The sequence below is a fragment of the Epinephelus lanceolatus genome, chromosome 7 (assembly GCF_041903045.1).
Source record: "Epinephelus lanceolatus isolate andai-2023 chromosome 7, ASM4190304v1, whole genome shotgun sequence".
NCBI lineage: Eukaryota > Metazoa > Chordata > Actinopteri > Perciformes > Serranidae > Epinephelus > Epinephelus lanceolatus.
The window spans coordinates 25786730-25912729 of record NC_135740.1 but is presented as its reverse complement, the minus strand read 5'-3'; the positions used below and the strand labels follow the sequence as shown (position 1 = coordinate 25912729).

At 41.1% G+C, this 126000-nt stretch overlaps 3 protein-coding genes across 3 annotated transcripts; 1 reads left to right on the top strand and 2 right to left on the bottom strand.

Moving 5' to 3' along the window:
* Positions 1 to 15817: 15817 nt before the first annotated feature.
* On the bottom strand, positions 15818 to 85264 carry LOC117261107 (neuronal acetylcholine receptor subunit alpha-7-like). Its single transcript, XM_033633346.2, has 9 exons — positions 85053 to 85264; positions 63197 to 63336; positions 52983 to 53027; positions 51018 to 51127; positions 30133 to 30380; positions 28521 to 28715; positions 25549 to 25635; positions 19915 to 20024; positions 15818 to 19778 (listed from the first exon to the last, which is right to left on the bottom strand). The coding sequence occupies exons 1-9, from the start codon at positions 85111 to 85113 to the stop codon at positions 19155 to 19157; spliced, it is 1620 nt and encodes a 539-aa protein (XP_033489237.2). The 5' UTR covers positions 85114 to 85264; the 3' UTR covers positions 15818 to 19154.
* A 12863-nt stretch (positions 85265 to 98127) lies between these two features.
* LOC117261110 (uncharacterized protein C3orf85-like) lies at positions 98128 to 101075 on the top strand. The gene is made up of 5 exons (XM_033633348.2): positions 98128 to 98322; positions 98535 to 98570; positions 98967 to 99091; positions 99213 to 99298; positions 100516 to 101075. Exons 2-5 carry the CDS (start codon positions 98537 to 98539, stop codon positions 100592 to 100594), a joined length of 324 nt encoding a protein of 107 aa, XP_033489239.1. The 5' UTR covers positions 98128 to 98322; positions 98535 to 98536; the 3' UTR covers positions 100595 to 101075.
* A 499-nt stretch (positions 101076 to 101574) lies between these two features.
* On the bottom strand, positions 101575 to 114133 carry LOC117261109 (neuronal acetylcholine receptor subunit non-alpha-2-like). Its single transcript, XM_033633347.2, has 6 exons — positions 113828 to 114133; positions 111593 to 111744; positions 107302 to 107346; positions 105782 to 105891; positions 103929 to 104841; positions 101575 to 103103 (listed from the first exon to the last, which is right to left on the bottom strand). Exons 1-6 carry the CDS (start codon positions 113883 to 113885, stop codon positions 102939 to 102941), a joined length of 1443 nt encoding a protein of 480 aa, XP_033489238.1. The 5' UTR covers positions 113886 to 114133; the 3' UTR covers positions 101575 to 102938.
* Positions 114134 to 126000: the final 11867 nt, after the last annotated feature.

Here is a 126000-nt window from a genome sequence, read left to right as displayed (position 1 = left end):
CTAGTAAAAACTGTCAAGTGAACTTCATGCTTTGAAACATGAAGCTGTTAAATTGTGAATTTGCCATCTCTTTGTGTCTGTGCACAGTCTCCAGACTTCCTGCAGTTAGAGTCAACCCACATAGCTCTGGGAGAGATAAGAAGGGGTGTTCTTTGGAAGAAGTGCTTCTCATCTTTTATGCCTCTGCTGGGAGTTCACAGTAAACTTAACACAACTCTGAGAGCTGTCAGACAACTCCTCCATTCTTCCACACTTGCGAAGGATAGGAGGCAGAGTGGGCAGTTGAAGTGGAAAAAATGAATTCAAGGAAACATACTGAGGGATGCTCTGCCCCAAACTGTGTGTTCAGCTCTTTGTCCTAAACTCTTCTAACTGTGCTTAAGATCAGTGTATAGTTTGCTTTATTAACCCACTAACTAATGTCAAAATCAAAGCCAATACAAAAACTAACACTATATCTTTTAGACTGAATTTGAGGGCACAAGGATGGAAACTACTAATGTGGTGTACGCAGTTTCAAACTAAGAAGCAACATATTTCAGTTTGAATTTCAGGTCTTTCAGTGCAGTAAGCATTCTAATGGCAAAAAGAGAGACTGGATCACAAATATCTCTTACTAGAATAAAAAAAGGGTGATGCATGGCAATAAAATAATGTTTTTCTTTATTTAAAATGCTAATATTCCCTTAGTGATGGAGAAAATTTTAGAACGCAAGATGAACATCAGACCTTGAGTTGTCTAAATGAGATGATTCTTGAATTTAGCACTCCTTTACTTCTTCCCTTCAGATATACCTTCCAGCATAGGTACAACTAATGGAAAAATTAACATTATATTAAAAAGGAAGGAAGAAGGGCCTCTTGCTTATGACCCACCTCAGAAGGGGAGAGCGGGGCAAACCTAACACATTTTAGTTTGGGCTAAATGTTATCAAAACTGTTTGAGATTAATTATTTTTGTTCTAGCAACATGCACATCTCTGCTACAAATGAACAGTTGTTTTTTTTCTAGAACTTACCTTTCGTCTACAAGTGCACTGAGAATTGGCAGACGTGAAATGTTACCCCGTAGATGGGGTTCATTGTAACAGGCAGAGGGTTAGTTGTAACGCTTGCTGGAAAAGTCTGTTTAACACACTTAATTCTATTCAATTCTATCGATATATCATAGGTTGACACTGTTTATGGATCTATCTATGATAGATAGCCAAGCATCTGTACATCCCTCATCTAACCACAATTGCTAGACAGATACATACTATGTGTGGATATCATATGATTTTTCTCTTTTCATCCATGACAGATTGATGGATGGATGGATGTAGATACCATCTCTCCATCAACATCAGGCAAAAGATAGGTATTCATATGGGTTTCCATCCATCCATTAGTCTGTCATTGATATTCAATGGTTGCAATACATGAACATAGATTGGGTGACTTAACTCATATGTCAAAATATGAGTTTTGAATGTATGTATATCGACAAGACTGTGAAATTGTGTGTCATTAAGATACCTGACAAATCAAAAATACAAAGTATATCTCCTTCAATTGAACCCTGCCAGGTGGAAATCGTATCAAGCCTAGTTAGCACTTGGTGGGAGTTAGTTACGTAGTTCAAAATGGTGCTTTGTTTTCGGCAACAAGACAGTCGTCAAGATGATATATGGTTGGATTCACTGACTTAAATCAGGCAAGTCTGGCCCGGGGGCCAATTCACAGACCAATTCTAATTGGCTCTCAGCTTGACTTTCAAAATATACCACATGTGGCCCTTTACACAATAATGGTTGATCGAGCAAGATGACTTCGCATTTTTACCCTTCACCTCACAATGACAGGACTATCATACAGTTTGTAGACAGGCATCAAGTAGTAATAAATCATTAAAAGAAAAAAATGGTTGCATTTGTTTCACTTTTTTTTATCCCATTTGATGCGAGAATCAGTTGGCCCCCAGGTATTTTGACATTATTTTATCTGGCCCCCATTCAAAAAAGTTTGGACACACCTGACTTACATAGACCGCTCAGAAATTGAAAAACAATTATGACACAGAAATTTACTTAAATTGGTCAAAAACTCTTTTTGTCGCTGAACTCAGCTGAAACACGTCACGTCACTGTTTGGCAGTATTGTGGTCAACTGTCCAGAGGCATGAAAGGATCGACCCTTTGTAACCACTTCAAAAAGTCTGTGGTACAATTTACCCCGTGTTAGGTTGTGCCTCTCTCTCCCCTACACCAGAAAGCACTAGTAGTTAGGAAGTGTTTTGAATAAAGGGCACTGCTGTCATTTTGGTCACCTATGTACAGTTACTTTACGCACAAATAACACTTACTGATTTAACTCATCATTTAGGCTGAAGTTCACGCCCACAAGATTTGTTGAAAATTGATTCCAGGAAATCAAATCTGACTTAAAGCATGAAAAAAAAGCACATTACACTTGATTAAAAAATAACTATTGAAATGTTTTCACTGCTACAAACTAATTATTATTATTATAATTATTATAATTAATAACTTATTCTATTTTAGGATGGCTTTTTTCCTTTCACTGAGATGCTCTATTTACACACAAGGGATGCACTCGCACTTTGTGGCTCACTGAAGAGAATGCAGACGGGCACAAGGGCTGAATTCTAACCAAGCAGGCACATATGGGACATTAGCAAATGGACAGACACAAGGCCATTATCCTCTGTGTGGCGAACGTGTCAGCTCCTGTTAAGTGAACATGCATGTGTGCAACTCTGCATAAGCACACAGTGTTGTGTTAATGTGTGTACCCGGTCATTTACGTTCTCCAGCAAAGTGTGTGTGTTGAATAAGCATGTTCTGTGAGCATTTGCAGCTGGGGTCATTTGCATTAATTTAATTTGATGGAATTTCACGTGTAACAGAGCAGCTACTGCAGCGGTCCCTACAGACTCTACATCAGAGTGAACATGCAGGCAGTCACACAGCTGCGACTCAGAGAGGACGAGTGGTAAAAAGGTAAAACATCTTTGAGGATAAGTGTCAGATTTTGGTAGGGCTTCTGTCTGAAGCTGACACAGGGATACTCAACTTGCTTTAATTTTGCGAAATGATAGGAAGCCAGGGGCCAGTAAATAAACTAAATCTTATATATTTGATATATAAATAATTAGCCCACACCTCTGTTGGGTTGTGTGGGAATCCTCCCCTGAAGCTTTTTTTTCTTTTTTTATTAATAACAAGCTCTATTTTGACGGGTTTGTTTTATGCACTCAGGCACCTTTTTACATCCAAAGTACAAAAACAAATTCCCAGTGTGAATCAGCACTTCAGTACTTAACTTTAGACATCATTGTCCTCGAGGGGCAGATTCCTTTTCCTACAATTGTCTGCTATCAGACATCATCATATATAACAGCCCACAGGAGCAACATGCAGTGACACACACAGGCCTGTTCAGCGATGGCCTATTGTTTACAGCAGCTATGGCTGCGTAGGATCAGGCTCTTCCCCAAATGGAGCCCTTGTGCACCTCAGTGCTGTGTACCCGAGCCCCAAGGGAAATGGGGTAAGGTGGTGATTGAGTGGGTGTGTGATGTCCTGTTCTATTGAGGCAACAATGCTAGAGTGGCCCTGATGTTTAACTCTGTGAGGTTGGGTGTGGGGAGAGTGTTACTACTACAGCAGCTCTGTGAGGCTGTACTTGGGCACAGTGGTGCTTTGAGCTAACTGTTAACATCAGCATGCTAAAGTGTTCACAACGACAATGCTAACACGCTGATATTTAGCATGTTCACCATTTTTAGCCTGTACAAAGAGTACAGCCGAGGTCGATGAGCCAGTTTTGCAGGTATTTGTTCATCGTCTTCATCCTGCCCCACACGATCTGCTCTGTACGGAATTGCTGCGTTGTGCTCCGGCGTCCGGCAAAAATAGAAGTCCTGCGTATCTGTTGCGGAGGGCTCCGGAGCGCCAGAGCTGAGACGGAGCCGGAACACAGCACAGCCGCAGCCAGTGGAAACACACACATTGACTAGAATTGAATCCTATCAGCTCCGCTGCCGTGCTGGAGCGGAGACGCAACCAACACGCATCTGGTGGAAATAGGCGGTGAAAGTCAGACTGGGCCAGGCGGGAGGGGTGGTGGATGGATCCAACAAACACGGCCTTCACCCCAGAGAGTGGTGTTCGCACCCTGTAAGATTCTAAAGCCAAACCCTGTTCTTTGGACCTTGGATGTCGTATGTTGGCGTGGAAAGTCCATGACCAAATACTGATATGTGACAGACGTGGAAGTGAGAATGTGTTGACCAATCAAGAGCAGCTCTCTCGGGCAAAGCATTTGATCTGGTCTGCTTGTAAATGCTGTGAGAACACGAACCAACTCTAGACAACGACTCGGACCAAAGCAAGCGAACTCTAGGTCTGAAAGCACCCTTAAACCGCTGCAGCAGATACTGTCTATCTGTTTCTCATCATCCTGACAACACTGAGGCAAACACTGACACACACTACATCTCCACACGGCTGAAGCTCTTTCATGACCTCTCCATCAACCAGTTTGAGAAGTGTTTCAGATTAGACTGTTCCAGACTGATAATCCAAATGCACATTTGCTCAGATTACTTCATGCCTGCGGATTATGGCTCATGCATCATCTCATATTAGCTGCTGAAAGAAAGAGATTCAAGCTTGTATTGTTTTTGTGTTTGTTTGTGTATCCTTGCTTGTTTTCTAGTCGTATTTGTTTTTGTTTGCTCTCTGGATTTATGGAGGACTGTGCGCTATAAAGGTTCTGTATGTTGCAGTTTATTTTTTACTTTTTTAGTAATATTGGATTTTGGATGAAAGAGATGTTCGGTTCCTGTCAATGCAGCCATCAAAAGTGTGACCTGCAGCCTGTGCCCTGAGCTTCATGAGCACACTGGAACTAATGGCTTCAATATTAGATGGAAGATTGTTTAATCGCTGTGATGTGTTTGGTTCTGGCATCATTCCCAGTTTACAGTTCAAAGGCTTTGTTTTCTTCTGTGTTTTCACAGTGTTTAGGTTTCAGATCAGACTTGAATCTAGGTTGTAGTACTCTTAACTATTTCATAAGTCTGTGTTCTCTGTGGTTGTCCTTGAAACTTGGCAGATCATCACTTGGCAGACTCTATTGTGCATATTTGCAAATGCTGTGCTCATTTGTTTGTGTGTGCCACAAATATGAATATCATTTGACTCATTTAATTGCCGCCATATCTCTTCTGGGGGGGATTTACACGTCTCACATATAAAACTGATGTTCTGGTTCCAGGCTGCAGACGGAGCCAAGTAAACAGTTATCCAGACCTCTGGTCCACAGAGAGGAGTGAGGGCTCCGCTCTGTCAGGACAACCATGAGGAGATTGAGAGGAGATGAGACTGATGGATAACAGGACTCCCTGTCCGGCCAACCCCGCTGCTGCGCTCTCATTAGGCGACATGTCACATTAGCATTCAGGCTGTCTCTTTTTCCCACCCACTGAAATGAATCACAGCTTATTACAGTAATGAAAGTGTCATGACAGAATTTATTAAATAATGCATTATGAACTACTGAAATGGAAAGGCACAGCAAAGACACCAAAATCTAGAATAGATTAGTGCTGTCAGAAATATCAGTTTATCAATATATTGATTCTGTATATTTAAAATGGTTTCATTAACCTATTAATGTTCTGTTGTGCTTCATTGCTGTCTTATTCTTAAAGTTTACTACAGCCATTCTGTTCTCTGCAGCTAACCAAGAAAAGAGCAGTCGTTGTTGTCATCTTATAGCCATGTTGTCTTTTAATGAAAATTTTAACTTCTATGCCCTCAGTGTCCATTTTTGCATGAAATGCTGTCATGTCATTCTACACAGCCAATCAAATCTGTGAATTCTTATAAGCATTGCGACATGAGTGAGAGGTACACACACACACACACACACACACACAGGGAAGAGACATGTCTGTCTCACCAAACCAGTCTCACTCCAGAGTTGTTGAAATCCAGCGCTTTGGCAGCGACTTGCAGAGTCAGACACTGATGAAAAAAGCCGTCCTTTAGCATTGGCATGATACACGCCTGGTCGCTGTTATAGTTTAACAGCACTCGGCGTCAGGGGAGGCGCAGCGGGGACAAGAATGAAAGTTAAGGCGGCAAAAGTCCGAGAAGGGTGGGTGGGAGCGGTGGTGGATGGGTCTTACAAACACAGGACTTTCCCCCAGGAGACAGGTGTTGGTGTCCTTTGTGAAACCAAGTGAACTTTGAGTTATTTTAAAGAATGTCGTCACCATGTTTCTTTTCCCAGTTTACCTAACCTACGTGACTTTACTTGACTAAACCACCTATGTGACTTCACATTAAGTATTTAACTTTATGTTAGGTACATAATGTCCCTCATGGGGTGCTAATTTGTTAGATATCATACAGACTGTTATATGAGAATATGTCGCTTGCACCTGTCAGACAAGTTAGAATTCCTATGGCCTCATGGCAGTCTCGGACATGAACGTCTGTATCAGATTTCATGGCAATCCCCCATTACCACAAATGTCAAGTTTCATGCCAATCAGTTTAATAGTTGTGGAAATGCAGTACTTCAGTCTGAACCATAGCAACGGCAGCTTGGGCAGTGATGTGCTGCATCAGACACTGACGAAAAAAGCTGTTCTTCACGTCGGCATGATACGCGGCCGGTCACTGTTATAGTTCAATGGTACTTGGCAGCATCAGGGGGAAACGTGGCGGGACAAGAACACATGTTAAGGCGGCGAAAGTCCAAGTACAGTGGGTGGGAGGGGTGGTGCATGGCTGCAACCAACACCGACTGTTCGCGTCCTGTAAGATTATAAAGTCAAACCCTGTTCTTTTCCTAAACTCAACTATGTGCGTTAGTTGTCAAAAGAAAACAAAGACCATTCAGATTGTTGTACTGACATTGTGTGTTTATTTTGAAAGAGACTGTATGTAAATGTTAAATTTCCTGTGAAAAGGAAGTGTATTTTGAAAGAAGACAATGCATTTAACAGGCAGAACTTAACATGACGTCCCAGAATGTCAACAACCAAGGCACCCAGGGTACCTTGCGCATCGTATCTGGGTATAGAAGTCCATAACCAAACATCAATATGTGCTGATGTCAGAATGAGAGTGTGTTGACCTATGGTGGACCAACAGCCCAACCAACTGACAATCTGACGATGCCATCCATAGGGCCACCTCACCAGCATGGCTATAGAGTAAATTAAGCAAATGCGTAGCAACAAAGCAGAATGGAATAACACCAGAGAGTGACATCACCATTCTAACCACAGAACTTTCTGGAGTGTGAAGGTTAGAGACTGTTTGGACCTGAGGACTGGATAGGTGGCCGTGCAACTTGCAGGGCAAGGAGGGGAAAGACGATCATCTGGTGTGGCAGCAGCGTCCAGCAGGGTTGTTTCTCAACTTCACCCCACCCCCCAGGGGATTGTGGGATTGATTGGGACTGGAATGAGAAAACGTGCAGAGGGAGCAAGAGAGGAGGTAAAGGCACCCGGAGGGGGACGTCCAGTAACTCAGCTGCCGAACATAAGCATCTGTGTGTGTGTTGAGAAAGGAATAACATTTGGCTGCTCAGGCCCAACCACCCACCATCCACCTGCCACACACATAAACACACAGCGAGAGCTCCATTTTTCTTTAACTAATAATGCTGGGCCAGCAGTTCAGCAGGCAGACGTTGTTGCCATATTGGATGGTAATAAGATTGAGCTTCAATCCATATTTTTTTCATGGATTTCATTACTTTACTGCCCTTTCTCCACCTTGCCCTGTGGCTCCTTTGACCTGTGGATCTCAAAATAATTTACCTACAGTATATCACCTGCTGTAGTTGCATTAATAACCATCGCAGATTAGTTTTTAATCTGTATTCCCGGGGGAAAAAAGGAAAGTGTCTCTGTTTTGGTTCATAACTTTTTGATTCCCTGTGAAGTATATATCAGCTGCACGCTGAGCTCAGCAGTCTGACCGTTTGACACTCTCTGAACATGCAATCTGGTCTCGCTCAGACCCCCGTCGTGCACAGTGTGTGTGAACGTGTTTATGTTGATGGTGTACAAGCGCGTGTGTGTTTATGTGTTAGTGTGCGGCTGCAGATTTGTACACATGTGTATGGGTGGCGTCCTGACATTCCGTATCATCAAATCCACACGTCAGAGCTTCCTGTCGGTGGCCTGACACAAAACAACAATAACAAACACAACAACAACAATACTTGTTTGCATGTTGTCATCTCAGAGGCCTGAGTGTGGCAGCTGAGCTGTTCTCCCTCGCAGGGGGTTTGCTGTGCATACCAGGCGGTGTTGATGAGATCGGGGCACATGCATCTGTTCCAATGGTTTGTTTTCCCCTAGACTGTTATCTAATTTTCATGATATAAGACATGCGGAACATATGGAAGAGTGAGGAAGGGAGAAAAGTTCCCAAACTTCAAAAAAATCCTTTCAGGAAAAAAAAACAATGCATCTGTTTACATCAGCAGCAGCATGAATAAAATGCCACCAAAAATTATTTTCCTTAAGGATTCCTCTGTATTTTGTTGCATCATTTTATATCAGGGCCTTAACATAGCTAAAAATAATTTATATTTACATGTAATGAACTGCAGATTGATAGATTGGAGCATGGATGGTAATCACAACAGAACATGAGGTGTATATTTGCATATGTATGTTGTGTTTCAGTCCTGTGTTCACTGAGCCTCCACCGTCTCTCACCACTGTTGCGCTTTGATCCCTAATGAAATTCTCGCGTGTCTCTCACAGGAACGGAGCAGGTTTCTAATTAAACTGTGCACAATGTGCTGAGTGACTGCTACAGTATGTGTTCCCCAACTTGCTGAATAATTACAAGGTTAAAATGAATTTACATTACCTGACTTTTCCCTCCTGACAAACAGCATTGTGATCAGGTTAGCTACAGTCGTACACAACCAGCGTAGCACATGTCTCTACGTCATAAACGCAATCCAGGATTCTACTTTTTGCCATGCTAGTTTTTGATTAATAAGACCAGCGTGCAAAAACGATCGGCAGGATCTGGTGCAAATGAGGGTGCAAAATGTCTTTTATTCTTAAATAAATTAAACAACTTTAATTTGTTTTTTTTTTTTGTGAGGATGTGTTTAATTATTAGTTAAGTGGTAAATGGACTGCACTTGTGTCCAGTCTTCCAACCACTCAAAGCGCTTTTACACTACATTTCACATTCACCCTTTCACACACATTTGCACACTCTGACACACTGATGGAACAGCCATAGGGAGCAATTTGGGGTTCAGTATCAAGCCCAAGGATACATTGACACATGGACTGGAGGAGCCAGGGATCGAACCGCCGATCTTCTGATTAGTGAACAACCCGCTCTAAGTAGTAGTATTAAGCGGGATTTATACTTGTGCGTCAGCTCTACGTGGAGCCTACGCTGAGGCCTACACACGTGACCTACGCCGTTAGCATTTATACTTGTGCAGTGGTGTGTCTGTGGCACTCTGCAGTTGCACCTCCAAAACACTAGTTGGTGGCTTCTGTTTCTGTAAAGTTTAGTTGATTCAAAACACACCCAAAACACATTAAATATGGCTTAATAGCGTCTATTTCAAACACAAGTACACAAATTGGCTTCACTATAACTCACAGCATTCACAGACACAGCTGGACACATTTCCAACATGCTAACATTATTAGCACGAGCCTATGGCATTTTACATTGTATAAATGAGCCTAGCCACTAGCGGAGATTTCCTCTACTCAGATGAAGCCAGGATAAATCACACACAAGACTTAAAAATGCTTTTTGTGGAGGTTTCATTGTCTTCTTATCTGTGAAATTAAAGTAAATAAAAGCTTTGTTGGCTCCTGGGGCGTCTGCCTGTATTGCCCATAGGGAGATCTGCCACTGCGTGCTAATACTCCTCTACTCTGCAGCCCAGCCTATTCCAGAGTAGACAATTTCTTTAATGTAGATTAAAGGATTATGAATATTTCTTAAATAATACTTTCTTTTTAAGTTTTGCTGTGTATGTTCCATGAAATGCATTGAATCATTTGAATTTATGAGCTGTAGCTATATTGACAGCTAAACGCCCTCACAGTGCACTCTTGGTGCAGATGCTCCTCTGTCATACTGTGGGAAACAGAAACACACACACACACATGTAATATATATTTTCTCACTCAGGATGCTGCCGCCCTCTCGCATCGCTCACTCCGTGTTTCTGTGGCTGTTAACATTGACAGCTCTTTCTCTGCTGGTTCAAAAATCCTCCCTGATGTCATTTTAAAGTGTGCCAGTGCTTGTACCGATATACAGTAGCTTAAATTATTTCATGAATTAACAACTGCTTACATTTAATGACCCTTTACCTTCACAGTTGTCCTTAAAATTTGGTCAGACTGAGCTTTAGTTACTCGCAGTGATTCAGTCCAGTCAGATTTAGGCTGGCGCAGCACTAGTTCGGGGCCTTGCCAGTGGGAACTGAGTTTGTCTGTGTTTGGGTGCGTTTCCTTCTCCCTTCTGTGTGGCTGCAGCTGGGGCGTCCCTGACTCTTCCTGCCTCCAGCGATGGTTGTTGTTTATGTGTACTAAGACAGCACTGACCTTGTTGGAGCATTAATCTACCATATCTATTTATACAATCTTTATCTTCATACTATATTCACACTATGATTTATACTAAACTATACTATGACTCATACAGAAGTAATCCCTCTCAATCATCACCTATGACCCACTAAAAGTGTGTGGTGGTGTATTTTTCTGCAGAGACTCTGCCCTCTGCCTGTGTTTTCTTATTTTGCTGTGATTGGGATGTTCCGGGCTACAACCTGCAGGTGAGGTCAGGACTTTGAAGACCTTTTTAGGGCCAGCGTCACAATGACGTCAGTTTGTTAGCTGGAGGCAAAACACACCTCGGCACCACAGGGCTGTAGGCTACATAGGAGTCTTAAAATGTCATCTTGTTATGTTATTGGGAGCCAGAATAGAAGGAGTCATGACTGCTACTCACACTTCATATCAGGTTAGGGAAAAAGTATTTCCTGTTGTAGGGATGAATAACGTTATGTGTATTAAGGGTTATCATGTTCACCTCATCAGAGATTGGGGAGGTATGAAGAGGAATATTGGATTTCTTTGCAATGCTAACTTTTTAGCACATTAGCTAACATTACCTTTGATAGCAAAACAAACTGGAGGAAACTGTACAGGTGTTGGCCTCCTCTGTAAGACTAGCACAGTGATCAACCACAAAGCCTCCTGTGACATCATCCATCCACTGTACAGTGTTTACTTATTCAAGTAAAACTCGCGGTCCCGCAGAGTGTGTGACCTGACATGGTGCATTCATAAATTCAGTCTGACACTCTACACTAAACTGAGAGGCCTCCTGGTCAAATGAACCGAGCATTATATAGCTATATAAATTAACAAGTGGTTAAGTTTGTCACGTAGCAGTTCAAGGAGGACCCAAATGCGGACTAACAGGCAGGTTGAAGTTTTAACAAAAAGGGAGCTTTACTATAGCCGATGAAAAACATCCAGATAGCCTACAGCAGGTAACTGAGAGTCCAAATGAAAGCAGAACAAAAAAAATAGCCTAAAAACCAACTGGGAAAAATACAGTGAACTCAGGAAAATTCAAACACAAGCTATCAGGCAGGATATGGAGCAAGGAGGACATCAAGAACACAGGGATGAAGACAGGAATAACGCAGGAATGACCACAGACGAACTGACAAAGAACAAAGGGAAACACACAGGTATACATAGAAAACTAATCACAAGAATGAGACACAGCTGGAGTAGGAGGACATTAGGGTGGAGCAAATGAGACTAATACAGAACAGGTGTGAATAGAATACTTTGGGAACAGGTAAGGACTAACGAGACAGGTGTGACAGAAAACAGGCGGGAAAACACACAAAGACAGGAAGTAAAACCAGACACAACACACGAGGAGAGAATCTACAAACAGGAAGCAGATTAAACATGAATGAATAACGTACGTAACACAACCAGAAAACTCCTAAATTAAGTCCATAGGATAACAGTATATAAACAAACACTCCGCTTGGCGCTCTGGCACTCCATCTCTATAGACAGAATGCCCAGAGTATGCTCTGCCACTCCGAGAGTGCGGTGCTCTGGATAACTTGAACGGTAGCCTACATTCCAACAGCATTACGATTTACGAACGGTCCAGTTTGAGCCAGAGAGCACTCCTGCACTCGGAATAAGTATTTCTGAACGCACCACTTGCATCATCTTCCTCCATTGTCTAAAACAAGCCAACAGAACTTGCTAGCTAGCGCTGGCTAATGTCTATGGAAAATTGTTTTGCCACCAGTTAAGCCCCACCCACCAAAAAACATCACACTGTTTAATAACAGTAAATAGGTCTATAAAAATGTAGCAACCAGGTCTCAGACTCTAAGCAGGCGGCATCCAAGAGGAAGCTATGAAAATTGAGGACATGGCGTCGAAAAACCAAAAACATAAATAAACAAACAAACAACCCCACTCCCCGCAATTATCGTAAAACAAAACACCAGTTCGGGGTTGGCTTTCAATTTCACTTGCAATACTAAAGGATTATGCAGCTTTGGTGAGGGGCATGTACTCTGCTTACTCCCTACTTGTTTGGTATATGTATTTTTTTTGCTCCAGTATTTTATCTTCAGTTCATAGAGACTTACGCAGTTTGTTGTTTTGCACACACACACACACACATACGCTCATAGACACTCTAAAACCTCAGGGGTGTAGCTAAGGTAAACAGAAGAAAACAGAGAGAGAGGGTTTAACCTTTAACACAGAGTACAGAGAGGCTGCTTGTCTTTCAGCCAAAATGTCTTGAGAGCCTTCAGGCATCCGGTACACACACACACACGAACATATGGACTGCCAGAGGTCACTTCAATTTGCCATTTCTACCCCTAACCTATAATCTAGCCTCATAGCTGGGATTCTCTGTTGATCCTCGGTTATGTAACGTTCTTTATGTGTGACCTACTGACCGGTTGCTACTCTTAAGTCAAATCTCCTTCACTCTCTCCATGTGAACAGAGCATTTAAACCACGCACAATTTATATTCCAAAATGTTTTTTTTTTATTACACCGTTCGTCTGAATGAATGTAAGAGAATCATCACATCGTGTCTGGTTTTGGTTCTTTGCTATTTGTCACTTGAAATGTTTTGCCTGTTTATTCCTTTCCTGTTTGACTTCTCATCCTCTCCCACACTGAAGTTATTCAGATGGATTACAGGCAAACTGAAGTGTTTTCTATACCAGAAACGTCACATTATCTCCTCTCGTAAACTGTAAAACCAGGCTAGACATGGCGGAGCATTCGAATTCAAAGTGGCGTCTCAGTTTAATGATGCAGTTGTGAGCTATTAGGATACTGCTGCAACACTAATGCAGCTGCAGCACAATCAGAACAAATCACAACGAATATAAGTTGATGTTTGATACTTTTAGTTTCTATATTTTCTACAGAATTTTTGTTTAAAAAGTTTGTTGGAAGTGCTGCCCATGAGCTGCAATACTTTCATCTGCTTCCGTCATGGACTGTTTCACTTATTTTTATTCCCATGCCCGTTTAATAAATGATTAGAAAACTGACAGTGCAGGAGGCATGACTCAGCACTTTAGTATCCCAGTGTATTACACACCCAAACACACACAGACAACACAGAGGAGCGCTGACTGTTCTGTGATGGTGTGGCAGGTATCTGTCAGTCTTAGCCAATTCACTAAAATGTTTAATATCTTTAAAGACTATTACATTCTGCTGTTGTAAAGTGAAGCTGTCATCCTTGATTCCTAATTGTATCTCATATATTTGCCTGCGGGCGACACAGTGGTGTGGTGGTTAGCACTGTCACCTCACAGCAAGAGGGTTGCCGGTTCGATCCCGGGTGTAGGAGCCCTTCTGTACGGAGTGTGCATGTTCTCCCCGTGTCAGCGTGGGTTAGCTCTGGGAACTCCGGCTTCCTCCCACAGTCCAAAGACATGCAGGTTAATTGATAACTCTAAATTGTCCGTAGGTGTGAATGTGAGTGTGAATGGTTGTTTGTCTCTATGTGTCAGCCCTGCGATAGTCTGGCGACCTGTCCAGGGTGTACCCTGCCTCTCGCCCAATGTCAGCTGGGATAGGCTCCAGCCCCCCCGCGACCCTCATGAGGATAAAGCGGTTAAAAGACAAATGAATGAATGAATATTTGCTTGCATTTTTGTCACAGAAACCCTGAGCAAGCAGACACTGAATAAAGTTTAATTTTGTTTTTCATTAATTAGTAGTTTTTAAGGGAAATTAAAGATGCCATTTATAAGATAAATTCCCATTGCCTTTAATAACTTTTGATAGTGACTGTGCAGAGTTTTTAAAATAAAACTTCATATCTCTTAAAGGAATAAATGCACCAACCACTGCGCCTGAAATGTGGGTTCACTGATTGGAGTTCATCCACAAAACATCAAACGATTGGATGTTGAGCGGCAGCCTTTGTTGGCCAAACAAAAAAAGAAATCAGAGCACATTTCCTAGACCACAGAAGGAAAACATGCCCCACATTCGTTGTCTTGCATCCCTTCTTGGCATACTTCAGCTCCGATTTCTATTTGATTCCCCTCTCTCCCATTCAATGTTTTATTTTCCGTCCTTATCTCAGGCCGAGGACAATTTTCTATCACTGTCTAAGAAAGCCAGAGCGTAACTGACATAAAGGGAATTTTCACATTATATTTATCTTGTCTTCAACAGATTCTTTGACTTTGACCTGTCCAAAAAGGTTGAGGTTATTTTATCACAATAAGCACAGCCTGTCACATAAACAAGATGACATAATAAATAACTATACCACAGTTATGAAAGCTGGAGATTTAGAGCCCACCGTGACACAAAGACCAGACGCTTTTATGTCTCATTAGTCTTCCGAATAATCAGTGATGACACTGATGAAGACGTCTTTAAATATGACATCCTTCTGCCATTATTGCAACTGTTTCACAATCACTTAAATGACCTATTCCCATTTCCTTTTACATTTTCCTGATTTATTTTACACTTCAAACATCTGGGCGATCTGTTTTCTTGCAATTTGGCAGCTTGCAGTAAAGCAGCATGCACTCTGATTGGATTGATTAGTGGATGGAGTTTGCAGACTTGAAAGAATAAGTTAAAGGGGCAGTTCACTCTAAAATCAAAAGTACATATTTCTTCTCTTACCTGTAGTGCTATTCATCAGTCTAGGTTGTTTTGGTGTGAGTAGCCAAGTGTTGGAGATATCGGCCATAGAGATGTCTGCCTTCTCTCCAATATAATGGAACTAGATTGCACTCAGTTTGTGGGGCTCAAAATGGGTGTAGTTTGGTAGAAAGAAAACAGTTCCTACATCAAACTGCTCAGATCAAGCACGTTCAAGAAAAAGCAGACATCTGTGTGACCGATATCTCCAACACTCTGCAACTCACACCAAGTGTTGGGAGAATAAAAAGCACTAACACTCTGGTCACACTGTCTGTGTGAGCAGTGCATGACGGCTTCACACAGACAGTGTTGCTGCTGCAGCGCTGTTGCAGAGCTGTCTGCCGCTGCTGCTGCTGTACTGTACTGTACTGTACTGTATTTCCACGATTAAAAGCGGACTGCAACTGCATTATCAACACGGTCCTGCAAATATTTCACAATAAAAAACTTTGTGTTAAAAAATTAAGGGATTATGTCCACAGATATGGTGTCAGAGGGCTTTTATTCTGAAACAAATACAAGAAGTGTTGAGTTAAAAACAAATTTTATTTTTTTCATGTCTGTGACAGATAGACATTGAAACTGTGAAATGTTGTATGATGTTGATATGGTTATCAAAACACTGTTTGCTGAAACCACACACATCACATGAAAAATAGGCGAGCCTCCTATTCTCTAGATCAGAGGCTCTCAACTGGTGGGTTGCAGTCCAAAAGTGGGTCCCAAGTCCATTCTGAATGGATCCCAACTGACTTGCAAACATGCCAAGTTTGAAAAAAGCACACTGTATTTTATAGTACAGTCAATTTCCGGCAGAGCTATTATTTTGAAGTGCCATTTCCTGCTGTAGAGTGAGTGACTAACAGATAGCTACGTGACAGAGACAGCAAATGTCGTAAAAGTACGACGCTTAATATATTAAACTGTGTGGGCCTTTAACTAATGATGAAGGAGAAATGTGAACTTCGTGGCTGGACCAGTTGGGAACCACTGCTCTAGATGTTCCGCAGCTGCTCACGCGGGCAGTGTGGCTGCTCTAACCTGTTCACACAGCTGTGCTGAATCTTCCAGATGATTAGCAACAAACCACTGGTTTCTTCTCAGACCAAACCAAGCTTTTCCCTCCCTCCACATTCCCCACAGATTTGTTCAGAGCCTGTTGTACAGAGAATAAATAGACTTTTATTAACATAGAGAGCCAAGAACTCACACTTGGAATGACAGAGAGAGAGAGATAAAGAGATCGATGACTTTAGCTACAACAAAGAGGTGGCTAAAGGTGAAGGCAAAGGTGGAGGTTGACAACTTTGTAGTGTGAATCAGTCACTCAGCTCCCTCTAACAAAACACAGATGAAACTCACGGACACATAGGGCCTTTTATAAATCTACAGTATATTCTCCAGTGAAATGGTGGCAGATGGGTTGGTGAAGTTTTCTTGCTGTCAAGCCTCTTGTCATTGTCTGTGGTGTCACAGTCACAAATTGTCTTCATCTTCAGTGAGCACTTATGTACAGTGAAGTCCAACAAAGTCCATGACAATGGGTATTTTTATGTGACAGCAGTTAAACCACTTTACCTGCTTCTTACAGTAAAATCAACGACTTGAACATGTGGTGTCAGAACACTTGGTTAAAAGATGTACTGTACAGTTCAACTCACAGTATTCGACTGCGCTTTAGAAACACACCTGTGCATTTTGTGTCACTGGGTCAACACCAGTACATACTGTGTCGACACAGTGCTTTTTGATACAATATATTGCATGTTTCATTATAACAGTGTCCCAAACTATTCGTACTACATTACAGATTCTATTGGCTAAAATAAAAACAGGCAAGACAAAGTTAAAAGAGTGATCCTAGATGAGCATTTCTACTCTGATGAATAAAGGAAATGCCTCTATGCTTGTGTCAAAGCAAACAAGTTGTGTTCAATGTCGATCGAAGTGAAAGCAAAAACAATAAAATTCACAGTGAAACATCTCATTTTAGTTACTAACCTAACATCACAGGGATGGTACATCATCAGAAGACATCGGACGTCCTTATTAAGAGTTCAGAAGGTGAACAGTTGGTGTATGAGCTCAGACTGAGCGACAGTGTGGATCTGTACATATGGGAGAACAAAAGTTCAGACGATCGAAATGAACTGGAGAGGAGGCAGTGAGGTGGACTGTGGTGCTGTGTGAGTCACTGTACAGTAACTTAAAGGCGCCGTATGTAACTCTGGAGGAAGACAGCTGATTTTTGAGTCTTTTTGATTTATCCTGGCTCCATATGAGCAGAGGAAATCTCCGCTCATCACTGGGCTAATATATACAATGTAAAATGCCATAGACTTGTGCTAAAAACATTAGCATGTTGTATTTGCAACCTGTCCTACTAATGTAATTTTCTGTTTAAACTTTGTTGTGTAGAAGTTTGTTTTGCCAGTCAGTCATGCAATGCCTTGTTGATTAATGTATAACGTTATGCATTATGACATTACGGCACAAAATAAGAGCTAGTAGCGACCCAGCTTGCTAACATTATAGCTAGCGTTTTTAGCCCTACTCTGTAAAGAAACTGTACAGCACTGAAGATCAGTTGCTGATTTATTTTTTCTCTTCGAGGACCGTCGATTTTACATTGAACTGACAGTTTATTACATGGCAAAGAAACTGGTAACATGTCATTATAAGTTAAACATGTACAGCAGGTTGTGTGCCACTTTTCATGGTGCATTGTGGGATACTTTGAGTCCACTATATAGGGTATAATAAATCCCACTCTACATTCATAGAGCACTACAAAATGGCTAACTCACTATATAGTGGACTGTATAGTGAGTAGTGAGTGATTTCGGACACAACCAAAGCGTCCATCGGCAGGTGCGCCTGACTCATGCAACGCCAACCAGTGCCCCTCTCCATCCCTGAAGGGTTGGAAGAGGAGGGAGAGACAGGAAGCGGCAGTGGTTAGGAAACCGTACACATTTATAGTTGTTGGGCTTATAAATGTTGTGCAGTGCCAGAAACAGCAAGTGATAATGAAAAGGAATAAAGTTGTGAAAATTTGTTATAAATGGGAGAAACAAAAGAAAATTGCTACCCAGAGGGAAACCAGTAGAGGGCAATAAAAAGCAGGAGTAGTGGTTCGGTCCCACTACCAAACCCAAAGTCCCACTACAAACCCAAAGCGTCAGAATTTGACGACCTGTGAATGAGACTCAACAATCAACTCCCTTTCTCCAGGGTTACATACAGCACCGTTTTTTTAAATGAATAGTGCAGATGAAGCAATGATATTTACACTGTTTTAAGGGGTATAGAAAATGAGCTGCTGCATTATCTTCCCCTTATTATATCTATATATCTTACTCAATATAAAAAAAGAAAATCTATAGTCCCCTCCTCTACTGCCCCAGTGATTCCCAACCTTTTGCCATTAGCCTCCCCGCTTGTCTTTAGTCTGCATGCCCAAACAATTTTTCTCTTCGAGATATGAACAATTTCTCTCTGACATCAAGACAGAGCGGGACAATGAATGTGTGTTTCTATTCTTAATTTTAAAATCTAATGCAACATAATAATCTCTGTAATTATTTATTCATCAATCATGAATATTTTTTTTCCTGACTGATTCAATTAACAACATGATTCAGCAGCTGGCTACAGCGGCCAGGCTCCCTTTACTTTTGTGAGTTACTTGAGATTATTTTTCAAATAAAACACTGCGTGGCCCAACTCTTATCCAATGGGGTGCCCAGACTGTAGGTTGGGGACCACATACTGCACTTTCATTGTTTACTTTCTTTCTTAATCTCTTCTTCAACCCTAGTTTGTGCCGTCTTCCTTCCCATTCTCTCCTGCTGCTGCAACCAGCTATGTGAAGTCCTTGGAAACAGCCTCTATGAAGTTGGGTGCTGACATGAGGATGGTGAAGGTGCAAATGATGGAGAAGAGAGAGAAGGCCACCAGGCACAGCCGGTCCACCACCGCTGCTGCAAATTTCCACTCGCTGCAGATGGCCTCAGCCTCATCCTGGTCCCGGAACCGCTGGGCTATGTACGACACCTCCTCCAAGATGCGCTGGATCTCTGGCGGGGGGATGCTGACTCCCATCCCAGGTCCAGCTCCCATCCCCAGGCCTCCGACGCCACTGCCAACTCCTCCAGGTGGCTCAGCCTCATCACTGGGGGAGCCATGGGCACGTCCCCCTAGTGCTACCCCGGAGTCGCTAGAGGGCGGGCAATGTGGGCTCTCTATCGGGTGGTAATTGCCAAAGTACAGGCTCATGGACCCGTTGGAGGTGCCTGTGGGGCAAGGCGGGCAGGATGTCTGTGAGAGGGGCATAGTGAGGCTTGGTACAGTGCCCATCTCTATGGAGCTGGTGCTGGAGTGGTGCTGGGATCTGTGACGGTACTTGTACCCAGGCCGCTTGCGCTCATCGCCAGGTTGTTTCATACGGAGAAACCAGGCACACCAGTTCAGCAGAACCACTCGAACCTGAAAGAGACAGAGAGCATTACACACACACACACACACACACACACATACACACATGCTGACACACTCATACACATTTGTGCTTAATGAGTTCGATGACAATAGAGATCTGATTAAATCAGTTTCAGTCACTCACCCACTTGGGCATCTTGCCTCCCTGAGGGTCATGATGGTGAAACTGCAGGACTATAACTGTCACCACCACGGACATTCCCACTATCATCATGGTGCTGGCAAAGTACTGGGCTGTCAAGTACACAAAAAGCATACCTTAAATTTTGTTCAAAGACTTAACTAAATTGAACTTCCCCATGGTCACGTTTAATGAACATGCACTAACAGGTAAAACATTAAGCTTGAATTAAGTCCAAAAAATAGGTTGATTTCACACTGTAACATGAAAGGAAAGCAAGTCTGATCAATTTGTGCAAGAAGTTATATTGCCGAGGGGGAATGATGCACACTTGCACTGAAATGGGGGGAAATAAAATCTGTGCAAATATTGTGAAAAAACCCCCCAAACAAACAGAGAATAGGGGTAAACAAACCAAAAAACAGTAGAGGAGAGAGAAAGAGAGATTAGTGCTGGGTCTGGAGGGTGCTTTCACCCATGGGGGGAACCGTAAGAGAGGAGGAACACGACTACAGCTGCTGCAGTACCAGCAAAGGCAAACTCTATGTGACCTTGTGAAGTCTGAGGTTGTGACCTAATTTGTTGGGATCATTAAAAGAAAGATGGAAGGAAAAAGGGAAGGGTGCCTAAAGGAATACCTCAATGCACAATCATTGATCATTTGTATATCAGTAACTCATCCCGTGTTATGTTGAATTTGGGAAGAAAACTTTGTTTTTCTTGCATGCCTCCATGGTGAATGAAGAATCCAAAAAAGGAGAACATTCTTGTTGAATTGACAAAATAGGTGACCACATTTAACAAAAGCAAAACTACATCACAGCATCCATTTACAAACTCTCACAACCAATCCAAGTCCCATTTATCCAGTCATATGCTTAGTACTTCCCAAACACATGGATTTTTGCTTAAAGCTTACTATTCAAAACACTTTGGCATAAACAGCACAGGCGCACTACTCATCTGTGCTTGAGCCATAAGGCCCAGACACACCACACTGACTTCAGAAAACTAGCGGCGATGAAGGCCCCCTGCTGTTCGTCGTGTCTCAGCCAAAAAGTTGCACATGACCACACCCCAAAGACTACAGCCGATGGCCAACCAGCACATACGTTCTGCCCGTGTGTGAGCGGAAATAATTCTCCACACTAGCAGACTGCGGTAGTCTGTAATATTCATTCAAAGAGTGACTGTCTTGACTAGTTTGACTAGCTTGACTTGAGCTAGTCAGTTAGCACAATAACAACACAATCCAGTGTTGATAAATAATCATATGTGCGCCAGCGAACAATAACACAAACAATCTCAAAGTGTTTCTGTAAAGAGCTAAATGGCTAAAGAGAAATAATCTTACATTATGTAACACATTTGTTTTGGTGACACTCGCTCTTGACTTTAACTGTTTACTTTCCTCACTTCTGTTTCTCTTGTGTGCTCAGTTGAACTGCCAATCAGAGTGATTTCATTAACCGACGAGAGGCAACGAGGTGGGACACTACGCACTGACTAAGGCGACAGATGCTCACCGACAGCCCAACGCTGACTGACAGCCAACCGTTGGCATGGTGTGTCAGGGCCTTTAAAACAGAGTGTTTTAAATACTGGTTTTAGTGAAGATGTGTGTGTTTTGGAAGCACTGAGGATACAACTGCATAAATGAGACTTGGATTATACTGCACGAGTTGTGTGAGAGTTTGGAAATGGTTGTTTTGATATAGATTTACTGTTGTCCCCTTTTACGTCAATTGATAAATAATGTTCTTTTTGGATTCTTCGTTCACTGTCAAGTCATGCAAGAGAAACAGTTTTCCTCACAAAATCAACACACCACAGGATGAATAAGTGATATACTAATGATCATTTGAGAGGTGAAGTATTCATTTAAGTGAGGGGAGAGGATCTGCAGAGGATGATAAAACCAGGACGTGGGCAGAGAGATGAGGGAAGAATAGAGCCAGGACACAGAACATAGCACTAAAGGATGTGTTTATGGGAGGTCGAAGGACATTTGCTGTGTCCTGACTGTTTTATGGTCAGTCACTAATCAATCTGCCTACAGATATAATGTACAATAATTCAAAACATAATTGTTAGGCCTTCGGTCACGAACCACGTTGTTGATTATGGCTGAACTAACTCAATTAAAAATGAATTAAAAACCGAACAGAATAAAAATGAACTGAACCAAATGGTCTTGAACTGATAAGACAGGTCTAACTAAATTAACTAAAATGAAATGAACACACTATGCTTATCAGGTGATTAAGGGCTGATGATAAAAGACATATGGCCTGATTCTGACAGCGGCGTCCAACACTTGCTTTATATATTTACAGTCAGGCTCAAGCAGCTACAATAACTCACATCCACATTCAGCCACAGCGTCGTAAAGGGTCATGAGTCATTTTAACAGGGCTGCTTAAAGTGTCCCAGATGGCCTTGTGTTGAGGTCGAGGAAAATAAAAAACACAGATTAATCACTCTATTGATGAAGCATTTATCAAGCTATTCTCAATGGGGGCAGTTATCACTGCGTTGATGTAGTGGTGACCGTGTTCAGCATCACCAAACACTACTCACATCAATAAACTTACACAATGTACAGTTGATGTGCACAATATATTTCACTTTGACCAAGTTTAACAGATTTGATACATCACACACAGGACTGCAGTGATAATTCAAAGCGTGTAAACACACTCTCTCACACATACAAGACAAAAACACACACTTCTTCTCGGTGAGCTCTCAGTGGTGACAACTGAATTAGGAGTATTAACCTTACTAACATGTCTACCTCTTCACTTGCTCCACAAAGCCTTTGAGGCTTTTCTCTCTGAGAACTTCAGCCCCAAACGTTACTTATCTCTTCCCCTCTCTCCATCCATTATTTCTTCTTCTATCCCCCTTTTCTTCATGCCTCTCCAGTGGAGGATCAGACATTTCATAGCCTATTAATGGCACTGACAGCTTTAGTTCTGTCCGCCCAATTTAGTCCACACACCATCCAGGGGTGCTGTGAATGATGTATAGACGCCCTCAGGCTACTCAAAGTCAAACCCAGCCAGACACTAAGATGGGTTTTTGTTTATGATTTTTTTCAGGAGACCATTTACAGTGTAAAAAGAGGTCAAGCAATACAGGCCTACATTTTAAAACACTCGATAATAATGCATGTTTTATATTACTGGTCAGGCTTGGGTGATATTTACTTTTTATACCTTCACACATTCCTGACATTTCACCAGTGTGGTTTACGATGGTATTTGTTTAAAAAAAAACAAACTTAAGAGCTGAGTGATAGAAGCCATTTAGTGTGTGTAACATTGTCTATGGTTGGGTGAAATGTTATCAACTGGCCATCATCAACCAAACACCCGCTCTGCCAAGGATATGAGTTCTTTCATTTATGGCCAAAAATGTGTTTTGTATGGTCACAGTGGCGTTAGACCAGCAAATTCTAATGAGTTCATCCCTGAATCCAACTGGACGTTTGTGCCAAATTTGTGAAAATTCCATCAAGGCGTTCTTCAGGTATTGTGTGGGACAGATGGACAAACTGATGTACAACCTGACAACATGATGCCTTCGGCCACAGCTGTCCCCGCCGTGAAGGCATAAAAGTTTTCTCTCTTTCACTAAACTACGACTAGCTTGTAAAACATACTTTATTCAAACTTGACAACCCGAATAAAACTCCCAAAACCCTCTTGGTTTGTCTTCCCATTGTTCAAACAATCACAAACTCTGGTTTGGTCGAAATACATCCTCAGTTCACAGAGTTATATGTGAAAATATGCTGGCTCTCCTGCTGTTTTTCCCTCTCGGCTGTAGCTGGCCAGCTTTTTACTAGTCCTGTAACATTATCCCTACCACTCATAGTCATCATGTTTGTCAGCTCAGATGCCTGTTCCACCAGTAGAGGTTGACCTCTGGTGACGTGTGATGTTCACTAAAATACATCAATACAGCATCTACATTATTGACAGTATTGAAGATCATACCATCAGGATTTAAATACCCTGGTTTAGTGGGATTTATACTCGTGCGTCTAATTGACCCCGTACCTACGGCATAGACTCTGTGTCAACATAGAGCCTATGCTGTGCCTTATGCCGTAGCCTGACGTGCCACCCCAGAAATGTAACTACAGGTTGTGGTGATGCAGACCTCTTGCTTGTCTATTTTTGTAAGCTGAAACCATTTCCCTCAGTGGAAACAAAGCTTTAATTTACTTTAATTTCACAGATACGAAACAATAAATTGTGAAAACAATAAAGCATCCACAAAAATAGCATTTGAGTGTGATTTATCCTGGCTTCTGAGCAGAGTAAATCTCTTCTCGTCACTAGGCTAATTTATATTTATACAATGTAAAATGCCATAGGCTTGTGCTAATAACGTTAGCATGTTATACTTGTTTGGAAAATGTGTTCAGTATAAGACAGTTGTTATGTCAGTGAACCTTGTGAGTTGTAATGGAGCCTAATTTTGTAACATTACCTGTGTTAAATGTTGCTGTTTTCCCTGGCTTCATATGGGAGAGGAAAATTCTGCTAGCCACTAGGCTAATTTATACAATGTAAAATGCCATAGGCTTGTGCTAAAAACATTAGCATGTTTTATTTGTGAGTAAAATGTGTCCAGCAAAAGACAAATCCTTTGTCTGTGACTGCTGCAAGTTATAGTGAAGCTGATTTGTGTACTTGTGTTTGAAATTGTCTCTATTAAATGTGTGTTTTGGGTGTGATTTGAATTAACTAAACTTTACAGCACTTCACAGAAACCCCGCCCCCAACTAGTCCTGTCACAATAATCAATAAATCAATTAATCATACAATAAATGAAAATGAACTCAATAATTTTGCTGACCTCAATATATCGCCAGTTCATTTTATTTATTGTTTTTGGTTGTTTTGTTTTATTTATTTAGGATATTTTAATTTTCTTCCTCACATTCCAATTCAAATGTTAAATATTCTTGAGAAATAAAAGTTTATTTCTCTTTGAAAGGGTGTAATTGCATTATTATGCTATATTTTCATTATATTTTGAAAAATGGTCTCAAAAAGACATTGACAATAATATAATTTATCGCAATAATTTCTGGGAAAATATATCATCCTGCAAAATTTGTTATCGTGACAGGCCTACCCCCAACTAGTGTTTTGAAAGTGTAACTGCAGAGTGACAAAAACACACCACCGTACAGTACACACTGCATAGATCTGATGCACAAGTATAAAGCCACCTTAATACTGTGATACCGCCCAAGCCTATTAACTGGCGTTTACTGGAAGTTCAAGAAATACTGTGAGGGACAGTCTAGCTGATACTGTTTACTGGTCTGAGTGTTGATGTACTAATTCGATATCAGAGTCACTTTAGATTGACTGTTTTCTAATGAATCTATTTCCCCTGTGTTTAGTGAAGCTTCTCTCAAGAGGTAAACACATGTCAGGTATAGATCTGGTAAGATATACTGCATCTGTTCAAAAACTGATGTCTGTGTGGAAAAATGTCCTGTCTGTCATGATGACTTCCCTTCTTAGTGTCACCTTCTCCTGGTTATCATACATTCATGCACACATAAGCATGTAACATGCAGACACACCCACACACATAAATATAACCCACCGATAAGAGGAACTGAATCGGACGTGGCAGGCATGATCTCTGCTACCAGAAGCATGAAGACAGTTAGCGAAAGCAGCACGGTGATGCCTTGAGTCAGGGATCGAGAGACACACACAGAAAGAGAGGAGAGAAGAAAGAGAGAGAGAACATGAGTATATACATAGTGATGTGATCAGGGTCACTGGTGTATGAAATCATTCCTGTAATTACTTATGTATGTAATCAGTTATGTTCTCGTGACTACAACCATTTATCAGCTGCTGGCTCCTCTGACGTCTCCAAGGTGCGCTACAGCTCCAGAAATCCTTCAAACACTTTGACTTAACCGGTGACTGCTCATTCACTGACGGCTATTCATCACAACTCACTGGCACTGATAGAATTCCTAAACAGATTTAGTGGCAAGCCTCTTATTTTGAAATTCAATTATTCCAAGGTGATTTGACATGCATGTATTCATGGCTTGCTATATAATTCATGATGACAAATGTGCATGACAAAATTCATGAGTGTGCTTTCATATGTTTATGTATTGGTGTACAGTTGTGACAGCATCTGTATAAGCTTGAACAGCTTCAAACTAAATTTTGTATATGGTTCTTGGTGTTTAAAAACCACATTACTCCAAGTTTTTAACTTACTAAATGCCCTTTTCTCAAAGAAGCTGTATGCGACATTCAGAGCGTATCTATGATTCAGAGGTTGTCTGCACACGGTTCTCAACATGGAGGTGGCTGACCCAGCAGCTAGCAGCTAATGATGTTATTAGTGTGAGCTGTGCTAACAACAGCAACAGTGCTGACAGGGCTAACGGTGTTAACTGAAGGGTGAGCGCTATGCTTCTGCGACAACGGCGTTCCGGTATCAGCAGTAACCACTGTGTGAGCTGCAGGTTGGGTACCACCAGTTTCCACCAAACACTTTCGGTATGGTACCTTTGGAACCAAAGTAACCCTTCAGACATGGTACCTAGACCCTGGGTCTGTTTAGTGTTGTCACCACCAACAGTACTCTTATATGTGGGCGGGGTTGTTGTCACTCACTGCTGAAGTCCAGCACTCACTGTATTTCCTCCTTTATCAGTCTACACCACTTTTTTTTTAAGATATTTTGTGGCATTTTAGCCTTTAATTGACAGGACAGACAAGCGTGAAAGGGGGAGAGAGAGAGAGGGAGTGACATGCAGCAAAGGGCCACAGGCCGGAGTCGAACCCGGGCCACTGTGGCAACGGCCTGGGGCGCCTGCTCTATCCACTAAGCCACCGACGCCCCAGTCTGCACCTCATTTACCATCCACAGAGTGGGGTTGCATACCGACATTTTCAGAACAAAATAAAACAGGCTGCAGTAAGAGTCCCTCTCGATGGGATATTTAAAAATAGCAGGTTCGTGCGTTTAGTCAGAGGAGCACAGGAGAGCCAACTCCTCGGGTCATGACTTGGCTGTCCGCTTACAAGGGAAGGGACACTCCTTTGAGGACAGCAATGTGCACATCTTGGCCAGAGAGGAAAGATGGTTTGAAAGAGGAGTAAGAGAAGCCATCTACGTCAAGCTGGGACGACCATCGTTAAACAGAGGGGGTGGCTTACGACACTACTTATCCCCCACCTACAATGCAGTCTTGGGATCCCTCCCCAGACAGCTTCACACCCATTCACCCCTGGTCCCACCTGACCCTAATGACACACATGGTGGCCAGGTGGGTCAACGACTCACATTGTGACCTTAATGACTCTGAAACTAAGAGCTGACGTGACCCCTACGACTCTGCATGGGTTCCCACCCACACAGGGTTTATAGCCTGTAACTTCGTACCAGTCATTTAGAAATGAAGAAGCTTCTTGGATGAGAGGCAAAACATCTTCAAGAAATGCAAGCAAGTCCGGTTGCCCACGATATAGCACTTACGAGTGGTTACATGAGCTTCAAAACCAGCCACAACTCAGCCCCGAGCAGAGTGACCATCAGCTATTGACCAATCAACAGACTGCAGTGTTTATAGCTCCATCTTTTAGTACCAGATCTGTGTGCTAGGTACCCCAACAGAGGGGGGACCAAAAATGGGAACTTTACGGGACAGTTCCATTGGTACCATCCACAACTTTTTTAGTGGAAACGGAAAAAAAGCGTACCGAACTGAATTGTACCATACTGCTTGGGGGAAATGGGTTTAAGAGCGCACCTCGGTGAGAACACCTGGTTCAGACAGGAGGGTGAAGCACCGCGAAACCCAAACCCAGGAAGCTGCCCACGGAGCTCCGTCGCTGCCATCCCGGCTTCAGGTTGCTTTGCGTCAGAGACAAGAGAGATCCATGAACCCTCAGGGTTCAAAAAGGAGTCAGAAGCACCTAAAGTGCCATGAAACCATAAGCCATCCATGGAGCTCTTTGGCTTACCAGCAAGTCGAAACCATTCCTGCAGCACTGATAGTTTTGATCTATCTAGTCTGTTTTCTATTTCATTTCATTCTATTCTATTTTATTTTATCAGTAGCTAAGTTTGTGATTGTGTTTTTTAAATTATGTACTTATTACACATATTTTTCAGTGTCTAAACAGAGAACGAATGACGCTAGCAGACACGGGTGCATACAGGTGTGCACACACCCACACACACACACACACACACACACACACACACACACACAAGCAGAGGAGCAAAATCGCTTGTTGACAGCAGCTTATTCAAAAATGACATTTTTGCCATTACACAAAGAATAAAGTACCGAAAAAAAAGGTTCCATTGGATACCACACAAACAGGAAGCCTGACTTCATTCTCTGTTTAGGACGCCATTACTCCACTTTATCTTTACATCGCAAATGGTGGATTGCTGCTATATTAATGCTCTGAATGTTGTACAGAGCTTCTTTAAAAAAACTGTACAAAACATCTTCACCTTCGCTCTTTCTTCCATGGATCAATAACACTTTTTTAAGTGTGTGTGTTCATGTGTGTTTCAGTCCTTCTCACCCAGAGAAATCTTTTCCCCCGAGTCTGCAGGTAGAAGGAAGACAAGCAGGGCCAAGCCAGAGATCAGTACACATGGGATGAGCAAATTGAGGCCGTAGTATAGCGTCCTGCGGCGCATGGTGACTGTGAATGTCACATCAGGGTAGGGCTCCTTACAGCACTCATAGTACAGCTCATTGCGCTTGGCTGGCACACCTAAGAGAGGAGCACAACACATACAGGTCAGGGAGATTCTTGTGGACTAATAAAGTGATTCAATATTTAAATAGCTTCTATAATGTGTGTAAACCAGATAGAAGAGAAGGAAAGAAAAGATGGGTCTAAATATTTCATGGGTCGCACCGCTCAGATGGGACTTGGAACTTTGCTCTGCTTTTATTTTATCTAAGTATTGTTAGTAAAATGTTATGTAAGCCAAAAAAAGCTGAAGAAAAAAGCTGAAACAGTTTAGATTTTTGAGGGCTGACCTATCTCACCTTCAACTCCAACTCTGGGGATGTGGTGTGCTGCTGTCACATATGGTCTGGCTACACACCTGCCAACGCGTCAAACATTCCTATTGCACGCCATCTGGCGCCGTCTGACACCCATTTCCAGCTAACCACCATCCCGGGGGCACAGGCGCTGGGATCTGCAGCTACTCTGTCCCAGCTGGAGACACCCCGCTTGGGAGGTCTTCCAAAAATTCCTCCCTTTCCAGTTCATCCAGCTACAACCATACAAATGATATCCCATTGCGACATCATTTATATAAGAGTCTGGACACAGGGAGTTGGCAGGGCCTGATCCCAGTGTAATGAGGGGGGAGGACAAATGTAGAGAGGATATTTATGTACCCATAGGAGGATGCAGGGGACACGAGACCTCAATAATGACAACAGGTGCATTTGTCCCCCAGATAAAAACATTAGATATCAGAGGACTTGTCCATCATAATTTGGTGCAGATTAAGTAAAAACTGATGCAATGTTGAAACAAAACCAAAACGCCTTTGTATGCATCCATAAGTATTTTACTCTGCAGCCTGTGTAGCATTTTTTGGGTCAGTTATGTCTGAATATTTCAGCTTTGTTAAACATTAAAACCATGGAAAATACTGACTTAAGGAATCTGGTGATGGAGTATCTCACTTTCTATTTCATAGACTGAACACGGCAGTTGTATTTTTATAGTCCCTGAGAGAATTGTTTTCAAAGTTTGTTTTAAACTCATCTCAGGACGCAGATGGGGAAATATAAGGGGATGTTAAAATATACTTACTTAACTATACAATTAAAGTGAATTCTCAAGTAGGGCTGCACCCCAATAGTCGACTAAATGTTAGTCGACCAAAAAGGTCATAAGTCGGCAAGACTTCATTGGTTGCTTAGTTGGTCTGGTCTCTTCTTGGTCACTTCTCAGACCTTGATCTCAAACCACTGTGTTGTCCAAAATATATAATTCAATAATTAAATTAATATCTTAAACATGCAGGCAACTAGTCGACTAATGTCCCTAAATGATGACTACTGGTCGACTAGGCAAATTCATAGCCAAGGGCAGCCCTATACTCAAGCACAGCCATCTATGCTGACGATTGTACTTCCAGGGGTAAACAGTGCATCTCTCTTACCCACAAGATCCCACTCTCCATTGGGTATGTAAGTAGATGTGTCCACATCCAACATCTGGAGGTCCAGCAGCCAGCCGTTGTGCGTCCATGAGCCAAACTTCAGGTCGCATTTTTGCACGTCGAAGGGAAACCAACGCACGTCAATGTAGCAGGTGCTCTTCAAGATGCCAGGGGGGATGTACTGGCAATAACCTGACGCATTCACCAGCACGTTGGTGTGGAAGGTGGCATCAAACCGCTCGTCCGCACTGGTAACAGAATAAGAGAAAGCAATGTGTGTGTAAAGTTTATTACAATAACTGTTTGAGTTTTTTTGCCCCTTGGAGGAAACAGAACCAAGTTGGTAACACATAGCGTCACATTTTATGTTGATATAGCAAACTTGTTAAGAAACAGTTGCTAATTTGCACATCCAGCAGTTTTGGAGCAACCTTATCTATCACTTGGAGTTTTGGTTTCTACCAACTCCTGAGGGAATGATCTGGCTCTTTAGCCATGTGTATTTGTATACCTGTTTAAGTGTGCCCATGGGTGCAGATCTGATGACAAGTTTGGGGGGGACACAATCAGTTGTGATTTTTTTTTAATTGCACGCATGCAAATCATGCCCACAGAGTGCTTGAGATTGCCAGCATATTTCACGATTTCATAGAGGCTCATCACCATCACCAAGTCATTCAAAAAGCACTACAAAGAGAATCATATGCTTACCTTTACTGTTTATTTCTCTTAAACAGCCAGTAGTACATGGAACCAGCCATCACCCTCCTTTTCACTGCTTCGGTGTTAGTTAATGCTACTTCTAGTTTCAGGGTCTCAGGCATGTTATGTCCACTCACGTTCTCATCTCTCGCCTCTCACGGATTCCCATTTCTCCTCATCATCTTCCCTTTCTCCCAGTATATAGGACTACTGTATACATTTGTTCAATTTCAATCATTTAAGCTATTTAGAATTGGGGGGGACAATTTGTGTTTTTCAGAATTTGGGGGGGGACATGTCCCCCCCGGGATCTGCACCATGAGTGTGCCAGTCTCCTTGCTGTTTCTGCCCAACCTGCCACAGCAATGAGCAGTGAAGTGATATATCTACAAGCCATCTGTGGAGCAACCAGCCTGCTGCTCCACTCCTTCACCCCACACATGCACAGTTAAAACCCAAGTGAAATTAAATATTCACTTCCAACGTTAATGCTATGCCAAATATGCAGTAACAGGAACCAAATCAGTGACATGAGAAACACCACAGATGCCTCCTTCAAGGCTCTGCAGCTCCCAACCTGCTGGGATGATGTAAGGACAGGTTTTATACAGTACAACTTAAGTTTCAATATTTAAAGTTTGAGACTGATAGGGCTTCACTCGCCAGATTCTGAAACAGCAGCACAAGTCAATGAAATCAAGAAAAAAGTAGCATCTATTTTCTCTGAGAGTCCTGGGAATAGCAAGCAAAGCTTTTGGGAACAGATACTTACAGAAAAGACAACACCTGGACACCTAACCTTAGACCCACTTCAGCTCCGGCACTCCAGATGAACTCTAATTAAGAATTAAAGAGCAGCTTCTTCGGTGTCGGCGAGAGTGTGAACTCTTAAATAAAGTGCCGGAGGCAAAGGCTGAACTTAGAATTTAGTCAGTGTCTTCTGTTTTGTTTCTTCGTGCAGCACATGGCCAAAATCCTGTTCATACTAATTGATTCTCCACTGTAGCACGTAGCTGGAAGGATGTATCTCCTCTCCCCCGCTTCATTGCTACGTATAATTAAAACATGCGGGCAGCTTAAGAGAATAAAAGATATATAGTCAACTTAGAGCTGAAAAAGTATGAAAGCAAAATACAGGAAATACAATTTGCCATTGTGATATATTTAATTTGGATTATCCTTTTAACTCAGAGAAACTAATGTTATTTAATTGACTATCTTAGCCAGAATTCATCTGGATTTACATGCCTCCATTTACAGTTACATAACCAGTTCCTCTTTATCTGTTTCCATCAGTCAGACGGGGGTGGTGGTGATTATATTTTTCTACATTGTTTTACTTAGATTTATTTGTCACTTGTTGACAGTCTGGATGGAGGTAATTGAATAAAACCCACAAAGGACAGTCATATCACAAAATCATCATTTTGAAAAATTTGTAACCACTATTTGGTCGAAAAAGTACTACAACTTAAAGGGGACCTGTTATGCTTTTCATTATTTATTTGTCATATATTGAACGTTATAATGTCGAATGTTTATATAAAATGTGGCAAAAGTTTCAAATGATGAGGTAAGCGTATGTAAAAGTAATCCCTGTGAGCCAAAGCCTCAGGTTTCAGACCGCTCTGAATACTCTTTCCAATGTTTTTTTCTTCTTACAGGACAAGCTGACGTCAGTTTGTGATAGATATCTTTATATGGTCATCTGCTTCAGGCACGTTATTGCAAGTGTTATTATGTTATGCATATTACAAGACATACACTGCTACATGTAGCTGCATGCTACAGTCAGGGCAACATGTAAAAATTGTTGCTGGTGTTAATTTCTCCCCAATTTCAGATCATATTCCTGCTGGAACATGTCCAGTTGTGTTTAGAAGCTTTTACTGGTGATTTTTAACAGGTAAAAGTGCTGCAATATAATCATCCAGTGACTGAAAGTACATTGCTACATGTAGCTACATGCTAACATCATGGAATCGTACGATTGTGTTTGCAAATGTTGTTCATTTCTCCCCAATTTCTGTTCATATTCCTGCTGGAACATGTCCAGATGTGTTAAGGAGCTTTTATTGGTGTTTTTTAATGTAGAAAATGCTGCTATTCTCTGTTACAGTCATTCCCTGGCTGCAATGACAGTACAGAGACATAGCCTAGAGATGCGGAGACTTGTAAACTAATCAGAGCAGACTGGGCTTCTTCAGTAGGGGGGGCTTAAAGAGACAGGCACAAAAACAGAGCGTTTCAGAAAGAAAGTGAATATATGTGTTCCAACACAGACAGTGTCAGGAAAATAAAGTGTTTTTTGACCATTAAAGCATGTGAACATGTTCTAGCAGAAACCTAAAATACAAGTATGAACCTGGAAATTAGCATAACAGGTCCCCTTTAAGTTTGCTAAACATTGTCTAAAGATTAAATTGTTTTAAGTAGGGCTTGAGGAAAGAATCTCTCTGAGCAATGTGAATGTCACATAAAATTAAACATGAGGAGGCAACTCATCAGCAGCTCTCAGTCCATTCACTGGTTCATATTATTGTTGTCAGCGTGTTAAATTTCAACAGACAGCCACAGGCAGTAGAAAATTATGGTAAAATGCATCTATAGCAGCAGAGCAAAATGCCAACCTCACACAAATGCTGCATGAAAACAGAAAAAGGCAACAACTGATAATACAGCAAACAAATGGGGACAAAAAGGGCATAATCCCCTTTGTAAGGCCTGCTGTCAGTTTTTTTTAGCAGTCGGAAAGACTAACAAATATTAGTGTAAAGCAGTGTAGGTTTTATTCATTACGTGAAATGCCCCCAAATACACACACATACATACACATATTCCTATCAGTAAAGTCCTGTGTTTGTCAGTCCTTGCAAAGGTCCATTGTAGAGCTGACCGTCCTTTTCACTGTCCACACCAAATAAGAACTCAAACCCACGCACTGAACTCTACATATACAGTGTAAAGGCACACACAATACACCTATACATGCACATACACAATGCAGTCCCCTGCGACGGAGATAACGCCACTGTGTCTGAAACATCCTGGAGCCTCATTCAGCCCTGACAAAAGAACGTGGCATGCATCTTAACAGAATTTGTAGATGGACATGTTTTATTTGTCACCGCCTTTGCTCAAGATTGAGTGATTTACCTCTTTTTGGGGGTGGGGGTCAAGTGTGATAATTTATTCTCTTCAGTTTGTGTGTGTGTGTGTGTGTGTGTGTGTGTGTGTGTGTGTGTGTGTTAGTGCGTGTGTGTTGACATCAGCTGTGGGTGCTGGGGGAGGGATGTGTGGGTTGGCCGAGGCGGAGCTATGCAATGAATTATTCAAGCTTTGGCCTTACTTTATCTGAAGGTGCGCACTTTCCTGCAATCAGCGCTTACATACATAACAACAGAGCACGTTCTGAACTTTGTGTGTGTGTGATTTGGAGAGTACGTACAGTATACATCATGCATGTGCAGAGAACAAGAGACGTACAACAATACAAGATGAATTAGAGCTTGTTTCAGGCACTCTTAAAATATTTCTATTTATTGTAGCTTGCTTCAACAAAACATTTGTCTCATCTAATCAGATGTTTTTTTTCATTACTGTTAAGATAAAATATTCTAAGATTTTGAAACAAAATACTTTTTGCAATGTACACATTTTAATATTTATATGCATACCACTGTCAAGTGATAGCCCTGGGAGAATGGGAAGTGGTTGTGTTTGTACATGCGCGCATACACACACCAAAGAAAGAGCACTGTGGACACGTGAGAGTGCGGCAAGGTGGAAACAGAGACAGACCGACAGTGACAATGGTGGCAGTGACAGGTTAGTGCACCATGGGACACGAGTCACCAAAGCTTTCCTCTCACTCACTCAACACCTGCCACTGTCCTCACACAGGAACACACACAGACACTCTAATGACAAAAAGGAGGAAGCCACAGAGTCAGGAGTGTTCCTGAGGCAGAGACAGAGCAACCCAGGGCTGAATAAATCATCATGTACTATTAAAAATATGCAGAATGCACTAATCGTTAAAGCAAGACCTCGATGCCAGACTAAGAAACAATATGTAATATACTGTAATAAGTTTCGTTACAAAAAAATTTGGTGCTGGACCACATGTCCTCAACGATTTCAATGTCCCAGACAAATAAGAGAAATTCAGGTCAAATATCATCTGTGCCTATAAATCTTTAAAAAATTGATACATTAAATGACATCATTAACAGATTAATTTTTTATTGACAACTAGGCTACTGTAGCTGTGACATTTTTTTCTGCGCACCAGTCACGTTGCTCTCACAGTTTACATCCATGTCTGTGAAAACATGGATGCTTCACACACATCTTCCCCCCGACAGCACAGAAGATCCACACCATTAGCACAGTTTCAAGGTGGACACTCAAGATCAGTGTCACGAATCCAGTATCTGACCAAATGTCTCCTCTTCTGTTCCTGAGATATGACGTTAAGTAATGGCCAAAAAAGTGTTTTATGCAGAATATCCTAATGTTACAGTGAAGTTGACTTTTGACCTTTTGGATATAAAGTGTCATCACTTCATCATTTTATCCTATCAGACATTTGTGTCAAGTTTTGTCATAATTCTTGAGTTATGGCCAACAACATGTTTTGTGAGGTCCCACTGAGCTTAACCTTTGACCTTCAACCACCAAATTCTAATCAGTTTCTTCTTCTGTCCAAGTGAATGTTTGTGCCAAATTTGAAGTAATTCCCTCACGGCGTTCTTGAGTTATTCCATTCACAATACAGAGTTAGATGCAAGGTCACAGTAACTCTGACCTTTGACCACCGAAGTCTAATGAGTGGATCGTTGAGTCCGAGTGAACTTTTGTGCCAATTTTGAAGAAATTCCCTCAAGGTGTTCTTGAGAGATTGAGTTCACGAGAATGAGACAGACAAGGTCACAGTGATCTTTTAACTTACACCTATGACTTCCAAAATCTGATCAGTTCATCACTGAGTCCAGTTTGTGCCATATTTGAAGAAATTCCCTGAAGGCATTCCTGAGATATCTCGTTCATGAGAATGAGATGGATGCAAGGTCACTTTGACCTTAATCTCTGACCTATGACCACCAAAATATAATCAGTTTATTGTTAAGTCAGTTCATCAATTCATTGTTGAAACCAAGGGCGCATTTGTGCCATATTTGAAGAAATTTCCTACAGGTGTTCTTGAGATATTGTGTTCACACAAGAATAGGATGGATGGACAGACGAACAGACAACCCGAAAACATAATGCAACATAATGCCTCCAGCCACAGCTATCACGGAGGCATAAAAATACATGCACAATGACGGTATTTTGAAAATACAAAGACATTACACTAGCCAACATTCACAGCTGATTCATGAAGTTGAAATGAAGTGTTAAAGCTATAGTGCGTAACTTCTACAGGTCCATAAATGTCCGTTTCACCCAAGCCACTACTAGAGGAGATGACACAATGCTGATTAAGCCGATCGGCTCCTCTAACATCTTGCGGTATTTTTCAATATATATCATTTTTAGTATGCATGTCGACCGGCGACATTCCCACGCTGGCACACAGGAAATGCTTCCTCACAACAAGAAGGGAGGGGGAGGAAGAGCGGAGAGTGTCACAGCAAGAGGTAGAGTGCAGGTAGAAAGAGAAAGCAACATGGCGGAGAAGTGGCCGAGACACGGTTCAGAAGTGGATCCTACCACAAAGGCAAGTGTTACTCTGTGTACGGTGTGTGGTGACTGGCAAGTGTTACTCTGTGTACACGGTGTGTGGCGAGTGTTACTCTGTGTACATGGAAGTGCCACCGGCTTATTAGTTGTAATAACGCATTATCCGCTGGGAGGCAACAGAAGTTACGCACTATAGCTTTAAGTTTCTGGTTGACGAAAATCACTACTACCTACATTCTTGCTGTTGGGAATACTATGTAATTTCCATTAAATCTCACAATAAAAAATGTGTTTTCTGTTTAAAAAGTGCAATCATAGGAAGACAGCAAGTATTTAACATTCTTCTAAGTGATTATGTTCCTCAGAATGATCTAGAGTAGTGGTTCCCAACTGCTTCCGCCATGGGGTCCAGATTTCTCCTTCGTCACTGCACCAAGGTCCACACAGTTCAATATACATTCAGTGTCATACCTGCGTTTGGCCATGTCGTCAAGCTAGTTTGCTGTCTCTGTTATTCATTCACTCTACAGCAGGATACAGCACTTAAATAAAAGCTCTGTGCCGGAAATTCACTGTACTCCAAAATAAACACTTCACAAGTCACTTGTAGTCCATTCAGAATGGACTTGGGACCCACTTTTGGACCACGACCCACCGGTTGGGAACAACTGATCTAGAGTGCACAGCTGATAGGTATGTGGTTTGTTTATGTGATGTAAGTGCATACTTAACAGATTCAGTGTGGACAGAGAGCGCCTGTGTTACACTATGCAATGAGATAGTCGGATGCTCATTTGCTGTTTTGACATTTTCTGAGGGTATCGTTTCCGCTGGACATTATGATCAGAGAGATTTATATTCACTATGTCAGACTGCAATATATTCTATATAATGGAAAACCTGATAACAATATTATGTACCATTAAAGTCATGATTCAATGTGTATGGCTTTGTTGATGCCTGCCATCAGGTTGCACAGGATTAAAGAGCAACAAGGAGTACAACAAAACACTATAAGCTTTGACACTATTTTTTTTAAATCTTGTTGAATCAAACAGAATGAAACAGAGCATAAGAACATGTATTGCTCTAAAGGAGAAAGCCAACACCTATTCTGAAGCTTTTAGCCATAAAGAGCTGACAGCTTCACACGGCGAGCGCCTACTCACTTTGCATTAAGCAAAGACGTATCCATCCATGTATATTACGTCATATATGTCAAAACTTTTAAGGCATTCGACTGAACAGCCTCAGGGGGGCTTGACATTAGGCATTTAGTTTGACAGCCTTATGGGTCTGTGGTTAACTAACTGGTCAAGGGAGCCGCAGGCAAGAAGACAACAAACACCATCATTATTTCATAGAGGGGCTTGGGATAAAGACATATGACATAATTACTTTAACAGTAAATACATATATATAGTTTCTGAAAACCTTGATTATGTTGATTGGCAGAATTTCAGTGGGGCTGTTAGATGTCATCTGGCACTCCACTGTTTCTTTGGCCTCTGGACACTCACCTTGTCAGGTAAGAATAATACCCATAGGACAGTGCCCACACTTGATACCCTTGGTTTGCACTTCAGTCAATCTCACATACACAAAAAGAGTGCAGGCTCTTGCTTACCATGATGTTATCAGCTCATTAATGTGTTTCCACAGAAAAAAAGGAGCCTCACAGTTATAGAAGAATTCAGGTTTGACCTACTACACAAATTCTCGGTGTTACATCTTCGTCATGGCGGTCTTCACAAACCTTACTCCAAACCAGAATGCACTTTTAAAACATGCACCTAAAGACAGTGCATTGTATTTATTCATTTGAGTGATCACAGAAAAGTCATCAGATCCGTCCTTTCATTCCACCATCCACCCATCTTAAAAAATGAAAAACAGATACAGCAGACTATCCATTTATTCGATTAATTCCCCTTTCATCTTTATGGCCTGTCGCTGTGCTCTGTCTGTGTTGTACATCTACTGTCCCTCCTGGCAGAATCAGGATTCTGTCTGTGGTTTACCTGAGTTGGACGTCCTTCATGTGCCTCATCGATCCCCAGTCAAGTGAGACCATTGACTTTTCCCTCTAATTAGAGAGGAGGTCAACGGCTTACATAGATGGCTTTTAGATCAGGATATTCTTAATACAAACACAATTACACACACACACACACACACACACACACGTGGGCCAATTTTTGCTCGCCTGACACACATTCAAAACAGCAGACGAGCCAAAGTCAACATAAAGTTTACAGTTGGTTCTCATCAGTGACGTGGGAGAGCTTTATTATAAATATGCATCTCTGTCTCATTGGAGGACACGTGCATTTGTCCTTCAGTCATTTCCTTGTGAATTAGGCTTGGGTGGTACCTGTTTTTCATACTGTCATTCCTATTTCACTGTGGAATAAAGTATATTTTAGCATATATGACAATATCTAGGGTTGTGCAATATGCTAAAATTGCATTTGGGACATGTGTTCGAGCGGTGGGTTTGCTACGTTCCACAAGATCTCTTAGCTTTTTTAAGTTAAGGGTCCTTTCACACCTGCCCTGTTTGGTGTGGTTCAATCGAGCTCAAGTTCATTTGCCCCTAGCTGTTGTTCATTTAGGCAGGTGTGAACACAGCAATTGCACTGAGTTGCGCACCAAAAAACACAGCCTGAGACCTTCTTGAAGAGGTGGTCTCAGTCCAGTAACAAACGACCTCTGGTGCGGTTTGTTTGTGGTGTTCCGACTGCGATCTGAACCAACTGCAGTCACATGACACATTGTTTGGGTTAAACATGAGCATGTTACAGTCCTGGAGGATTATTAATGTGCACCTCCTCCTGTACTGCCTTAATATGCACATTCAGCACATCCAATGCATCAAAACATTGTTTTCTAGTTGGAGCCGCGCCTCGTTTTCAAACTGTATGGTTTGACTAAAATGAACAATGACAGCAATATAGTCCACAATGACCAGCGCTAAAATCAACCTGCGTAGTTGTTCCTCCATTGTGACATTAGAATGTGTCACATTTATCTTGCAAGTGTACTCTTCTTCAACGTTTTGTTTACTTCCTGGATTTTTCCCGCATGGAAATGCTGACCAATCAAGAGCAGCTTTCTCGTGCATTTCATTCAGATCTTTTGATCTGGTCCGTTTGTAAATGCTGCCGTGAGAACATGAACCAACTCTAGGCAATTATGGAACTTTATAACAAAATTAGTCCCTGATTTAGACCAAAGCAAGACAACTCTAGGTCTGAAAACACCCTTAATAAATAAACAAAACTCACAAAATGTGAAGAAAGGAAGTATTCTTACACCAGGTTCACACTGGAGGCGGAAGCACCCTGGAGCCTTGCCCTCATTCTTTTGACACCCATGTTAACCAGCAGGGCTTTTCACACAGGACATGTAGATTTGAGGCTGGCTCGCGATCTGCAGCAACAATTTTAGCATCTTTTTTGTGAGTCACGAGCAAATCTGGAAAGGAAACACACTGCTAATCTACGATGAATGACATGGAAGATATACTGGACATATGATCCGATCATGATAAATGATAAAATATGCATCCCATGCTTCCACATATTTTTCAGTTGTGTCTAAACAAAGAGTGAAAAAGATGAGCAGACACACACACATACTCGCAAATGGAGACAGAGCTCTACGTGTGATTAGAAAAAAGCAGAGGAGCAGAATCACTTGCCGACCAGCACAGACAAACACACTTCTGGTGTGAGCGGCCATGCAACTGCTGACGAGCAACAACTGACCTACTGAGGCACTTCCCGTCCAGTGTGAACAAGGCGTTAAACATATTTTCCTTGTTAAACGATACAACTGTACCTTCTGAATTTCCTTCTCTTACCAAACCAAGACTAGCTTAATGGCCTCGTTCGGCCTCATCGTGGAACACACTTCATTCAAACCTGACAAAAACAAAATAAACTCAATAAAATCATTTTAGTCTTTCCACCGTTCCAACAATCACCAACTCTGAGTCAGTCGAAATAAACCCTTGATTTAACAAATTAGATGTGAAAATATGCTGGCTCTACTGCTGTTTTCCCCCAACTATCTCACTGCTGTTGCTTGTCAGCTGTTTACAGTCCTGTAACGTCATCCCCACTGCTCACAGTTACCATGTGTCAACTCAACTGCCAGTTACAGAGACTGACCTCTAGTGGCAGCAGCAGTGCACTACAATACACTGCCTCAACACAGCATCTCTGTATCAGTTTAACTGAAAGATGAGCATCCATATTGCTGTTGCCATTGAAAATCATACTGTCAGAATTTTGGATACCCTTGTATACCATGATACCAATACTGTAATACCCCCCACGCCTGTCGTGAATCTTAAAATATTTTATGTCAAATACATTTATATCTTCAATCGATTACGGGAAGTCAAACCAAAACAACTTGAAAAGATGTTTAAGCCTCACTAATTAGTCTGAGCCGTGCTCAAAGCCATGGGACGTATGGTAATTTCAGCTCTTTGAGCTGAATTGGAAGATGTCTGCTGTCAATCAAAGCACAAAACCTTTGCAAACATGATGAACAACAAAATATTTTCTCCAGGCAGTGTGCCTGAATATGGTCGTGATGATAAATCCATGACTCACAGTATAGACTATCCATGCATGAAACATCACTGTGAGAGTGTGAGCACAATGATCTGAAAATATGAAAAGCCATATGAGGGAGATATGGGAGATTTCACACTGGGATAATATGAGCTGAGTGACTCATCACAGACTGTATCTTTTCTTAAATTTTATCTCACTCTTCCTTTCTTGAACACACTGCATATTAAGATGGCATCTGACCTCGGCACTTCTAAACATCATTAACTTCATATTAAAACAATGAAAAGAACGAAGGGATTTATGGCGAGCTGTCGTCTAAGCTGCATGCTAATAAGCCTGAATGCATTCAACACAGTAAGACTAGCGTGTTATTGGCTGCGCACTGATGGCCCTCTGTGTAATGACGCGTGTTGTGCCATTAATGTCTGTAATTGTGTAAGAGTGTGTGTGTGTTCGATTAGCGAGTGTGTTGCCTGTATAGGGTTATTTTTGTGCATCTGTTTGCCACTTGTGTGCATGTTTGTGCACAGATATTTACTGTGTATTATTAGGCATGAGAACGTAGAGGTTTGTGGTGTAATTAGTTAAGTATGTATGTGTTTGTGTGTGTCTCGAGCAGCGATCCATATTATTGCTGAAAACTGTAAATTTAATCTCTCCTCAGGGGGCGTGTAAACCCTCGGGCTCGGCTGTTAACTGAATCTTCCCCTTCAATTCAATTCAATTTTCAATTTTATTTATAAAGCCCAATATCACAAATCACAATTTGCCTCACAGGGCTTTACAGCATACGACATCCCTCTGTCCTTAAGACCCTCACAGCGGATAAGGAAAAACTCCCCAAAAAAAACCCCTTTAACGGGGAAAAAAAAAAAACGGTAGAAACCTCAGGAAGAGCAACTGAGGAGGGATCCCTCTTCCAGGACGGACAGACGTGCAATAGATGTCGTACAGAACAGATCAGCATAATAAATTAACAGTAATCCATATGACACAATGAGACAGAGAGAGGGAGAGAGAGAGAGAGAGAGAGAGAGAGAGAGAGAGAGAGAGATGCAGGTAATGACAGTAGCTTACAACAACATTAATGAAAGTAATAATATTATAGTTATAGTTCTGGCTACTGTGGTACAATATGTTGAAAGTATGTATTAATATCAGACAGTATACTTGTGTGACAATAGTCATATGTGTATAATAACAGTAGAAGTATGACTAATGACTAATGATGGCAGCAGCAGCAGGAGGCATCTGGCAGGACCACGGCAGCAGCACAACCACACACGTCACACTGTCCAGGCACCGCTGCGGTATGAGTTATTCTGAGAGACAGTGGAGCACAAAGGCTCCGGAGAAGAAGCCGAGTTAGTGACATCCAGAATGGCCGAGTTAGCAAGATGCAGTAATAGGATGAGAGTGAGAGAGAGAGAGAGAGAGAGAGAGAGAGAGAGAGAGAGAGAGAGAGGGAGCCCGGTGTATTATAGGGGGTCCTCCGGCAGACTAGGCCTAAGTCAGCCTAACTAGGGGCTGGTACAGGGCAAGCCTGAGCCAGCCCTAACTATAAGCTTTATCAAAGAGGAAAGTCTTAAGTCTAGTCTTAAATGTGGAGACGGTGTCTGCCTCCCGGACCGTAACAGGAAGATGATTCCACAGGAGAGGAGCCTGATAGCTGAAGGCTCTGGCTCCTGATCTGCTTTTGGAGACTTTAGGGACCACGAGTAACCCTGCGTTCTCAGAGCGCAGTGTTCTGGTGGGATAATATGGCACTATGAGCTCTCTAAGATATGACGGAGCTTGACCATTTAGAGCTTTATAAGTTAACAGTAGGATTTTAAATTCAATTCTGGATTTTACAGGGAGCCAGTGCAGAGAAGCTAAAACAGGAGAAATATGATCTCGTTTCTTAGTTCCTGTTAGTACACGTGCTGCTGCATTCTGAATTAGCTGGAGAGTTTTTAAGGACTTACTAGAGCTACCTGATAATAGAGAGTTACAGTAATCCAGCCTTGAGGTAACAAAAGCGTGGACCAATTTTTCTGCATCTTTTCGGGTCAGGATAGGCCTAATTTTCGCAATATTACGCAGATGAAAAAATGCAGTCCGTGAGGTTTGCTTTAAATGAGAATTAAAAGACAAATCTTGATCAAATATTACTCCGAGGTTTCTTACGGTAGTGCTAGAGGCCAGAGCAATGCCATCTGGAGAAACTATGTCATCAGATAAAGAGTCTCTGAGTTGTTTGGGGCCAAGAACAATAACTTCAGTTTTGTCTGAATTTAACATCAGGAAATTGGTGCTCATCCAATTTTTTATGTCTTTAAGGCAGTTATGGAGTTTAGTTAATTGATTACTTTCTTCTGGCTTCATCGATAAATACAACTGTGTATCATCCGCATAACAATGGAAATTTATAGAGTGATTTCTAATGATGTTACCTAAAGGAAGCATATATAGAGTAAATAGGATTGGTCCGAGCACAGAACCTTGCGGAACTCCAAAACAAACTTTGGTACGTAAGGATGATTCATTACGAACGTCAACAAATTGAAAACGATCAGATAAATAAGATTTAAACCAGCTTAGTGCTGAACCTTTTAGGCCAATTAAGTGATCCAGTCTCTGCAGTAGAATTTGATGGTCAATTGTGTCAAACGCCGCACTAAGATCTAATAAAACAAGAACAGAGACGAGTCCTTTGTCTGAAGCAATCAGAAGGTCATTTGTAATTTTAACTAGAGCTGTCTCAGTGCTATGATGCACTCTAAATCCTGACTGAAATTCCTCAAATAAATTATTATCCTGGAGAAAATCACACAGCTGGTCTGCGACTACTTTCTCAAGGATCTTTGACATAAAGGGAAGATTAGATATTGGTCTATAGTTGGCTAACACCTCTGGATCCAGGGTGGGCTTTTTTAGGAGAGGTTTAATTACAGCTACCTTAAAAGACTGTGGTACATAGCCTGTTAATAGGGATATATTGATCATATCTAATATATGAGTGTTAACTAAAGGAAAGACCTCCTTAAGTAGCCTAGTTGGGATGGGGTCTAAGAGACACGTTGATGATTTAGATGAAGAAATCACTGCGGTCAATTCTTGAAGAGAAATTGGGGAGAAGCAATCTAAATATATATTAGATTCTACAGCTGTGTTTGAGGTTAGATAGGTAGGCCTACCATCCGAGGGCAGGAGGTCATGAATTTTGCCTCTAATAGTTAGAATTTTGTCATTAAAAAAGCTCATAAAATCATTACTGCTAAGGGCTAAAGGAATACAAGGCTCAATAGAGCTTTGACTCTCAGTCAGCCTGGCTACAGTGCTGAAAAGAAACCTGGGGTTGTTCTTGTTTTCTTCTATTAATGCTGAGTAATAGTTTGCTCTGGCATTGCGGAGGCCCCTCTTATAAGTTTTGAGACTGTCTGTCCAGATTAAACGAGATTCTTCCAGTTTGGTTAATCGCCAATTCCTTTCAAATTTTCGCGATATTTGTTTTAACCTACGGGTTTGAGAGTTATACCAAGGAGCAAACTTTCTTTGCTTTGTTAACTTCTTTTTAAGAGGAGCTACAGAGTCGAGCGTTGTTCGCAGCGAGCCTACGGCGCTATCAACAAAATGATCAATTTGGGAGAGGTTAAAGTCGGCACGGGAAACCTCTGTTACTGAAGGTATTGGTATTGAATTTAACGACGAAGTAATCTTTTCCTTAAATTTTGTGACAGCACTATCTGATAAACATCTAGTATAGTAACTGTTGCTAAGTGGCGTGTAATCGAGTAAAAAGAAATCAAAAGTAATCAGATAATGATCTGATAGCAAGGAATTCTGTGGAAAGACTTTTAGGTTATCAATTTCAATTCCATACGTCAGAACTAGATCGAGGGTATGGTTAAAACAGTGAGTGGGTTCATGTACACCCTGACTGAAGCCAATGGAGTCTATTAATGAGATAAACGCGGTAGCCAGGGAGTCATTATCAACGTCGACATGAATGTTAAAATCGCCTACAATAATAACTTTATCTGATTTAAGAACTAAACTGGATAAAAACTCTGAGAATTCAGATACAAATTCAGAATACGGGCCAGGAGCACGGTACACTATAACAAATAAAAGTGGCTGCGAGGTTTTCCAGGTCGGATGTAAAACACACCTTCAGCTTTGCTTTACTGTTCATCTTATCTGACCTCAACAAGGTAAGCAACAGTCTTAAGGCTGAAAACCAGCAACATCAGCACTGTATTTTCAACAAGTTGCAAAAAATATAGTTTTGTTCAGTTCAAAATACAACTAAATTTTGCATTAGCAAACATGAAACAAAATACATGTACTGAGAGAACATGGATATCTAAACTTGTAAAGTGATTGCTGGAATGTGTTGACCCTCTCAGGATGTCAATGTCCGTCTGTTGGTTGGTCCACTACTATGGTCCAGACTGCGATATCTTCACCATTTTTAGTGGATTGCCATAAAATTTGGTTCAGATATTCATACCAAGAGCACATCAAAGTGTTCGTGTATCCAGTGACATATCTCAAATTTGCAAGATGGATTGGCACTATATGTTGTCCAGATATTCATGAATCCCCCTTAAGATGGTCTAAAATAACTTTGGTGATCCCTTAACTCAGCTGGGGTCATCAACAAATCAAAATTTCACTTTGTCCAGTACTTTGGATAATAACCGAATACCTGCAAAACTAGCTACTTTTACAACAGCATCATCTCTGTTTAGTGCTAAATAGCAAATATTTGTACGCTAGCACGCCAGACTAAGATGATAACATGTTACACATCAATATGTCAGCACTGTCACTGTGAGCATGTTAGCACGCTGACATACACTGAGCACCAAAGGAAGCTGCTCCATTAAGGCAGAGGAGGTTTCTCCTCAAACAGGGGGAACAAAATATAAGAAAGTAATTAGTTGACAAAAAGAATAACCACATTTCAGTCTCATTTTTCTCTCTCATTTGGAAAAAAGGCCATAATTGAAATTCTGATTACGTGGTGGTGGGGGGCAGAAGACAGGCTCCTGTTGTCGTTCTTAGGATGGGATCAATGCTAATCTGTTATTGGTTAATTCATGTAAAATGATGCTCCCACAGAGGATGTCTTCCCTAACCAATCAACAACCAGCATACAATATTGACACTGGGTTGGTTCCTTTTTTATTTTATCTTTTACTTTGGTGACATTTTATGACACTGTTTATTTCATTCTCCTTGTGTTTTAAATGTGTTTAATTGTATTGTACGACACTTTGTAACTGTGTTTTGAAAGGTGCTGTATTAAGTTTATTATATTATTATTATTATCATTTCAAATTTACCGTTGACTTTTTTTTTAATCAAGCAGTAGCTGGCTGCCTACATTAGCCAACGAAACAGTTAGCTTGTTGTCGCAGCCTTGAAGGAGTGTTAAGCGCCTCGCTGCCTAAGCTGTCCAGGCTGGACACACGATGGGAGTATGGTGGCATGTGGCAGTCCAACGTGTTGCTCCACTGCGCTCACCCGGGACTGGATCCCAGTATGGGCGATAAACTGGCTGCAGTGGCGCAACACGCACACATGTGGTTTAGTGACTGTTTTTTAAAAAAAACTTGTAAGCCATTGTTGTACTGCTTAATTTTTGTTGAGCATCAGAAAGTAAAGTTGCCGACCAGTGTAAAATAACATGACATGGTGGGCAGGATTTCTCAGTCCTCCTCAGTTTGAGTCACCAGCCCCACAGAGCAGCTATAATGGCGGTAGACTCTTGGTCCTTTTCAGTATTTTACCAAAATGACAAACTTTCCCGTACCTTAACTGAGTGTTTTTAAGGGCTAAACCTCACAACACAAGAGCTGCAGGACACAAACTCGAGTCTCTGATGTCAAAGTCAATGTGCTTTGGACACCCAACCTACGTCTGTGACCTCCTTCCTTTGACCTCTGTGCAGTATATATTCCCAGGATTAGATAAAAGATTGCAAGTGAACATAATACAGGCGGCACCTGTTTATCCTACAGTATATATTTGGCAAAGCAAACACATCTAAAGTTGTCCTAAAGAAATCAGAGTTGTTGTTTTCATGTGTGAACAGATTTGAGAAGGTGGCAAAGTAACACAAAGCACAAGAGAAGGCAGCGGAGACACTAGAAAGACACAAAGAGGTAGACTGAGAGAAGAGGGGCAGAGTAACGTGCTGACACCTCGACAGACAGAGAGGTAGCTGGGATGATTTATAAAGAGGAGTCAGTGAAGGCTGGGGACGATAAAAAATATGGAGAGAAAGAGTTGATTGAATAGAGTGAATTATTGTGAGACAGTGAGTTATGAAAGAGAGACAGAGGGAGACACAAATAGAATGAGATGAGGAGAGAGATGGTAAGACGGGATGGCTGATGGAGGTAGAGAGGGAGGAGTGGAGGCAGAGGGTAAAAGGCAGAGAGAGCAGGGAGATTAGGATGGGTAATCCTGGCAGGTCTGAAAGCTGAGCTTTTAAAATTTGGGTTAATACCTCCAAACCTTTGTTTTGTCCTTGTGTTCCCTGTGATGTGCATGTGTGTGTTTGACTGTCTCCGTCCCCTCACAAACATCAATGAAGACCAAATGAAAAGCTGCCCAGCTCACTTTACGTAGTCACATCTATCACATCTTCTATTTTACACACTTCTCCCCACATTTTATCTGTGCCATTGTCTGCCTCTTTGTGACTGAACCCGTCTGTCTGTCTGTCTGTCTGTCTGTCTGTCTCCCCAGTCTCAGACGATCATCCCTTTCTCAGTCAAGCATGCAAACTCAGTGCAATTAGTTGTTTTGGGGAAAAACAACTGGCCTACATTTCTAATTGACTCGAGAAAGCCTCGCAGAGAAGCGTGAAGAACAGTGGATACAGCCTGACCTGAATCAAAAAATGCAATGAGCTCCCTCAACCTCATTTATTAAAATAAGGACGTCAGCCCTGTGTCTCCATTCTTAAAAAAACACCCCATTTTATTTGTATTTAATGAAAAATAACAGCATTTTAACAAAATCAGCTTTCATTTCATGACATTAGTTTGTCTGTTGTTAATGAGTAAGTCTAAATCACATCATTAAGCCTTTGTCAGCTACTACTCCGCATCTTAATGAGGCTGACTGACAGAGTGAATTGAGACAGCTAAGATGATGGAGGGCCAGTAAAATCACTTCCAACATGTTAATTCTATTTCAGTAAAGTTCAGTAAAGCAAATTAATCATTAAAATGTTTTTTCTTCTCTTAATACACCTCTTTTCTGTCCTAGAAGAAAGCTATTGGAGAAACCCGTCTCCTCATGTTGCCTGTGTCGCTGGGTTCTGTGTTTGATTGGGTGTGATTATTATTCACGTTAGCTTAAAGTAACCCTGAAACTGCTTTGGTTTGTGGAGATTAAAAACTGAATTTAATAAAATGGCAGTGAATCAGAAGGATTAGACTGATATTCAATCACTCCAACACACAAAAATAAAATAGGGAGAAAACACACCGTCTCTGACAGGTGTGTTTGTCTCCTGGACTGACAAAGGTGGATTAAAACACTGATTATATCACGTTTGACAACAAGAAAATAATGAAAGCACTGAACTCAAAAAGGAGATTATTTAAAAAGAAAAGAAAAGAAAAAGGTCACAACCTTTCAAACCTAAACCTCCATTTTTTTAGTCACTTTGGGGGGCAGTGGAAACAAGCTGTAAACTCACCATTGACATATCACCAATATTACATTGATATGTCAACTTGTGTTGGCAAACACTTGCATATTGCTACATTCAGTTGTTATAAAGCAGGACTGGAGTCATGGCAAACGTAAGTACAATAAGTAAATAAGTAAGTACAATAGTCTCCTCTATGGTTTGTCACCCAAAACTCTCAAGAAACTACAGAACTCAGCTGCTCTTCTTCTCACACATTGCCACACCCGTGACCACATCACCCCCATCTTTCATAACCTCCACTGGCTCCCCATCCCCCAGCGCTTCCACTTCAAACTCCTCATCATCGCTTACAAAGCTCTGCACAACCTGGCTCCCGCCCTCCCTGGCTGAGCTCCACTCCCTCCCGCACTCTTAGGACTGCTGATGCCGACCTCCTGTCTCCCTCCACTAGGACTAACCACTGCACCTGGGGGGATAGCACCTTTTCCATTGCTGCTCCCACCCCCTGGAACTCACTCCCTAAACACATCAGAGACTCCCCCTCACTTTCCACCTTCAAGAAAACCCTCAAACCACACCTTTTCAAAACTGCCTATGACCTCTAAATTCAGTGTACTTCACCCTTTCTGGACTATTTCTCTCCCTACCTCCCTATGGATTTTTTTTTCTGCAAAGCCTCTATGAGTATCCTGAAAAGCCCTATATAAATCCATTGTATTATTATTTATTATTATTACAACAGTCACTTTGTTTTTAGCTCGGTTTTTGGTCTCTACCATTTCCTGAGGGAAATATCTGAATCTTTAGTCGCTAAATGCTCCACTATGTTCCCCAGCTAGTCTCTGTGTCTGTCTGTTAATTGGTAATCTCTCAAGACAGATTCTGCAATCTACATTGTAGAATCTGTCGGCAGCCCTGTGTGAAAGATGACTAGAGAGGGGGGGAGGGCGGGGCTTTGAGTCTGAACGATGCTGCGCTTTAGCCAATCACAATGGAGGGGGTGCGGCCGAGACGTGCAGGTGTCCCCAGGAAATGTGTACCTACAGAAACAGCAAGCTCCGCGTCCATAGCGCATCCATAGCGACCGCTCCAGTAATGCCGTCTCGTCAACGTGGAAAAAAAAAATTTTTTCCAGCGGATGTCTGAGTTACAACATGATTGAGCTAACTGGAGTAGTTTCATGTCGTATCCGGCAACGGGAGGCTTTTAACAGATGACGTCCTGATGTTAGCTTTGCTAACTGTCCCTGTCTGCTGCAGCCACTGCTGCTTTCTAGACATCGTGATTTCCCATAACTGAATAAATACCACACATAGCAACACAAAACTGCTTTGCTAGCTCAATCATGTTGTAACTAAGATATTTGCTGGAAAAAATATTTTATTCATGGACCGTTTATTGAGTTATTACCTTATTTTTATACAGTCTATGGTTATAGACAACGCTAACGGCTAATGTTAACAGCTAACGGTTAGCCCAGCTATTCTACGATAACCATATTAATTACGTGCACACAGAAATAGTAACGTTTGTTCAGTCATTGTGTTTATAGACTTAACAAACATCAGATTAGTCTACACGGTGATATATAGCTAAACTCTGCTGGTTTTCTACCCGAAGTATTTGTAAACAACACGGCGATTCCCTGGGGGCACCGCTGGAAGTGAAGGGCGTGAGGCCCCTTCACTTCCGGTTAGTTGAACTCTGGGCTGTGCCTCCAGAGGTAATTTTTTTTTTTTTTTTTTTTTTAACCGATGGATTTCCAGATTGGTTAATTGGTGCTGAGTAGGTAGTGCACAGTGGCTATCTAAAGATGTGCCCCTGTAATCTGATACTGTTAAGGTGCTTTTTGATTTTACATGTTTTTCTGTATTCACTGTGTTCCATCCCCCTTTTCTGTATTCTGGTATCGTAAGAATATGGCTTCCATTTGTATGCCTCACAGTTTGCCATTCAGTACTTTAAAAAAAACAAAAAACAAAAAAAAAAAACTACACCTCCCAGGAGGTGGAGCCTCTACCACCGGGGTAGTGCACAGGTGTGTTGTGTACCGCCAATGATTACACTGAGGTTAGTCGAGGGGAGCTGCAGATTCAGGTGATGATTCTTTGTAGGTTCATCACTGCAAGCACCCCCTTCCACCGTAACGTTGTTTTTACATTCCTCAGTGATACATCGTTAGTGTAATATGTCCTTTACATTTGCTTTAAGGAAGGTGGTGATGAGCAGGAGAAAGCAGCTCTAACCTGTTGTAAAGGAGGATGTCAGGGGTCCAGATCTGGTCTGAAGGGAATCGCAGGTTCTGGACACCAGGGTAATTTTCTGGATTCCAACTCAGGTAGATGTCCGTCCAGTACTGAGACACAGACAGAAAGAGACAGAGAGAGACATTTTCACAGAGGAACTTTCTTACATGTGATGTGATCTTACATCTTTTTTAAATGGGTGCAATAACGTCCATGCTCTGCCAAACTTGTAATGTCTGATGGCTTGTTGAACTAATCTAATTGAACTTTTACAAGAAAACATTTGATAGATAAAAGAAGGGCTGTGTCTTGCCAGGAAGGAAAATAAACTGGAGGGGTAAGATGATTTTTGCTGTTTTACCGTTTTCAAAATCAAACAGCAAGTCTGAAGTAATCAAGGAATGGAAAGAAAAGGTCATTCCTGTTTCTAACAGCCACACCTGATGGCTTAAAGAGCCAGTGTGTCGGATTTAGTGGCATCTAGTGGCAAGGTTAAAAATTGTAACCAATTAAAACTTCTCTCCTATGCCAAGCTCTATCCTGGTGTTTGGTTTGTCCGTTCTGGGCTACAGTAAAACAACATGGCGAACTCTAGGGAGAGGACTTCCTCCATATGTATATATGAACGGTAGGGCTGAACCCAAATCAGAATTCTGTCAGCTGAATCAGATTTGGCTGTTCAATACAAACACTAAACTATTCTTCTCTTTTTTTTCCCCATATTGAGTTTGAACAGAGTTCAGAGGGACATTCAGTGTGACAGTGACATTCAAATAATATAGTAAACAAGCCAACCATGCTAACAATGCATCCGAAATGGGCAATGTACATTTGCTGACACTAGATATCAAACATAGGCCAAAGACTGTATTGTAATAAGTTGCTGAGAGCTGTAAATTCACCACTTCTATGCAGAAGACAAAAGACAACATTATCTCGGAGCCTGGCAGGGGCAAAGCCTCTCCTCTTCTAGGCAGCTGCCTCTGTGTCTGCAGCTGCCTGTACCGAAGAGCATCGTGAAATCAAGGAGCACTGACACTACAGCTAAATCTGGGGACTGAAACTTCCCAGAAGTACACTGCACACCGACTGACAAACACACAAAAACAAAACCGACTGCTCAACTTGAAGAATCTCGCCAATATATCCCCCTAAATCCTACATGCTGGACCTTTAAAAATGAAGATGAACACTAATGGATAACAACCTAGAGATGGTTGTTCTCTCTGCGTCTTACCCGTCCTTCCAAAGCACCAAGACGAGAAATCTGCTGTACTTTAAAACAGTGAGCACCAATCACACTGTGTCCTACTTGAGACTAATTTGGCTCAAGGCTAAAAACTGTCTGTGGAGTTTTTCGCCTGTTGGCATTAAGTCCATTAACTATCAAGTTGACTGCCACTTAAATATGCTGCACTCTTCCTCCATCTTCCTCCTCCTAATGCTTTTCTCACTTTCGTCTTGACAATCTGCCTGAAGCGATGTTTTCTCGAGTATGCTGATGCCAGCATTGAACATGGACACACACAAAGTAGTCTCCTACCATCTCTCTCTCTCTCTCACACACACACACACACACACACACACAGTCAGCAACAACTGGTAGCTGACTTCCAGTAATGAGGATAAGTGTTCTGTGAAACTGTGAGCTCTGATAATAATTGCATATAGCTTAAAAATACTTGGATGGACGAGCTAACACTAAGACGAGATGGTTATACAGTAAATATTAGATTCTAAATGTTTCTTTTAGACTGAGTAAGTACAAATAATTAATCCAGGAAATAAATTGTATCTCTGTACTTGCACACTTAAAATTCAATGTCATCAACAAGCACTTAATGTAGTAGCGCTATAGTCATTTGAGATGCACAGTCACAGCGTCTTTAAAAGATAATTGTGTAATAAAGTCAGAAATATAATTAAAGCACATTAAATTGATGGTCTTCTCAAACTTTGACTCACCAGCTGCAGCCAGGCGTTGGTCATCAGTACTTGGTTCTTCTCATCCTGAGGACACAGACAGAAAAAAGAAAAAGAGAGGAAGAGAGAGAATAAGATTTTCTTTTGTTTAAGAGAAGACAAACAGGCCAATCCATATTTAATACAGTGGAAAAGGGCTTTGTCATCAGTAAGTCAGTGCGGATGCTTTGCATATCCAAAGAAGAACAAACGAGGCTTTGTAAAACTGTGTAAAAGCTGCTTTTATGTAACCAAGTGTAGTTCTGTTGAATGGTTTCACAGTGGAGCCATCTTACAAATTACACAACCCTTTTAAAACAACTAAAATATGTTGGTCCTGGTGAATTCAAACAGCGGCACTGGACTGTAAAATGTCAGGTGAAAAAACAAGGAGACAAATTCAATCATATCAACAGACAAAATAGCATCACATAATGAATGCTGAGTTTCTCTTCTTGACTCACTGATGCACAATGAGCAGATTTGTTGATTCATATGTATCTGTTGGTTTATTTAATTAATGTGCATGCCAACACTTAAACATGCTCTATCAGTGTGGTGAATGCTGTCTGGTTATGTAGCACGATTGTAAAAACACAGGGGTTGTATGGGGTACTGATACATTATACAGTACTTATACAGTATGAGGGGTGACTGAAAAGTTTTCCAGCCTAACCCAAAAAATGGGCAGCTACGCAAGCCAAATAATATAGAATATACCACTTTTCCTTTTTTTCATTAACCATGTTCATGTTTTGAACTCTTTTAGTTTTATTTTTGCAGATTCTTGAATAGTGGTCAGTGATTTGTTGAAAATGGAGAAATTGGAGTGTTGCGATCTGATCAAATATCTTCATCTCAAAGGAATGTCACCATCTGAAATCCACCCACATATGCTCAGTACTTAACATGACAATGCCACAGTCAAACGGGAGGTACAAGAATTCAAGCAAGGCAGGGAGAGTGATGAATATGAGCTCAGGGAGACATTTTGCCAATGACAATGACGTCATGGAAGTCGTAGAGAAGTTGGAGCGAGTGTGTTGCTCTTGAGGGGGATTGTGTTGAAATATAAAAGCACTGGAAAATCAGTATCTTATCTTGTTTTCTTGGGGCTCAAAACTTTTTAGTCACCCCTCGTATATATTACATAGAGTAAATGATAGTCAGGACGCCCCCAGTTTGGAGAAGCAGGCTGGAGTCCGACATGGAAGCTAAGTAGTGTACTGCTGCAGAGGGGTCAGCAACAAAACATACTTTAGCCACCAAAAAAAAGTCCCACCTAAAAAGAAAAATCAATATCCATTTAAAAGTTCACAATATTTAGAGTACTGTCACTGCTTCACCTTTCTGTCATACAGTGATTTCTGACTGGAAAAAGAAGCCATTACATCGCTTTCTTGTAAGCCAGACTCCATTGAGAAAAACAGTGATTTAACATTACTCAACACAGGAGCTACTGGTCTACCGTTGCCTCAGTCAGTTAGTTTGTTTGTATGTGTGACTTTGGCCTTTAAAAGAGTTCATCCGGATTCACCAAAGTCACAAAATAACACAAACTAACTACCTGATCGAAGCAGCTATCGAGCAGCGGATCCTGTGTTCAGCGAGCTAAAATTACAGGATTTGTCCATGGAGTCTGGTGGCTTTGACGAAAGCATAGATGGGGAACAGAAGCCGTTAACAGCGTCCCAGTTAAAGTGATGAAAATACTCTCAATATAGCGTACACTTAAACTGATTTTTTTAGGAGGCTAAAATATGTTATGTTGCCGACCCCTCCACAGCAGTACATTTCTTAGCTTCTGTATCGGATTCCAGTCTGCTTCTTCAAACTGGTAGGTGCTGACTGACATCTACTGTAGGTAATACACTGTCAATGGATAAGTAGCCCATACAACCCCACTTCAACAATCCAAACTATCCTTTAAAGCCGTGGTAGGCAGTGTAATTTTGGCACCATTGGGCAGAAATTCCGCAATAAACTTTTAGCATGTTGTAATTCAAGAGGTCTGAAAGAACACTAGACTTCTGCACCACAGCTTTCAGAGAGAGTAGCTGTCAATCATGCCATTGATCGCTGAACTGTGGTCAAACTCTCAAACAAGGCAGCGCTGATCAAAACTGAATCAAGATCCTGGTTAACATTTCTTTTTTCTCACCTCAAATGTTTTCAGAAACATATTTTAGTGTACTGTTGTAACTGTAAAATGAGATAGTGTGTGACCTGGTTGCCATGTTGGAAACAGTCAAGCTGAAACAGAGCATCGCCCGCCAGCCAGAGCAAACTTTGCCTCTGAAAACTCCTGATGTGAGACACAGGGGATGCAGTAACAGAATCATGATTCATATTTGATCAGCGCTGCCTAGTTTGACAGTTTGACCACAGTCCACAAAGACTGACATGATTGACAGGTGTAGTCCTCAGCTTTCAGGACTCCTGCAAATGCCATTGGGAGCACTTTTTTGACAGATTATCTGCCTCGTGTACTTCTGTCAGGACATACTACAGAATGTCAAAGCAACTATTTTTTATTTAAATTCAGTTTTATTTATGGGATTTTATGTGTGTTATGTGTTTTATGTCCTAAATGCTGCTGATTGGTTTGTCCAGGGCATTCCTGTAAAACTGTTCAGAAACCATGCAGACTGAAACCTATGACTTCACCAAATAATGAACTTCAGAGAGGTTTTCAAAGTGAAAATATAGCATTTGCGAAATTATTCTAGCTGCGAGGTGAAATTAGCATTTCTGCAAGCGTCAGAATTTCTGCTCCGAGTGCAGAGTGGAAAAGTCAGGACAGAAGTGCCTGCGCTGATTCTTTGGTAGAGCGGAGAGGAAGGCTGAAAGGGATCTGAGATCTTTCCCTCTTTCAGCGCGCTGCATCTGTTTACCCATTTATCTGTATATCTCTGTTTTCTGTGCTTTTCCTGAGCTCGCAGTTGAAAATGCGGGAACATATGGCAAACGCTTCTATAATGTCTTTTCTGAAAGCAGATGACCCAGATGATCGAGCAAGAGTCACAGCTGAAAGTAATAATCGGAAATGTGTCTCTTCAGAGATTTGAATCCCCCAGCTGTGTGTGCATGTGTGTGTGTTTGAATGTGTGTGTGTGTGTGTGTGTGTGTGTGTGTGTGTGTGTGTGTTGATATGATGAAAATAGAATTGTGGGTCGTATAAAATTTATAACCTAAAAATATTAACTTCTCTCTTCTATTCAAGGTCAGAGCAGCAGGACGCCTGGAGCATTATGTGGATATTGAGCATACAATATACAACATATATTACAGAAAATACATATCAATAAAAACTCTGACACAGATTTCACTTTTCTTAATCTACCTGTATAAAAATAATTGTCAGTTTATCTTCCCCTTTTCTCTTTTTTAAGTGTTCAACTTAAATCCATCCTTGTGGTTCATGCTTTTCTTGTCTATTGATGTTTTTCACTCCTATAAACACTCACACTCAGCACATCTTACCTACAAATAACTGATACTAACTACTACCTAATTAGTATCAGTTCAGCGCACCTGCAGAACAGCCGCCTCAGCCTACATTAGTCTAATGTTTCACCTTTGAAACTCACGCTTTAATGCTTTTGTTAAGCACTCTCACAATGTGAGAACATTAGATTTCAACACAGTCAGGGAAAGTAATATGTGCATCCTGGTCATAGTTTAGATATAAAGTCCTAGCACATACAGCAAACGATGCTTTGCTCCTGTGTGTGATTAGGCTGACAAAATGACAATCCATTTGTGTCTCCTCCTAGTAATATGCAGACTAACTTTCTTATGGCTGACCTCCACAAAGAGATTTTTCAGATGTTGAAATGTGTGAGACCCCACACATAATGACATGCAATGATAAGTTTAACAGTTTTCTTCCTGTAGTGTGTGGAGAGCAAGAATTTTGGCCCAAACCAGTAACAGATTCCACTCACGCACAACCTGCGTTCTGACTCTCAAAACTGGAAATCTAACAAATATCTTGCAGTCAAACTGGACTTCAGAGCAGTGGTTCCCAACTCGTGGGTCGCAGTCCAAAAGTGGGTTGCTGGTCCATTCTGAATGGACCACAAGTCACTCGCGAACGTGTCAAGTCTATATAAAAATACACACTTTATTTTGAAGTACAGTGAATTTTTGGCACGCTTGAAGTGCAGTTTCCTGCTGTAGAGTGAGTGACTAACGGACAGCTACTTGACAGAGACAACAAACTTGCTCGATGACATGGCCAAACGCAAGTTAGACACTGAGTATATTACACTCTGTGGACCTTGACCCAATGACTAAGGAGAATTCTGGACCCCGTGGCTGAACCTGCTGGGAACCAGAGCTTTAGAGTAGGCAAACATGGCTGTGATGAGCAGGAGGATCTAGCCGTTAGTTTTTGTTCAACTTTTTACAGAAAAAAATTAAAATATTGGTAAAGTCATGGAGACGGCATGAACATGGACTACACAGTTACAATGTGAGCTGTAGGTGAGTAAATTCTGACCTCTGAGACCTGCAGGACCGCCAGCGATCCTCAGTTGATCTCAGGGTTCTCCCCTCACAACAGGATATCAGATTGTATACATTGCACAAAAAAACACTAACATATAATTCAGGCTAGCTCATGTCACAGGCAAATCTCACAAGATGATTTTGAAAATCATCAAAAAATTAGGGCTTTGTTGGGACGGAGGAACCAGGCCCAAAAGCTTGATTGTCTTTAAGTATATGCCCAGCATTAGCTGCTCTGTATCTTCTGCTCCTTCTAATCAATGACCTGCAAACACCTCTTTCTTGACTTTCATCTTTTGTTTCAACATGAATCTGTTTCTCTGCGTGTTTCTTTTATACTGAGTTTGTGTTTCTGTGCGTCCCTGTGTGGAAAAGCGACCTAGAAACACCCAGAAGCTGACCTAGAATTATGTGAGCACTGGTCAGTCAACGCTGTTTACTCTAAAGCTGATGAATAAATGAGTTGAATGAACATTGGTGTTTCCATGACAACTGAATCGTAAAGTTATAGCGCACCAGCACACCTCTGGGTCACAGCACATACATTAATGATACATACTAAATCAATCCCACATACTGACACAAGGCAGTGTTTGAATAAAATAAATACAGTTTTGATTTCTAATTTTGATGTTTCAAAAAATCATCACATCTTAATTATGAGCAGCAAGTTAGCAGCTTGTCTGCAGGCTAAAGGGAAAACACAAGCTATTCGCTCAGAGAAGACACAAAGATGTTAAATGGATTCAAAGGGGACTTTTTTTGAACCCTTTGAAATCTGGGCAAATTGGCTTAGTTTCTTTCAAAAACATGGGAAAAAGGCAATGTGCGTCGAAAGGGGAAATGACCCAAAAAATTAGCAAGAAATTAGTAAGAAAAGAGAAAATCAAAAACAAGATAATTAGTAAAAAAAAAAAGGAAAAAAAGGAAAAGAAAGTTAAGAATAAACAAACAAAATGACCTGGAAAAGGATCCTAAAAATCATCATTGTGTAAAAATCATTTTAAACATATAATAATGATAATTCTAAATATAGTTTTCTCTAGCTTTTTTCTTTGTGGAACATTTCTTACCAAGTTGCCTATCACTTTTTTCCCCATGATTCTGAAAGAAATTGCACCAATTAGCTTGGGGTTCAAAGGTTTAAATACTTGCGAAAGGTGTTTGAAACCAGCACAAGAAAAGTGATGTCGCTCCTGGTTTCAAAGGGTTAACTGAAAATTAGTCCCTTCAGCAACACTGAATGAGCATCAAGCTCCTGGCTGGTCTGAATCCCACCTAATGTTTAGAGCAGAGACACTCTACTTGCATTGCGCAGGGGCCACCTTTGTAAAATGACAGGTAGTTAGGGGCCAGTTAAAAAACACTGATAATATTTATCATTATATGTAACAAATTTATTGCCTGTCGACATTTGGTGTTGTCTCATCTTTGCCTAGAGGCAAATCCAGTGGCAGCAGCCCCACACAGGTCAGGTGCACAGGGGCATGTGTAGAATTTGCCCGGACTTCTGTTGGGGGGTCCGGGGGATACTCCCCTGCCATTTTTTTTTCCATAACCAAGCTCTATTTTTATGTTTTTTTGTGCACTCTGGCACTTTATTTACATTTAAAGTACATAAAAAGTTCCCAGGGTGAATTACTTTACTATCATTGTGAATCAGAAAATGATCAGCGGGCCACCCTGCACCCTATCACAGGACAGATCTGGCCCATGGACTGTAAGTTGAGCATCATTGGTTTAGTGTCTTGCTCAAAAAGTTAATGACAACATTAAAATTCTGTCATTGTACTGCCCACCACATCCTCTCAACCACTCAGGAAATATGCAGATGGCTCCCACCCAATCCTCTTCTTTCAGTATAATGGCCGCACAAGCACAGTCTTTAAATTAGGTTACTTGTCCACTTGACTTGTCTCAGTTAGACGCTCGAGAGAATGTGATTAAAACATACATCATTCTTCCATTCTCCTCCTCTTAAGCAGACGAGACAACAACAACTACCAGAACAAGGACAAACAACCCTAAAATTGCCCCTCTGTGAAAAGTACAAGGCCCTGTGGGACGAGAATGCTCACAAAGTACTGCGTATCAGTCTCTTCTGACAAATCAGAGCAGACATCTGGCTGCATGAAACGCAGAGAATTTAACATGCTAACACTTCCCTAAAGTGTCTTCACTTCTCTGTGGACGGGCTGACTGACAAATGTGCAGCCTGCAAAGTGTCTCACAGGTTTTTGGTCCTTCCTGGTGGTTAATGAGTCGGAGAGTCATTTGAGGCCTCCTGCTACTCTGCGCAGAATTTTAACAATTTGAAAAGTCATTAAAGATAGTAGACCTGGATTGATTTCTGGGTCACGGGCTGGAGGGAGGAAGGAATGGTAATCTTCATAAATTGGGAATGTGTCAGGCGTGTCAAACTCCAGTAGACACAAAACATTGTCAGGACGGTGGCCCTTGGGGAGGGCTTGACACCTCTTATCTGCAGTCTAGACAACATGAGGAAGTGTGGGGGGGGAGTAAATAAGCAACTGATCTTAAGGAGCAAAACACTTTAGACAGAAAAAGGCACTGAATTAAAACAAGGCAAGGAGCTGCGTTAGTTGGGGAGTTATGTTGAGGGTACTAGCAAGACATCCAGGGAGTCCTGTTTGTGTAACATATCAACCACTTCCAGCCCCATGTGTTGGCACTCCCATCACATCCATGGGTGCTAACGTTAGCCATGTATTATTTCAGGCAGGTCTACTGCAGGTCTGAGCGCAGCCCTAACCCGACTCAGTGGAGCAGCAAAAGAACAACTATGCTCAGCCAGCTTTCCCTGAGGAGTAAAGATTAAAAACTTTAGTGCAACTTTAGTGTTATTGTAACGAAATTAAGACATACTACATGTCAGTTAGGGTAAAGTTGCAGCCAGTAGACTTTCAGGTAGAAAGTCAAACACTAAAGAACAATGTATGAAAGTGTTCAGTGTGTGTGTGACCCAAATTCTTATTATCCCAGTCCAGAGGGTCTTTATGTAACAGAAGTCAAACAGCACAAGTGCATTACTTCCGCCAACATTTAACACTGTTCCATAAGCACAACCCTGCAGCTGGCTGTGTCACCTCTTCCACAGATGCCCTCGGCTTCAAACATACACACACCAGACCAAACACACGCACAGAAAACACACTGTTATATTTCTCTTGGCACATATTACTTCTCTGTTTGCAGTACTGTTTTTCCTTTTCACACATTTTCTCTCACTTTTCCTCAGAGCCTTCACTCTGTATTTCTCCATCATAGATCAGCATTCGGATATTTTTTTTGCATCCAGCCAGTGAACCACCGTGGTTCTGATCCTGACACTGTAAGGACTGTGCTGTGGGACTTTGAGCTACCTTTGACTTTGCCATCATGGAAAGTCCCCCTATATGTAATACAGCTTTTCTCACTCAGTATGTTCACATGCAGCTTGAGAAAAATCGAGTTATTGGCTTAGCCTGACTGAAACCGGACTTTTAAATGCATGTTAACAGCTTAGTCCGACTGAAATTGGACTATCAGTAGCTCGACTAACACAACTAGATAATTCGATTTAGAATTGAACTGTTGCTACATGTATCCACTTAGTCTGACTAGAGTTGGACTGTGTTCTGCGCATCCACCACTTTTTCTTTCGCGGGGAAGAAGGAGATGACGTGGCAGCAGCACTTCTGGGTGGACGAGGAAACTACATTTATCTCCGCCATCTTCATTCGTCGTTAGCTTCCTCTTCGGGTCAACCGGAACTAGTTCAATACACACTTTGTTAAAAAGTTGGTCAGAAATTTGATTTTCTCTTCTGCATGTATACTCAGACAAGACAAGAAGTCCAACTGGACTGATTAGCAGAGCAATGCGCTTAGCTCGACTACTGCGTGCATGTAAACGTACTGACTGTATGCACAATAAGGCTGTATATCGGCAAGATATGATACGTATCACAATACAGGTGTTACGATTAAATATAATGCAAAAATGGTCAATGCTAGTAGTGCCTGTGTTCGCTGTTTTCACACTAGTGATACGTTGTTATGTTGCAGTGGAAAAGTCAAATGGCTTAAGAAAGACTGCAACACTGAAGGATCTAGTGGTCAACACAAAACTGAACCACTGTTACAAATCTTTGCATGTGAACAATTAATTAAACTCAATAGTGTTTTTGAGAATCGATACAGTATCACAAAACATAATATCACGATTCTCAAGTGTATCGAATTCTTTTTTATGCCTCTAATGCCCAATAAAACACAAACTTTAAATCTTGCCACACTTCCTACTCAAGATGCACGATAATCGGGCTGAAAAATGATCGGCCGATAATGGGACACTTTCATAATTGTGCAATATTCCAATAATTAAAATTATAGCCGATAACTAGTGCTGATAATACCAAGCCAGACTGTTTTCATCATTCTCGGAACCCATCGGCTGTATTCGGCATCTGACTTCCAGCAGACGGTGATACAGCCTCTGGGGGCAGACCCCCGATTTTTTGGCATTCCGGTTTGATTTGGACGGAGGAGGCGAATTTGCGTTTCCGACTTCTGTTTATATATAAGTAAATATGCTGAACCATTGCGATGGATTCAGAGTTTGCAGTGACGCCAATTATGTTCTGATTATGTGAGCCGCCAATAAACACAGAGAAGAAGAACAACAACAACTGCAGCTGTCAGGAAGGCCAAACATGTCACGGTGTGGATGTCTTTTACAGTTCCAGAGGAAGACAACAGGATTGCGCTAAGGGTCTGATTTCCAACCGGCCGACACAGGTTAGACACAGCGCTGAAGAACCATCTCCAGAGTGTTAACATGAGCTACTTAGCAGCAGCAGCTAACATCCAACACCGAGCTTTTAAAAGGCTCGACTCTGGTGTTAAACGTATTAATAACCATATTTTCACTACATCTTTGCCTTTCTTACCCTCGGGTGTAGCCTGGTTCCAGACCATAGACCCCGCCCACTCAACTGAGTAGGCTTGCATTACTGGTCTGGCATACTTCAATGAATTTGCGATTTATCTCGTCCAAACGATAGACGGACCAATGAACGCCGGGGGTCTAGCGATTAGCCAATCAGCGCCACGCTGACGTCAAGCTGTACGCCGGTGGGTAACTGGTGAGGATAGCGACAATGGCGACCGCTACAGATCCTACAGACCACATTAACGATGCTATCGTGGTATTTCGCCACTACTCGCGTTAATGGAGGACCAAATTAAGGAAGCTGCTAAACTGGATTTAATGGCGATGCAGCTGGGCGTGCACGACGACGGAGACATTTTAAACAGGCAATGATCGCTTGTTTTCGGCACCCCCGAGGCATGGATTCTAATGACGTCAGATTCTGGGTGAGTCGTTGATCTCTACTGATTGGTTAGGGAAAAATCAAATTCCCTCCCCCTTGTAAATCGCCTTCAATGGAAGCCATGTCAGACCGAAGGTTCTGGGAGCTTCAGTCTGACACTCAGGCTACCTCGGGTGTACATAAACTGCGGGTTATATACTTATCAGTTATTGCATCAGTTATCAGCCATGAGAAGCAGGTAAATATCAGTTAACAGTATTGGTTGAAAATATCCATATCTATGCATCCCTACTTCCTACATTCAACACTGCCCACACTAAACACCACGCAACAAACATAAATAACAATAAGCTAATGCTGCCTTCCTCACCACGTCTATGATCTGCAGCAGTGTGAGGCCAAGCTCCACCAAGATGGCTGCTGAGTCATTGACCACAGGTCTCTCCAGCCGGTTGTAGTTAGCGAGCAGCTCCTTGTACAGCCTCCTCTGGTGTTCTCCCTGCAGGGATCCTGGAAGAGATGATTTGGTGGATGATTATTTTGGATACAAATCTTCATGTGTGCTGAATGTTCAAAACTAAACACCAATATCTGAGCAGGGAAGTTGATTCTTGACCTGGGTGATTTGTGTGCAAAATAATCTCAACTCAAAGGTCGTTACTCTAATAAAGCATAAGTGGATCTTTGACATTATCTTGTCACACGTAACCGCCAGCAGAGCAATTACCTCATATTTCAGAGTTGAAGGTAAACCCCTCCAGTCACGACAGTTCCTGTAGGTCACTCCTTGATTTACAGGCGCAGTGTGTCATGTCATTTGCTTTGCATTTTAAAACGTAAATCTTGTGTTGGATTAATGATATTCCAGGACAGGGTTTTTAAAAAATGCATCCAGTGTTTTGGCTTGGGTCGTCCCTTTACTGCAAATTGTACTTTGGAACATTTCCTTGGGTACAGAGGCTGATCTCTAATCCAGAAAGTAGCTTTAATGGCCTTCCTAACCTTTTACCCTTCCTTTGCTGGCACCAGCCTGCAGCCAGATTATAATTTACCTGATGGAGTTTCAAACACGATGCCATATACTGTGCCTATTCAGATTGCGCCAAGATGTCCCCGATTCCTACAGTGCTTCCTGTAAACTTGCCTTTGGTATGAACAATGTATAAAATGAAGGTCTGTTGTTGAACTGAAAGTGTTGATGAATAATGAATACTGTATATATACATGTGCTGACATCGGCATACACATCGGCAGACTGTAACACACACACAAACACAGAGTGGCAGGACTGTGTGTTGGTGTAGTCTAAAGGTCCAGGGTGATTAAAATGATGCGTTTGTTGGCCCGACTCTCATCACCATTATTGATCCTCTCTACCTCACCGTCCACACATACTTCACACTGACCATTTGTCCCAAAATAAAGGCAGACAGGGACACACAAACACATACGTGCACATACCAACAAGCTCAGACCACACTGTTAATAACCTTGGAGTCAATGATCTCACTTTAATGCATTTTCCAAACAAAAGACTGCTGTGTAGTAGGGCTGAAACTTATGCAAAAATCATTCCTGTTAACAGGTCATTTGCAGCAGTCTCATATTCAGCCCTCTCATGATCATTAGTTGAGTGGTTTGTGCTCCTGCTAATGTTTTCACACTGCAGTTAAAATCTGTTTTCTGTCCTTCGTATGTGACACAGATCTCGTTTTATTAACTGGGGGCTTCAATGTCAAAGCAAAGAGCATTAAAAATGTCCAACCATTAGTGAGTGGATCTGTAAAATGACACCATAGACCACAGACATCTCTCGGTGAAGAGGTGTCCTATCCATAGATTCTCTGATAGAAGTGGACGTTGCCTCCAAGTATGTAAAGTGAAGCCAATGAGGAGATGCCTGCATTCTTTCTAATGGCCAGCAGTGGGTTTCTCCACTGGTTGCAAAAAGAAGTCTGATTATACAGAAGTCTACTTCTCACTGAACATTTTCCTAATCTCAATCACTAGTTTAAGGGCTGTCCACAACTAAGAATTTTCCTAGTCCACCAATAGTCGTCATTTAGGGCCATTAGTCGACTAGTCGCCCACATGTTTACAATATTAATTATTAAATGATATATTTTGGGCGGGGCAACACAATGGTTTGAGTTGAAGGTGTGAGAAAGAATAGTATCAGTAACATTGTTAACTCTGTGCTACATTACAGAGAAATACAAAACCGTACTAATGAACCTTCATTAATCTAGGCCTATATTTTATCTACAAGTGCACGTCACACACTGAGCGAGCCGCCTGTTAATGACGCTGTCGGCAAAGCAGTAATGATTGTGCTAAGTGGCTAATGGGCATGTAGCTACTGACATGTTTCAGATGATACGTCATGTCTGTAGTCGACCAATGAAGATGAGTTTACATATCACCTTGGGTTCGTCCTTCACCTTCTCAAAATGATCCCACACTTTGGATTTCCTGCCCGACATGTTATTAACTAGCCTGTGGAATAACTGCAGGTACCAGCCCTGGAAATCAGGGTTCGGAAAACACGAGGTTGAACACTGGGCGCTACTCTTGTGCCTTTTTTGTCCCAGCTTTCAAGAGTGCGGCGGCAGGTTGTGTCTGAGGTTGCTAAGCAAACTTAACAAGTATTGTATAGCCTGAGTGCAGAGCTGATCTTCTTCCAGACACTGTTTATAAGTGTGTAGGCCTATCGTCTGTGGGACAGATGTAAAGCTCTGGGTAGCCCTGCACTAACATGATCTTTTCCATATTTATCAGACTGAATATTTACAGAAGAAGGGAAAGATATCTGTCGGCTGTGATTGGTTTGTAACATGACTTCTGTCTGACTGCTGAGTGTGGCCACTTCCTGTCTCTGTCCTTTCAAATGAATTTCCCAGTGCAGCTCCTAATAGAGTTTCACGTTTTGTTTTGTTTTTTTTAATTTTCTGCGACTAAGCAACCAATGAAATCTTGCCTTTCTGGTTGACAAATGTTTGATTGACTAATAGGGGGCAATCCTTGACCTTCAACAGAAAATTATGTTTGTTTTGTGAATTCTGGTCCAATTTAGAGTAAAACAGATGATAAAGCAGGATGTGCTTTGGGGCGTGGCTACTTTGTGATTGATGGGATGCTACCATGGCGGTGTACGCGGGTTCTCAGTAAGATCCACCCTTTCATCTACATATGGTCACTTTTAGCTAAAAAAAAACAAACAAGATGGCTACAGCCAAAATACCAAACTCAAGCCTTCAAAACTGTAGTCCATAAACAAATAGGTGGTGTCATGGTGGCTGCGTCCACTTTTTTTATACAGTCTATGGTTATATCTCAAGAATTGCACATGTGTAATCAATCCAGAAACAATATTTTTCACACTGGTATTGGATATTGGTCGACACGTCAAACATCAAAATAAATAGCTCACAAACTGCAGGGCTCAAATGACCACTTATTTATTACACCAAGGTGGGCGACGTTTGAGCGCAACCACTCTTCATCAGACTAAAGTAGTCTGGACCATAGTCTAAAGTAGTCTACATTTTAGTCTGATTAAAGGCAGTTGTGTTTGAAATGTCACCACCTTGGTGTGATAAATAAGCGAACAATGGAGCCCTGCAGTGTGTGAGCTATTTATTCATTTTAATATCTGCACACTTTCGGCTCAGCACCTGCCCTCGTTGGCTTGATGTGTCTGCATACTCCCATTTATTCAAGAATATAACTGATCATTAAGGCCTGCGGTAAAGATATAGTCTGTTTTATGGTATAGATATGCACTAGCTCCCTTCATCAATTGAGATTAACATCCATCTTTTGAGCTTAATGACCATGCATTTTGCTACACCATCCAAGGTTTGAAAGGGCTTTGTAGTGCCAACAAGATGGATTATTTTCTTAAATGACAGAACTGAAATTTGAAAAGAAGCACATACATGTGTCAGAGGCATGGGAGTAGAGACACATAAGCAAGCAAACACACTCATGCAGTACATGCACAACCTGTCATTGATACAAAATATGCTCAAGAGGTCACCCCAGTGCACTGTCAGTATAATGACTCCTGCACATACAGATACACTGGGAAAAGGTGGAAGGAAGTGAAACAGAAAAAGAGAGAAAAGGGAATATCAGAGACAGACATGTAGAGTGGATGAGAAATAAGGAGAGAGGATTAGAGAGGAGGAGGAAGAGGAGAGGAGAGGAGGAGGAGAGCTCTGCAGCCCTGTAAAGCCGTGAAGAGGAGAGGAGTGTGCCTTTGGCCTGGCATGCTGTTGATTGGCCCATTAAGGCTGTAATGAAGAGAGTTATGGCAGGACTGAGCCTGAGGTCAGAGACAGAGGAGCTACGAGAAGCTGCTCTGCACAGCAGAATCCCTTTCGCTGCTCCTGTGGAGCCACACAGACGGATTAATACATCAGACCATATCCTCTCTTTTCATGCATCCGTCTAGTCATCGTCCAGTGCCTTATGTGGCAGCTGGATTGACAGATACATGGCGTTCCTGCACACATTCACACCATATTGTTTTTCTGTCTGTGAACATGTTTGTTTGGACACCCAGGCAAGCGCTCTAATGGCTGATGGCTTCTGCAAAGACAAAAACACAATCTCAGTAAATCAATACGCGTCACCACAAAGTCATAAATCTGTCCCTCTATGCACAATGTAATCTCCATACACACGTGCACTCAAATTTAACTACAGCCTCATCTACAGCTGCTATCCTGCCAGCCTCCCCCCTGTGCGCCTCCTGTGCTTTATTACTGTGGTATGGTGTACTGAGGTCCAAACAAACATAACAAAACTAATAAAGTCAGTGAAGAAGAATTGAAAGCTCAGTCTCTGCTGCTGCTTGTCTCATAAAACCATGTTTGGAAGGAATTAAATAATCAAATACAATAAAACCCTGCCAACTTTAATTCACAAACAAACGTGTGCGGCATACACCGGGGATGAAGGGATACATCCATTAGTTTGTTGGGTTTTCTTTTTTTACATCATCTCACTAATGAAGCTGATATGAGAAGCTGGCAAGAAGACATAATTTCCCAAACCCAGCGAGAGGCCTCATCAAACAAACTCCAGCAGAGGGAGGGAATGAGAGTGGGGGGTAGAGGGAGCAGGGGGAGCTGAAAGATTTGTCATTTCAGCATCCTTTATCTTCCTGCTCACCAGCCTTGACCTGTTATTTTAAGAGCACCGTGGAGAGGTGAACTGTCAAGAGGACTTTATTTTTAAACAAATATAACCTTTGTTTCAAATATATCCAAGCCAATAACTAGTTTGCAATTACTTGACTATTATGACGTGCAAGATTGAGGTGGAGGGCAGGAAATTATAAATGAATATACTGTGTCAATTGGAAATAGAGGAAAGTGCCTACATAAAAAGACTGGCTGAACCGGCACACAGTGATATTGTCAGATACATTGGATGTGATCCACACAAAACCAAGTAAAGCAATTTCTCTTAACTTGACTGCTTTGGACCCATTCATCATTACAAATGACCTCATCCTTCAGACCTCCAACTACACCATGAGCCACATGAGAACATACAAGAGCATAAAGGACTACAACTGTTTTATGTGTGGTCAGGTCCAAGACTTGGTATCAAAGCAGTGTTAAACTCAGTTCAGACCAATGATTTGTGACGAGAAGAGCTGCAGCAGTGTGAGCTGGTAGGTCTGACCTCGACTCAAGCCGGCTGATGGTGTCACCTGCAACTCAGTTAGTCAAATCGCCGGCGGCTGGTTTTAGACCGTAAATCACTTCAGCTGTTTCTACAGCCAATCAGCTTGTAGTGAAGTCCGCTAGTCAAGTCAAAATGACAGCAGACGGTGTGTTCGCTTGCTGCGGCAGTCTTTCCGTCCTCACGGTGTGCCGGTGTTGGACGGTAGGTCGCTGCTGCTCACTGTATGTGCTTATGCCCCCTCACACACACACACACACACACACACACACACACACACATTCTCATTAACTGATTAATTGGCACTGGTTACTTATATTGTAGTGGCATATTTATTATGAGTACAGCCCATCTGATGCTTATGTTTTTTGCCATTTCATCACCACTACAAACACAACTGTAGCCAGTATCTCACCAGCTCTAGATAAAGCCCAGCTGGATACTAACGTTACTCCAGGTGGAGGTGTCTCGTCCTCGGTCACATCCAGACCTTGAAAATAAGGCTGCAACTGGTCCCATTTCTTGCAACAGAGGCATTCCTCTTCTGTGGTCATTGGGGCACAGCATTCACAGGTACACCACCAATCTCCAGAGCTATGCAGCCTTGCAGCAGCCATTCCTCCTCTCTCATCCTCTACCTGTTGCACCTCTCTCTCTCTCTCCTCTTCCGTTCTTCAATTTCACGAAGCTCTTTGTCAGTGTATTCTGGCTCAAATAAATAAGGGCAGCCATCAAACTCTGCAAAATCAAATTCCTCCTCCACAAAGTCAAAGTCTGGCAAAAAGTCAGCCATTATTCTATAAATCTTTCATAAAATAAATGAATGAACTTTTCAGGCTACTGTCTGGTTCTGCCTTCCAGCTGTTGCTGCTTGTTCTCGCGAGATTTCAGGCACAGTATGAGATCGCTGCTTGTTCTCGTGATATTTCGGTCGCGCTTTGGAAAGCAGAGCTAAATGGTAAACAAACATGGCACCACACTGGTAAGGTAAGACAACACGTTTACATGTCGTTTTCTATATGTTCTCTGACATTTATCCTAACGATATGAGGCGGTCTTTGTGGAAAAAAGCTTGTTTAGTGGACTAACTTTGCACTTGAAGGGATGCCCGTTCACTTACGTTTTAACAGGTCTGATGCTACTATGCGCCCCGGCTGTATCTAGGCTAACGGCTAACATGCTAACTATTATTTTTATGTCACTAGTTACTTGAAACAAATTTAGGACGATAGGAGACAGGTTGAAATAAACCGAAATTTCCCTTTAATGTATGTTTTTCTGAGCTATAGCAAAAAACGTGTTTTGATGTCAAGTGACCTTGACATTTTACCACCAAATTCTGATCAGTTCATCTTTCAGTCCAATGGACATTTGTGCCACACTGAAAGAAATTCCATCAAGGCTTAAGATATTGCGCTTACAAGAATGGGAAGGACGAATGGAAGGACAGCCAACCCAAAAACATAATATCCCTGGTCATGGCTGTTGTCAGTGTGGAGGTATATAAAGTCTATGGACACCGGCAGCCCTAAATAACTTGACACCTCTTATAAAATGGGAAACAGAATAAAATCATCACCAAGGCAGACACTTTGGAGCTGTCAAAATATGAGAAAAGCTCACCTGCCTGTATATGATTGATTGTTACCAGTCAGCTCATAGTCACACAGCTGTGAATGAGCTACTGATGTGAATGAAAGTGAATGCCTGAACTGTCAGCATCACACGGCTAACATTACCCAACGGTTATTAACAGGTTTAACGACAGAGATGAGCTGTTTTGTCGGTGTTGGATGTTAACCTCTGCTGAGGGTCATAAGTTGGCAAAATTTGATGAGATCATTGTGCTGTGTTAGCTGAAGCTAACCAGCCAGAGAGAGCAGAGAGAGAACGGTCCTTCAGCGCTGCATCGACAGTGATTAGCTGAACCAGACAAAAATGTTATTTTTCTATTATAAAAAAAGGAATTAGTAAAAGCAAGTACATTTTTCAATGTAATTGCCATTTGTTATGTCGTACAAAAGGGAATTGTATAATTTGAAGGAGAAAATGAGCTTTCGGAATTCATTGCAGCCATCTAGGGTGCCATATCCTCACAATCTCACAACCACTAAGATACAGGAACTGCCTTTTAATTTCAAGACTCTATGCTCAGTCTAATTTAACACAAACGTCCCTCAGACACAGGCTATATATTGCTCTGACATCGCTCTGCATGTGTGTGTTTGTGTTTCTCCCTGTTTACACTGATGTATGCATGTTAACCTAACCTCACTGATCTACAGGAGCACAGCGATGTTGCCCCTGAGCTCCAGGATGTCTGCATATGAAATTAGTTCTGGCTTATAAGCAGAGCCAGACTGTTTCTGGGCACCTCGGGGACCTTGAGGGCATCAGCACCCAAGGGGACTTTCTATGTCAGCTTGCAAAACCCCACAAAATATTAATGCATTTCACAGAGTCACAAGGTCTCCTTTGAGACCAAGCCAATTTTCTTTTTGAGTGTGCTTCCTCAACATCAACATTTATTAGAAGAATATTGGATGTGAGAGCAATCTCGCAGATTATTGTGAAGGAGAACGGAGAGGAAATGAAAAATGTGAGACACGTAGAAATGTAAATTTGCTCTGTATATCTTTAGGCTTTTTGTTTTGTGCGCTGTGGTGGTGCGAGAACTGGTCCAAGAATATGTGACCCCACCTTTCAATCAGTCCAGACTAAGAAAGGGTTCCAGCCCCCTGACGTAAAGTTTTAGAGCCTTTAAAATACCAAGGACAGAAATAAGATTGTGGGTGTTTTGTTTTTGGAAAGAGACCCACTGTTTGCATGTGACCACAAGAAACATATTAAGAATTGACAACCATCAGGACAGAGGGATGGTTTGAAAAATTGATACTGACAAAAATGGCGACTTCTGAGTCAGGATGGGACAGCTGCAGCCATGAACAGAGATAAAGGATAATTTTGCTCAGCATCAGCCAAAAGAAAACATTTCCATAGTGTGTGCAAGGTAAGAGGAAAATCAGATTTCAGACACATGGCAGCTCTGTACGAATGTGAAAGATGGGAAGAGGAGAAGAAGACTGCTGAAGTTTGCTACTGTATTCAAGACTGCGTATACCACCATTAACCCTGTTTGTTAAGAAGAAACTACGTCAGAGATCCAGATGCTTTTAAGCTTTGTATTGCACACTTATAAATTAAAGTTAATTCGATTTATTCTCAACCAGATTGAAGTCAACCTTCTAGCTTTTTCCAGAGCTTTAAACTTCATCTCGATGAAGTCAAACGATGAACGCTGCCTGTGGAAAGTGGACCTTGACTTAAGAGTTTTAGTAAACCTACTGTTTCAAAGGAACTTTTATGCTTCAGATGACAATAGAGCAAATTCAACACACTGAGAAAGACAGTGAGGCGTGTTCGAAAGCTCCTGAAAAAGCTTTTAGGTGAATCTTGAGTTATGAAGCAGATTTAAAGATTACACTTGTAAATCGAATTTGGAATGTTTGAACTGGACTGTATAAAAGGTAGCAACCATCTGCAACCAGTATGCATCAAAAAGAAAGAATAAAAATGGTGGACACAGCGCAGAAAACACAAATATCGTGAGGCAAAAGCGAACAAAGCTGGGATTGGCCTTTACCTTCCCTGGAGATACTGTTTACAACCAGTAACCAACAATGCCTTCATAGTATACCTTTAAAGCAACTACAAGGAGTTTACAACTGGTTATGAAACTGATGTCTCTATATGACCTACATGAGCATGAAATTGTACGAAACAATTTACAGCACGCAGACCAGAAGAGCCTTTGTTTATATGTTTACATGGCAAAGTTCGCAATGAGTTCAACACTGGCCAGTTAAAAGTAAGAAGGAGGAGACTATTCTTTGAAGAGTGTTATTTATTATATATTTTTATATATTTCGTGGTTATGGCTGATACTGGGGCAGAATCAGCAAAGACAAGAAGAAACAAACTGACAGATAAACAGAAAAAAAACTAAAAGGGACAGTGATAGACGTATGTATATGTTTATTTTATTTATGAAAGACATTGGGAAACGTGGTTTTACGTTAACATATGAATTTACTTTAGCGGCTAAACAAAGTTGACTTTCATTATCTTCATATTAGAGTTATTGAATTTTACATAGCCACAAATAAATGCATTACCTCATCGCTCTGCATCCTGTAAACAGCTTGTTGTATGTTTAATGTACTTATGTCTATTTACTGTATCATTTTATGATGTTGGTGTTTAGTGGTTGCGTTGACTACTGCTGCAAACCAAACTGCCCCTCGAGGACAGTTAAGACTTTCTAACAGTTTTTTAATGTAATATGCAAATGTAAATAAAATGAATGGAAAAAATCAGAGGCACATTCATGCCATCCTTCCTCCCTCACTTCCTCTCAAGCGTCACAACTCTAATCCCAATTCTTTCCACCCTCTTTCCTCTTCATGTAAAAGTCACCCCAATCTTTGCAGTATCCCACTCCTTTGCTATTCTACTGTACAGTGTTTATTCTTCTCTGTTTCCACTGCACCTCTCTGCCTCTATCAGTGGCTTCATCTCTTTACAAGCCGTTCCAAATCTTGTGATATCCCCTCTTTTGATCCTTCTCTATATATATATGCCTCCCTCTTGTTACCTCTGTTCCTCCTTTTCAGTCTCTCAGCATTTTTGTTCTGATTTGCAATGAATAAGTGCATCCTAGAGCCGCTTAGGTTTTGAGGAAATGAACAAAAAACCTGGAAATTAATTCATGATCATGATCAGCTCTGTCACCGGTTAGCATCGTCTGCAAACAAATAGTGGGATTCAATAGGAAGTCTCTCGAGGAAGAGGGCAAGTGAGTCCAAACAAACGGGTAGAAGGTGAACTTTGCTGCACAGCTGATGTGTAAACTGTGCCGAAATATAGGTTTTTGTTCAGGACAACTGTGCAAATACACTCCAGCACGTAATTATTACCGCTCTCACTCTCTCTGTCTCACTCTCTCTCACACACACACACACACACACACACATTAACATACACCAAGAAATTCAGCTAGGCAATTGTGTCCCATCTGAATATTTTTTACTGGGTCAGTGCGTTCAGATGAGGCTCCCAAATACACTCATCAGACACAGGCTATCCAAACACAGGCGGGCCTGAGGGACCCGTTCTCCCTCTTCCTTTCTCTCTCTCTCTCTCTCTCTCTCTCTCTCTCTCTCTCTCTCTCACACACACACACACACACACGTGCACACACACACACACACCCAAACAGGAGTGCTATTTTAGGCAGAGCACTAAATGACCACCTCTTACATCAGGGTGTTTTAGTGCCCCTGATGAGCTCAGCTAAACTGATCCAGGCTGAGCCAGTGTCCAGCACACACACACATACATACACACACACACACACACACACACACACACACACACACACACACGCACACGCACACAGAGGAATGATAATTGCTTTGTTCCTTAGTCTCTTTCTGCCAAGACACTGTACCACTCTTACGTAGATCAGGTCATCTTATCATGTAAGACTGGATTTTCGTACTATTAAAATTTTGGGAAACCCCAACATGATGTCACAAAACTTATCATAGAGATAGACGCCTTATTCAAAAAACTGATTGGAAACTACTGAAATGACTAGTTGATGGAAAATTAAATCAATGGCATTTTTGGTCTTCAACTTAGTGTGCATATATATCGAAAATAAATTAAAAAGAAGGCTACAAACATGATGGCTGAATGTTGAGGCTATTCCATGAAAATCAATCGAAACCGACATGACTATTCCTGTTGGTAATTTCGTTTTCTCCACCGTGTGTGTTCATATACTGTCCCCTTAAAAACGTACTACTGCACGTGTAGTCACGTGACTCCAACCCACCCAGTCCGCGACCTGAACGCAACATGGAGCTCAGACACTGAGCCAACTGAGCAACTTGAGCAGCTTGAACCATAGAGGAATGCCATGTCCGTCATCTGGACACATTCTGGCTTTTGTGAAGACGACAGCACAGAAAGACCGTTTCAATGACCAAAGGTAATACCACCAATCTGTTTCAGCACAATCACGTTACCAAATATGAACAGCGCATGGCTCAAAAAAAAAAAAGAAATTAAAAAAAAAAAGGGAAAAGGAGTTAGATAGGTAGTTGGAGGTGTGCAGCCTGTCACCTGTAGTGTAACGGCTCACTGTGGCCGCTCCGTCTTATTCCATTGCTCACTGCAGTATTTCAAACTGATCCACTGTCAACACATGCTGAAAATGATGGTTGTCTTGTTTTTAATACGCATTTTTCATGGATGATAGTGGTAGTGCTAATCTAATTGCATTGTATTTCATGTGAGTTTTAATAATAAAAGTCAACTTGTGTTTCACCAGTTAAAGTTTTTTAACATGAAACTGGAACAGTGGAAAATGTTTGGTTTGTGTTATCAGCAACTTTATACAGTGCTCTATCAGCGTCACTGATGAATACCTTTCCTTGTAAAATATCCAGTGTAATCAGTAACATCTATGTTGTCATGAGTTTATTAACCAGAGGGAAAATTTCCTCACCTTAGCATCCCTACTGTTTAGTAAAAAATCCTCCTTTGTGTCACTATCCTTCAGCTGCTACTGAGGGAGAAAACAATGTCCAGCGAAATAAATTAATTGTTGGTGTTTTTGCTTGATTGGCAGGTGTCTCAGCCTATCACAGCTGTTTTTCCAAATTTCACTGCTTTTACATGCTGTATCCATGATTCTCTATGGCTCTAGTGTAACTGGCTTCAGCCACTTTTTTTTCCACATGAATAATCTCACCCGCTAGACAGACAGTGTTAACAGGGTTAACATGGGGCCTCCTCTGGCCCCTGAGGTTCCCAGTGATGTCATATGAACCATGGTGAATAAACAGCGAGGACACAACAGAGCTGTGGGGACAAAAGGGTCGGGATGATAAGAATAGAAGGGAGAATAAAAGACTTTAAAAGATACACTATTCAGGATATTCCTGAGACAATGTACAGACTCACACACCCTCTCAATCATCATTTATGACCCACTAGAAGTGTGTGGTTGTGTATTTTTCTTCAGAGATTCTGCCCTCTGCCTGTCTGTTCTTATTTTCTTCTTACTGTCCGTGCTCTGGATGTTTATGAGCGTGTACCCCCACAGCGCTCAGGTCAGGTCGGGACTTCCTAAAAAGGTAGTGATCAGGTGCCAGACCATAAGCAGCAGGCATCCAAGAGACACAGCGCTGAAAGGCGTAGCGATAGCGAGGTGAAACAAGCAAGTGTGTTAACAAACAGTAACCAACGATCCTGTGTTGTATACAGTTAAAAAACACTTAATTTTACATGCTGAGAGCAAGTTTTTTCTTTTGAGCCTTGTCTAAGCACTAACATAGAAACCACACTATTGTGAAACAAACCCCTCATTATTTAGAGTAATCTTGTTTCATATGGTGGTAAACATGCTTGCTAAATCTCAAAAAAAATGTACTTAAAGAGCCAAGTCTATTATCCAGTCTGGAGCATAACAGGGCTCTGATCCCAGAATGCTCTGGGACAGAAGGACTAGAGTTATGAACCTGGAGGTAGAATACGGCTGCACAAAGAAACCGCTGACAGACCGCCAGCGAGGGCCTGAGGGCCTGGACAGACACGAAAAATGCTGCACAGCTTCAACCATTCTGATGCAAATGTCTTGTGTTAGTGTATGTGTTAAACAGAAAAATAAATAGCTCTGCATATACACAGCACAATGGTGATGGGGAGGGAGTGATATGATTAAAGCCGCAGTACATTTTGTTTGTCTGACGCTGTTTCATGTGCAGAATATGATTTACACCTTGAAGATGAAACAGTACACCCACTACAGCAAGAACTCAGGTAAGGCATTGCAACATGCTGTTAGTTTCCAATCACGACTCACATAAAAATGTGTTTATATATACACATAGCGCGTGACATGAAAACTAAAAACTGAAACTGCAACTTCACTTAATTTGATCCTCATTCCATTGGGATTTTTTACTCAATCAAATATAGCAGCACCAGTGATTAGAGGCGGCACGATGTGTATTATCACCATATTTAGTATTATATTGTTGCTGTTTAAATCACAAAAGTGACACCGTTTTAAAACAAATGAAACACTTGTTCATTGTGAATTGCAGAATGCAAAAGGGCAATGAGGTGCAATATGGGGAGCACCGTTTTTTTCAGCGGAGACGCTTTGGTTGCATCTGGTTGCTATGATACAGAATATCCCAGAAGTATAAATGTTGGCACAAGGTAAAGTACTTGCTCTGAATGAAATTAAGGATAAAGCACATAGGACGAGAGGATGTATGAGATTTATCATTTATCCTCCAATGCTCCAACGTTTTTCAGCGATGTGACGGTCTTTGTTGTATCTGTTGTATCCGCCCCTCCTCCACTGTGGGTCAACGGCTAGGTAAAAAGTGTAGGGCTGCCCACTAATGGTAGACCAAACATTAGTTGACCAGAAAGGTCATTAGTCGGCAAGATTTCAATGGTCATTTAGTCGCCAAAAAAAATGTGAAACTCTATTAGGAGCTGCACCTTGTCAAAATAAATCAATAGCTATATGACTGGACCATTTCATGTTACAAACCAATCACGGCCGACAGATATCTTTCCCTTCTTCTGTAAATATTCAGTCTGATAAATACAGAAAAGTCGATCATGTTAGTGCAGGGCTACCCAGAGCTTTACATCTGTCCCACGGACCATACGCCTACACACTTATAAACAGCACCTGGAAGAAGATCAGCTCTGCACTCAGGATTTCAGGTAAATAGGCTATATGATGCTTGTTAAGGTTGAGTTCAGATGCAACCTGCTGCCGTGCTCCTGAAAGCTGGCACAAAAAAGGCACAATAGTGTACGGCCCCTAATTCACAGGGCTGGTACCTGCGGTTATTCCACAGGCTAGTTAATAACATGTTGGACAGGAAATCCAAAGTGTGGGATCATTTTGAGAAGGTGAAGGTCGAACCCAAGGTGATATGTAAACTCATCTTCATTGGTCGACTACAAACATGACGTATCATCTGAAACATGTCAGTAGCTACATGCCCATTAGCCACTTAGCACAATCATTACTGCTTTGCCGACAGCGTCATTAACAGGCGGCTCGCTCAGTGTGTGACGTGCACTTGTAGATAAAATATAGGCCTATATTAATGAAGGTTCATTAGTACAGTTTTGTATTTCTCTGTAATGTAGCACAGTCTTAACAATGTTACTGATACTATTCTTTCTCACACCTTCAACTCAAACTGTTGTGTTGCCCCGCCCAAAATATATCATTTAAAAACGAAATTAATATTGTGAACATGCAGGTGACTAGTCGACTAATGGCCCTAAATGATGACTGTTGGTGGACTAGGAAAATTCTTAGTTTGGGACAGCTCTAAAAAAAGTCATAGTGACAAGCTACTACTCATGGTAGTGGATGGCAGTATCGCAATATTGCATTTATCATGACGGCCCTACAACAGGTAGGTAGGTACATCACATACTGACATTACCAAAATTTCACTGGCCAGAGTGACAGGATTGGAAATGCATCTTGCTAAAATTAAGCATGTTTGATACAGATGATAAGTGTACAGCAGTCACTCTAGTATAAAGTATATAAATTGTATAATCTGAAACTTCCCATCTCAAACCTGTAAATGTGTGTCCACCTTCACAGAGGCCATCTTTCTCTCCTTTAGACTGTGACAAAGACCTTGATAACTGTCATTTAACTGTCTGTAAGAAAAGCACCCCAAGGTGAAGACATAATGCGACTCGGACACTAAAATGTCTGATGGGCTGCAACAAAGTGTCCGTCTGTGCCTGTGAGCGCATTACCTTGTGCTTCTGAGAAACGTGTCCTTCAAAAGACACAAAACTTGAGAGGATACTCATAACGGTGCCACTGTTATTGTGTAACACGTACGAGTAGCTGACAGACGGTTCTGCCTCTAAAACTCAAAATCAAGTGCTCATCATTTTAAATTAAGGTCACTTTTACACCGGCAATGGTCTAGCACCTCATTATTTCACTATCAATCATTAGGTGGGGGAAAGAGTCAGGGGAGGTCAGCAGTGAAGTATCCAGATGTTCAGCAGCTTTAAACCTGCATCTTAAGCCAGGTGGCGAGCTCATCGCCTAAAAACACAGACAGGAGACGGGGAGAGATGAAGACAGAGAGAGAGGAATGAGACATGGGAGTTGATAACGGCAGGCACAGAAGTGAGGGAGGCAGAGTGTAAAGGAGGGGCAGGGAGGAGAGATATATTTCAGGTTATAGAGGGAGGTGAAAATGAAGAGGTTTAGGGAAAACCCAGGACATCCATGGGTCCTTAAAATGTCCTGAAAATTTTTAGAGCCATAAAAAAGTTCTTTTAGTAATGTTACACAGCTTTTTAATGACACTTGTTTTACATCTTGTGAGACTTCATCAAGACAGGGTTGTGAAGTCATTACACATAAGCTAAAACTTGTATGTCTGACTTCTTTAAAGGGACACTTCACAAATTTTCAACCAGCTTTGTGTCATGACAATGTGGACAATATGTGTTAAAATGAACTTTGGTAAACTTCATTTGATCTTACCAGCACCCAGAACTCCCTGCTCATCTCCCAGCTCAAATCACTTTTCGCTGTCTGTATTGCTGTTGCTCAAACTACAGATTGTACTTCCACATTTTTGTATGCCCGCCATCACAAACACACATACAAAGAGTATAGAAGCAGATCTAGAGAGAGACGCCCCCATCTTTCTCTCTCTCAAACTCTGATCAAACTGTAAAACTATGCATCCATCTATCCATTTTCGTAACCACTTATCCTGTTAGGGGCCGCGGGGGGCTGGAGCCTATCCAAGCTGACGTTGGACGAAAGGTGGGGTACACCCTGGACAGGTTGCTAGACTATCACAGAGCTGACACATAGAGACAGACAACCATTCATGCTCACATTCACACCTACGGGCAATTTAGAGTCACCAATTAACCTGCATGTCTTTGGACTGTGGGAGGAAGCCGGAGTACCTGGAGAACATACAAACTCCGCACAGAAGTGCTCCCTCTTGGGATTGAACCAGGTCTACCACCCTTAACATTAGGCAGTGCTGACCAAATACAAACCAAGATACCGTTACCGTATCGCCCATTTCTCAGCTAAAATGTATTCATAAGCATATTTTAGTGCACTGTTTGGCTAGAATACAAGAATTTGTGAACAGGAAGTGGGTGCCATACTGTTTTCTGAACTGTAAAAACAGCAGCTGAAAATGCTGACATCAAACGGTAAAACTAAGCAGTGCTGTTACAATATAAACTAAGAATCTGTTGCTGCATTACCTATTTCTCACTTAAAATGTTTTCAGAAACATATTTTAGCTGTCAGTCAAGACTGTTTGTTACCAGCTGGCCATTATATTGTTTCCTGTGTGAAATTGGCCAAACTGCATTACATCACCAACCAGAGTTCATTGGTCTGGTGCGGTGCAGTGCATTGTGGTAGTAGTAGGTTTTCTACAAAAGGAAATGTCACAGCCCTTTTTCTTCTGTTTTCTCTAGTCATGCTGCACCAATTTCAAAAGGTATTTGCATCTTCCTACTGCACAGACAGCTACGGGTAGGAGCAAAAAATTTATAGAGCAAAGTATTGCAATATTTTTCTGTGGCAATATTGTGTCCTCACACAGTATTGATTTTTTTTTTATTATACAAATTATTAACATAAATACAAATTCAACGTTAGGTAGCCCACTAGAATAAAACAATTTTCAGTCCACTACATACCGTATCAAATGAGTTTAATTAAGGCTTTTATTTGCTGTATTCATGCTGTGCTGCTTGGTCTTGGAAATATAAATATAAATGTCGTAAAGAGGCTTAAATCTGAAACCTGCACCCACTCAAACAGACACAGAGGCAAGAGAAGGGCAGCATGTCATTGTCAAGAAGTGATATAAAAGTAATCAGTAATGATGAGGGATAAAGGGTGTGTCAAGGAGACACGAGGGAAAGAGAACAGAGACAGATGAGGGACAGTAAAAGAGACCACTGGGATAAAGTAATCTCATAAAGATCAATTTTACATAAGCGATTGCAACCCTCTCCACTTTCTGCAGCCAACTTGTATTGCTCATCACTTCTTTGTGTCTCTTAATGTCTTTCTCTGAAAGTGAATGGGCTTCCATGTGCATGTACACGTGCTCATTACCACTGTGAGTGTGTGTGTGTTGCTTAAAGCAAACGAGGAGTCACGGACCCATCCATTAGCACATCATTTCTAGCATCATGTGACAGTCCACAGTGGTGAGCAGCAGGGATCAGAGCGCATGGTGCTGTGTGTTAATGGAGTTTGGGATGGATGGATTCAGACAGGAGATTTATAATCTGTGGTCGAGGGCTCAGAGCTCTAAGACCACTGGATGTTTAATCCTAATCCAGGAGCTAAGACCTTCGTTGTGTTGCAGCGCTGAGCGCATGGCTACCACATCCATACTTCAACACCATGCTGAACACAATCTACCGAGCCTTGCATATCTTTTTAAAAACTACAGAAAGCTCTACAGGTTATCAGGTAAATTTAGGGTGCCCATATACAGTTACACAGTTTTAATGTTTTCAGCATTGTCAGTGAATGAGCAGTAGCATTTCACACATGACTGAGATGCTGAACAAGAGCATAAAAAGTACGTTTAACATAAACTTTGTGATTAAAGAGCATAGAGTCTTGGGAAGTGTCGAGTATTGCTGACCATGGAAAATATGAGGCGAGCAGACTGTGCGAGAGAGAAAGAGAATAAATGAAAGAGACAGAGGAAGACATCAAGAGAGATGAGCCGTTGCACTGAAATCAAGCAGATATTATTACAGCATCTGTGCCAGGCAACTTCACTCTTACCAGTTAGGGTCAGGAAAATAAATTCATCAGAGGATATTTTGTATTTTTACTGCATCTGAATATGAGGCTGTTGAGTCTTTTATATTTGGTTATTACCAAAACAAAAAAGTCCACTGCCTGAGGAGTAAACTTAAGTCTAATTCGCTCCATCATCTGTCTACACGACTGCGCCCAAGATGTCACAAAATCATGTTTCTATTTCAAGGAAACTAAATTGTCCTATCTCACCCCTTTTGGCTATTGTCTTGTGTTTCCCTTGACAGATTAAAGCTGCTTATCAATGGTGCAGTGACTGTGAACATAGCAGGCCTACAGGCGGCTAGCTGGTTCTTTAATCCCCATGCCCAAAGACTCCTGCCAACAGTCGAACGTGACTCGCCATGACATTCACTGTTAAAGTAACATCCTGTAGGGGGTGTCTGTGTCAGAGGTTTGGTGAACAGAAGGGTGAAATCCATCTATCTAGCGCCATCATGTCAATTGTTTCTGCTGCTTATCCTTTGAAAGAAAGTTACCTAAAAGGGAAAAGGGGACATCACAAATTTAAGTTTTAGCACTCACACAGAACAGTGACTTCCGGCTCTTGTTGGGGCGGTTCGCAGCCGAGTGTGAAGCGGCTGGGATGAGAATCAGCACCTCCAAGTCTGAGGCCATGGTCCTCAGCCGGAAAAGGGTGGATTGCCCTCTCCAGGTCGGGGGGGAGGTCCTGCCTCAGGTGGAGGAGTTTAAGTGTCTCAGGATCTTGTTCACGAGTGAGGGTAGGATGGAGTGGGAGATTGACAGGCGGATTGGGGCGGCGTCAGCAGCTTAAATGATCCGCTGTGGTGAAGAGGGAGCTAAGCCAGAAAGCGAAGCTCTCGATTTACCGGTCGATCTACGTTCCAACCCTCACCTATGGTCACGAGCTCTGGGTAGTGACCGAAAGAACGAGATCGCGAGTACAAGCGGCCGAAATGAGTTTCCTCCGCAGGGTGGCTGGGCTCAGCCTTAGAGATAGGGCGAGGAGCTCTGACATCCGGGAGGGACTCGGAGTAGAGCCGCTGCTCCTCCACATCGAGACGAGCCAGTTGAGGTGGTTCGGGGATCTAGTAAGGATGCCTTCCGGACGCCTCCCTTGGGAGGTGTTTTTGGCATGTCCAACCAGGAGGAGACCTCGGGGCCGCCCCAGGACACGCTGGAGGGATTACATCACCTGGCTGGTCTGGGAACGCCTCGGGGTTCCCTCGGAAGAGATGACTGAAGTGGCTGGGGAGAGGACTGTCTGGGCTTCTTTGCTGAGGCTGCTGCCCCCGCAACCCGGACCCGGATAAGCGGAGGACGACGAGTACGAGACGAGTATGACAAGTACGAGTACTTTTTGGATCTGGAAGAGAGTTGTTCATGTTAATAATATTTTTAAACTGTCTTAGACCATAGGTTGTCGATGCAGTAGAAAGATACAGATACTTTACGAAACAGGGACTATATGACCAGAGAAGACAGAGAAAAAGGGCTGTGACATCTGCTTTTCCTCAAGAGGTAGAAAACTTTCAACTACCAGAATGCACTTCACTGCACTGGAACAATAAATACTCCTGCTGGTGGGTGACAAAAAAGGCTCATTCAAGATGAGCCAGGCCTGCGCAGATTTGATCACCGGCGATCGCAGCACAATGTATGCTGGTTAGTTTTGTATCCAACTTCATCCAGACTTGCTGTGGTGTCAAACAAAAGTAGACAGCGATATTCTCGCAGGAGCGAGGTGGTCACGGTTTTTAGAGCCAGGCGCTGCCATTGCTCTCCACTGACTGCACGACCTAGGGCATGATGGGAAACACCTAGCACTCTCCTGATCTAACAGATTGGTTTAGATGTTGACTCAACAATATGATGTTTCAGACAAACTTTACATTTTTGTTGAATTTCAGAGATTTAGATGTTGTTTGTCTGATTTGAAGGTTTATTCTGTTAAGAGAATACATGTTTTTTGATTGATGGTAAAGTTTGATAGCATTTTTATAAACTGGCATCAGATCGGACAAGTGTGAGTTTTTCTGTGACTTTCTGTACAGACTGAATGCTGCTGGAAACTGTCCGACTTTACTGCGGCTTTTTGTCACCACCTTCTGCTGCAGCCGCCTGCTGTTGTCCACTTGCCAGGCGAGGTGCAGTTCATCTTGAACAAGCGTAATGCAAGCTTGTCCGACAGGACAGGAAACAATATGGTGGCCGGCTGGTAACAAACAATCCTGTATTACAGTTAAACAGAGTGCTAAAAAATGTTTCTGAAAACATTTTAGCTGGGAAGGCGATACAGTAACAGACTCTTGGTTTATATTTGATCAGCAATGCCTAGTTTTACAGTTTCATCTGAGCTTGATAAACAGAGAGGAGCAGGTGTCTCCCTTGATCTGCTTCTATACTCTTTGTGACCATGGTGGGTGGAGGGCACAGGAAAATGCAGAGGCACAATCTCTAGTTTGAGCGACAACCTGAGAGTCACCGACAATCTGCTGGATGTAGGGGTGTAAATCACCAGTTTCATCAGGATATGATATTATATTGACTCAGCAAAGCACCCCTTTAAAAAGACACTGAAACTTTCTCACCATGCTGGCAGATTTTTAGGAATTGTTTGAGAAAATAAGGAAAGAAAACCCTACAATTTTACCAGATTACATCACTTGTGCTTTATATGTATCTTTTGCAATGCTTTCACAGGACACACTGTCTCATCATGAGACAGCAACACTGTCCATGAAAGACAGCCCTTCAGTCTTTGTCATTTAGGTCATTCCTCCCCCCTCCTTACTAACAAGATGACCACTGACTGGATCGCTGGAGATGTGAGGAAGGTGGAAGACGGCAGATTGATGTCTGCATATGGTGGACACACACATACTGTACGCGCGCACACACACAGATGCCTAAATAGAGGGTTTGAGGGCATATCTTCAGCAAAGCCTCTGTGTCACAAACCCATAAGTAAACAACACAGATGTTACAGATGCTGATGATGGGATGGAGCTTAGGAGAGAATTAGAGTCATGCATGAACATCTAATTGCACACGAATGATCAAACATTAATGGAGGACATGCGCACAGTATCTAAAAATACCTCTTAGTGTAATTAATCGCCCTTTTACAAAAGGTACATGAGTGTGTGAAACTAATATTAATTAAGGGTGCAGAAGGAGGTGTTTTTTTTTTTACTGATTCACATTTGTCATTCAAACATTCAGAAGCCACACAACATTTATAGTGATTCTTTGGACTTTGTAACTTGAAATTAATTATTGAAAAGTTCCATGGTTCAGGTTTAAATGTTGCCTTTCATTTCAATAGCCTGTGCAAAGAAACAAGTTGTCAAATCTTGATTCCAAAAATGATTCCAACAGACCAAACCAAACCTCATCTGTCCCTTAAGGTGTAACAGAAAAAGGTCTAGACAAGATAATCCAAAACACAAAAGCTGCAGGACTAACAGTGATTTTCCGTCACAATCATCTGTTTTTTATTATACTCTTAATTTAACTAAACAACCTCATGCAGTTACTGAAGGAAGTGCCTTACAAGAAAAAGAGATAAAACTTCTCTCTTGCCCAAACCTACCTTTGAAAAGCATGGCCGCACAAATATAAAATCCAACCGAACATGGTCCCCAAAACTTCATCCTGGCACCGCTGTGTGCCCACCGCTGTGGGCTCTCAGTGTCGGCTAGACGGGGAATCAGCTCCGGCTTGACGGTGGTGTGAACATGAGGCTGGAGAGAGACGAAAAGGAGGGAGATGGAGTGTGTGAGATGAAAAAGACTGACAGACCGGAATGAGTGTTGAGTTGAGATTGGCGCGTTCACGCTGCTCCGCAAACACACATTCCCTCACACAGCGGGGCTGCACGAGCACGCGCCTCCGAGGCAGAAATATGGCTGTTAAAACTTCTCAGGTACAACAAGACATGGCGGTGATTAAAGTATAGTTATCGTAGCGTGATATCTGATGGAGAACACTTGGGTCATCGTACTCAACTGCGAATTCATTAATACCTCGCGTGCTTGTTTGTAGTTTCCTCCTTACAGCCTGGCGTGATATTTAAATCATTTAAACTCGAAATAATTTGGTTTAATTCTCTTTTATAAGCTTTTGTACTTTAATATTGACGGTAACACGTTACGTTAATGTCTAATTATGGGTTACTAATTTCACACAAAGTCAGTTGTTTTGTGTCTCGTGCCCTCACCTGTCTCCAAACCGTGCTGAACCACATTTAAGAGATGCGCGCGTGCAGCGGTGGTGGGGGGGCGTGTGACGTATACAGAGAGCGCGTGTTTGTATGTGTGCATGTATGTGTGTGTGTGTGTGCGCTACTCACATTTGAAATTTGGATGAAAAACACACACGAACGCACTGTTTTTAAAGTCACACGCATTGAATTTAAAACAGCACAAAGCAAGAAATAATCTACTTCCGGGCAATTTTCAACAAATGTTTCGTGACAGGGAGGGGAATAATAATTTAGGAGGAAAATTAAATCTGAAAAAACATTGTGGTCATAAAACTTTGAAAAGTATTTGTATAAAAGGAAGCACAACTAGAGCACTTTAAAATATGTAGCCTACAAACAGTATATTTAGGAGGTGTGTAGACCCAGGGGGGTGATGCTGATGGGTTGGTTAATTCATTTATCTGTTGTTTATTTATCTATGTTAATGGTTGTAAATAAGTTTGGTTAAGTTGTTGATAATTTCCTTTTCAAATGAGACATGAATACTGAGAAGGGAGTAGGATTATGTAAGTGTACACGTCTTCTTGAGGCCTTTTTGAGCATGTCTGTTGATGTTTTTTTGTTTTGTTTTTTATTTTGCTAAAATTAAAGTCATTCATTCTTTCATTCAATTGTGCTCTGTTACTTGTATTGAAAGTTCATTGTTTATACATTTTCGGCATTGCAGCAGTATAGCAGCAGCAGTGACATACACCAAAAAAGTTTTTTACCTTCCAGGTTTACTTCAATGGTGTGTAGCCCACTGAATATTCATAACAGAGTTCCCATTGGCTCATAGACTTTTAATTGTAATGACGTCACACATTTTTAAATCACTTTTCTCAGCTGTTTTTGAACCACCATGGTTCAAAAATTTAGAATAGAAAGATTCATAGGCTATTTGGTCTTGTTTGCAGTTCCAGGTGTCCTGTCAGCAGTTTTACAGATGTCTCTTTCATAATAATGGTCTATGGGGAAGTTGCTTTTGGGCTGCAGAGATTTTTTTTGCTGCAATACTGTGAGTGGCAACTGGGAAAATTTTTCTGCAAGGGTGAGCAGCTCTCCTGGGGGCCTGGGCCAGAAGAGCAACATGCTTGTAAGTCTGAAGAGAGATAAAGCAGTACTAGGCAGAGGTTTTCTGCTCTACAGGTTCAGTGTGTAGGATTTAGTGGCACCTGGCAGTGAGGTTGCAGATTTCAACCAACTGAAGCCAGTGTTTGATTTGCCTGTTCTGGCTATTGTTGTGCTCTGTACAGCCGCACTGAAAGTATGTTAGGCTTTGAAGACAATTTTTGTAGTGACCATATCTAGTGTAATTACCTCCATCATGTGATGCCTTGTGGCCCAAAAAGATTTTTTCTCATTGACTTACATGGCAAAAAAGACGTCTGTAAATCAGTGTACATTTTTGTGAGCGTCACAACCCCTGTGAAATGACTCGTTTAACTATCACAATTTGATTCACTGGGTCCAATAACATTTGGAAAGTCTAGTGGAGCCACGCAATTAAATCGTTTCATCTCTGTTCAAGTTAGAAAAGCACTAAACCTTGAGTAGCTGGCTCGGCTGCTGGAAGTCTGTAGTGCACCTGCTCTATGAGCCACACAGTGCAGAAGCAGTGCCAATCATCCGGGTGTGGTATGTGCCACCGAGCGGCTTTTATAGGAATGAATAGGACCCCACCTCTAATGCTATATCTAGGTCTCTTTATTCATGGCTCCGAATATTAACAGAAATGGTTCATTCTAAGGTAATGAAAACATGATTCTTATTTTGAGGTGATTTTAAACTAATGAAAACATAAGTATGAATACTATGTACCATTTCTGCCAATAGATGCTCCTAAATCCTACACACTGGACGTTTCAGCGATTCAAAACTGATGTAAACTTTACTTATCTTAAAATCACTGTGAAGTTATTTCTAAATCAATATTCCTGTTATAACAATGGCTCAAATTAGTATAAAGGCTAATGTGAAAGGGGGTGCTTGTGATGAACCCTCAGAGAATCATCACCTGCAGTTTTCTTGGGAGCGTTTTATTGTCTTTTAGCACGTTGTTATGGTTTGACAGCATGAATTTTACTCTTTTGGTTTAGATTTACTGCTCTCATTGGCATTGTTTTCAGCTCAGAAACTCACCTGTCCAGAATCACACCGCAGAGTGACAGAAATTACTGAGTAGCTGGTTAATATAGTTGGACTTTTAAAGGAAAAGAAAAGCGACCAAAAGGAGAGTAGCCTACATTGGACTTACCCATCAAAGACACAACTCCAAATGAATGCTAATGTTGCTCTGTGTCTTCTGGATGTGTAAATAAGCAATGGTTTGCAAACTCGTCCACCATATCAACTTAATAAATTCATAATGTTGTGTTTACAGCTCGAAGAGCCACCCCAAGCGGCCAAAAATCCATTAATGTTGGTTTTAATAAAAGACAAAGCCACGGAGTCATAGATACATACAAGCAGACACAACTCCTCTCTCAGTTTTTCTCGGCACTGGTCACGACCAGGCCTGAGACACTGGCACAGATCACCTCCTCCTCCTTCTTCTCCTCCTCCTCCTTCTCCCACAGCTGTAGACTATCATTTATGAATATGATGTGTGTCGCGCTGCAATTTCCCACTTACCAGTGCTACAAAGAGGTTCATCAACTGTATTTTTGTCGTATTTGTCACCTTTTTGTGCCAGCCTGGCTCATAATCAAATGACCTATTTATTCCAGTCCATAAATAATTTCAGTCGGAAATAGGATCCGACAGGCGATGAGGGGGAACGCTGCGCATTTGTGCAAATGTTCTCACCGCCTGGCTCCCTTTCTCTCCCTCTCAATGGAACAGGGGCGTATCATCTAAGAGGCAGTCCTGTGCCAGTGGTATTAGACCACTTCTTGCTATTTTCATACCCCACATGTCTGCGTCTCGTGGAGCTCCATCAGAGGAGATTTATGCTGCTAGATGTGATTTGGTAGAGAATCCCATATGCGTCTGTGCTGAAGGTGGGCCGACAGCCACCGTGGGCTCAGTGAAACTTCTGATCACAACCTTCATCCTTACACTTGCTCTCACTGGGCAAACTTTTAGTCAGTCAGAAGGCAGAGTCATTAAAGTTATCCTCATTTTACCAAGGAAATCATATTGAGTCAACTGTGAACTTAAAGCTTAAAGTTGTGTTAAAACTACAGATGATGAGCTTTACTGAAGTTTTAATGAAGAGGTGTCCATAGCGCTGAAATCACCAGCAGCTCTGTTTGGTGTCACACCAGCCGAACTTTAAGGAGTACTCCACACCCCAGATGATAATTTGCATCTCAGTAACTCACCTTGTGCAACATTAAATTCCAGAAGAAAACCTTTTTTGACATGCCTCAACAATAAATGAAGAATCCAGAAAAATTGGACATTCTTCAGGGGCCGAGTTTAACAACAGCAAAACTGTATTGCTGGTGGTGAAGAAGGAGCTGAGCCGGAAGGCAAAGCTTTCAATTTACTGGTCCATCTACGTTCTAACCCTCATTTATGGTCATGAGCTCTGGGTAGTGACAGAAAGAATGAGATTGCAGATACAAAGGGCCGAAACCTTAGAGCCTTAGAGATAGGGTAAGGTCGTCGGACATCCGGAGACAGCTTGGAATGGAAGCGTTGAAAAGGGGTCAGTTGAGGTGGTTCGGGCATCTGATCAGGATGCCTCCTGGGCACCTCCCATTAGAGGAATTCTGGGCACGTCCCACTGGTAGGAGGCCCCGGGCCAAACTCAGAACACGCTGGAGGGATTACATATCTCATCTGGCCTGGGAACACCTTGGGGTCCCCCAGGAGGAGCTGGAAAGTGTTGCTGGGGAGAGGGGCGTCTGGGGTGCTTTGCTTGGCCTGCTGCCCCTGCGACCCGACTTTGGATAAGCGGATGAAAATGGAAGGATCAGGCATGTATTTGGGGGTACTGAACATACAACTAGATAAATAATACTACACAAGTTTTTGAGAGTTTGTGAACTGTTGTTTTGATAGATAGTTAGATAGATAGATAGACCCCTACAGGGAGTGTTACTACAGAACATATGCTCATGATGGTGCAAATTTGTGGTTGACACTGAAAGGTATTGTAATGTAAGGTGATTAAGTTAAACTGTAAGAGTAGTGCAGAAGTAATGCTTTGCTATTGATGATATGAATGCAATTGAAGATAACTATATGCAGAGTTAAAATGTAACAGAGCCAAGTGCCTATTTGATTGCAGTGTTTAGAAAAGCATATCATTCAGGTACTGTTGGTAAAATTATCTCGTCTTGATGAGGGTCTAGCAAATCTTAAAACACATTCAACTTCCAATATCAGTACCCATATCTGAAGAAGAATGGACAACAATATGGGAGTTTCAAAGGAAATGTACAAGCTTAAATGGAGAGAATTTGCCTGGAAAAGTTTGATCAGGTATTTTATTTCACCCTCACAAAAACTAGAAAGAAACTCCTCTCTTTGCTGGAGAAACAGTGGAAATCAAAATCCACACCATTCATTACCATGTCTTTTTGGACTGCCCTGTTATTTAAGACTACTGGAGAGGGATACACAAAGCCCTACAAGATATTTTCAAATGTGCTGATTATATTTTTTGGGTGCATACGTCAAGAATGGCCGAAAGAGACAAATGGTTGATGAATATACTGCCGGTGGCTAGAATAAAAAAGAGTCTTACCAGGAAATGGCTATCACAGGAGAGCCCAACCCTAAAGGTATGGACAGACTTTACAATGGAGGAGATTACAGCATTTGTCAACTACAAAATAGAACAATTTTTTGCATGCTGGGAAAAATGGGCCAACTACGTAAAACCCCATAGGCCTGATTTTATGCTCACAAATCATTGAGTATATTGTAAGGAAAAGATCCCTCCCATACTGTTTATGGTTTTACCTTGTTATTTCTGGTTATTATTAATTTAATTTTAATTTTAATTTTAATTCAAATAAATACAATTTTCTTTTTCGGGTGTAAATATCTAAAGAAAAAGTCAATGCAAATTTTGCAAGGTTAACATCACCAGTAACTGAGTGACAGTCCAGCAGCGTAAAGACAGGTGAGCAGGTTAGTATTCATCTTTGATATAGCTTTGGTGGTATTAAACGTGGACCCCTATGACTACAATTAATCAGACTGTTTGCCTTTTTTTTTTTTTGATTCTTCTTAGATCTCGGATGCAACATGCAACATGACGTACCGATCAGGACATGCAAACATACTGCTTAATAATAACAATAATAATAATGATGATAATGAACTTTATTTATATGGCACCTTTCAAAATACAGTTACAAAGTGCTGTAAAACAAAACTAAACACAATTTAAACACAAGAAGAATGAAACAAATAACATGTCATAAAATGTCATCTAGTAAACGATAAAATGAGCAAAGTTAAAGTTAAAATCAAGATACTAAATGGGAAACAAAGTCAATACGATAGCAATAAAATAGACTGACAGCTCGGATAAAGTCAGAATATGCTTTCCAATAGAAGTATGTTTTTAAGAGAGACTTAAAGGGAAATTTCGGTTTATTTCAACCTGTCTCCTATCGTCCTAAATTTGTTTAAGTGACTAGTGACATAGAAATAATAGTTAGCATGTTAGCCGTTAGCCTAGATACAGTTGGGGCACATAGTAGCGTCAGACCTGTTAAAACGTAAGTGAACGGGCATCCCTTCAAGTGCAAAGTTAGTCCACTAAACAAGCTTTTTTTCCACAAAGACCGCCTCATATCGTTAGGATAAATGTCAGAGAACATATAGAAAACGACATGTAAACGTGTTGTCTTACCTTACCAGTGTGCAGCCATGTTTGTTTACCATTTAGCTCTGCTTTCCAAAGCGCGGCCGAAATATAGCGAGAACAAGCAGCAACAGCTGGAAGGCAGAACCGGACAGTAGCCTGAAAAGTTCATTCATTTATTTTATGAAAGATTTATTGAATAATGGCTGACTTTTTGCCAGACTTCGACTTTGTGGGGGAGGAATTTGATTTTGCAGAGTTTGATGGCCGCCCTTATTTATTTGAGCCAGAATACACTGACGAAGAGCTTCATGAAATTGAAGAACGGAGGAGGAGAGAGAGAGAGAGGCACAACAGGTAGAGGATGAGAGAGGAGGAATGGCTGCTGCAAGGCTGCATAGCTCTGGAGATTGGTGGTGTACCTGTGAATACTGTGCCCCAATGCCCAAAGAAGAGGAATGCCTCTGTTGCAAGGAATAGGACCGGTTGCAGCCTTATTTTCAAGGTCTGGATGTGACCGAGGACGAGACACCTCCACCTGGAGTAACGTTAGTATCCAGCTGGGCTTTATCTAGAGCTCGCAAGATATATTTCGGCTGCGCTTTGGAAAGCAGAGCTAAATGGTAAACAAACATGGCAGCACACCGGTAAGGTAAGACAACACGTTTACATGTCGTTTTCTATATGTTCTCTGACATTTAACCTAACGATATGAGGCGGTCTTTGTGGAAAAAAAAGCTTGTTTAGTGGACTAACTTTGCACTTGAAGTATGCCCGTTCACTTATGTTTTAACAGGTCTGACGCTACTATGTGCCCCGGCATGCTAACTATTATTTTTATGTCACTAGTCACTTGAAACAACTTTAGGACGATAGGAGACAGGTTGAAATAAACCGAAATTTCCCTTGAAACGATATACGTTATATCCTCGGACAGGTCATTCCAGAGCCTTGGAGCCCTGATGGCAAAAGCTCTGTCCCCTTTGGTCTTCTTTGGTTGGGACAACCAGAAGACCTCTGTCTTCTTCTTCTTCTTCTTCTTCTTCTTTCAGCTGTTCCCTTTAGGGGTCGCCACAGTGAATCATCCGCCTCCATCTAACCCTATCCTCTGCATCCTCTTCTCTCACACCAACTGACTTCATGTCCTCTTTCACTGCATCCATAAATCTCCTCTTTGGTCTTCCTCTAGGCCTCTTGCCTGGCAGTTCCAATCTCAGCATCCTTCTACCGATATATTTACTATCCCTCCTCTGAACATGTCCAAACCATCTCAGTCTGGCCTCTCTGACTTTATCTCCAAAACATCTAACATGAGCTGTCGACATCTTCATTCATCTCTCTCCCTCCAGCTCTGTCTCCCATCTTTTCCTCAGTGCCACTGTCTCTAAACCAAACAACATTGCTGATCTCACCAAACTACGTAAAGGTTCATAAGGGACTAACAGGTCTGAAATGTAATGTGGAGCCATTTGGAGCCTTAGAAGTAATTAATAAGATGTTAAAGTCAATCCTAAAACAAACAGGGAGACGATGTAAAGAGGCTAAAACTGGTGTGATGTGGTTGTGCTTCTTCTGAAAGTCATTACAAAGTTTTTGATTGCTTGCTGTACATAACAAAATTAAGCTTATTGCTTGTTGACCATGAAGTCGGGCTGTGATAACTCTGGTGAAAACAAATGCGGAGAACACACAGGAGGCAGAGTAGGGGCTTTACTCCAGCCCAAACAGGTAATATACAAACAAGGAGCCAAAAAAAACCTTAACAAAACAGATATGGAAGTGGCAAAAAAATCCTCTAAAATCCAGGGACTCAAACACAGAGATTGCTAGCTGTGACACAACGAAACAAAGACTGGCAGAAACATGAGAATCTGGTGGGTATATATACACAGGGATGGCTGAGAGGATAATCAGGGGCAGGTGTGTAAGTGGCAGCAGGTGTGTTTGATGAAAGACTGGAAAACACAGGAAACTGCAATGACACAAGAGGTTAGTACTTCAAAATAAAACAGGAAATATCATAACAAGGCTCAGGCTCATTATAAACTTAACATTTAACATTTCAAACTTAACATTTATGGGTTTGTTGCAGCACATTAAAACAAGGATGTACATCTGTATATGCATACAGTATGCAAACATTTTTTATGCTGTGTTTACGCAGTGAGCCTGTGAATCTGTTTTTGCATAAATATAAATGTTCTCTCCCCATGTGTTGCCTGCTGTCAACATCATCTCACCCCTTAGAGAGGAGGGATTGCAAAAACCTACAAACACAAGCTGTCACACACCAGAGAAACAATGCACAAACACACAACAAAACCGCCCTGCAAAAAAAGTGCAGAATCTCTCCACCAGCAAACTTTTGAGACTTTGGTCTGTTTCATCCATAAACCTCAGAGAGACGCAGAGGTTGACTTAAATCTGACCTCTTTTCTTTTTATCACACATCATCAGGTAAAACAACAAAGCAGGTACACGTCTCAGACGCACCTCAGAGGTTCGGCTCTCAGCTGCCAGCCAACTAGATTTGTTTAAACATCAAAGATCAGATAATACTTGTGGATCTACGTCTAAAAAAGTCCCGTCCATGTGAGTCTGAATCCACAACACAGATTCTGAAGCTCTCAATACCCACCCTGCTGCAAACAGAGACAGAGACAGAGACAGAGAGGGAATCTGCAACATATTTTGCCTTTATTTAAACGCACCGATCCACTGATAGGAGGGTGGAGAACAGCAGCACAAAAAAGAGCGAGGGAGCTGTTAATTCTCTATCTTTTATAAATGAGTAGTGTTCTGCTAATGGACTTAAATGTTGTGGAGAAACCATTGCTTCTTTCCTTCTTCTCTCTGTCCCTTTTTTCCCCTCCACATCCCTCTTGTCTTCTACTTTAATCAAACCTAGCGAACACATAACTGCTGCAAACAGACAGGGCTACATTTTTTTGCTTAAATAAATGTGGACGTATGTGAACACCACATACAAGCAAAACAGATAAAGTCAGCAATGACAAAATGAAAAGTGTGAATGAAATTTTAAATCCTATATTTTGTTAAACACCCTTCTCACCTCATTTCCCCCAAATCAAATATCTGAAATATGCGCCTGTCCCAGCAGAGTGCATGTGTGCATATGTGTGTGTGTGTGTGTGTGTGATAGAATGGGGTCAGATGAGTTTTAGTTTTGTCTGAGTCGCTACCTTTGATGTGTGGAAGACGCCAAGATGTTGCTGTTGCAGAGAGCGCAAGGGTCCCACAGCTACCCAAGGTGTGTGTGTATGCGTGCATGCATTTGTGAATCTGCATTCCTCCTTCTCTCTCCGTGTAAGAGTGTGTGCATGTTATGTGTCTGCATCTGCAACTGTGCATTCATAATTGTCATTTTGGATTTTGGAAACACTTAATGTGAGGTTTTCTCTGCCCTCTCCATGTTTGTATTTAGGTTATGTGTGAATATCAGCCCACATGATGGAGTGCACCTCCCCAAACTGCTCCTCCTCTGTTGTCTTGCTGCCAGCAAGCCATTTGTCTCCGTTACACTGCCCAGGTGGCGACTCAGTTTATTATGGGATGTCAAATAAAAGGTCAGACCTCTCACACACAATTAGGAGCTCACTGTGGAAAAGGTCAGCAGTGCACACAGGGGTGAGGGTGAAACACAGTCACACAGTCTGGAAAACACGAACAAAACACCGATAAACAATTGTGTGGGTGGGCGGTGATAATAATGTGTGATCAAAGAAAGGCTCATGCAATTACATGCACTAAGATACTGTCACATTCTTTCATACGCACACTTAGAGGTGCTTAGGTTCATAAATAGAAGGCGTTTAAATTATTAATGGGTTTTGTTCTGTTGGACTTTTAGTTATTGTCTCTCTGCATCAACTTTTAGCCTCACTCCAGCTTTTAGGTGGTCATTTTCACGTGGCTGCATGTGTGTTTGAGTGAGAGTGTAAATATTACATCACACAAAGAAATTCACAGGAAGCCTTCCTGCTCATACTTTAAAGGATGTGAGCTTTTAATGCAGCACCTTCTAAAGCAGAAACCCAAATTAATACTCTTGGGACCTGCTTTGAAATATTTGAGGTCTTAGCGAGCTTTTCTTGGCTGCAAAAACTCAGGCTTTAAATCCCCTTCCCTCAGGACTTACACGCATAGTTTGTTATGTTTTCCCTTTTGGTTTAATTTATCATGTAAATTAATAAGCAGTTTGAATTATAATCTTTAGGTTGTTGTCACTTCTGTTAGGCGGCTGGTTTTATGTCCACAATCATCTGTGCTCACTTTCTTTCTTTTTTTTGCTTTTTTGGAAAAGACTATTCTTGAGCAGGTCCCGCTACTGTTTTTTTTTTTTTTTAATCCATTGACACGGCTTCAAATATATTCTGAAAAACAAAGAAATATTTTTCCTCATGTGCGCTACACATTGTTTTAATGCCCAGAGCTGAAAACATGAACGCTCTACCAACCATGAGCGTGATTACAGCCCCACCCAGTGGAAGAAATTTGATGCACACAAACATTTTATATTTTAATAAACACACATGTTGTGGCCCATTTCATACAATCAGTATATTATATTCATTTATTTGAATGCAACATGTTTCTTTTGCTGAACAGTAAAACACAAAGAATTCAGCAGTGTGTTTACTTATGGCAAATGCAACACAGTTGTATCTGTATATTGGGAATGCTGTTGTGAAAATAGGTGATAAATCTTTATTTAGAAAAAAAACAACAACATTAACATAAAGACATCTGCTAACACAATAAACAGCAACTGCCAGAACCTCAGACTTATCTGGCAGAGGGTTTTAAATTTGAACACTGATAAGGATTCTTGGGCAAGGATAATTTCCAGTGCATGCTGCTTTACAAGACAATTTATCGATATTATTCTACACCTGTCCGTCTTCATAAAATTGGTTTACTAGAAAATAATCTATGCTGGAAATGTAAAAGGCAGGAAGGCACCTTTATCCAGGTAATGTGGGCCTGTCCTTAAGTTCTGCCTTTCTGTAGAGAGACAAAACAATACAAGAGTGGCTGGGTGTGCCTGTTCCTGAATCAGTTCAACTTTGCCTCATGGGGGACACGTCATGTCTACCCAACATCCCCAAACCAGCATTTGCTCTAACCCAGCTGCCAGGGTCATCCTTCGCAACTGGAAAGGTCAAGTTAGATCTGAGTATAGAGAGTGGGTTAAGTTAATGACAGAATGTGAAGAGAATCATATGTGTTTGTCTGGAATCAGTTTTGTCTCTTATAAAAAGGATTAAACATGTCACAGGAGCTAGACACTGTACTGACATGAACTACAATTGTAATATACAGATGGAGGGAGTGGGTTTTGCTGTGTCATAGAGACCTTTTGTTTGTGTGTTTGTTTCGAGGCTTGATGTGTAGAATAGGTTACCGGATGATATAAGGATTGGTGCTGTGCTGATGGACTTTGAAATGAAATCATTAATGTTATGAACACTGCAGAGATGTGTATTTTAATTTGTTTGTGGTGATGCTCTGAAAATAGAAAAATCCTAATAAAAAACCTAAATGACAAACCGTTTTATGGACACACCACATTGCTCCAGGTTGCTGTCTGGACTTAAAGGTCCAGTGTGTAGGATCTAGTGGCATCTGGCATTGAGGTTGCAGAGCTGAAACTTCCTGTGTGTCAAGCGGAAGGAGAACTACTGTGGCCGATGAGACAATGCAAATGGCCCTGTTTAGAGCTAGTGTTTGTCTGTGCTGGGCTACTGTGGAAACATAGCGGACATTGCGGACGAGGATTTATTCAGATTTAAATGGGCCATTCTCTTTCTCTATCTCTGCCTCTCTTTCTATGTGCCATTTTTTCCATTTGGAGTGTCTGTACTGTATTTTGTTGGTCTATTCTGCATACAGGATATCTATTGCATGTCTGTCTCTGTCCTGGAAGAGAGATCACCTTGGCGATTCCTTAGGTGTCTTCCATTTTTTCCCCATTTAAGTTTTGGTTTTTTTGGTTTTTTTGGTGGGAATTTTTCCTTATCCGCTGTGAGGGTCCAAGGACAGAAGGTGCCATATGTTGTAAAGCCCTCTGAGGCAAATTGTGATTTGTGATACTGAGCTTTATAAATAAAATGTAACAATTGAAGTGAAACTGAAAACATGATTCTTATTTTGAAATTCAGTTTGAGTTTGAATATCATTAGCACACAAAATGTGATTAAAAAAACAAACAAAAATAAACATGGCAGGGGTTGTGTAGGAGAGGTTAAAAAAAGACCCAAGGGGCTTATTACATTAACTATGGCACATGTGTTTTTTTTTCATATTAGATTTAAATGAGAGTAATGATGGACAGGTTTTAATGAAGTGAGGACTGTTGTTGCAATATGAAGGAATGTTTTAGTTTCAGGTTATTAATTAATGAAAACATAGTTATGTTATGTTGCATAACATTTTTGCCCATTGATGCTTCACAGGATGTCGCCTGGAAAATACTGGATTCACTCAAATCAAAAACGCTGCAATGTGTTAATTTACTAACAGACTTTGAGTCCAGACAGGGTCGCCTTTGTGTCGACTCTGAGAGCTTGACTTGTTTCTGTGGGGAAGCACCAGCGTGTGTGTGTGTGTGTGTGTGTGTGTGTGTTAGGATGGTCCGTCACAGCTCTGGCACTCAGATAAGTGGTTACCTTGAGCGTCTGGCCTGATGCTTGAAGCCATTCACTCCTCTGTGGCTGGTCGGTGGTAAAAACCTGTGAAAGAAACTCTTGTTCACGTTCACATTCAGACGAGAGATTCTGAGCTGTGAAGACACTCAGACATTCATCTGATCAGCAGCTCACACTGCAGGTAAATCTCACATTTCTCATACTTTTTTGATAACTTTATTTTCATTTCATTACCTACAGCTTATTTATTGGGATAAGATTTACACGAGTGCCAAAAGTAAGCAACTGCAAAGTCTTTTGAAAGCAATTTTATGCACATGTGTGTGTTTTGTGAGTTGTACGTTTATTATTCATGACTTTTCTTATTAAAAAACTTGTTTGATTTTTTTATAGACATGAGGTCTGTGATCCTGTTTGCTCTTCTGAGTGGTAAGTCAGGCAATTTCATGAATGACTACATGTTTTTTCAGTCTTAATTAAATGTTTAAATAATACGTGTTTTAGATTTAGCACCATAATGATCCACTTTACTGAGCACTGTAATCTGATTACTTTAAATAAATTTGGATTTGCATTATCTACAAACATTGTCAGTCATTTAATTTAGTGTCAGTCTTTTTCTAAAAACATTTTCTTCTATGAAAATGCCTTTTTCCTTCCTCTCTTTCCTCAGTGACTGAACCAACTGTGTTAATTTTGATCTGATCACGTTTTATATTGTTGTTTTAAATGTTGAACATTGACTTGAGTATTTGAAATAAGCACTCAGATAACTGTAATTCATTCGTCTCTTTTTTAAAATGCTGTTTTTACCGTTGTGTTCAGGGGTGTTTGCCGCCCCGTTCGCGAAGGAGGAGGAGGCGAAGCGATTCATCAGGTTGAAGAGACAGACAGGATACTGGGATCCACACCACTCTCAGAACCAGTGGGGTTACACCATTCAGGAGCAGGTAACACTGCACTATGTGGTGTGAATACATAATGTAAAACAGTCCCAGCATGATTGATAGGCAAAAGCCTTTTTAAACCATTTAAGATGCATCTCTAAAACAAAGTGTCTTTGTTCCTCAGGCAAACGAGTACTGGACAGCAATACGCACAGATGCACAGTACTACATGGACATGAGTAACATGATGTTCGATCGCTCTGTGGCAACGTGAGTCAGATGATCAGCAGCAAATCAGTTTCAATGTGTAAAACTTTCATATAATTTCATTAGAACTTTGATAACAAAGCAGTCAGTGTGGGTCAAAATGTCACAACAGGCTTGTATTAAACTCAGGGTCCCTAACAGCGACATTATAAAAGCACTTGCTGCAGGGGGTGTGATGCACCAATCTATAGGCCATTGCACTGGAAGTTTACTCTGTGGATAACCAAAACTACACCCAAAATAAACCCCCTTTCCAACAGGACAACACCCAAACTACTACCTGGGACACACCAAACCTTAAATCATATCACCACAACTCAACAGGTGAACTCCCATGACTGGAGGCCAACACCAACCTCAGCACTAAAAGATTCAACCATACGTTAATAAGTTCAATTTACTCATGTCTAACCACAGGCAAACATTGTTTAATATTAAGAGACACTTATACCTTTCCTCTGCCACTTCCCCTGGACTGTAAGGACCCTTTACAAAAAGAAACAATAAGTTGTTGGCGGATTTTGTTATTGTCATTGTCAACTTCAATGTTTACACTTAAAAAAACAATACCATGGGTGTGTTTGCACCCCTATGCTACCTTAACAATAGAGTCTATTTAAAACTCAAAGTCTGTTTGGCTTACCAGGCGAGCATGCACACAGGAGTGTTCACAGATTAAGGATGAGGCTCTCTCACACCTGTGCTCCATGAGCCTCTCAACAGCTCAGGTGCTCTCACGTTGACTGGCCAGATTTCACCTGGGTCCTAGTGTCCCCCTGCTACAAATGGGCCTCACAGTACCATGACTTCATGGTTATTTTTCCAGTGAGGGCTGACTTAGTACCACATTTCTTCCCACGTCACCACAGTTCCACTCACATGAGGATAGTATCCACCAAGTTCATTGATGAACTTTTAATAGCAGATTTTGCAGCATCAAACAAAAGACACATTTCTGCCTTAGACAATAACGTTTCATCTTCCTCTTCTTCCTCTTTCTCTAATAACTATGAATTGTTTTGTTGTTGTTTTTTCAAATAAATACACTTGCTAAATCGGTTTATATTTCTTTAACTGTAGCCTCTTGTTGTCATTGAGCACTGCTGCTTTGCCTGAGTGGCATTTCTTGCTTTTGATATTATTGAAATAATAAAGCACACTTTCTTGAAATATTTTTTTTATTTTTCCATTTTTTTTTCTCCCATGTGTTTATGTTGCAGGGAAAACAACAGACTGTATATGGAGATGCTGCGCAATGCACGAGCTCACCTGGACAGTCAGACGGGTGGACACAGATAAAAAGAAAAATAATAAAACTGAAGAGATCATAATTCATATTGTGGACAAAAATATAATAATAATAATGATGATGATGATAATAATAATAATAACAATAACAATACAGTGTTTCCTAGAGGTTAAATCTTTACATTTAACCTAATGCCATTAATGAATAAGAGATGTAAAAGTATTCTGAGCCTCAACCATTATGAGGGAATGTATTAGTTTTGCCTTTAAATGCTGTACTGTATATGTGTAATGTGAGTTAGTTTAAAATGTGTGTAAGGTTATATAATTGTAAGCTGGCAAAGAACAAAAATCTACATATTGAGGCTACACTTCTTTTGTCCATTTAATAGATAACCATAAGCTTTAATATCCCATAATGACCTGAACTAAATACTCCTCATATAAAATGCTGCAGCTGTGTAAAATGTTTTTTTTTTAATGTTTTTATGTATTCATTTTAAACATTTAGTTTTAAGAATGTACATTGAATAATAATGTCTTTTTTAGTTGCAAAAACAGCTTTATATTTCTTATATTTCTAGGATTGTCATTGTCTTGTAATAAAATCATGTCATTCAGTTAATAAATATACATTAAACACTTGAATTAGTATCAAAAAATAAAAAATGGATATACATTTGAAAAGTCTCTGTGTTGCATTTTGTATCCACCCTTAGCAAAGCTTGCATGTTTTGCTTTTCAAAATGAGAGCTGTTTGAAATGCACCGTATAAGAAAAGACTCATTTATTTTTAAGATGTTTTGGGGAAAAAAAAGACTTTTCATCTCTCTGGTTTACCACTAGGTGGTGCTGTCACTTCAGCCATTTCATTTAAATATCATTTTAATGGTGCTTTTTTTCTTCCTCTATAATCTGTGACAACTTTGTGACTGTACTGTGTGTATCACAATGTGTATGATATTATGAACTTTAATATCCATTCAATGGAGCCAGTTATATATAACAATTATTCAAAAAAAAGTAGTGCATTGTGTATTTAAAACAACTTTATTAGTGCAATAAAGTCCATCTGAACAATACAAATACTGTACTTTCAAGCAGTGGTTCCCAACTGGTGGGTCCCGGTCCAAAAGTTGGTCGCAGATCCATTCTGAATGGACCGCAAGTGATTCGCAAATGTGTCAAATTTTGTAAATAACACACTTTATTTTGAGGTACAGTGAGTTTCTGTCACAGAGCTTGCATTTTGAAGTGCCGTTTCCTGTTGTAGAGTGAGTGACAAATGTAAAGCTACCTGACAGAGACAGCAAACTAGCTCGATGACATGGACAAACACAAGTTCGATGCTGACTGTATTAAACTAACTAAGAACTAATGACTAAAGAGAAATCTGGACCCCGTGGCTGGACCAGTTGGGAACCACTGCTTTTGAGGAATTTGTAATTTAAAGAACAAATATCTTCATTCATTCTTTTATAATAGTTCATATTATGTTGCGTGAAGTGGCTTCACTAACTGCAGTGACCAAAAAATATCAAATTTTGTATTTGATTTGAGGTGAGAAAGACAAAGGACTCGCTGTTCACATACATACAACATCACAGAGAAGGGCTCTCATTGTCATTTCTTCACCTAACGTATGCTGAAGTCTTTAAGGATTTTGCAAACATGTCAAAGGGTGCTGCATCTGTAATGAATGTGTAAGGTAGTTCAGATGTTGTTGGTACCTTGAGAGATTAAATTGTTTCTATTTCTTACAATACAATATACAATACAACTAAAGCTGACTTACAGTACGTAACTTAATAGTTGTGTATGAAAATGAACATAATGTTTAAGTGATGTTGGGAATTTTAGATCCATCACATTCATCAAATCAAAGGCAATGGCAATTGAAAGCATAAACAATAATGAGGAAATTGGCTAAGTACATAAATCTGGCGAAGTTTTTTTTTTTTAGCTTAAGTGTTTTCTGAATAAAGTTCTCCTTCTACTCCTTTGTTTGTGTCATTTGATTTTAGCTTAAATACCTTTCTAAAATGACCACTGTGTGTAATCTAGCACTACTTAAAGCCACCATGTGTAGAATCTGAAGTGAGTCTAGCTGAAAAGCAGCACAGGTGGCATCAAGTGTCTTTTCTATCTGTAAACAAAAATATCGTAATAATCTGACATAACGTTCTAATGTGCATACAAAGTATACAGATAACGACTGAATGACACACAGAACATGTGACAGTGGATCTAGAGAAGAAACAAAACCATCACAGAGTCAAAGTACTCCTTTACAAAACACCTGCAGTGGCTTCGTCTTGCTCGGTGGCAACAAATGTTGTCATAGATTGTTGAAAGCGGATCATCAGCTGCCTGTGAAAGCAGTGTGTTATTGCTACTAGTGTGAAGGTGGATCCTCACTTGCTGTTGGAGGAGGGATTTTCAAAAACATGTACAGAGCTGGAGTGAAGATGAGGACGGTGCCCAGAACTGAGACGGTGAGGAAAGCCCACAAGAAGATCCTGTCTAACACCTGGGCCACAAACTTCCAGTCTTGGACCACCTGGGAAATAGAAGAAATGGGAGATGGTATGACAGCAACATATATAAACATTAAAGGAATACTTTACTCAAATGACCATTTGTGTCCCAATTACCCACCCTGCGTTAAGCAGGACTTATTATTGTGTGTCAGCTCTATGCAGAGTCAGCCATTGTGAGTATTTATACTTGTGCGGTGGTGTGTCTGTGTCACCCTGCAGTTACACCTCCAAAACACTAGTCAGCGGCAGGGTTTCTGTGAAGTGCTGTAAAATTTAGTTGATTCAAAACACATATTAAACACACACTAAACATTGCTTAGCAGCGACAATTTCAAACAAAAGTACACAAATCAGCTTCACTATAGCTCGCAGGATTCACAGACAAAGCATTTGTCTTTTACTGGACACGTTTTTCCCCACAAATACAACATGCTAATGTTTTTAGCACAAGCCTATGGCATTTTACATTGTATAAATTAGCCTAGCAGCTAGCAGACTTTTTCTCTACTCATATCATCTACATCAATGCAGAGCCTATGCCGTAAGTAAGGCATCAATTCAACACAGAAGTATAAATCTTTCTCTATATACTGAGCATACGAGTGGATGAATAAGACTATGATTATTGTTGTCTTGCTGTCGCCTGTTACTTCAATACATCAAGAATTGTCTCCGTTTTTCGATTTCTTTGTTTACCAGAGGCATGTGAGAAAAACGTTCTCTTCACAAATTCAATACAGGGTGAGTAACTGATATAAAAATGGTCATTTGCTGACGTGTAGTATTCCTTTAAGCCCTGTGGCTATTCTGATGATTACTTGCATTCTTGATGCAGCCAAACCCACCTCATGGATGAAGTGTTCCTTGTGGATATGTCTGCTTATGTAGCGCACTGAGTAGATAGCCTTGTCCAACATGGTCGCCCAGGCCTCATCCTCCTTCCCCTCAGAAGTCGTTTGTCCGTGAGCTCCACTGTTTGCCTTCTGGCCTCCTTTCCGACCTGAACGAGGCTTCAGCTCGGGGCTCTCAGGAGCCAGCTCTGGATAGTGGTAGCGGTCGGTGTGTCCACGCATGCAGAGCAACCTTGGCAATTTCTGAAGGAAGAGGTTACGAACCCACGGCGACATGGGGTGGTAGGTGGCTGAGGAGCGGTGGTGCACGTTGATGACGAAGACAGTGACGATGATTGAGAGTGTGACGAAGATCATAATGAAAAGCAAGTACTCTCCGATAAGCGGGATCACCTTGGAGGAAGAGGGGATGATTTCTTCTATGACCAGGAGGAACACAGTGAGCGACACAAGGACAGAGGTGGAGAGTGACAGCTTCTCGCCCTCATCCGAGGGAAGGTAAAACACCAGGACGGTCAGAAAGGACAAACCCAAACATGGGATGATGAGGAAGAGTGTGTAGAACAACGGCAACCTCTTCAGAATGAAGGAATAAGTGATGAAGGGGTACGAATACATGTCATCCTTCCTGTTCCCTCTGGCACCAGTGGCGCTAAGGATCTCCCACTCCCCATTGTCGAAGAAGTCCTTCCGGTCTACCTGGTTGTCTATCAAAACCAGGTCCACCATGTTGCCGTCGTATGTCCAGGAGCCAAACTTCATGGTGCAGTTCTGGCGGTCGAAGGGGAAGAAGGTGACGTCCATAGTGCAGGCGGATTTGTAACTGGCAGGTGGTGTCCAGGTGATGGCACCGTTGAACTTGACAATGGCTTTGGTCATCAGGGAGCCCTCGAACCGCCCGTCAGCACTGAAGACACATGGAGCAGAGGTCAGAATATAGTCTTAGAACCACATTTACAGAAGATCTGTATCAGTATCAGGTGATTGTATTGATGTTCTTTATGTAACTTTTGTGGTCTGATTTTATCATTATACAGCACTCTATAGCTCTGATAAGGAAAGCGATACATGCATTTGTTATTTTTCTATTGTTATGCTAACTTCTAGAATAACTAATGGTCAATGCAAACTAAAAAAAATAGGGGACTAAATATGAGCAGCATTTTTAAATTTGGTTACATCTTGAAAATGAGATTCTATCCATAAGTCCTATATCCTTCTGAGACCCGAACTTTTGTTTGGTATGCATTTTTAATTTCTCCAAGCTATTGCAAATCAGTGGGACCCAGTAAGTATAAAAACTAAACATTGTCAACAATAATTAAGTATCAATGTCCTCAAACGGGATGATAATTAAGTCCCAATGTCTTCAAACAAGTACTTCCTATTTAACAGCATCTTGGCTTGTTACTGTTGCTAAAATTGGTCAAATTTGTTGCCATATCAAACTAGAAGCATTATTAATCATAAATAAACAAGTTTCAACCATAAAATGTGATCAGGTGTTGGACCAACTTTTGTATCGGGATCAGCTGCAGACTGACTTGGCAGAGATGGCTGCCATCTTGCTTTTACGTGGATTAGTGTATTGTGCTCTTACTACCACTAGATGGCACATAAAAAGCGTCCACGAACGAGGACAACAGGTCTAAGTTAAGTAGAATGAAATATAAGGTCAAGTAAACCCAAAATGTGATGTCCTCATATGAGGACACAGGGTCTGAGGAGGATATATAACTATAATAACTTTTTTGTTTCTGGACTTTTCATATTGGTAAAGTAGTATTTATTTAAGTTTCACATGAAGGTAATCGTCACTCAGTTGGTGCACATGAGAACAGTCTTACTTCTCATAGAGGACGATGTCTGGGAGCCAGATATTTTCAGACGGGACTCTGATCGAAGTGATTCCTCCATATTTGTCTGGATTCCATCGCAGCTTGTAATCGATCCACTCCTGTTCAATGTGAACACAGGACACAGGAATCAGTGTAGTTAGACCTTTAAACAACACTAAACAATAGTTTTTATTTGCATTTCTAGGCATCAATATTGATAAAACATCTTTTAATAAGTTATTTCTTCTCTTGGATCATTACACACAAGCACGTCCTGAGGGAAATTAGTTGTTTTGGTTTTTTTTTGGAGATCCTGTTCTCATTTTATTTTGAGACTGAAAAAAAGAAAAGCAAATAAAAAAATAACGATGAAAGTCAGGTTGGGATGCAAAGTCTCAGAGTACATTAAAAGAAATTATGAAATTTTATCTATTCAGAACTTTACTCACTCAATAAAAAATAATAAAAAAAGAAAAGTAAGTAAAAAAAACATATATATATATATACATATACATATACATACATATATATATATATATATATATATATATATATATATATATATATACCAGTATATAAAGTATAAAGTAGTAAGTAAAAAAAATAATAAAAAAATTAAAAATAAAATTAAACAATTTTTTTTTTTTTTTATAGGGCAGGTTTAGAAGGAGATTGCGGGTATCTTTCCTTATTGCATATTGCAACCCATTTTTAATAGTCTAGCTTTTTACACCAAAAAAGTAGATGAACAAATAAATAAAAATCAGTGCATTTTAGTCAAATTCTGTTTTGTCAAGTTAATATTATTTGAAAATGCCTCACAAAAATCTTTTATACAATCAAAAGTATTTCATTTATTAGAAAATAAACTAGTGCTGAACATATCTTACAGTATTTGTACTGACATCTGTGTTTTTGTAAAAGACACGAGCTAGTCAATACCAGTATTATCATGTTCCCTCTTAACACAGCATCACAGTATTATTCAGCAGTATTAGCTTGTCTTTTTACTGACCTGCGGACACAAATGGTGAGATTGATTGATTTTATGAAGTTAATTTGTTAACTTAGATTCAGAAGCAGGGCCATGCCTCAACCATACCTCTAATTACCTGCCAAGCCTGCTTATACCAGGTCAGTCAATCCTGCTCTGTTTGTCCCAGATGTCTTGACCCACCCTCCCTTTCCCTTCCCTTCATCCATCATCTTCTGTACACACATTCCTTCATCCTCTTGTCCCTTTCTCCCCTCATCTCTTCCCAATCAATCTGGTGCATACCCCTCCCATGTCTCGTTCTAGGTACTGTCTGAGGGGCCTGGAACCCCCACACTGAGTCTCACTGATCTCCAGCACATGCTCCCAGATCAACCTAACAGAAGACACCACTCTTCCACCTTCACCTCCATTTACATCCATTCACCAGCCCTCACCTCCTGAATTACAATTAGACATTTAAACATATTGTTGTGGCATGGTCCTTGCAAGTGAAGCTTCAATCGTTTTGTTTGTTTTTGTGTGTGTTGCTCACCTGAAGCAGCCAAACGTTAGTTGTCATTAGCTGGTTCTTCTCATCCTAAAACACAGACGACAGACAGAAGAGTTATATCAAAAAATGTAAGACAGACCCCAGAGGCAAGATAACTGCGTGGGCACATTTCAAGATCAAAATAAAAAAAAAAGGTGTTTTAATATCACCAAAATTCAAAACTCAAAACTGAAACACTCCCAAAGTCTTTAATACCTGGAGCGACATAAACAGAAAGTGAATTTACATCAACATAGACAACAAACATGAAGATAATGATAGAAAGATAATCAGTTATGTTCACATGAATATGTTTATCTCTGTTTTTGATTTTATGTTCTATTCTCTGTCTCTTTAATGGCGTTATAATGTGTTTCTTTGTTTTTTGGAGTTTGTCTTGATGTTTTAGATGTTTTATGGGGAGCAATTTGAATTGTTGCAGAGATGTGTTATATAAATAAACTTACCTACCAACAAAAAGCAAGAAACCCTAGTGGGTTGCATGTGATGTAACCTGTTTACAGTCTGACCCGGGTGCTTCCTTCATGATGATAGATTTGATTAGTAGACTAGATGAGAAGCGTGGTTGAAAGCAAACTAAATCATCCCTTCCTTTGCCATGAAATCAGACAGAATCTCATTTACCTGTCTCTGCCACTTCCTTAGCAAACAAGAAAAAGAAACATAAAACCGGGGGTGGGTGCAGTGAACCCTGAAGCCGAAGCAATATAAATGCAGCGAGAGGAAAACAGATGAAGACGGGAATAGAGACATGGAGAGTGGTTAACACAGGTTTATTTCCACATCACTGGAGGGGAGTTTGAAAAATAGAGGGGGGACGACTGAGAGCAAAAGACTTGAGAGAAATAAAGAGTAGAGGCGTACACAATGACGTCTCTGTTCAGTGTATCCAGACCAGGCCTCAGCTGTCACACTGAGTTGGATGTTTTGGTGATCACACAGAGCAGAGGTGAACCATAATCTAATACAGAGCCATGTACAGTAGCAGCCCAGAGACGCACATGGAGAAGCCAAGCTCTCTTCCCTGCTCTCTATTCCCAAACCAACAGATCATCAACCTGAATCTTTCCTCTCTGCAGATCCATGAGGGCTCTCTGTTTAATTCATCACTGATTGTTTTTACCCAGCACTCTTATTAGGTGGAAAGATGAAGGGTTAAATCTGAACTGGTTGAAATGAATATTTCAAGCCCAGAGGAGCAGCTAGTCCATTAGCATCCTCTGTTTTCTCCTCTCGGACACCTAAACCATCTCAACCTATCACAGCCAGCCTCTGAAATATTAAAGGAACACTCCAGAGACAGAGAGTGTGTGATTGTAGATATGAAGAGAGTGTTCCCGAGCTATTTCAGGAGCACAGAAAGCTCCGCACACTGTGACGCTGCCATTGGCCTCTTTGGTTTCAACACCACAATTATTATCATTATTATTATTATTATTATTATTAGTATTCATTTGTCTTCTACATTTTAATTTTTGTTTTCAGCTCAGTTAGTTTCCCGAGTGAGTTTGCTCATTTTAGTTTATCTTTATTGTTAAAAAATTATTAGTATTAGGGGAAAGATTTAAGAAGTTCAGAATAGGTGTTGCAATAAACACAACACTTTGTGAAGGCAGTTGACTCACAGTTATGTTGAAATCCAAGTGTCAATTCGGAGATGCATCAAAGCCTCTTCATGCTTGTTGTGTTGACCAAATTTAACCAAACTGACAAAGACTAAAACTAAAGACATTTCCTGCATATTTTTTTTTATTTCATTTTAGTTAGTTTTGTAAGTGTACAATATCACTTCAGTTACCTTTTGTTTTTTCCTGAGGCCTAGTTTTTATTTATTTATTTCAGTTTAAACCAACACATTGTCACTCCGACCTCCTCACATATAGACGTTTGGTCATGGACTTTCCACATCCAGATATGACATGAAAGGTACCCTGGGTGCATTTGTTGTTGACGTTCTGGGACGCCATGCATTGTCTTCTTTCAAAATACACTTCTGTTTTCACAGGAAATGTAATGTTTACAGAGAGTCTCTTTCACTGTGAATTGACTTTTTTTTTTTTCCTTCAACAATTATCCCACGTGGTTAGGTTTAGGAAAAAAGAACAGGGTTCAGCTGGACCCAGCAACCGCCCCTCCTGCCCACCCCCCACAGACTTTTGCCGCCTTAATTTTCTTTCTTGTTCCATCATGTTTCCTCCTGACGCCGCCGAGCGTCGTATACTATAAAGACGACTGGCTGCGTATCATGCTGACATTAAAGGACGCCTTTTTTCAAGTGGATTTCAACGACTTCGGACTGAAACAAGGTTATTTGAAATGTTTTTTTTCTTTTCACACCGAGTTTACAATAATGTTGTTCAGCATCATGGACAGCGACACTGCTGGGCTGAAAACAAAAGAATGAACGAAGGAAGGTTCTTTGTTATATTTAAATGTCGTAACTCACTCTTATTTTGAAGGATAAAGATGGAAATGTACTATAGTTTTCCCATAAAAAGACCAAAACCAACAATGCATTAGTAGGTGTTTTACACTTCACCACTACTGCAATAATCTACTGATAGGATACAAATCACAATACAGGGGCTACGATTTGAATGTATTGTGAAATAATGTGGTACTGTCAGCAAGGCGATGTGTATTAGCATATTATATTTGTATATCAAAAAACATAATATCACAATAGTCAAGTGTATTAAATTTTTTTACACCCCTATTCACCACTACGTGTGTAGGTCTCAGAGTCAAGCCAACTGATTCCTAATGAAGACGTAGATCTTTAAAAACTGGCCGCACATATTATCACAATACAATACATACACAATGTATTCCTCTTTTTCTAAACTGAAGTATTTCAAACCACAGAGTCCTGTGCAAATTAAAGCCAAACAGGAGCAAATTGTTCATTAGTTGGGGAGTATTTACAGACTTGGTGCACTTGCAAGTAATTTCTGACTACAGGACGATGTATGTGGAATAGACTCCAAATAAACTGTAATGGCCATGATCATGGTGTGTTTTTAACAGTTTTAGACAAGAACTGAGGTCTGTGGCACAGAATGAAAAGCTTCATCAGGCTTGACTACACAGACAATACTGGCTAGTAGAATCTATTTATTGTTGGTTTGGATCTGTTCATGTGATTTGTTGGCAGTAACCCCAGACGTATACTTTAAAGGAACAGTGTGTGACATTTAAGAAGATTCAGTGGCATCTATCAGTGAGGACTGCCGATTGCAATTAGCTGAAACTTCTCCCATTAGGAGTCCTTCAGTGCTCATTGTTCAGGAGGTTTTTACCGGAGTCCGAATTATCCACAGAGGTCTCCTCTTCTCTAAAAAAAAATGAACTAGTTTATAACTGGTAAAAATGGTGAATAAAGCAGTTTCACTTTACAAATCAGTGTTTCTGCAATAGGCCGCTAGCTCCAACACCTGCAAATGTGCTCACCTATTTTCTCTGAGAACATAAGATTCAGACCTTCAGGGGGTTTTATCTGCAGAGGTCTCTTCCTCTCCAAAATAAATGGAGCTGGTGATGAAAACTGGTAGACAATAAGTTTAACATTAAAAACTAGTATTTTTTTTAAATTATGTGTTGCAGAGGGGCTGCTACATTACAGCTACAGTGGACGACATAAATACACAAATGGCCCATCTAGAGTCAGTGTTTGGTTTGTCTGTTCTAGGCTACTGTAGAAATATGCAATGGACCACAGTGATCTCTGTGGACAAGGACCCGCTCCTTATGTAGATATGAACGACTCATTCTAAGGCAATGAAAACATGACGATTCTTATTTTCTTATTTTCCATTTCTGCCCATATGTCCCCCTAAATTTTACACACTGGACCTTTAAGATCGTCGTCATGATAAGGTCAAATAAAAGGTACAAAATAAGGTGTTTGTTTAGATAAACTGTGGTGTTCTTCTTCTTCTAACTTTCCCATTAGGTAGCTTCAAAATCACAATGAAATATTTTCCATGCTGCATACACTGTCACTGAAGCTGTAACGTGCTCTTACTTAGTAAACACTTACAACATTAGTACATGGGTGACATTAAGCCTGATGTTTTACAAATAAGTGAATACATTTCCATGTGATTGACCTTTTTAGTAAGTCTAAAAACCTCTACCACAGCATTGTATAGGCACTTAAATAGAAAATTGTGAAGTATGAGGGGTTTGTGGATAACTTGGATTCACTAGTGGGATCTGATACTACAGATCTTCTCATGAACACGCAAGTGTGTGACGGCAGGTGTGTTCTCACCACATCAACCAGCTGGGAGATCTTGAGTCCGAAGCGCACCCTCACAGTGTCGTTGGCGTGCTGGATGGGCCTGACCCAGCGCTGGTAGCCTTGGAAAAGGTTCTTCAGCAGGGCGTCCTCCATCTCCGCCAAGGATACAAACTCACTCTGAGCTGGAACAAAGAGGAGAAGTGTGGATTCATTAATAAGCTCATTACATTAACACATGCTTTGCACTAACTGATGAATAAAATAGAATTGAGTACAGCTTTCACTGATGAAAAAAACAAACAAAAAAGCCCAAATCCCTTCTTTTACCACAATTTCATTTAACAGCAATGAAAAATAGATTATAATAACTTTATTCTAATTACTGTTGTTGAGGACTTTTTTGACATATTTTCTTTCATAAAACATTAGACATGTGCAAATGTCTTTTAAGTGGTTCTTTTGGAGAAGTTTTAGGCTGCTTCTGGAGAGGTACAGTCTGAAAGGAAACCACAGCTGGGTTGACAGTAGCACCTTGACATTCAAATCCTTTGAATTGCCTGTTCTTCATAAAAATGACCTATGAGAGAGCCTTTGTACGAAGAAATGATGGTAAAACTTTGAAAGTATGTTGCAGCACCATGGACAGTAATCCTACTGAAAAGGAAATGGATTTATGTTCAAACTTGCAGACTGTGGAGAGATGGGTTAGGCACCATCATGGAGCAGATGTAGGTCTTATTGGCTCACGTTTTTTCACTTTATATTGCACATTTCTACAATTAAGGCTGAATTATTTCTGTGAGAGCAGTTAATATATATAATTCTCACTGCTCATCCAACTGTTCCCTGGCATAGAAAAGCCAGGGAGAAAGAAACGACTACCAGAGCGAGGGTCAGCCAGTTGGCTAGCTGGCGAAAGGCAGCCAACTCACAGCTGAACTCCTCTGGGAAGAACCTCAGCTCTCCCGTGAAGCTATCCTGACCAACTTCAGAGTGGAAATTACTGCCCTTTTGTACGGAGCTGAGGCAGAAAATTAAGGCATTGCGTTCAGAGACTACGCCAAGTTTTCAAGCCCTGTGCCATGAGCTAGGGGAGGAGATACATAAACTTCACCAACACCATGCACAGGTTATGGCGGAGCAAGACAACATAGATGCACTTGAACACATCCAGCAGCTGGAGAACTACCAATTTGACTCATTAGTGAATCCTTGTGTGCTCCATTATATGAATTAACAGAGTATGTATTACACAAAGTGTTGTTGTTTCTCTCCAAATCCAGCTTATCTTCACCCCCAAAAAGCCAAAATCTGGAAAATTCCCCAGGCAAATCACAGCAATTGTAACTTAAGTCCTCCAGCTGTGTTTCGACAGGTATTGTAGGCACATCAGATACAGCTGAGGGTGAGAGGTGAATCATGCAGCTCTGCAAATGGAGGGGGAGGTGACAGCAATAATATAAGCCGGGCAGTCAGCACATCAGTCAGCCCGAGGCGATATGATGTCTCAGGAGGGACAGAGACAGTAATATTGACAAAAGGCAGCCATAATGTCAGACACATGAGGGACGTCAAGTGCTAGAGTCGCTGTGTGTGGCGAGGAGGAAGCGTGGCCCTTTTAACCTGCTTGTTGGTTTCTCCTCTGGCTTCACATCTGTCTGACATCACGGGGTGAATAAATGTACATTGCCCACAGAGCAAACAGAAAACCACAAAGTCAGAGGGCATTCGCTTCCTGTCGGATCACCTCTGTCTGTGCTTTCAATGACTCAGAAGTGCTGAGAGCTGGACACTGACATCTGACACCTGTGTTCCTGTTCGTCTGATGACCAGTCATCTTCAGCACAAACAGAGCTGGGGCCCCAACACCTTATTATTCTGCTGATATGTGGCTTAAAATTCCCTCTGGTGGATGTAGGAGTGCAGTGGAAAAAGCTCTGATAACATCTGACTTTTGTTCATTATTTTTTAGCTCATTATTTAGTTATCATTATTATTACAAACAGACATAAAACAGACATAAAAGCACATGATAAATAAATAGATAATTTAATAAATTCTGTGATAAATTGCTTTTTACAGACTTTTGGATAAGCAGTGAATAGGTTGTAGCCTACTTTTTGGGTGACGAGGTCATCAGAGGTGATGCGCAGCTGATTTGAATCTTTATAGACATCAGTGATGCACCACATGGTCCATCTTTTCACCAAAAACCAAGATACTGCAGAGAAACACTATAAAGATATTCAGAAAAACACATCTTACCGGGGATGTCGGCGAGGGACAGCGGGCAGAGGAGGAGGAGGAGGACCGCCAACTTCATCTTGTTGTCCTCCAGGTCCGACTGCGCGCTCCAGCTCCTGCTCCTGCAGCCTCCTGTTACTATCCGCTGTTCAGCTGGAGAGGAGTAGCTACACACACTGAGACGGCAAAAGCACCGTGGTGCTCAGTACCATGCGGAGAACAAGCCCTCTGCTGCAGTTTCACAGCGGTGTGAGGGCGCATGTGGCCGGTGTCCCTGTGCTGTGATTCCGGTGGAGGTGGAGGCGTCACGGGGAGCGGCTGTCAACGGAGCGGCTCCCTGGAGGGAGAGGAGGAGGAAGAAGGGAGGGAGGGAAGGAGGAGGGATGCCCGGGTGGGGCTGAGACGTGGAGTTTGAAAGATGCTTTGATACTTTTTTTTTTGTTTTTTTTGTCACCTGTGTAGGCAGCAGGTCTGATCAGGGATGCGTTTTGTCTCAGAGTATAATGTAAATTAAAAAATAAATTATTCCTGATACTATGAAATGATATTCTAAGCTGTGACATCGTCCTTTAAAATGTTTACAGCATTTGCACATTTCACAAAGCCCCTGTAGGAACACTTATAATGACTTCAGCATTTGTATTTCCTCGTTAGGATGACTAGCCTATATCTACAATTATGATGTGCTGTAATTATAGTTCCGTGTGCTAAAGGCTGGATGTCATGCTACTAATAGACTGCTACCTTATTCCCTGCAGAGGACTGCATGCCCTGCAGTAACACAGTACTAGCCCACAGTTTAATTGGCAGATAGAGGGAGATCAGCTGTGTTTCTCATGTCACTGTCGTTGCTCGTCCACTGGAGAGCGCCATTAGGAGCAGTAAACCAGGACATCATGTTATTAGAGGTTACACGACAGGAGAGGGCTTCACTGTTATTTAAACAGCCCCCCAGCTACAGAGCAGGCATGTGATGGAGAAAAAAAAAAAATTTTTGATATTCCAGTTGTTTGTGTTCTTACAGCATCTGGTTTATATGTACTAATTTGCCATATTATCAGTCATGGTATATATTCAGTAGGTCCAGTGTGAGCACTTTGACTAGAATCATATTTGCTGTTACTGACTGTGGCACGTTATGTGATACTGTATTGTCCTCTACTGCACAACAGCTGCACAGGACAGTACAAAAACCTGTGCAGTGAAGTTTATCTTCTGTCAGCATTTTAATTAGACACATGCAGTTGTGCATTATGTTTAATTTAGTTTATTAGTACATACTGTACATGTATAGAAAATACAGGAAAAAATGGCATGTGTTGGCAAAATGTAACTAGGTGTTTATTGTTGAAGGAAAAAAAAATGTCAATTTGCATCATTGTACCAACGTAGTGCATTTATTTTGAAAGAAACTGTAGGCAAACCACGTATTTCCAGTGAAAGTGGAGGTGTATTTTGGAAATAGACAGTGCGTGTAACTGGCAGAAGTTGACATGGGAAAACAAATTCTCACTCCGTCCTCATCACGACCATCAGCTTCTTAACACAGCCAGACATGTAACTACAAGAATATGATCCTAAGATGGGAAGAAATGAACAACATCAGCAAGCAAGATCACATGTGTCCGTGATGTTAGCATGAAGCTACACGTAGCAGTGTGTATAGCAACACTTCATCCTGTTAAAAAAAACACCAATAAAAGCTTCTTAACACAATTTGACATGTTTCAGCAACACATTCTCACTCCGACCTCGTCACATATCAACGTTTGGTCATGAACTTTCCACGTCCACATACGACCTGGGTGTGTTGGTTGTTGACGTTCTGGGACACCGTGTCAAGTTCTGCATGTTACATGCATTGTCTTCTTTCAAAATAAACGCACTACGTCGGTACAGCAGTTTGAATTGATGTTTTTTTCCTCCAACAACTAACGCACTGGTTTAGATAAAAAGGACAGCGTTTGGCTTTATAATCTTACAGGACGCGAATACCACTTTCCTGAATGAAGGTCAGTGTTTGTTGGACCCATCCACCATCCGTCCCACTCACCCTATTCAGGCTTTTGCCACCCTAACTTTTGTTCTTGTCCCGCAGCATTTCCCCCTGACACCACTGTATGCCAAACTATAATGATGACCAGCCGCGTATTACGCCAACGTTAAAGGACAGGTTTTTTCATCAGTGTCTGATGCCACAAGTCACTGCCCAAGCACTGGATTTCAACGACTTCGTCCCAGACCTTCAACAACCAAGGGCACCTTGCAAGTCATATCTCTACGTGGAAAGTCCATGACCAAATGTTGATTTGTGATAAGGTCAGAGTGAGAATGTGTTGCTCGTGCCCATGACGGCTACTACATGAAACTGCCCACATCAAGGTCTGTGGATTATCCTGAGTAACCAGGTCATCACAAGCTGAGTACCATCTGGTTTCATTATCGTCAAGAGAAGGAAGACTCTCTACGGCCGATATCTCCAACACTCTGCACCTCATGCCATAACAATCTAGATTGAAAAATGACACTACAGTTACGGGAAAAACAATGTATTTTTGATTTTGGGGTGAACTGTCCCTTTAATGGATACTGAGCACTGGAACAAAACACAAGTATTCAGTTGCTTAAGTATAAAAACATTAACGTAAAACATGCCAGAGATGAAACGCACACACACACACACACACACACACACACACATGTACCACTCCTGTGTAGGTGTTTCCCTGTTGTGCTGCTTGTCGTGTCCTATCAGTGAACCAGCTGCCACGAGAGACTCATGAACTCTCAAACAACACACACTCTGTCACAGCCACATGTTTCCAGTGTCAGACATCGAGTCAGCCATGAGGGTATTATCTATCCCAGGGTGCATTTCTTTGTGTTCATGCGTTGTACCTATGGACAAATCAAACTTAAGAGTAAAGGGACCAGCAGGTTGCACATACTCACGGGAACATATAACCATAGACCAGAGCGGATCTATTTGTGAGGTGTTATTGTCAGTGCAGCAGGTTGTGCGACCAAATGCTGCATCACAATTATATAACACTGTGATTGTGTTTTTTTAATTCTTTTCTTTTCTTTATTTCCTTTAAACACACAAAAAACAAACAGAACAAACACGAGTCACTCTGCAGCCAGCGATCTGTATGGAGACAAGAAAAAGAGAACAGAAGGTCTGATTCACACACAAAGACAGAGAGACCAAAAAAGGGAACAGAAAAAGAGCGCTGAGAGCAACATAAACTCATTAACATCACCCCCACACAAACACACAACTGATGGCGATGGCAGTTTATAAATCACAGCTGAGAACAACAACACTTTTGATGAAGAACTGTGTGTTGAGAAATCTGTACTGTGCTACCAGCTGACTTCTAAAAGAGAGTGCACAAAATGTTTAGCAGAGGTGAGAACAAGCTGTTGATAGAAATGGGTTTTACAGTTTAGTATCTAAGAGACTGGTAGCACTGTGTTCATTAAAAGAAATATCTAAAACTCTTTGTCAGGTTTTAGGATTCATTTTATTAAGCCAAAGGTGAAATAACAGATATCATGTTGTAGTGTCAGCGCTACTTTCATTGTACAGAACAGAGGTTGCATGTTCTCCCCGTGTCAGTGTGGGTTTTCTCCGGGTGCTCCGGTTTCCTCCCACAGTCCAAAGACATGCACCTTAGGTCAATCGGTGACTCTAAATTGCCTGTAGGTGTGAATGTTTGTCTGTCTTTATGTGTCAGCCCTGTGATTATCTGGCAACCTATCCCAGTGTCATCTGGAGTATTACACAGCAGCTCGAATATTTGTTGGTCAATGGAGAGTTGTCTTAATGCGTCAGATACACCCAGAATGATTAATACAGGTTCTGGTTCTCCTGACATATCAAAAATTTCAAAGATTGCTACTGAAGGAGCCCCAGTTACACTTTGAAGTCGTCGAAATCCTTGGGCAGTGACTTGTGGTGTCAGAAACCAACGAAAAAAGGCATCCTTTAATGTCGGCATGATGGGGGAAACTTGGCAGGACAAGGATAAAAGTTAAGGAGTAAAAAGTCCGATGGGGGTGGGCAGGAGGGGTGTTGAATGGGTCCAAGAAACACGGACTTTTACCCAAGAGAGCAGCGTTCGCATCACATAAGATTCTAAAGCCGAACCCTGTTTTTCTTTTTTTCTAAACCTAACCACGTGTTTTTGTTCCCTAAACCTAACCACGTGTTTTTGTTTCCTAAACCTAGCCACATGTTTTTGTTTCCTAAACCTAACCGCGTGTTTTTGTTTCCTAAACCTAACCGCGTGTTTTTGTTATCTAACGGCATGTTTTTGTTTCCTAAACCTAACCACGTGTTTTTGTTTCCTAAACCTGACCGCGTGTTTTTGTTCCCTAAACGTAACCACGTGTTTTTGTTTCCTAAACCTAACCGTGTGTTTTTGTTCCCTAACCCTAACCGCATGTTTTGTTTTCTAAACCTAACCGCATGTTTTTGTTTCCTAAACCTAACTGTGTGTTTTTGTTTCCTAAACCTAACCGCGTGTTTTTGTTCCCTAAACCTAACCATGTGTTTTTGTTTCCTAAACCTAACCACGTGTTTTTGTTCCCTAAACCTAATCGCGTGTTTTTGTTCCCTAAACCTAACCATGTGTTTTTGTTTCCTAAACCTAACCACGTGTTTTTGTTCCCTAAATCTAACCGCGTGTTTTTGTTCCCTAAACCTAACCGCATGTTTTTGTTTCCTAAACCTTACCGCGTGTTTTTGTTCCCTAAACCTAACCGCATGTTTTTGTTTCCTAAACCTAACTGTGTGTTTTTGTTCCCTAAACCTAACCGCATGTTTTTGTTCCCTAAACCTTACCGCGTGTTTTTGTTCCCTAAACCTAACCGCATGTTTTTGTTTCCTAAACCTAACTGTGTGTTTTTGTTCCCTAAACCTAACCGCATGTTTTTGTTTCCTAAACCCAACCACGTGTTTTTGTTTCCGAAACCTAACCGTGTGTTTTTTTCACTAAACCTAACTGCGTGTTTTTGTTTCCTAACCCTAACCGTGTGTTTTTGTTCCCTAAACCTAACTGCGTGTTTTTGTTTCCTAAACCTAACTGCGTTTTTGTTGCCTAAACTTAACCGCGTGTTTTTGTTCCCTAAACCTAACCACGTGTTTTTGTTTCCTAAACCTAACCACGTGTTTTTGTTCCCTAAACCTAACCGCATGTTTTTGTTCCCTAAACCTAACCACATGTTTTTAGAAATAGATAGAAGAAATATTCTTGCTTTCCCTAACAAAACCTTTTCCCCTGTAGGAGCTCCATACTACAAAAAGACACAACATGTGAAGCAAATTCTCAAACACTGATAAGGAAAATATTTGATAGTGTAGATGTGTGCTGTCAGTAAAAACCTGCCACTTTACACCTGCATACCACATGAACATGACTAAAATTCTAACCTGGTGTTTGGCAGGAACTGACCGGCATGTTGGTGCACCATATGGTGAGGAGATGTGGACACCCAAAGAAGCATGTGGAAATGAATATCATTACCACAGAGTACTTGGACAGCAGTCTTGCCAGTTAATATACCTTCAGTCAGTACAAACATTTGATGATGATGATCAGTCATGATTGTCATGAATCGAGTTAGGCCAGTTCACCCAAAATGTTTTTAAGTGTCATGAATGGAGATACAAGATTGAGGCTATGTTTCTTGCATTGCTCCTTTAAGCATGTAGCACAACCAACACCCCTCCTCCTCGGCCCCAGCTGTTTCATATGTTTGCCATGTTTATTTATTCCTAGCTGTAATGGCCAATCTAACATCTGGCTAAGACACAACATTTGAAAATAAGCCTCCTGGCAAATAATTTCCAACCCAGTTGTTATTTTTCTTGGCAGATATGTTACAGTTTCACATTATTATGTAGCAGATACATCAACACTTTATATTTCAACAATACCGTGGTTAGCGTGTGGTTATGTTCAGGCGCAAAAACCACTTGGTTATGATTAGGAAAAGATTATATCATGGCTTAAAATACCTGGTTTTGGGGGTACAATCACTCCTGGAAAGCAGTGATGTCTCGGTAAAAAAAACAAAACAGCTTTCTGTGGCATTACCCGTGCTGAATAAACAGCTATGGAGAGCTAAAAAACACCCATGTTTGGTGCCTAAATGCAGCTGAAGACAGCAATGACTCACTAAATCACAACTGGTTTTGTTGTTTGTTGGTCTCTAACAGTGGTGTGCAATTTCATAGGCGTCTCATCGAAGAGAGACACCATCTGCCATCCCCCCACCTCCACATGACAGTCGGCTCATATACTACATTACTTTATATTTATATATTTATATAATAGGTATGAAATGTACAAATGAAACATATTTGTGATTTGCAGAAAACACACATTTTATTTTGGCAACTGGGCAACTGAACACATTTGTCCATTCAGAAGTTACATTTTCAGTTTTCTTTTGCAACATCTCACACACAGGCCCAAACTGAAAGTCGTCGGCCAAAATGACACATTTTGTTAGCAAAATGCTCCAACACTTAAAAAACACCAAAAACTTGTGGTCGACTGAATACATTCTTTCAATTACAGTTTTTTCCAAATGTTTAAACACATTTACAGAAACTGTGACTCAATTTCTCAAAATTCGAAACTGACCATTTTGTGAAAACTCCACAAACCTCTTGCAAAATGAAACACTGCACTCAAAACCATGCTCTCTCTTTTCAAAACTGAGTCTTTCGACTAAAATGATAAACACAGCCATCATATGAATATCACCTACATAACTTTAAAAACTGGTGTTATAAATTTAAAACACCACCATCAAAATATTCTTTACATATGTTTTGATTTCATGAGACCATGTCACATATTCAAATGTATAAAACTGGGTAGAAATTGTTTCCGTTTTTCTGCTTTTGGCTGCGTTTTTTTGGTACATACAGCAAAAAATGTTGCCATATTGCAATACAGTACTTTGAAAATATCATATAAATATTGCATTGACACACTCGTCATATCAGCATAGTGTACAATGCACATATGTTTTTCTAACAAGCTTCAAGTGGGCCAAACTCACAACCCAGTTCCCCAGAGTCATAGAGCTGCAAAGATAAAAAAAGATTATTTAAAATGATCTAAAAATGAGTTTAAAAGTAAGGTTGCAGACACTACAGGGAGGAGTGTTTTTAGCTTTGACTTAACAGCGGTCAGAGTCGGGGCTTGTCTAACATCATCTGGGGGGTTATTCCAGCTTTGTGCTGCATGATAACAAAACACTGCTTCACCATGTTTTGTTCTGACTCTTGGGACAGTCAACAGGCCAGCTCCAGATGTCCTCGGGGTCCTAGAAGGTTCATATGTCACAAGCATGTCAGAGATATATACAAACATATTTGGGTGCTGAGCTACAGGGTGATTTATACACAAGCAGCAAGATTTGGGAATCAGTTCTCTGAGGTAGCCATTGTAAGGACTTTGGAACTGGAGTAATGTGGTCATATTTCCTACTTTTTGTCAGGACCCTCACAGCAGCATTCTGAGTAATGTTTTGAAAGTCCTACAAACAGACCACTGCAGAAATCTCATCTACTGGAAATAAAGGTGTGGGTGAGCCTTACAGTATAATGTTCAGGTGACTGAACTGATTGCAAAAGAAATATTTTTTCGCAGGCCTTTCTCCATTCTTCATGCTGCTCTGACACATGATTGGAGTGTTTGCCAGTTGAGTTTGAACAGGTGAGTCAAACCAAGTGATAATTAGGGTGCATTAGCATTAGCATTTCGAAGGCCAGTGTTTCCCAGGTGACCACAGTGTGTTAAATGCTGTGATTTGTGCTCAGAGTTTTGCAAAAACGTGATTTAAAATTTCTTTTTGAGTGAAAAGAACGAACTTGTGCTCTGAGGTCAGCAGTCTGCAGTTTTGTTGTTGATACGTGAGCTTCAAGTTGTCAGAAATGTGTGTATAATTTCTTTTTTTGTGTGTACAATGAAGAAAAACTGTAATCTTTATAAAAAAAAAAACTTAATTTGTGCTTTATGGCCATTTAAGACATTTGTTGACACTTTACATAGCCATAGTAGGTGGCAAAAAGGTAAGCAAGCACATCACAGCATGAACTGAATCCCCTTTCCGAAAAAATTTACCAGACATAACCCTGCTGCATTCTGCACATGCATTTTTTTACACTTTTTTGAGATGTCCTGTTGAAATACTGCTTTAAAAAAAGACATTTCTCATGAAAGGTTTCTTCATTTAAATTATTATATTCTTTGGAGTATTTACTTTTATGTGCTTCGGCCTCTTTGATTTATCCTTGCAAACAGCAGCACAGAGGTGGCGTGTTTTATAGATGGATACTGACTGATTGCTGATTGAAGAGAGGTGCAAAAGAGTCTCACACAGCTGCATCAGAGGTTTACAATTATGCAACAATTTCTATCAGATGTGAAGAGATATTTTCCTTTTGTGTAACACAGTAGATCCAGTAGTGTTTCAGGTCTTTCAGTGAGATCTGTGTTAGCTGTTTGGAAAAAGGGTGAGAAAAATGTGTGAAACTGCTGAAAAAGTGTTAACACAACTGCAAGAAAGAATTTGCAGAAAAGACCTCAGCTGTGCTAAGAAAGAGATGCTGAAGATCAGATAGATCCCAGTTTCATTAAGCGTGTCTTAGCAATTGAAGAAAACTGAAATGTGTATTGTTGCTTTAAGAGAAATCAAAAAGAGAAAGAAAAAAAACCCAAAAGCTTCAGTTGAATGTGCAGATGTCGTAATGACTGGATGTTTGACAGGCAGAAAGACTCATGCATGGCTCAGAGGCAGAATCTTAATATCAATCAGAAAAATTCTTTACTTTAAAAACGATCGGTATGTGGGGAGTCAGTCAGGAGATCAGACAGACAGATCAGGCAGGTGGAGACAAAAGTTGAGGACCAGGTAACACACAGCTGAAATCTATAACACCAGGTAAACTAAACACTATAAGAATGCTGGAACACTTGACTAAAAGTACAAAGACAAACTGGCGCAGAGAAAGGGGAATGCATGGACTTAATAAACTGGGGAGGGAAGTGTTATGAGTGACAGCTGACGCTAATCAGGGCGGGGTAGGCAATCACACAGAAGGGAAACAACCAGGAGCAGGAGGTGAAGTATCGGAAAAAAGAGAGGAGGATAGTATATGAAAATGATAGAAAAAGATTTTAGCACACTCACATCTATGCAGTGTTTCACTTTGTTGTTGAGCTTTTCGGTCTATTATAGACTGAAACACTGCATAGATGTAAGTGTGCGGAAATCTTTATCTACCAGTCTGGACTTACTGTATTGAAGTTTCCAGCAACTTGCCATGACCAGGCTGGACGGAGCAGTGGTTGTTTTGCATCGAGTATATCAAAATAAAACAGGAAACTATGAATGGTTCTGTGAAATAAAAAAAACGTGGAGAAAATGATTTTGAAACCCTGACAAGAGTTTCTTTAAAAAAACAAAAAACAGATTACTTTTAAAGTCTCCAAAGTTCATTGTGAGGAGTTTTCATTGGGACTCTCTAGTTCCACTTCCAGTTAAAACAGTTGATGGTGAGGTCTGTGGATTATCCGAAGTAACTGGGACACTGTTTTTGGAAGGACGTAGAGTTTTAAAAATACTGTTTTGGACTGAGCACCACAAAACAAAACAAAAACCCAGGCAGAAACCTCTCTGACTAATATCTTTAAACCTGGACAAATAAAAGGAAAAGTACAGCATCTGCATGGACGGGGAAATGGGAAATGACAGTTGAAGAGGGAAATGGGAGTGGCTCCACGATACAATATTATCATGATACTTACATCATGATACAATATTTCTGCGATTTTACATGTTTGACAATATGCGGAGTATTGTGATAAAATATATCTATATATGGTATATTTCTATCTATAAAGTAATACTGGCCAAACTTCTGACCTACCTCTGCTCCCTTCTGTGTGTTAGCTCTGTTACCATTTACGCTCCTCCAAGTGGGTGCTCTTTAATGTACCCGAGGTTTTATCAGATGTGGGGAAAACTGCATTCTCCTACACTGCACCTTGGACATGAAACAATCTTTAAAAAGATCTAAAATTAGAAACACTTACATTCATCATGGAATTTAAGGGCATCATAAAGAATATAGCCTCAGTGCTTGTTTTTGTTGAGAGGCCACTATGTTTGAATAGTTGTGGTTTTATATGTTCTATTTGTTGCATTTTAAATGTGTTTTGATTGGCTGCTTCCTTGGCCAGGTCTCTCTTGTAAAAGAGATTTTCAATCTCAATGGAACCTCCTAGTTAAATAAAGGTTAAATAAGTAAATAAAAATAAATATATTGCGATCTTACTATATAATGAGGGAAAGTCTATGTGTGGGTGTGTCTGTTCCACGTTTTTCTCCTCACCGACTTGGTCAATCCATGTGAAATTTGGCACAGTGGTAGAGGGTCATGGGAGGATGCGAATGAAGCAAAATTACATCAATTGGCCAATGGGGGGCGCTATAGCAACCGATTGAAATTGCAAACTTTGAATGGGCATATCTCATGCCCCGTATGTCGTAGAGACATGAAACTTTGCACAGAGATGTCTCTCCTCATGAGGAACAAATTTGCCTTAGAACCCATGACTTCCGGTTTTATAGATTTTCCGCCATTTTGAATTTTTTGAAAAGCACTTAAAATCGATCTCTTCCTAGGAAGTTTGACCGATCTGCATGAAACTCAGTGAACATAATCTAGGGTCCAATATCTAAAGTTCCCTCTTGGCAAAAGTTGGAAAACTTACTAAAACTGAGCTTCTATAAGGCAATGAATATTGTGGAGGGCGTGGCTCATCACATAAAGGTGTATAACATCTCAAGGGTTTCACCGATCACCACGCAACTTTGTAGGCATATGACCACACATAATCTGAGGGGACCCCTCCATTATTGACCTGATCAAAAAAAATGGGGGCGCTAGAGAGCTAATTTCTTATCTAGGCCTAACCGCCATATCGATTTTTACTAAACTTGGTGGATATGTAGAACAGGACACCTCAAGGTGACTGGAGAAATTTAACTCTAACTGGCAACTGGGTGGCGCTATAACAACAGAAAAATGCTTAAAAATGGCTAAAATGCGACCAATTGCTGTGGCTCCCCCTGTGGCCGAATGTTGTTGTTTTCTCATTTTTGGTATGACACATATGGTACATATTCACGGAAACTGTCAGTGTGTCATTCTGTCTGTCCCACGTTTTTCTACTCACTGACGTGGTCAATCTATGTGAAACTGCACATAGGCACTGAGGATTGGCATAGGTAGAAGGTGACAAAGCTACCAATGGGTATGGACTAGTACATTGTGATTTATTACCTTTTTTCAACTGCAAATTGTGTCTCCAAAGGAAAATTTTGTCAAAGTTCATCTCACATCAGCCATTTTTATTGCAGTAAATTGTATCTAGTAAACCGAAAAAGCAATTGATCGTATTATTATAGAAGGTATAGAAGGTTTAAGTCATTTTTGTAATTTAAATCATTTCTATAATAAAAATATCGATACTTGCCGTTCATGAAACGATACAATATCACCACACAAAAATATTGTGATACTATGCTGCATCGATTTCTTCCCCCCACCCCTAATAAATGTCCCCACAAGGAAGATAAACATGGAAACATAGGCGTAGATTTTGGGGTGAAGCTGGGGACGTGCCCCCCTCAATATTTAGAACGTGCATTTTCACTCTGACATAATTAAAGATGTTAACACCCTAAAATGATGAGGAAAAGGCACAAATTGGTACATAAAAAATCACCAGAATGCAGGAAATACAGTGTTTAATGTTCAAATTTTTCTCCCAGAGAACCCTCAAACCCTTGTTTCATATGCGTCCCCCAGTACTGAAACAAAACAAACGCCCTTGCATGGACCATATGAAATATAGACACACTGACTCCAACACACACATGCATATATTCTGCAGCTAACCAGGCATGAAGCTCACATTTTTACTCTCTTTCTCTCTGTATGTCACACACTCCCTCTCTCCTCCTCCTCCTCCTCCTCCATGGGTTGAAGTGACGGGGATAACGGGAGGCTGATTATCACAACGAAATTATCCTGATTTTCTGCTCCACTTGGAGCCGTGGGGCGGGCAGCTGCTGCCTCCGAGATCGTCCCGTCCGCCTCG

What these genes read in the sequence shown, in the direction of transcription:
- LOC117261110 (XM_033633348.2), top strand. Translation starts at nt 98,537, where the DNA reads ATGAGGTCTGTGATCCTGTTTGCTCTTCTGAGTG. An exon ending in CCTGTTTGCTCTTCTGAGTG is followed by an intron (nt 98,571 to 98,966) that starts GTAAGTCAGGCA and finishes CGTTGTGTTCAG; the next exon opens with GGGTGTTTGCCGCCCCGTTC. An exon ending in GTTACACCATTCAGGAGCAG is followed by an intron (nt 99,092 to 99,212) that starts GTAACACTGCAC and finishes TTTGTTCCTCAG; the next exon opens with GCAAACGAGTACTGGACAGC.
- LOC117261109 (XM_033633347.2), bottom strand. Translation starts at nt 113,885, where the DNA reads ATGAAGTTGGCGGTCCTCCTCCTCCTCCTCTGCCCGCTGTCCCTCGCC. An exon ending in GTCCCTCGCCGACATCCCCG is followed by an intron (nt 111,745 to 113,827) that starts GTAAGATGTGTT and finishes TCTTTGTTCCAG; the next exon opens with CTCAGAGTGAGTTTGTATCC. An exon ending in CTAACGTTTGGCTGCTTCAG is followed by an intron (nt 105,892 to 107,301) that starts GTGAGCAACACA and finishes CACATTGAACAG; the next exon opens with GAGTGGATCGATTACAAGCT.
- LOC117261107 (XM_033633346.2), bottom strand. Translation starts at nt 85,113, where the DNA reads ATGAAGTTTTGGGGACCATGTTCGGTTGGATTTTATATTTGTGCGGCC. An exon ending in CCAACGCCTGGCTGCAGCTG is followed by an intron (nt 51,128 to 52,982) that starts GTGAGTCAAAGT and finishes TCTGTGTCTCAG; the next exon opens with TACTGGACGGACATCTACCT. An exon ending in GGGGGAAAAGATTTCTCTGG is followed by an intron (nt 25,636 to 28,520) that starts GTGAGAAGGACT and finishes CCCTGACTCAAG; the next exon opens with GCATCACCGTGCTGCTTTCG.